This window comes from Salmo trutta, chromosome 33 (genome assembly GCF_901001165.1).
Source record: "Salmo trutta chromosome 33, fSalTru1.1, whole genome shotgun sequence".
NCBI classification, from domain to species: domain Eukaryota; kingdom Metazoa; phylum Chordata; class Actinopteri; order Salmoniformes; family Salmonidae; genus Salmo; species Salmo trutta.
The window spans coordinates 1,409,662-1,553,840 of NC_042989.1; the positions used below are offsets into that span (position 1 = coordinate 1,409,662).

General features: G+C 43.0%; 2 protein-coding genes across 2 annotated transcripts; both read right to left on the reverse strand.

Moving 5' to 3' along the window:
• Window positions 1-5,689: 5,689 nt before the first annotated feature.
• Window positions 5,690-60,112, reverse strand: LOC115172054 (isthmin-2-like). Its single transcript, XM_029729252.1, has 6 exons — window positions 58,906-60,112; window positions 35,079-35,324; window positions 28,459-28,810; window positions 9,790-9,927; window positions 9,108-9,176; window positions 5,690-7,492 (listed from the first exon to the last, which is right to left on the reverse strand). The coding sequence occupies exons 1-6, from the start codon at window positions 59,038-59,040 to the stop codon at window positions 6,975-6,977; spliced, it is 1,458 nt and encodes a 485-aa protein (XP_029585112.1). The 5' UTR covers window positions 59,041-60,112; the 3' UTR covers window positions 5,690-6,974.
• A 7,358-nt stretch (window positions 60,113-67,470) lies between these two features.
• On the reverse strand, window positions 67,471-119,639 carry sptlc2a (serine palmitoyltransferase, long chain base subunit 2a). Its single transcript, XM_029729367.1, has 12 exons — window positions 119,137-119,639; window positions 106,173-106,379; window positions 105,062-105,216; window positions 103,553-103,701; window positions 101,382-101,506; window positions 98,920-99,013; window positions 97,687-97,792; window positions 94,827-95,046; window positions 94,049-94,175; window positions 74,935-75,070; window positions 74,571-74,700; window positions 67,471-69,782 (listed from the first exon to the last, which is right to left on the reverse strand). Exons 1-12 carry the CDS (start codon window positions 119,281-119,283, stop codon window positions 69,702-69,704), a joined length of 1,677 nt encoding a protein of 558 aa, XP_029585227.1. The 5' UTR covers window positions 119,284-119,639; the 3' UTR covers window positions 67,471-69,701.
• Between the last annotated feature and the right edge of the window lie 24,540 nt (window positions 119,640-144,179).

The following is a 144,179-nucleotide window of genomic DNA, read 5'->3' on the forward strand; positions in this document are numbered from 1 at the left end:
TATTTTGTCACAGCACATTTATAAATCACAGAGAAGAATGCTGAGCAGTTGATTGATTGAGGGTTACGTGGTGTGGTGTTAGAGAGCAGTGTTTCTCAACCTTTTATATGATCTCTCAGATTACGGCTGGGATTCAATATGATTCAATTTGCGTTTTGTAGACAAAGCAGTTATTAAAGGCAATGTTACCGAGTAAGTGGAGATCGCATCAAGGTAAACGCTGCAGATGTCGTTTCAATAGAAATTACCTTTAAATGTAAAGTGAGCTAACAAGGATCTAGCGAATCTAGGCCCAACACTAGCAATTGAGAACTGATTAAATCGTTGTTAGCTAACCATCTGAGGGACTGGTTAGAAACAGTAACAGTCCACGTATTAGGGGTGTATCAATGTTCTATATCAATGGGAGAAACACTGGTATAGAGTGAACACATTCCCTTTTCATGTAACAGAGACCACATTGGGGATGCTCTCAATAGTCATCTTCATACGATTAATTTCAATAAATACTATACAAAAAAATTGATCTAAGACCGAGATAAAAAACATGGCACATGCTGAAAAAAGTACATACCCTTTACAATTAGCTATAAAAACTAAACGATTTACAAAGATGTTGGTACACTGCACTGTGTATTACATACAGTATATATTTCATTATGAGTTTGTATATACATGTATATTACTTACTTATGCTTTTAAATAAAGTGCCTTTCTTAAAAAAAACAAGTTTACAAAAATTATACCTTATCTTTTCAAAAGAAAATATTCCTGATAAAAAAGGTTTGCAACGTAAACTTTCAAATGTAAGCCCAATACGAGACATCTCCAAAAAGACTAAAGTATTTTTCCATGACAAAAACAACAAAGAATGTTTCGAATTGAGAAACAGCATTGAAGTTGGCCAATGATAAATAGCACAATGAAACACGTTGCCAACTGCAGTGTACTAGGAACATTTCTCCCATAAACCCATGAACTTTAAAACAGATGGTTTCGCATCATCATCACCCCATTGGTTTGTAAGAAAAGTAAACACAATCATTGTATAAAGTTGCACTTTATTCCCTTCTCACAAGCTCTATCACCTTCACATTTCCCTTTGCTAATAAAAGGTCCAACAATGAGACAGAATCTGTAAGGTACATGGAAAAGAGTCGAGCAATTCATACTGTGCTGAGTGGATTTAACAGTGGCCATTGAAAAATAGTCAGTTTGTTACTGTACAGAAACACTGTACAGAGAAAGAGAGAGGGCAAGAGGGAGAGGTGGCCGTGGCTTGCTTTGAAAACAATATAACTTTGAGAATCAGGCCAATGTCAATACTTTCTAAGAAACAGTTCTGATAGCCAGCCTTTCTTCCATCCCTCTTTTCCTCTTCTCTCTCCTTCTCTCCCTTTTCCTCTGTAGCCATACTTTACTCAGCACTCCCACAGAACACACATACACAGATATCTATCTACTGCAGTGGAGGCACCTCCTCAGAGGAGGGGAGGACCATCCTACTCAGTCATTTCATGAAAAATAGTGAAACGTTATAAAGGTTATCCTTTTAAGATGATACTATACTAAATATATTCACGTCACCAAATAACTGATTAAAACACACTGTTTTGCAATGAAGGTCTACAGTAGTCTCAACAGAACTCTCTGGGGTAGCACCATGGTCTAGCCGGAGGACAGCTAGTTTCCGTCCTCCTCTGGGTACATTGACTTCAATACAAAACCTAGAACAATGGATTAAAGTGATCTTTAAGAAATCATTCACTGCCTTTTTTTTGTTGAGTGCAAAAATTAAGGAGAAGCAGCAGAGAGAGCGAGAGCTAGCTCTATTTATTTTTTATTTTTCCTTTCATTCACTTAGCTAGCTAATTCAGTTAGCTAATTTAGCCTACTCAAACACCCAGCACAAACAGAAGCATGCTATCTATGTTAGCTATCTGGCTAAGGCTAGCCAACACTGGAACTCTTCCAAGTCAAGGTAAGCGGTTTAATTAATTTATTGCCATGAGGCCCGCCGGTGTAACTGCTAATCTGCTTGCTGTACACTGTACTGCGTGATTGTAGCGGGTTTACTAACGTGTTAGTTCTAGTAGCTATGTTGGCTATGACGTTAGCTAATATGGTGACAACGATGTAGGCTGTGTGTAGTGGTTAGCGATTACGGCATGAAGGTTTGGCTTGGAAAGTTTATTTTTGCATGGCCACAGACAGCTGTTGTGCACTGAAAGGGAAAAGGTGAGGGGAGGATAGCACGTAGACGCGAGAAGGAATTATACATTGAGCAAAGTGATGATTCTGTTTGTATGTGGCTGCTATGAAAGTGAACTGTGTGTGCGGGTGATCAGGGGTGTATTCATTCCGCCGATTCTGTTGAAAAACGTTTCTTAAGCGGAAATAAACGGAACAAAACGGGGATAAACCTACCTGAATTTGTCCAATAGAAACTCTCGTTTGCAACTGTTTGGACTAATGATTACACCCTAGATCAGCTATATTCAGGCAAGAGTGTGCAAGGCGGTATTGAATGCGTCACTGTCTGTCACCTTGATTACTCCAATTTGTCTCTCGATCTGTTATAAACTTTCATTCGTAGACTAGGTTGTAGCAACCTCATGATAGATATAGGGAAAATTCAAGAATCATGTAGCCTAAACGTATTGATGTTACATTGAATGGAATATGAATGACAGTCATCCAATATGCTGTAATAGAAATAAGGCCATGCGCATAAAAAAAAGGTCCTCCCTAATCTTAAACGGCACCAACCACCATTGATCTACTGAACCTAGAGGTCCTCTGAAAAACATACACGCTTGCACGTGCATACACACAACACAGAGTACATTCCTAGGATAGAGAGATATGCTGTGAGAGTCAGTGGAGGCTGCTGAAATGGAGTGAATGGAATGGTATCAAACACATGAAAACCATTATTACTATGAGTCGTCCTCCCCTCAGCAGCCTCCACTGGGTGTAGTGGTTGTAGTGTAGTGTAATGTGATGGTGAAACCTGAGGCAGCAGCAGGCAGGCTGGAGAGCCATGCAGCAGTGTGAGCCTGAGCTGTTAATGCCATGAGGATTCAGGGGGTTTTCACAGCTGGGCCCAATGGAAGATGAACCCAGTGTAGTGTGAAGGTATCCATTACTCCATGCCAAACAGTCAGAATGGACTCAATTAAAGAGGGACTTCATCCCAAATAGTACCCTATCCCCTTTATAATGCACTACTTTTGACCAGGGCCCTGCCCATAGGGCTCTAGTCCAAAATAGTGCACTATATAGGTGATAGGCTGCTATTTGGGACAAATTCCCTCTTTAATTGAGTCCATTCTGACTGTGTCTGGCATGAAGTAATGGATATCTTCCAGGGACTGTGGATGGTTAACTGGTCATATCCCAACGTACACTCCTCATATGAATCACTGCATTACTTTGTCTGTGTTCACTTGGCTGTGTGTTTGGTAGTGATATGAAGCAACAACGTGATGGTCAAGGCAGTTTGAGTCCATAGGAACACATCACATTCAATGACAAGGCTTTGGATACTATGTGATTAAAATGTTCAAAATCCATGTAAAACATCACAGCACAATTTGAAAAATATATGGCACATGAAAACCAAACGAGGGTGGTCTGCAGTGATAGGTGGGATGGGCTGAGAGTGGCTGAGGGGTGGGATTAAAGAGCTCATGTTCGGTAATGTATTATTGTTATGTGATTGCTTTATATAAAAGTACCATGTATGTAAAATCTATATGTACAATGTATGTATAAGTAGCAAAAAAGCTGTAAAAAAAACTAAAATGTATTTGTGTCCTCCGATGGGGGGGTTAAGGGGAAAAAAAGGGTGAAAAATGGCAAGGCTTTGATCAGAGAATGTGGACAAATGTTACCAGCACCGTGTCTCAACAGATGAAGGAGAACGCATGTCATGCTGCTGTTTCATCTGAGAGAATTTGAGGGGGGAAAAAAACGTTATTCATACCAGAGGCTGTAATGCTCTTCTCATATTATGTTCGTCAGTGTGTCTGAGTTCAACTACTACAGCCCTCTGTGTTCTTATTGTGATTGGCATCTTGATGAATTGGGATCTCTGTGAAGTTTCCAAACCCTATTCGCTTAACTGGCTTCGATATGGCAGAGTGCAGGACGTTGAGGGAATACTGGAGGGCTGCCTGACTGTGTGTGTGTCTGTGTTTGTCTTTAGTGACAGCCTGATGACAACCTACAGAGAATTCCCCTATGCCAACTTGAGCCAGTTATGAATGGGCATGGATGAGGGTGAGGGAGAGAGAGAGAGAGAGGGAGGGAAGGAGAAAAGGAGCAATCGAGCTACCAGCTCCCACAGTCTCACGTCAGAATTAGACTTTCATCCATGTTTCTTAAACGTCAAATTCAGAAGTTGTTCCAAATGTCAAATTTCAAAGTGTTTCAAGTTAGGTTTAGCCATTAACTCCAAATGTTTAAGGTTAGCGGTTAACCTCAGGCATTAACTCCAAATTCTTAGGTTAGGCAGTAACTCCAAATGGTTAAGGTAAGGTTGAAAGTTTGGGATACCCTTAAAAACAAAAATACTTTCCATTGCTGGTTTTGAACTTGCAACCTTTGAAATCAGAGGCAGATGATTACGCCCAATCCCCGTCCACAACACCATAGCAAAACCAAAACCTTCTTGAAGGTAACAGTGCTCACTATTGCTCCTAGTGGCCGGTTTACACATAATTTCCCGACGTCGTCAGATGTGGATGGACGTCGAACATTGACTTGTATCACGGGTGACCTGGATGTAATTAGAGTAAAAAAAAGGGAAGGAGAGGATAAGTCCCGTGTGGCTCAGTTGGTAGAGCATGGCTCTTGCAATGCCAGGGTTGTGGATTCATTTCCCACGGGGGACCAGAATGAAAAAGTATAAAGATTGTATGCACTCACTACTGTAAGTTCCTCTGGATAAGAGCATGTGCTAAATTACTAAAATGTAAAAATAAGAGAGAGAGTGACTGAGTGTGTAACACCAAATGTTGTGTATTGTTTCTGCTGTTGTCATTGCAGTGTGGAGAGGGAGAGCTGTCCATCAACACTATTCTTTCAGGATGTGTTCAGCCTCAACATCTCTCAATGGCACTCAGTCTGATAACCAGGGTTAGTATTAAGACCTAAAAACAACACCAGGCAACAAGACAGGGTAGAGGGGGAGAGGCAGCAGGTCTTGGACACCAGTGAAGGGGAGAGCTCTTCAAAGGGTTCCACTGTTTACAGAGATGTCTCTCCACTTCCCCTCTGCTCAACTCCCACTCCTCTCTGGAGAAAGGACCTCCATGCATCAACTGAGCCCAGACACCCCTCTCCTGCACCTTCACTTCTACCTCCAGCCTCACTCCATCCTCCCCCTCACCCCTAGAGAGTCCAAGTTTCTCTCTCCTTTCAAGCCCCCCTACCAAGTGTTTCCCCCTCTTCCCTCCTACCTCTCTCCCTCTCCACCAGCACCTCTACGACTGTCTCTCTGAGTGTCTCGGGTTGCGAGGAATGCAACACCGTGACTTGTTACAGGCGATAAAAGGAAAACATCTCAATACGGCTCAATTATGGATCAGATTAAACGATGGAGCAATCCTTAGGAGGAAAACAAGCGGTGCGTCTGTCGATGAGAGAGAGAAAGAGAGAGAGAGAGAGAGACAGAGAGACCTTCAAGGTTTCAACAATGTATTTTTATGTTTCCCCCAGGATTAGCTAACCATGACCCAGTGCAACTTTATCTGACGGAGCATTACGGCCAAATGGCTCAGGAGGATGAGTATCTGGTCTTCTGATACTGGATATGACTGGATGAATAACACAATAGAGTTCTAGGGGTCAACATCTCCAAAGAAATATGTGGCTTGACATGAAATAACAAAGTAAGAAAAGCACAATGCATCTTGGGGCTGTGCTTGATCAGTCTGTTTTTTTGTTCCGACTGGAGTTGGGCCAAGAGAGAGAGAGAGCGTTGGGGAGAGAAATAGAGAGAGATAGGGAGAGATTGAGAGAGAGAGAAGGGAGGGAGGGAGAGGTAGATAAAAAGAAGACAGAGATTGTGAGAGAGAGCTTCAAGTCTAAGACAAACAACAACTAACATTCTGTGTTGAATTCATCCCCATTTTAGCAGCTTGACAGGAATTCCTTTCATGAGACAGAGTATTTGAGTAAATACAATACAGGCCCAATATGAGTCCAATAAATACACTATCCATGTTCCTCCATGTTCCCTCAGGGGTTCTGGAACAGCCCATGGCAACCACTGAGCCATCCCATCCCCCTGTACCCATCCCCCCATCCCTTTTCTCAATAGCAGCAGCACATGTGAGTCTATGGGGTGGTGGGTTGAGGGGTGTCAGAGAGAACTAGGACAATCTAATTGCAGTCTCTCCCTCTTTAAAATTTCCCAACGTTTACAAACCAGTGTTTTTTTTTCTTGTTTTTTGAGTGTAGCCCAAAAAAACGCTCTCCAAAATCCAGACTTTCACAAGCAATAAATTACCAGTTAGAAAATAGTTGTTTTTTTCTCTTCCCGTAACACCACAGTAAGTTATCCATGGGAAAGCATATTCCAATTGGCAGGTGGATTCTGATGAGTCATCCAATGAGGAAATGCTTGATGGTGATGATGTCATAACAACGCGCCATTAAGACGCGACGCTCTTAGAGTTTTCCCACCCACTCCAGATAAGAGTACTCAACTTGACTCCATTTTGGATGGGTGGCTGCCGGGTTGCCTGATTAGAAAAATGTAAAATTTCGGTATTCACTAAACTCTGTACCATAATGTGACCAAACACTGAATAAGGGGGAGGGGGTCTCCAGGTCTTTCATCCAAAGCAACTGATAGTTAACACAATATATTCAGTACGTGGCCCAAGCCCAAATCCAATAGAGCCATTGGAACCAAGTGTCTCTCTCCCCACTCAGGATCTCAGTACTCCTCCCCCTCTCCTCCCTCAGTACTCACGGGCCTCCACTAGCTCAGCCTGGTACACATCCTCTGTGGGGTTGTGAGCACACTGCAGCCCGTTGTTGGGCGGCCTCACAGAGTGAAAGCGGCTCCAGTCCCCTTTACACAGGATCCAGGGCAGCACGTCCACTTTGTAATGCAGCTCCGGTGAGAACTCCGTACTGATGAGGTTTGGCGCGCCCGCCCCTTTCCCCCGTGTGATCAGCTTCATGTGGTCATCGTAGCAACAGTGCTGCGCGGCCAGTGTGGTGCTGTCGAAGGAGAGCATGGAGCGTGTGCAGAAGCGAGCGGAGGGCTTGTAGATGTCTAGCCGTTCTTTGGGGCCGGAGGCGTCACGCCAGCGGTAGGTCTTACGCAGCGTCTTGTCGAAGATGTTGACGGCGCTGTAGACGGCCTCGGACGGGTAAGAGCAGGGGCAGCTGGGTAGTTCGGTCAGCACCTGGTGGAGGTACTTCTGGAGAAAGTCGTTCTTACAGCTCAGCCACTTCTCACAGCTGTCCACGTCTGGGGAGGAGATTAATCATACAGGAGTCAACAGATGATGAATAAACTATCAATCGATACCACAAGTCAATCGACAAGGATCAATCAATGATCAGCAGAAATCAATTAACTATCAATAAGCACAGAAACATACACTAAGCACCTGCTACTATAAGTGATGCAAACATATAGAGTTGAATCGTAGCTTGAGGCACAAACAAACCATGGACTTTCGCACAAATCACCCATTGACATCTATGCATATTTGTGTGAAACATCACATTTTCAATGCGTATGTGACGGTCGTGATAATGGTCGGACCAAGGCGTTGTGTTGAGTTCCACATCTTTATTTGCAGTGAAAATTTAAACAAAAAACAATAAACATACAACGACCGTGAACGACGTGGTGCAGAATGCACTCACACAAAACAATATCCCACAAAAGCAGGTGGGAACAAGGACACCTTAAGTATGATCCCCAATTAGAGACAACGATAATCAGCTGCCTCTAATTGGGAACCATACTCAATCCCAAACATAGAAATGAATCGACTAGAACACCCCCTAGTCACGCCCTGACCTACAACACCATAGAGAGCCCTTCGTTCTCTATGGAGGATTAGCATTTTCAATGCAAATAAAGATGGGGAACTCAACACACACTGCGCCTGGGTCCATCCATTATCACAACCGTGATAACGCATTGAAAATGTGATGTTTCACACAAATCATGCATAGATGTCAATGGGTGATCTGTGCGAAAGTTCAGGGCGTGACAGCGTATATAAATAAAAAATGGATTCGGATCATATTTTGTACATTTTCCAGCTCATAGAATATATACAGTATATATACCTATGAAATACTACAATGCATACTAATCACGGTAATCAACCACTCGACAGCTCAGGTTTTGGCCGTAATAAAAAGATGACTTTCGGGGAGGATTATAAGCTAAGACAGCATTGGTAACCCTGAGGAAACTAGAGAGACGTTCCAAGCATAAAGGAGTGATTTCAGCGCATTAAAACCCATTACTTTGAACCGGGGGGCTGCAAAGCTCTCAAAGACCATGGAGAGCAAATGAGAGCGGGTTAAAAAACAAAGCCATAGTCGGTGCTAGAGAATAAAATGTTGGAGGCTGCGGTCAAATTGGAACCTATTCATTATAAACATTTATGTTCCGTAGTGGATTGGGGAAAGAGCAAAAAAAAACTTGACACTTTATCTTGTTATGTTTTTGTTGCGCATTCTTTGTTATTTTTGCCCAGAGTGAAAAGACCTATCCCTTTCACTGGCCTGTGCCAGACGTAGGGAGAGCAATAAAAGACAAACTAAAAAGCAATTCAAACATTTCTTGGAGGAACAGTTGGGTTTTTCATGGGCTTTGTAACAATCTCGGTGGAGCAATCCTTAACGCGGTGGAGGGAGGGAAAATTCTGACTACCCCAACTGGACTCCTGCAGTAGAACAGTTTAAACCCCCCTAAACGGAACAGACCATTAAGGCCCCCCAAATACTAGAACGAGCCGTTGGCTACAGAAAAAGGGACAACCAGGTAATACACAGCCACGCATGCACACACACACACACACACAAACCAACTTGTCATATACACATTTCAACAAACATACTTGTGTCGAGGGAGTCAGTGCCATTTGTTGTCTCCAGAGGTATCAGCTCAGTCACTGCTAACAGGTCATCTACAGAGAGAGGGGACGCAGACACTGGTTAGGAAACCTGCTGAATGGATAGCCTCATACCGTAGGCAAAGGAGAAAAAAAAATTCTGAGTAGCTGTTGATATGACTAGGGGGACTGTCTATGCCCAACGCACACACACACACACGCGCACCCACACACACACCTTCCTGGGTAGCAGTACGAGCCTTCATTGAGCATTTTAAAAGAGACATGGAGCTGTGTACACACCAGGACTCTGCAGGAGGGCAACAGAACAGGCAGCTCACTACTAAACACACTAACAGGGATCAACATCACGTTTGTCCAAGTCCCAACTACTGTACTGATATAAAGAGCCCTGTACTAGAAGCATCAGGCAGACCTATTAGGAAAAGCCTAATGGTACGATCACTGTAGAACTGATCACTAATATATGAAAGGCTGGATACGTTTTAGCCTGTTGCTTTAACACGTGTAAAGTCCTTTGAAATCAGTGATCATGAAGGAAAGGCGGCACATAGAGGATGCTATTTGGAACTACTGGGACCCAACCAGAGACAGGCAAGGTCTGATGACATCACACAGCCACGAAACATGGCCATTGTTGATGACATTACATAAGTGTCTCTCTCACCTGGGCATCTGTCCAGGTCACAGGTCCGGGACTCGGTCGCCGTGCACGCATAACCACATGAACGGATACGCTTCTGGTTGCCATGGCCACAGGTGACGCTGCATGGAGACCAGACGCTCCACTCCTCTTCCTCGTACTCTAAGATGGAGGGATGAGAAAGGGGGAGATGGAGAGATGAGAAAGGGGGGGGAAAGAGGGACGAAAAAAACCCAAAGGGTTATATTAGAGAAGTGCGGTATGTCTTTGAAGTGAGCCTAGTGAATTCCTCACCCAGCTGGTGAGAGCGTTATGCAATAAAGCAGCAACGACCAAACATGTTTGGAGCTACAGTAGAGTGTTCATCTGTCAGCTCTAACATGCATACATAAACCTTCTTCAATGTGCTGGTTGTGGCAGGAACAATTGAGTATCTTAGCATCTCAGGAACAACATAGAACAAAGTAGACACCAGGAACAACCATGTCATGGAGCAGACCAAAAAACCACACTTCAAAAAGCCAAGGAGGCTTCAGAAAGGAGTGAGAGTCTTTTCATGAGGCTGTAGCTGGTGGCTGTCATTAACTTCACTAGGGCTGTAGCTAGTGGCTGTCATTAACTTCACTAGGGCTGTAGCTAGTGGCTGTCATTAACTTCACTAGGGCTGTAGCTTGTGGCTGTCATTAACTTCACTAGGGCTGTAGCTTGTGGCTGTCATTAACTTCACTAGGGCTGTAGCTAGTGGCTGTCATTAACTTCACTAGGGCTGTAGCTAGTGGCTGTCATTAACTTCACTAGGGCTGTAGCTAGTGGCTGTCATTAACTTCACTAGGGCTGTAGCTAGTGGCTGTCATTAACTTCACTAGGGCTGTAGCTAGTGGCTGTCATTAACTTCACTAGGGCTGTAGCTTGTGGCTATCATTAACTTCACTAGGGCTGTAGCTAGTGGCTGTCATTAACTTCACTAGGGCTGTAGCTAGTGGCTGTCATTAACTTCACTAGGGCTGTAGCTAGCGGCTGTCATTAACTTCACTAGGGCTGTAGCTAGTGGCTGTCATTAACTTCACTAGGGCTGTAGCTAGTGGCTGTCATTAACTTCACTAGGGCTGTAGCTAGCAGCTGTCATTAACTTCACTAGGGCTGTAGCTAGTGGCTGTCATTAACTTCACTAGGGCTGTAGCTAGCGGCTGTCATTAACTTCACTAGGGCTGTAGCTAGTGGCTGTCATTAACTTCACTAGGGCTGTAGCTAGCGGCTGTCATTAACTTCACTAGGGCTGTAGCTAGTGGCTGTCATTAACTTCACTAGGGCTGTAGCTTGTGGCTGTCATTAACTTCACTAGGGCTGTAGCTTGTGGCTGTCATTAACTTCACTAGGGCTGTAGCTAGTGGCTGTCATTAACTTCACTAGGGCTGTAGCTAGTGGCTGTCATTAACTTCACTAGGGTTAGGGTTAGGGTTTTAGTTTTTTCCGTAGCATTAACACACCTGATTCTAATCAAAGGCTTGATAATGAGTTGCTTATTTGAATCAGGTGTAATAATGCTAGGGGGGGAAACTAGGGTCCCTAGGACCAGGATTGACAAACACTAATCCAGTACCTGCTTTAGCTAGTTCCACAGGATGATGTCTATAACAGAGAAAAACGTACCTGCTATAGACTTTTTTCAATCTTTACTAATGACCTGCCACTGGCTCTGAGTAAAGCCTGTGTGTCTATGTATGCTGAGGACTCAATCGCCAAAAATAAAACAGACACTGTACCTGCTATATTCTGATCTACTGTAGAACCTGTCAAGTACAAGTGAATATCTTTAACAGACACAGACATCAACCTGCTATATTCTGATCTAAGACCTGTCAGGTAAAGTGATTCTCCTTAAAAGAGACAGACACCAACCTGCTGTAAACTGATCTGGAATCTGCTTCTCTCTGTCTCAGTGAGACTCCATCCCACCACCAGAGACGCTTAACTGCTCCCTCAGTTTCCACACAGAAGTTAATGACGCGTGAATTAATATTGCATATTTTTCAGGAAAGTATAATCTCGCTAATGATCAGGATATGGGGCCAGTTGGCAGGCTAGGGTGTGTGTGTGTGTGTGTGTGTGTGTGTGTGTGTGTGTGTGTGTGTGTGTGTGTGTGTGTGTGTGTGTGTTTGTGTGTGTGTGTGTGTGTGTGTGTGTGTGTGTGTGTGCATGTGCATGTCTATGTACCAGTGCGTGTGTATATGTGTGTGTATACGCAAGTGTGTGTGCTTGCGTACTCATGCATGTGCCATTGTGTATGTGTGTGTGTGTGTTTCTCTTGGTTGTAATAAATATGTCAATGGCAAATTCAGCAGCATACAGCGGAGTGAACAAAGCCAAGACAAACAGTGCCCCAGGACAGCTAGCCCTGTACTAGGCTAGCTAATAGGTTTTCTGTTTCTCTAATGAACAATCAGTTCTTTCCCCATGTTAGGGATGGAGGAAGAGAGGAAGAAAGAAAAGATGGAGAGACGTAGGAAAGAGAGAGACACACAGTGAGGGAGAGTAATGGAAAAGATAAAGTAATAGAGAGGGAGAGGGTAAAAATTTAAGGGAAAGGGCAAGTGGAAGAAGATGGGCATAGGGACACATGCTAGGTAGGACAAAGGGAGGAGTGCAAAAGGAGAGCCAGCAAGGAACATACTCAACAAGGTGATCAAGGGATGGAGCGAGAGAGAAGAACATAGAAAAAAGAGAAGAGAAGAGACGAGAAGAGAGGAAAAGGAGATTAGTTCATCCAGCGTCCTGCTGCCTCTCCGGCAGTTAATATGTTTTTGGCTAGTTGCCGTTGGTTGCTAGTTTGGGGCTAATTGTGAGCTCTGGGCCTGGTGTTGAATGAGATGGAGCCTTCTCCTGTTGGCAGACTACAGTGTGTGTGTGTGTGTGTGTGTGTGTGTGTGTGTGTGTGTGTGTGTGTGTGTGTGTGTGTGTGTGTGTGTGTGTGTCTTGAAGGAGCCTTCTCATGTTGGCTGGCCAAGTCAAACAACACAGAGGTGTGGGTGACATGCTGCACTCCTCCACTCACTAACACTAATCCTGGAATGCTCTGTAGTCTCTGTAGCCACACACACACACACACACACACACTCACACACACACACACACACACACACACACACACACACACACACACACACACACACACACACACACACACACACACACACACACACACACACACACACACACACACACACACACACACACACACACACACACACACACACACACTGTCTCTCTTCCCGTCTTGTTCTTCCCTCTTTCATTCTGTTTCCTTCTCCCTCTTCCTCCTTGTCATCCCTCTCTCCATTTCTCTTTCTCTTAATAATCCCCACCTCCAACTCTCCCTTTCTTGCTCTCTTTCTTTTATGCATCCTCTGCTCAACACACAAGATGGATTTGTATACTAAGGGTGTGACAAAACTGAGCACATAACATACATTATGGGTTCCTTAAATGTACAGTGCCAAATATAAACAAATAAGGTCTCCTAATGATAATGAATATGAATTTGGATGACAGAACTGATTAAATATTAAAGCACTAAACCCATCACTAAAGGCTTCAGTCATACAAAAGTTATACTTACATCCGAACTGGTTCTCTAGCAAATTAGTAAGAATGTCTCACCCCATGTTCAAGAATGGCCTTTTTCACTTTATTCAGATTACAACCTCGCACTTTCAGTTATTTTAAAAGGAAATAATCTCCCAAATATTGCTATTTTTAAAAGAAGCCATAGGTTGGTTGCAATTTATATTTACTCCACCAGAATAAAAACAGAACAAATAATACAACTAATATTGTGGTTAAACTCAAATATACTAATAGATAAAAAAAATAAAAATTAAAAGAAGATAAAAAATGTAAAAAATGTATAATCTTTGTAAATTATATCATAAATAGGACTGGTGGAGTTATGTCACACATGCAGCTAACAAAAATATATGGAAACCCAAAATTACAACCAACTAATTCCAGCATTATCACACAAATGGAAGAGGAAAGTGGAAGGGGGAAAAAGTAGGGAACATGTCTGGCGGGCATGCCTTAAAGACAATAATTGGTTAAAGAAAATTGTGATAAATAAATAAGTATACCAGTTTAATTTAAGGACCAAAAAAATTGACTGCTGTGCCATATAGATTGCAAAATAGTTGGGAAGAGATATTTAAGTACCGATTCCATGGCACATGGAACTGTGTTACGACTTCCCCCGAGGTCGGTCCCTCTCCTTGTTCGGGCGGCGCTCGGCGGTTGACATCACCGGTCTTCTAGCCATCACCGATCCACTTTTCATTTTCCATTTGTTTTGTCTGTGGGTTTTTCACACCTGGTTTCAAATCCCCCATTACATGTTCATTATTTAACCCTCTGTTTCCAACATGTAATTGTGTGTGTTTGTTCTATGTTGATGGCTGTATCTGACGGCTGGTATTTTGTTACCGGGTTTTGTAATATGCACCCGTGTAATTTTTGTGGTACCGGTATATTTCACGCACCGTTGTATTGTTTCTATACTGGTGTTTTTCATGTATTAAATATCTTGTCCACGCATCTCAGCTCTCCTGCACCTGACTCCTTTTCACTAGTTACCCAAAGCCTTGACAGAAACACGCACCACCAATGGAGTCAGAAGGAGCAGGCGCCCCTGCAGTAGGGGTCGAGGAGCAAGTCCAGCAGCACGCTACTATGCTCCAGCATCTCGGCAGCGCCATGGATCGCGTTCTACAAACCATGGAGCGCTGGGAGAGAAGAGGAGTGCCTCCAGCGTCTCCATCAGCACCACCAGTTTCACCTATAATCACCCCTCCTTCACCTGGTCCCAGTGGGATTCGGCTCGCCCTCCCGAGGGAGTATGATGGAACGACGACGGGATGTCAGGGGTTCTTGCTCCAGCTAGAGCTCTACCTGGCAACCGCTCTACCTGACAGGGTCCTGATCGATCACAACCGGTGCAGTCTGCGCGAGGACGTCCGTCGAGATTTGGCCTGCAGGTACACCACTCTCACATTCAACCAGCTGGTGGACCTGTCCATCCGGCTGGATAACCTGCTGGCCACCCGCTGACGTCCAGATCGGGGTCGATTCCATCCCCCAGCACCACCGCTCCGACGCCCATGGAGCTGGGAGGTGCTGCACTTAGGGCGACCGGAGGAGGGGCCGTTCCATGCACCATCTGTGGCCGCAGAGGGCACACTGCCGGTCGGTGCTGAGGAGGTTCCTCTTGGAGTCGAGGCAGCAGGCAGGGCATTCTTGTGTCACCCCAGGTGAATCGGCATCAGGCTCACCCAGAGCCCCCTGTTGCTCACCTGTTTTTGTTTATTCATTTTCCTGAGTTTTCCCCGCATTCCCAGCATAAGGCGCTAGTAGATTCAGGCGCAGCTGGGAATTTTATTGACAGATCATTTTCTCATAGTTTAGGGATCCCCATTGTTCCTGTGGATATGCCCTTCCCTGTGCACGCCCTAGATTGTCGACCATTAGGGTCAGGGCTAATTGGGGAGGCCACCGCTCCACTGGGCATGGTTACGCAGGAGGGTCACAAGGAGAGAATCAGTCTCTTCCTTTTTGATTCTCCTGGGTTTCCCGTGGTGCTGGGTCTACCCTGGTTGGCCATGACCCCACTATTTCGTGGCAACAGAGGGCTCTCACGGGGTGGTCACGAGAGTGCTCGGGGAGGTGTTTAGGGGTTTCCATCGGTGCTACTACGGTGGAAAGTCCAGACCAGGTCTCCCCCGTGCGCATCCCCTCTGAATATGCCAATTTGTCTCTCGCCTTCTGTAAGAAGGCGGCGACACAATTACCACCCCATCGACGGGGGAACTGTGCGATAAATCTCCTGGTAGATGCAGCACTTCCCAGGAGTCACGTGTATCCCCTGTCGCAAGAGGAGACGGCGGCTATGGAAACATATGTTTCCGAATCTCTGGGGCAGGGGTACAGTCGGCCCTCCACTTCACCTGCCTCCTCGAGTTTCTTTTTTGTGAAGAAGAAGGATGGAGGTCTGCGCCCGTGTATTGACTATCGAGGCCTTAATCAGATAACTGTGAGGTACAGTTACCTGCTGCCTCTCATAGCCAGTGCGATCGAGTCAATGCACGGGGCATGCTTCTTCACAAAATTGGATCTCGGGAGTGCTTACAACCTGGTGCGTATCCGGGAGGGAGACGAGTGGAAGACGGCGTTTAGTACCACATCAGGCCAATATGAGGACCTCGTCAAGTTTTACGGGTTCATGAATGCTCCATTAGTCTTCCAATCCTTTGTAGATGAGATTGTCAGGGACCTGCATGGACAGAGTGTAGTGGTGTATATCGATGACAATCTGATATACTCTGCTAAATGCGCCGAGCATGTGTCCTTGGTGCGCAGGGTACATGGACAACTGTTGGAGCATGACCTGTACGTCAAGGCTGAGAAATGTCTGTTCTTCCAAGTCCAGTCCGTGTCCTTCCTAGGGCATCGAATTTCCACTTCAGGGGTGGAGATGGAGAGTGACCGCATTTCAGCTGTGCATAATTGGCCGACTCCCACCACGGTAAAGGAAGTGCAGCGGTTTCTAGGGTTTGCCAACTACTTCCGGAGTTTATCCGGGGCTTTGGTCAGGTAGCGGCTCCCATCACCTCACTGCTGAAGGGGGGACCGGTGCGGCTGCAGTGGTCGACTGAGGCGGACAGGGCTTTTGGTCACCTGAGGGCTCTGTTTACCTCGGCTCCCGTGCTGGCTCATCCGCATCCCTCTTTGGCGTTCATAGTGGAGGTGGGCGCGTCCGAGGCTGGGATAGGAGCCGTGCTCTCTCAGCGCTCGGGTATGCCACCAAAGCTCCGCCGCTGTGCCTTCTTTTCAAAGAAGCTCAGCCCGGCGGAGCGAAACTATGATGTGGGGGACCGGGAGCTATTGGCTGTCGTCAAGGCCTTGAAAGCGCGGAGACATTGGCTTGAGGGGGCTCAACACCCTTTTCTCATCTGGATTGACCACCGCAATCTGGAGTACATCTGGGCAGCGAGGAGACTGAACCCGAGGCGTCGGGCAAGGGGCCTTCAGTACCTCGTGGAGTTGGAGGGGTACGGTCCAGAGGAGAGATGCTGGGTGCCGTTGGAGGACGTATTGGACCCGTCAATGCTGCAGGAGTTCCACCGTCTCCATCCGGATCACCCTGCGCCTCGTCATCCGGGTCGTCCCCGAGGCCGTGTATTAAATACCTTGTCCACGCATCTCAGCTCTCCTGCACCTGACTCCTTTTCACCAGTTACCCAAAGCCTTGACAAACTGATACGCAAAACAACGCCGGATTCAAAACTTCGAATTATTCAGTCTAAATTATTACACAAAATTCTTTCAACCAATAGAATATTATATATATGGGGGATACAACCTTCCCAGCTCTGCAGATTTTGCTGCGACGAGACAGAAACATTAGATCATCTGTTTTGGTACTGTCCATATGTAGCTTGTTTTTGGTCGCAGGTTCAGGAATGGCTGAAGAATTGCAACATTTACCTGGAGCTAACTCTGCAGATAGCACTACTGGATGACTTGAAAAGTCATAAGCTGTGTTCGAATACTCGTACCAACTGCACTAACCGTAGCTTATTGGTCATGGTATGGATATAGTTAGTATGCCAAAAGTTCCCGACTGTTGTACTAAATTCGCCAAAATATGAAGTATTCGAACACAGCTTTAGTCAATCGATCAATAAAATAATAATACTTTTATCAAAAATCTGTAGAAATTATGAGAATAGAAAGGTTCAAAACTTTTATGAAATATCACACCCCAGTTGAAAAAGATATTGCAAATAGAAATCCAATATGGATGGTGTTAAGAGATAGATGGGAGGGGTTGAATGGAGCTGAAGGTTGGGAATAATAATAATAGGTTGGGAATAATAACAACTAATAACAAGATGACTAATGTAAAACAATGTGTTCATAAAATGTATATAGGTTCAGAACTTTTGTGAAAGAAATAGATGGGAGAGGACGAGGTTAGAGGAAGGACAGGAGAAAAAACAAACAAAATATAACTATTGTAAAATAGACTTTGCACAGAAAATGTATATAGTATGTACAAGCTGGAAGTAGAAGCCTTAGCGTTGTTGTTCAGTAGTTTTTCTCCAATTAGGGGACGGGTGGAAGGGTTAGAAAGTAACAAAGGAAAATATATTTCTTTAAATATGTGTATATACAGTACCAGTCAGAAGTTTGGACACACCTACTCATTCAAGGGTTTTTCTTTATTTTTACTATTTTCTACATTGTAGAATAATAGTGAAGACATCAAAACTATGAAATAACACATATGGAATCATGTAGTAACCCAAAAATTGTTTAAACAAATCAAAGTATATTTTAGATTTTAGATTCTTCAAAGTAGCCACCCTTTGCCTTGATGACAGCTTTGCATAATCTTGGCATTCTCTCAACCAGCTTCATGTGGTAGTCACCTGGAATGCATTGTAATGAACAGTTGTGTCATGTTGAAAGTTAATTTGTGTAATTTGTAAGTCGCTCTGGATAAGAGCGTCTGCTAAATGACTTAAATGTAAATGTAAATGTAATTTATTTCCTTCTTAATGCGTTTGAGCCAATCAGTTGTGTTGTGACAAGGTAGGGTTGGTGTACAGAAGATAGCCCTAAAAGACCAAGTCAATATTATGGCAAGAACAGCTCAAATAAGCAAAGAGAAATGACAGTCCATCATTACTTTAAGACTTCGTCAATCCGGAACATTTCAAGAACTTTGAAAGTTTCTTAAATTGCTGTCGGTCCAACCCAACCCAAACCATCTCAATTAGTTTGAGGTCGGGTGATTGTAGAGGCCATGTAATCTGATGCAGCACGCCATCACTCTCCTTCTTGGTCAAATAGCCCTTACACAGCCTGGAGGTGTGTTGGGTCATTGTCCTGTTGAAAAACAAATGATAGTCCCACTAATCCCAAACCAGATGGGATGGCGTATTGCTTCAGAACGCTTCGTTAGCCATGCTGGTTAAGTGTGCCTTGAATTCTGAATAAATCACTGACAGCGTCACCAGTAAAGCCCCCCCACTGTCAGAGACCCAGATGCAGACTGGTAAGACCCAGATACAGACTGTCGAAGTAACAAGGTTTAATGTTCCAACAGAGGCAAGCAGTAGACAGGTCAAGGCAGGCAGAGGTCGGTAATCCAGAGGGAGGCAGAGGTACAGGTCGGCGGGCAGGCTCATGGTCGGGGGCAGGCAGAGTGGTCAGGCAGGCAGGCTCAGAGACAGGACAGGTTAGGGTCAAGACCGGGAGGAATAGCAAAAAGAGAATAGAAGCAGGAGTACGGGAAAACACGCTGGTTGACTTGAAAAACATACCAGACAAACTGGCAACAAACAGACAGAGAACACAGGTATAAATACACGGGGGATAATGGGGAAGAGGTGGCGACACCTGGAAGGGGGTGGAGACAAGCACAAGGACAGGTGAAACAGATCAGGGCGTGACACCCACACCATTACACCTCCTCCACGCTTCACGTGGGAACCACACATGCAGAGATCATCCGTTCACCTACTCTACATCTCTCAAATTTGGACTCATCAGACCAAAGGACAGATTATCACTGGTCTAATGTCCATTGCTCGTGTTTCTTGGCCCAAGCAAGTCTCTTCTTGTAATTGGTGTCCTTTAGTAGTGGTTTCTTTGCAGCAATTCGACCATGAAGCCCTGATTCACGCAGTCTCCTCTGAACAGTTGATGTTGAGATGTGTCTGTTACTTGAACTCTGTGAAGCATTTATTTGGGCTGCAATCTCTGAGGCTGGTAACTCCAATGAACTGATCCTCTGCAGTAGAGGTAACTTTGGGTCTTCCTTTCCTGTCACGGTCCTCATGAGAGCCAGTTTCATCATAGCGCTTGATGGTTTTTGCGACAGCAATTTAAGAAACCTTCAAAGTTCTTGAAATGTTCCGGATTGACGGATTTTCAAGTCTTAAAGTAATGATGGACTGTCGTTTCTCTTTGCTTATTTGAGCTGTTCTTGCCATAATATTGATTTGGTCTTTTAGAGCTATCTTCTGTACACCAACCCTACCTTGTCACAACACAACTTATTGGCTCAAACACATTAAGAAGGAAATAAATGACACAAATTCACTTTCAACATGACACAACTGTTCATTACAATGCATTCCAGGTGACTACCTCATGAAGCTGGTTGAGAGAATGCCAAGAGTGTGCAAAGCTGTCATCAAGGTAAAGGGTGGCTACTTTGAAGAATCTAAAATCTAAAATATATTCTGATTTGTTTAACACTTTTTTGGTTACTACTTGATTCCATATGTGTTATATCATAGTTTTTGTGTCGTCAGTATATTCTACAATGTAAAAAATAGTCAAAAATAAAGAAAAACCATTGAGTAGGTGTCACGTCCTGACCAGTAGAGGGGGTAGTGGGGTCAGGACGTGACAGTTTTTGTGTATGTGAATGTTTGATTGTTGATTTGGGACTTCCAATTGAAGGCAGGTGTGTTGAGTTGCCTTTGATTGGAAGTCCTATATAGGTGTGTGTGTTTTTCTTTGGGGTTGTGGGTGGTTGTTTTTTGCACTGATTTTATAGCCTGCAGAACTGTCACTGGTGTCACCCTTTTGTGTTGTTCCTGTGGATGCTCTACTCCTTTTGTTTTGGTAATAAAAAGATGAGTATTCACATACCTGCTGCGCCTTGGTCTTCTCTCCATGACAACTGTTGTTACAGTAGGTGTGTCCAAACTTTGATTGGTACTGTGTGTATGTGTATGTATGTATGTACAGTCGTGGCCAAAAGTTGAGAATGACACAAATATAAATTTTCACAAAGTCTGCTGCCTCAGTTTGTATGATGGCGATTTGCATATACTCCAGAATGTTATGAAGAGTGATCAGATGAATTGCAATTAATTGCAAAGTCCCTCTTTGCCATGCAAATGAACTGAATCCCCCAAAAAACACATTTCCACTGCATTTCAGCCCTGCTACAAAAGGACCAGCTGACATCATGTCAGTGATTCTCTCGTGAACACAGGTGTGAGTGTTGATGAGGACAAGGCTGGAGATCACTCTGTCATGCTGATTGAGTTCAAATAACAGACTGGAAGCTTCAAACGGAGGGAGGTGCTTGGAATCATTGTTCTTCCTCTGTCAAACATGGTTACCTGCAAGGAAACACGTGCCGTCATCATTGCTTTGCACAAAAAGGGCTTCACAGGCAAGGATATTGCTGCCAGTAAGATTGCACCTAAATCAACCATTTATCGGATCATCAAGAACTTCAAGGAGAGGGGTTAAATTGTTGTGAAGAAGGCTTTAGGGCGCCCAAGAAAGTCCAGCAAGTGCCAGGACCGTCTCCTAAAGTTGATTCAGCTGCGGGATTGGGGCACCACCAGTACAGAGCTTGCTCAGGAATGGCAGCAGGAGGTGTGAGTGCATCTGCACGCACAGTGACAGACTGATATTATGCAAAAGGTACAGGGATTGGACTGCTGAGGACTGGGGTAAAGTGATTTTCTCTGATGAATCCCCTTTCCGATTGTTTGGGGCATCCGGAAAAAAGCTTGTCCGGAGAAGACAAGGTGAGCGCTACCATCAGTCCTGTGTCATGCCAACAGTAAAGCATCCTGAGACCATTCATGTGTGGGGTTGCTTCTCAGCCAAGGGAGTGGGCTCGCTCACAATTTTGCCTAAGAACACAGCAATGAATAAAGGATTGTACCAACTCATCCTCCGAGAGCAACTTCTCCCAACCATCCAGGAACAGTTTGGTGACGAACAATGCCTTTTCCAGCATGATGGAGCACCTTGCCATAAGGAAAAAGTGATAACTAAGTGGCTCGGGGAACAAAACATCGATAATTTGGGTCAATGGCCAGGAAACTTTCCAGACCTTAATCCCATTGAGAACTTGTGGTCAATCCTCAAGAGGCGGGTGGACAAACAAAAACCCACAAATTCTGACAAACTCTAAGAATTGATTATGCAAGAATGGGCTGCCATCAGTCAAGATGCGGCCCAGAAGTTAATTGACAGCATGCCAGGGCGGATTGCAGAGGTCTTGAAAAAGAAGGGTCAACACTGCAAATATTGACTCTTTGCATCAAATTCATGTAATTGTCAATAAAAGCCTTTGACACTTCTGAAATGCTTGTAATTATACTTCAGTATTCCATAGTAACATCTGACAAAAATATCTAAAGCCCCTTTAGCAGCAAACTTTGTGAAAATTAATATTTGTGTCATTCTCAAAACCTTTGGCCACGACTGTATATTTGCCAAAAAATATATGGGGGATTGGAACTGATGCAGACAATTACATTGATGGAAGTTACAATCTATCTGCAATATTAAAGCTTATCTACATCACAATATTTTTTAAATAAAATAATACGGCACTAAGCAGTGGTGTAAAGTACTTAAGTAAAAATACTTGAAAGTACTACTTAAGTAGTGTTTTGGGGTATCTGTACATTACTTTACTATTTATATTTTTGACGACTTTTACTTCACTACATTCCTAAAGAAAATGAAATACTTTTAACTCCATCAATTTTTCTTGACACCCAAAAGTACTTGTTATATTTTGAATGCTTAGCAGGACATGAAAATGAGCAAATTCACACACTTATCAAGAGAACATCCCTGGTCATCCCTACTGCCCCTGATCTGACTTACTCACTAAACACATGCTTCGTTTGTAAATGATGTCTGAGTGTTGGAGCGTGCCCCTGGCTGTCCGTAAATTAAAATAAACAAGAAAATTATGCCGTCTGGTTTGCTTCATATAAGGAATTTTAAATGATTTACACTTGTACTTTTACTTTTGATCCTTAAGTATATTTTAGCAATTACATTTACTTTTGATACTTAAGTATACTTCAAACCAAATACTTTTAGACTTTTACTCGAGTAGTATTTTACTGGGTAACTTTCACTTTTACTTGAGTCATTTTTTATTAAGGTATCTTTACTTTTACTCAAGTATGAGAATTGGGTACTTTTTCTACCACTGGCACTAAGTACTGTGTACGCATTTAGATGGCAATTTCATGAACTGCACAACATAAAGTAATTTAGGGGTCGGTTTGATGTGCAGCACTGAGTATACAAATGTAACTGCTTTATGTGGGCTCTGCATAAGCAGAGCCCACATAAAGATGGTGGAAGTGGGTTTGATCTAACAGATCTAGAAGTGTGTGTGTGTGTGTGTGTGTGTGTGTGTGTGTGTGTGTGTGTGTGTGTATATATTTGCATGCGTGCCGGCATGCATTTGTGTGTGTGTGTGTGTATATGTGTGTGTGTGTTGACATCATTGCAGTGGTAAGACTGTAATCACTTGCTAAGGGCTGGTTGGAAGACCTGACCACACAACAACACCACAAGCACTCTCAAAGCATGCTGGGTAAACAGAGCGAGAGAGGAATATAATGTTTTTCTTTAGGAGGAGGATACACATCAACTCAAATTGTATTTGTCACATGCGCCGAATACAACAGGTGTAGACCTTAAAGTGAAATACTTACTTACAAACCCATAACCAGCAATGGCAGTTATAAGAAAATACATGTTAAGTAAAAAATAGATAAGTAAAAAAATAAGAAATAAAAGTAACAAATAATTAAAGAAAAGCAGTAAAATAACAATAGCGAGGCTATATACAGGGGGTACCGGTGCAGAGTCAATGTGCGGGGGCACCGGTTAGTTGAGGTAATTGAGGTAATATGTTCATGTAGGTAGACTTAAAGTGACTATGCATAGATAATAAACAGAGAATAGCAGCAGCAGAAAAGAGGGGGGGGGGGCAACGCAAATAGTCTGAGTAGCCATTTGATTAGCTGTTCAGAAGTCTTTTGGACCTAGACTTGACGCTCTGGTACCGCTTGATGTACGCACTACCCTCTGTAGTGCCTTGCAGTGGGAGGCCGAGCAGTTGCCATACCAGGCAGTGATGCAACCAGTCAGGATGCTCTCAATGGTGCAGCTGTAGAACTTTTTGAGGATCTGAGGACCCATGCCAAATATTTTCAGTCTTCTGAGGGGGAATAGGTTTTGTCGTGCCCTCTTCATGATTGTCTTGGTGTGTTTGGACCATGATAGTTTGTTGGTGATGTGGACACCAAGGAACTCGATGCTCTCAACCTGCTCCACTACATCCCCTGGTAAAGATCCTGGTGATCCATCTGGCCCTGCGGCCTTGTGAATGTTGACCTGTTTAAAGGTCTTACTCACATTGGCTACGGAGAGCGTGATCACACAGTCATCCGGAACAGCTGATTCTCTCGTGCATGTTTCAGTGTTACTTGCCTCGAAGCGAGCATAGAAGTAATTTAGCTCATCTGGTATGCTACAAGGCCTACTGGGCAGCTCGTGGCTGTGCTTTCCTTAGTAGTCTGTAATAGTTTGCAAGCGCTGCCACATCCGATGAGCGTCGGAGCTGGTGTAGTACGATTCAGGTGTAGAACGATCTTAGTCCTGTATTGACCCTTTGCCTGTTTGATGGTTCGTCGGAGGGCATAGCGGGATTTCTTATAAGCTTCCGGGTTAGAGTCCCACTCCTTGAAAGCAGCAGCTCTACCCTTTAGCTCAGTGGGGATGTTGCCTGTAATCCTTCTGGTTGGGGTATGTGCGTACAGTCACTGTGGGGACGGCATCATCGATGCACTTATTGATGAAGCCAGTGACTGATGTGGTGTACTCAATGCCATCGGAGGAATCCCTACAAGGCCCTCTGTGCTAGCAAAACAGTCTTGTAGCTTAGCATCTGACCACTTTTTTATTGACCGAGTCACCGGTACTTCCTGCTTTAGTTTTTGCTTGTAAACAAGAATCAGGAGGATAGAATTATGGTCAAACATTTAACATGCTGATAAATTTGCCTGCATTAAAGTCCCAGGCCACTAGGAGTGCCGCCTCTGGATGAACATTTTCCATACTCTACCTCAGGCGAGCAAAACCTTGAGAATTCCTTAGATATCGTTCACCAGCTGTTGTTTACAAATTTACATAGACCGCCACCCCATGTCTTACCAGAGACTACTGTTCTATCCTGCCGATACAGTGTATAACCCGCCAGCTGTATGTTCTTAATGTCGTCATACTGCCACGACTCGGTGAAACATAAGATATTACCGTTTTTAATGTGCCGTTGGTAGGATATACGTGCTTGTAGTTCATCTATTTTATTATCCAATAATTGTACTTTGGCTAATTGGACCGATGGTAAAGGCAAATTACCCACTCACCACCAGATCCTTACAAGGCACCGTGACCTTCGTCCTCGAAAGACGGGGATGAGGGCCTTGTCGGGTGTCTGGAGTAAATCCCTCTCGCCCGGCTCGTTAAAGAAAAAAATTGTCTTTCAATACGAGGTGAGTAATCGCTGTCCTGATTTCTAGAAGCTCTTTTCGGGTCATAAGAGACGGTGGAGAAAAACATTACGTACAAAATAATTTACAAATAACAACAAAAAAAAACACACACAATAACACAATTGATTAGGAGACTGTAAAACGGCAGCCATTCTCTCCTGTGCCATTGTGTAATCTCAGTGATTTCTGGGAAGGGAAGAGTAAATTAAGCTTGGCATTAAAAAGAGGGCCCCACTTGCCCCTCAACAAAACAGACATGGAATCACTGGTCACTTTAATAATGGAACACTAGTCACTTTAATAATGTTTACATACTGCTTTACTCATTTCATATGTATGTACTGTATTCTAGTGTATTTTAGTCAATGATATTCTGACATTGTTCATCCTAATATTTATATATTTCTTAATTCCATTCTTTCATTTTTAGATTCACGTGTATTGTTGTGAATTGTTAGATACTACTGCACTGTTGGAGCTCGGGACACAAGCATTTCGCTACACCCACAGTAACATCTGCTAAATATGTGTATGTGACCAATACAATTTGATTTGATTTGACAACTCCAGCCCCTCCTCCTCCACCCCCTAAATGCCTGTGCTCCCCCCCTCTCTTCGGTCTAAATGATCACAACTAAATATTAGTTGTTTGGCCAGGGGGTGGTGAGGAGACATCATGCCACCATTACCCTGAGAGTCAGCGCCAGCAGAGGTTCAAATGACTGCTCTATCCCAAGAACCAGTGTCAACTTCAAAGGACACACACTTCAAAGGACACACACGATGGACTGACGGTCGAGCGCTCGCTCTCTCAGTTCCTCCCTGAGCTTGCCCTCGTGCTCTCCATCTCTTTCTTTCTCCCCCTTTCAATTTGTTCTCTCCAGCCCACTAGCTTTATCTTTCCCCTTGTTATTATCTGACCTGTATTCTACCATATCTTTAAATCTTGTCTTTTAATCATTTTTTTTGTGATATTTTTTTTGTTTTATCGTTTTTTTCTTAGGGTACATTACTATCCATTTCAAATTAGAAGTTTATAAAACCTGTACCTGTAGGCTACCACTCAAAATAACATTAAGAAATACATAGAGTTGAATAATAAATAATACATTCACTATGAACAGGAAAAGAAAACAAAAAAGATTTGGGCCTCCACCCCACCCCAACCTCCCATCCCATTCCCCCAACTAGCCAACATGTCTCCATCCAACCCCCCCACCCCCCAGACAATGGTGGCCTGTCTGCTGTGAATATGAGAATAGTAATAATCTATCAGAGCTCTTTTGGCAGAGTGCTACAGACAAAGCAGAGCCGAAGCACTGTGGGCTGACTGGTCTCACTTAGAGGTGACTGCCTACTGATCAGGTTAACAGCATTAGAGAGCTGTTAGCTAGTCTGGTGGCTAACTGCTACTGTCAGAGAGAGAGAGAGAACAATAAAACAACCAACCAAAAACCCGTAACACAGAGCCAGAGCCAAGAACTGAAGCTCTTTCCAGAGGGCTTAATGAATGAGCTTGAGGATTGACAAGGAGAGTTCAAGGTTCAGACAGATTACCGGAGCCGAAATAAGGTCTTCCAAAAATGTTCCTACCTTCTTCATTGAATGCAGCCCTGTGACTTGACTACGGTAATCATTCTATTTTGGCCATATTATTTCAGTTATAATATGATCCACATACTAAAATAGTTAGCTACAGTTATCCCTGGAAGGGAAGGGAGAGGATAAGGAAAGGCTATACAGAGTAGTAGACATCAAGTCTGTAAGAGCATGTCTTGGGCAGTTTTCACTATAAAGCTCAACCTTCTTAGATGTCTTATAATGGGACATAATGACCATCAAAAGCAGCATTTCTAAAAGAGGCTAACCTACAGGCCTACAGTATACAATATCAAGTTTATAGTAAGTTATCTCTAAATCTTTAAGTTCTTGGAACGTAAATCTGAATCTCTAGGATGTCAACAAACACCTCTAATTGTCTCCCCAGTAGACAGTAGGCCTAAACATTCAACAATCCAATCATCTTTCATGCCATGAACATGACTTTATCCAAGGTGAACACAGTACACCTCACAGGTCAAGTCCTGTTCCTCTCTCTCCCTGGCTGGCTGTTTACAACTGATAGGCATCAGAGAGGTGAGGGAGGGAGGGAGAGTTTGGAAGAGAGCCTCAGGGAGGGAGGGAGGGAGGGAGGGAGGGAGGGAGTTGACATGTTTATGTAGCGGACCTTGAGCGAACAGCCTCGAATCATAAATCATGTCGTAGGAACAGAGAGTAAGGCGGGGGGAGAAAAGGAGAGACAGTGGGGGACGGAGGCCCGTATTGCTGTCTCTGAGCCTCGCGGAGGAAACTGTCAGGACAAAAACCTCTCAGACAGCTCGCCACATACATGCCCTGACCACTGACCCCCGAACCATACACAAACACCAGCCCTCTCTCAGATCTGTGATCAGATCAGGGACACCAAACAAACAGGAGGAACCCTCTTCTACAATAGAATGGTACAGTAACAATACACAAGCCATACATTCTCCTAGAAACCTTATCTAATCATTGTTGAAGAAACTGAAGGGCCAAAACTTCTGCTTCCTGTGGGGTGTTTTAAAAAGGTGTCTTTTTAAGAGGATGTTATTTGCAGTGCATCGTCCAGGTAGGTGGTGGTGCTACACATTGGCACACATTGGATGTTTCACAAATTGGAACACGGAGGGGTAGGAGTCCAAATCAATGTGAAATGGAGCTCGGAGGGCACTTCTCGGATGCATACTCTGTTTGTATACATTTTGAAGCGTACATCGATGCAAGCCACAACAGAAAGTATGCACAGAATTATGATACAACCATGTAAAAAATGGTGTAACGTTTATTGAAATCAATGGTCATTGTTTGAGCTGAAGTGAGAGAAAATAAACTCTGACTTCAGAATGACATGTTGCCCATTCACATCTCATACGTTTCCTGACTACAATATTTGATCTTGATACATTAATAAATAGATTCTATGTTAATTTTGAATACCTACTGTAGTGTGTGCAGATGCAAGCCCATATGGGCCCGGGGAGTTCGAGTGCTTGTCAAATGTAATGTTTTATGCGTTTTCCACACCGTCATGCTCACAAGAACGTACTCTAGAGAATGTCCTCGTAGAATGCACTCGGTGCATGAGAGCGTGGAGCGCGGTAGTATGCATATTGAAAAACACCCATTGTAACTTGATTCTGATGAATTATTCCTTCTTTATCTATCATTTCGTGATAATTACAACAACAAAAACATTACATCGTAAAAAACATACCGTAGTTCTCCTTGGAGTCCCATCCCTTGTTGCTGCTCCAGCGGCTGGCCCAGCCGCCCCCCACGCCTGCCCCCACCCCAGTCCCCCCGGTCCCACTAAGTACAGGTTCCTGATCCTCAGGGTTGTAGTTATAGTCCTCTGTGGGCTGCTCCTGTTCCTCTAGGCTGGCCCTGCTGCCAGGCCCGCTCTCAGCCTGGTCTGGGTACTCCCAGAAGAGAGGCCAGAACAGCTTCTTGTGGCCCAGCCACTCCTCCGATGACAGGGACCAGTCGTTGCGGCCCCCCTCCCCCCCCTCCTTGGCCAGGTCCATCTCCATCTCTGTCTGTGGGTCCTCCACCACCTCGATGGTCACCTGGAGGAGAGGGGGGAGGCGAGGGGGGGAGGAGAGAGAGAGTGAGAGAGAGAGAGAGAGAGAGAGAGAGAGAGAGAGAGAGAAAATACACTATGAAAGAGATCTTTTAGGTTTCAAATGAAATACTTTTTTCATTGCCTTGAACAACATGCCAATGCCAAACACACATGGTTTCTGCACCCTTCTCAACATGTGTGTACTAATTAAATACTAATTCAAGTGATAATACGAGTAGCTAAATCTTTCCCAGGTCTCCAGTCCTCCTTTCATATATAGAATATTGCATTCTGTGTAATCACAACTGAATAATGTGAAACCTTTATAAAAGTTAACCTTTCTACAACTGGGAATTGAGGGTGTGATTTCACACTTCACAATTATCCTCAGCAAATTGCAACAAAATCATAGAGTAAATTGCCTCTGGACCGAAGCTGTTGCCAAGAGTAACATTCAACACAATTGCTTGTGTAATCTTATGGAGTCTTACAGGCTTGCATCCCAAATGGCACACTATTCCCTATATAGTGCACTACTTTTGACCAGGACTGATAGTAATGCACTATATAGGGAGTAGGGTGCCATTTGGGGCGAAGCCAGGGTGTCACAGACTCTGGTGCGGATGATGGCCAGCAATTATTGAACACACAGTACTTTCCCAGATGATGGTAAAACAGTGATGACTGTAGAGTAATACTGATAACACATACACTGGCCACAAAACTGCTTCTTTAACTGTAGTCACAGCAATCGAAGGCCGGCTAGTAACGGTAGGAAGGGAATGCAACAGAGGTTAAAGAAACTATGGGGATAGGGAAACAACCCTTCCAGTACTGTATGTGATATGTACTTCCTGGTGAGAATATGACTAGGACCAGGTGTTCTTCCTGACCACATGGCCTCACCAGGAAAAACTCAGAGTCCTAGTTATACCAGCGGTACTCCCCTGTAGCTCAGTTGGTAGAGCATGGCGCTTGCAACACCAGGCTTGTGGGTTTGATTCCTGCAGGGGACCAGTATGAAATGTATCCCCTCACTACTGCATGTCGCTCTGGATAAGAGCATCTGCTGAAATGTAAATGTTTCCATAGTCAGGCTACGTGTTCAGGGAAAACTCCTTGCTCTACCACTGTCCATTAACATTCTATATACTAACATTACTGCTTCTACTGTAAACAACCTAACATTTACAGCATCAGGCTCAGACATGCAACATTGGAAAGAAAAATAAACAACCCCCTCCCACCCCCGTCTAACAACATGGTCTGTTCTGTCCCAGCCCTGTTGTCTTGGTGCCAGTCTGATGCCCTATCTGAACCCACTGGATTCTTGGGATGAACCAACCAGGGTCCTGAGGGAAGCGGGTGTGTAGGTAGGTTTGTAGACAGTGTGTCCAGGCATGTGTGATGAAGGAAAGGAAGGTGGTTGGGGAAGTATGTGATGGAGGGAGGTGGAGAACAGAGTGGAAGAGTGAAAAGGGATGGCAGGAGCGGGAGGAGATACTTAGAGCGGGGTTGTAAAGGGAGGTGTATATGGAGAAAGCGGGATAGAGAAGCGAGTTGAGAGTAGGGGAGGGATAGAAGGAGTGAGGTGCGGGATAGGGGTGTGTGGCGGTGGAGAGGGAGGGAGGGATAGCTAGAGATGGAGGGAACAAGATAGAGGGATAGGGGATAGACTGATAGACTGCCACGAGCCTGCAGGTCCAGACAAAGGCATGGTTGTTTATGCTTCTGCTAGTAGTTACCATCTGATGGCTGCTACAACTGTTTATAAAGACAACCCACTGGCTAAAGACACAGATTAGGATGGTGAGTCAGGGCTACTAGTCTTATGCCTCTCAGACCCTTAGCACCATCTCTTTCTCTCTCTTTCCCTCTCTGTCGCTCTCTGTATCTCTCTGTCTCTACCTCTCTCACTCTGCTGACAATAACTGTCAATAGACCGACAAGTCAAGGAAGATTCATATATCAAAATATGACAATGCTTGATTTAAAAAGCAACACGCGAAGTAGTAGGACAGGACACACTGGGGCGTCATTACAAGCCTGCATGATTCCAAGGGGCAAAGAGAGGACATAGCCAGCCCACTGTATGGCTCTTTCTAGTTGTCAGCAGGGTGAAGTTGGACTGTAGCGTACTGTACTTTATAAGACCTCCGCATATTGAAGCTGAGCTCTATTTCCTCCCGCCTGTCTGAGCGGTAAGTGGAGGAAGTGTATTAGGCCTAACTATGACCCATTATAGGCTGTGACTCATACATAACTGTGGATCTGAAGGACAGGCACTTCCAGTATTAATGCCCCAGACAAACCATAGAGAACTAAGCCACTCCAGTAAAATAGTTCCTGTGTATTGTCAATCAGGAGATTGTACTATGCAGAATGTTGGTAATTTGTCAACGATGATGGGCAGAGGGACCAGTATTTGTGCACATGTGTATGGGAAGACAAAAATATTTGAAACATCATTATTTATATATCGGATGCATTTGGTTCTATTCAAATCTACTCTATTGTTGTATTCTATTCCCCATAGTGTGCCAGTACAGTCTGGTACGGTTCACTCAGTTCGTCACGCTATGACCCTCCACAGTCAAAACCAATGAATTCCAGCCGACGTGATAACAAGGTAAAAAGCCCACTAAAGCAACCAAGGATATTAGCGGCTGGCTCCCAAAGAAAGACTTATAAAACCAAATAGCTTTGTCTGGTTCCTATAGACTAAAGGATGGCCCAATCCCACTTGGATCAAGAACACATTTTCCTTGTTATAATAACGAGGCGCTTTCAATTTCTGGATACCTGGGCTTCTCTTGTGTCAGTTTTTCCCCAAAGTCTAACTTAATTTCCTTTCAAATCCACTTGCACACATAAACCCTCTGAAATAACACTAAAAATAAAATGAACGTTTTTTTTCTTCATACTTCTGTATAAAAAAGCACTTTTGAGATAATCAAGATCTGCTGCGCTTGGAGAGCATGTTAAAAAGTGCTTGTTAAAATAATAAAATAATGCGGTGACCTCTCACCCCTTAGATTTGGCTGTTTTCTCTGCTCTCTCCCTAAGCCCCATGCAGATGTTCGAGCATCATGGCAGACTTGAAGCACCCCACTGTAAAGGTCTCGCATGGAGAAATTTAAGAGGCCGCGCCGACTCAAAACAGCTGTGAAGAAAGATGGGAGGGTGAGTCAGTGTATGTGTGTGTGTGTGTGTGTACATGCGTGTACATGCGTGTGTGTGCCTGAGTGTGTGTGCATTCACGTATGTGTTGGGGTGATACAATAAGCTTTAGAGCAAACGCCCCACCTCCCTTCTTATTCTGGAGTCCCTGCAGCCTCTTACAATAATAGCAAGAAAAAAATTAGAGGGATAAATGATCAACTAAATGAAATGCAAGGAAAACAGAGAGCCTTGTAAACTCTACTGTTGGCCAGTGGTTCCCAGTGTGTTTGGTACAGTAGCAGCGATCAGATATGAAACACCACTAGAGGAATACAGTCTCTAACCCTATTAAATACTGCCTTTTACCCAGGCCTAACTAGGGAACTTGAATTTTCTGCAAATCCCCATAGACATCAATGCATGATGTACACAGAAGTCTGAGTTCTGTGCATGGGTGTCTAGTTATGATTCAGCCCACTTTAAAGAAAGTCACTTCCTTGCCCCGCTCAGTAACTGTTTCCTTCTTAACTTACTCGGTTAAGAAGATCACGAGTTATTAAGTGTTTTTCATGCTGGATCAAAACATGGTACAATCTTTGAAAAAAAGGCGCTACCTGGAACCAAAAAGGGTTCTCCTATGGGGACAGCCAAAGAACCCTTTGGGAACCCTTTTTTTCTAAGAGTGTACCGTCCCTTGGATACAATCATTTGATGAGCTACGTTCTGCTGGTTCGCTCCGGGGTAGGCACAATTTGATATTCTGAACACTTTTCCAACCATCCATTGTTACACATCAGCTAACATTTACTGAAAGCACTCAATCCAGCAATCTGGTGCCTCAGTCGTTTCCTGTTAACCATAAGTCATTATGCTTCTAAATGACTCTAACACGCAGCCCTGTGAGAATTAGCTGTCAACCAGGCTTTGGCATGGCTCACACATTATACAGAGAAGCTGGATTGCAAAACCAGGTGCAAAAGGTTGTCGCTGAATAAATTGGCTGTCAACAATAATGATGCAAATATGCAGCTCTGTGTGTGTGTGTGTGGGTGTGTGTGTGCAAGTGCGTGTGTGTGTGTGTTAGGCTTACGGTAATCCTGTACACAGTATCATTATAAACATCCTGAGATCTTTGCTGTGACAGTCGTCCTTCCCTACGCCAGAGTGATAGGGTTCTATAAAGCTTTGGGGTCATTGAGACAACAGTAAGATAGTAACATTATTACAATAAGCTTCCTTCCAATTTATCATGAATATAAAGATACAGACGTCATCCCAATGCTCTTCAATAGCTTCCTTTTCTTAAATTCTTCACTCTACACTAACAGTAGATCTGAAAACACTACTAGTAGATCTGAAAGGATCGTTGGATGGATGTAAGCAATTTTTCACCTTTATTTAACCAGGTAGGCAAGTTGAGAACAAGTTCTCATTTACAATTGCGACCTGGCCAAGATAAAGCAAAGCAGTTCGACAACATACAACAACACAGAGTTACACATGGAGTAAAACAAACATACAGTCAATAAATAATACAGTAGAAAAATAAGTCTACATACAATGTGAGCAAATGAGGATGAGATAAGGGAGGTAAAGGCAAAACAGGCCAATACTGGAAACTCTACCTAGCCCATACAACCATAACATGTGTGATATATTCTGATGTACTAAACAGAAGAGCTCCAGAGATACACTATATATACAAAAGTATGTGGACACCCCTTCAACGTAGTAGATTCGGCTATTCAGCCACACCCATTGTTGACACGATTGAGTGTATAAAATTGAGCACACAGTCAATGAATCTCCATAGACAAACATTGGCAGTAGAATGGCCTTACTGAAGAGCTCAGTGACTCAATGTGGCACCGTCATAGGATGCCACCTTTCCAACATGACAGTTCATAAAAATTCTGCCCTGCTAGAGCTGCCCCGGTCAACGGTAAGTGCTGCTATTGCGATGTGGAATCGTCTAGGAGAACCAACGGCTCAGCCGCGATGCGGTAGGCCACACAAGCTCACAGAACAGGACCGCCGAGGGCTGAAGCGCGTAGCGTGTAAAAATCATCTGTCCTCGGTTGCAACACTCACTACCGAGTTCCAAACTGCCTCTGGAAGCAACATCAGCACAAGAACTGTTCATTAGGAGCTTCATGAAATGGGTTTCCATGGCCGAGCAGCCGCACACAAGCCTAAGATCACCATGCGCAATGCCAAGCGTTGGCTGGAGTGTTATATAGCTCGCCGCCATTGGACTCCGGAGCAGTTTGGTGGAGGAGGAATAATTGTCTGGGGATGTTTTTCATGGTTTGGGCTAGGCCCCTTAGTTCCTGTGAAGGGAAATCTTAACGCCACAGCATGCAATGACATTCTAGACGATTCTATGCCTCCAACGTTTTGGCAACAGTTTGGGGAAGGCCCTTTCTGCTTTCAGCATGACAATGGCCCTGTGCACAAAGCAAGGTCCATACTGAAATGGTTTGTCGAGATCGGTGTGGAAGAACTTGACTGGCCTGCACAGAGCCCTGACCTCAAGCCCATCAAACACCTTTGGGATGAATTGGAAAACCGACTGTGAGTCAGGCCTAATCGCCCAACATCAGTGCCCAACCTCACTAATGCTCTTGTGGCTGAATGGAAGCAAGTCCCCGCAGCAATGTTCAAACATCTAGTGGAAGGCCATCCCAGAAGAGCGGAGGCTGTTATAGCAGCAAAGGGGGAACCAACTTCATATAAATGTCCATGATTTTAAAAAGAGATGTTTGACGAGCAGGTGTCCACATACATTCGGTCATGTAGTGTACTATATAATACATAGTGTAATATTTAATTATGTGTCCTCTCCTACCTGTACATTAGGGTTGTGTAAACCTTCACACTTACACCATTTAGCAGACACTCTTATCCAAAGAGACTTACAGGAGCAATTAGGGTTAAGTGGCTTGTTGAAGGGCACATCAGCAGATTTTTTACCTAGTCAGCTCAGGGAGTTGAACCAGCAACATTTTGATTACAGGCCCAACACTCTAACCGCTAGGCTACCTGCACAAACCTACCTGTACATTAGGGTTGTGTAAACCTACTTATTCATTAGGGTTGTGTAAACCTACCTGTATATTAGGGTTGTGAGATCCCAGGTCTGCGTTGGCCAGCTCAGGGAAGTTCCTGAGGTCCAGGATGAAGGGTTCTGGGTCCTCCTCTGGTTCTGGTTTGGGCAGAACCCCCTGGGACCAGCCACGGCGTCGGGGTCTCTGGGAGGATGGGTTGGATGATGCCAGGCTCTGGAGCTGGTTCTGCTGCTGGAGGTCCTCCAGAGTCTCACCCACATCGCCACCCGGGCTAGCCTGAGATATCGCCTAAAGAAAAAAGAGATAAATTATCAATTATTTCATTTTTTCATGCATCACCTCATACAGGTTGATAGTAGATGACAGATAATCCATTGAGATGATCACTGAGAGTAGGTATCTCTTTAACAAGAGTCCTGATGCAGGCCCATGCACAAGCTTTGTCCTATTGTTGCAACACTATATTTTGGATCAGAACATTTTCTCAAAACGTTTTTAAAATGTTGTGAAATGTTCAGAGACAATAATCTTATAAATGTTGATACAAGATTACATTTCTGTGGCATTACAGAACATGCCACATGTAGTTAGATAAGACTGAATGAACATGCTGAAGACTGACTGAATGACGATAACAACAAATGAGCTAATTCAATTTGACATCATCATGACCTAACCGGAGGGGTATACTATGAAGTAAGCTAGATCTACTCAGGCTTTTCTAAAGCTAGCCAGTTTCAGTTAGCTTCACATTCCAGCTCAGGCTTCATCCGTACTACAATGGTCATGGCTCACATCAACAGCATCCTCCCGGATAACCTAGACCCACTCCAATTCGCATACCGCCCCAACAGATCCACAGATGATGCAATCTCAATCGCACTCCACACTGCCCTTTCCCACCTAGACAAAAGGAACACCTATGTGAGAATGCTGTTCATTGACTACAGCTCAGCGTTCAACACCATAGTGCCCACGAAGCTCATCACTAAGCTAAGGACCCTGGGACTAAATACCTCCCTCTGCAACTGGATCCTGGACTTCCTGACGGGCCACCCCCAGGTGGTAAGGGTAGGCAACAACTCGTCTGCCACGCTGATCCTCAACACTGGGGCCCCTCAGGGATGTGTACTTATTCCCATCCTGTACTACCTGTTCACCCACGACTGCATGGCCAAACACGACTCCAACACCATCATTAAGTTTGCTGATGATACAACAGTGGTAGGCCTGATCACTGACAACGATGAGACAGCCTATAGGGTGGAGGTCAGAAAACTGGCAGTGTGGTGCCAGGATAACAACCTCTTCCTCAATGTGAGCAAGACAAAGGAGCTGATCGTGAACTACAGGAAAAGGTGGGCCGAACAGGCCCCATTAACATTGACGGGCTGTAGTGGAGCGGGTCGAGAGTTTCAATTTCCTTGGTGTCCACATCACCAACAAACTATCATGGTACAAACCCACCAAGACAGTCGTGAAGAGGGAACAACAAAACATTTTCCCCCTCAGGAGACTGAAAAGATTTGGCATGGGTCCCCAGATCCTCAAAAAGTTGTACAGCTGCACCATTGAGAATATCCTGACCGGTTGCATCACCGCCTGGTATGGCAACTGCTCGGCATCTGACCATAAGGCAGGTGTCACTACAGACCCTGGTTTGCTTCCAGGCTGTATCACAACCGGCCGTTATTAGGAGTCCTGTAGGATGGTGCACAATTGTCCCAGTGTTGGGGTAGACTGTCTTTGTAAATAAGAATGTGTTCTTAACTGACTTGCCTAGTTAAATAAATAAAATGGAAATAAGTATTACATTTTAGTCATTTAGCAGACGCTCTTATCCAGAGCGACTTACAGTAGTGAATGCATACATTTCATTTCATGCATTTTTTTTATTTTTTTTGTGCTGGCCCCCCGTGGGAATCGAACCCACAACTCTGGCGTTGCACACACCATGCTGGCATTGCAAACACCATGCTCTACCAACTGAGCCACAGGGAAGACCTATCTGACTTCATTGTGCTGTCACATGTTTAAAATGTATGTACTGTTTATACAGTATGTATTATATTTTATCAATTAGTCAATCAAAGTACATACAACACAACTCAAGTCAAAGCCGTTTTACTCCACAAGGTATGTAGGTATCTTCTTTACAGAGAAGAGAATAGTCAGTCAGTCTGTCAGTCTACATCACAGCTGGTTGGCATTAGCAGTAATACAGTCTACAGGGATAGAGGTTTGGAGTGAAGCCTGGGATGGTACAAGCAGGTAGAATATCACACACACAAACACACTCACACATGTACACATACACACATGCACGGACGTGTGCACACACACACACACACACCCAAATCTCCATCATCTGGTTCACTTTAGTATGTAGTCTGTGAGTCTGGGCCAAGAGAGAGAGAGGCCTCTTGAGTCAACAACATCAAACCCAGCTGAGTCACTTGACACTGACTGTGCTTTGTCCGTCTGTCTAACCCATCACTGTCTGCCTGTATGTCTGTCTGTCTGTCTGTCTAACCCATCACTGTCTTTCTGCATGGTAGGATATCACACTGTACTGTTCTTATGGATATACAGTGGGTATCAGAAGTATTCACCCCCCTTGGATTTCTTCACATTTTGTTGCATTACAAAGGGGTTTTGAAATAGATTTAATTGTGATTTTTTTGGTGTCATTGATCTACACAAAATAAAATCAACACATTTTTACAAATTAATAACAATTATAGTACATTTAAAAAATAAATAACTAAAATAGAGTTGTTGCATAAGTATTCACCCCCTTTGATTAGGCAATCTTTAATAAGTTCAGGAGTAAAATGTGTCTTAACAAATCAAATAATAATTTACATGCACTCTGTGTGAAATAATAGGGGTTGACATTTTTGAATGACTACCCCTTCCTCTGTCCCCAATACATATAGCATCTGTAAAGTCCCTCAGTCAAGCATTGAATTTCAAGCACAGATTCAATTACAAAGACCTGGGAGCTTTTCGAAAGCCTCATAAAAAGGGCAGAGATTGGTAGATGGGTAACAATAACAAATCAGACATTGAATATCTATTTTAGCATTGTCAAGTTAATAAATATGCTGTGGATGACGTATTAAACCACCCAGACACATCAAAGATATAGTTTGATGATACATTCCAGTCCTGAACTGAGCTGCAGGACTGGAATGAAACTGCTCAGAGATGTCACCCTGAGGACATAGGGGATTTTAAAACAGCTACGGAGTTCAATGGCTGTGATGGGAGAAAACTGAGGATGGATCGACAACATTGTAACGACCTAAATGAGAGAGTGAAAAGAAGAATACAAATATACCGAATATTCCAAAACATGCATCCTGTATGCAACAAGGCACGAAAGTAATACTGCAAAAAAGCACGGCAAAGGAATAAACTTTTTGGCCTCAATACAAAGCCTTATGTTCCAACACGTCACTGAGTAGTGGTGGCCGCATCTGTCACTGCTTGAAAATCTATGGCAAGGCTTGCAAAGTTCTTAGAGACTTACCCAAGAAGAGGCACAGCTGTCATCGCTGCCAAATGTGTTCCTAACATGTATTGACTCCGGGTTAATCAAATCAAATCTTATTTGCTTACTTACAAGCCCTTAACCAACAACGCCGTTTTAAGAAAAGTAAGTGTTAAGAAAAAATAAGAAATAAAAGTAACAAATAATGAAATGGCAGCAGTAAAATAACAGTAGTGAGGCTAGACACAGGGGGTCCCGGTACAGAGTCAATGTGCGGGGACACAGGTTAGTAATTGAGGTAATATGTACATGTAGGTAGAGTTGAAGTGACTATGCCTAGATAATAAACGAGAGTAGCAGCAGAATAAAAGGGGGACAAGGCAAATAGTCTTGGTAGCCATTTGATTAGCTGTTCAAGAGTCTTATGGCTTGGGGGTAGAAGCTGTTAAGAAGCCTTTTGGACCTAGACTTGGTGCTCCGGTGCAGTAGCAGAGAGAAAAGTCTATGACTAGGGTGGCTGGAGTCTTTGACACCACCTGGTATAGAGGTCCTGGATGGCAGGAAGCTTGGCCCCAGTGATGTACTGGGCCGTACTCACTACCCTCTGAAGTGCCTTGCGGTCGGAGGCCGAGCAGTTGCCATACCAGGCAGTGACGCAACCAGTCAGGAACCAGTCTCGATGGTGCAGCTGTAGAACCTTTTGAGGATCTGAGGACCCAAGCCAAATATTTGCAGTCTCCTGAGGGGGAATGGGCTTTGTCGTGCCCTCTTGACGACTGTCTTGGTGTGTTTGGACCATGGTAGTTTGTTGGTGATGTGGACACCAAGGAACTTAAAGCTCTCAACCTCCTCCACTACAGCCCCATCGATGAGAATGGGGGCGTACTCGGTCTTTCTTTTCCTGTAGTCCACAATCATCTCCATTGTTTTGATCAAGTTGAGGGAGAGGTTGTTATCCTGGCACCACACGGCCAGGTCTTTGACCAAATCCCTATAGGCTGTCTCATCGTTGTCGGTGTTCAGGCCTACCACTGTGTAATCGGCAAACATAATGATAGTGTTGGAGTAGTAACTGACCATGCAGTCATGAGTGAACAGGGAGTACAGAAGGGGGCTGAGCACACACCCCTGAGGGGCCCCAGTGTTGAGGATCAGCGTGGCGGATGTGTTGTTACCTACCCTTACCACCTGGAGGCGGCCCGTCAGGAAGTCCAGGATCCAGTTGCAGAGGGAGGTGTTTAGTCCCAGGGTCCTTAGCTTAGTGATGAGCGTTGAGGGCACTACAATGTTGAACGCTGAGCTGTAGTCAATGAATAGCATTCTCAAATAGGTGTTCCTTTTGTCTAGGTGGGAAAGGGCAGTGTGGAGTGCAATAGAGATTGCATCATCTGTGGATCTGTTGGGGCGGTACGCAAATTGGAGTGGGACTAGGATTTCTGGGATAATGGTGTTGATGTGAGCCACGACCAGCCTTTCAAAGCACTTCATGGCTACAGATGTGAGTGCTACGGTCTGTAGTCATTTAGGCAGGTTATCTTAGTGTTCTTGTGCACAGGGACTATTGTGGTCTACTTGAAACACGTTGGTATTACAGATTCAGACAGGGAGAGGTTGAACATGTCAGTGAAGACACTTGCCAGTTGGTCAGCGCATGCTCGGGAGTACACGTCCTGGTAATCCATCTGGCTCTGTGGCCTTGTGAATGTTGACCTGTTTAAAGGTCTTACTCACATTGGCTACGGAGAGGGTGATCACACAGTCGTCCGGAACAGCTGATTCTCTCATGCATGTTTCAGTGTTACTTGCCTCGAAGCGAGCATAGAAGTAATTTAGCTAATCAGGTAGGCTTGTTTCACTGGGCAGCTTGCGGTTGTGTAGTCTGTAATAGTCCTTAGTAGTCTGTAACAGTTTGCAAGCCCTGCCACATCCGACGAGCGGCGGAACGGGTGTAGAATGACCTTAGTCCTGTATTGACGCTTTGCCTGTTTGATGGTTCGTCTAAGGGCATAGCGGTTTTTTTTATAAGCTTCTGGGTTAGAGTCCCACTCCTTGAAAGCGGCAATCTACCCTTTAGCTCAGTGTGGATGTTGCCTGTAATCCCCAGCTTCTGGTTGGGGTATGTACGTACAGTCACTGTGGGGACGACGTCATCGATGCACTTATTGATGAAGCCAGTGACTGATGTGGTGTACTCCTCAATCCCATCGGAGGAATCCCGGAACATATTCCAGTCTGTGCTAGCAAAACAGTCCTATAGCTTAGCATCTGCTTCAGCTGACCACTTTTCTATTGACCGAGTCACTGGTGCTTCCTGCTTTAGTTTTTGCCTGTAAGCAGGAATCAGGCGGATAGAATTGTTATAAAATTTGCCAAATGGAGGTCGAGGGAGAGCTTTGTATGCGTCTCTGTGTGTGGAGTAAAGGTGGTCTAGAGCTTTCTTCCCTCTGGTTGCACATTTAACATGCTGGTAGAAATTAGGTAAAACGGATTTAAGTTTCCCTGCATTAAAGTCCCAGGCCACTAGGAGCGACGCCTCTGGATGAGCATTTTCCTGTTTGCTTATGGCCGTATACAGCTCATTGAGTGCGGTCTTAGTGCCAGCAACGGTTTGTGATGGTAAATAGATAGCTACGAAGAATATAGATGAAAACTCTCTTGGTAAATAGTGTGGTCTACAGCTTATCATGAGATACTCTACCTCAGGCGAGCAAAACCTCGAAACTTCCTTAGATATCGTGCACTAACTGTTGTTTACAAACATACATAGACCGCCACCCCTTGTCTTACCAGATGCTGCTGTTCTATCCTGCCGCTACTGTGTGTAACCTGCCAGCTGTATGTCATTCATGTCGTCGCTCAGCCACAACTCGGTGAAACATAAGATATTACAAGCTTATCTAATCAAGGTATATTCGTTGTTGTTTTTTTCTTATATTTTTTGTTGTTGCTCAGAGCTGTGCTCAGCTCTGTGTTATGCCTCTGATCAAAGCCTTCTATCCACTGATCATGTGTATCCTGTCTTGACTCTGGCTGTGTCTCTAACACAAGCAAAACAGATGTCCTCTCCCCAATCCCCTCCACAAACCACCCGTACATACATTCCACTTCCAACCCTCAACTAGATTTCAGCATGACCAAAAACCAGAGGTCTGCAGCAGAGAAGGCCATTCATTGAACAGGTTTAGGTTGGGGCTTTACTTTAGCTGAGGTTGGGTGTTAAAACAAATGTATCCCAGTAGTCAAAACAGAGGAGCCTGCCTTTGAATGAGTCAAGAACGGAGTTGAATACCAGGAACGCAACGTTCTGTGCCAGGAAGAATAACTATTAGTGGTGCATGAGTGGGTCTAGATTCACCAGGCACACGATACAATGAAAGGAAAGTTATTCCAGTCTTAACAACTTCCATCCAGATACATGACACACAGAGAGGGAGAGAATGAGGGGGGAGGGGGGGGGGTAGGGTGGAGAAGACAAGACAAAAAAAGAGAAGAGATTTTTTATAGATCCATACATAAAACCTCATTAACAAGTGGCTACGCTACACTGTAGTCTATCCCCTGTACTCCTTTCTCTCTTGATAACATAATGACAGGTCACATAAGCTACGTTTACACAGGCAGCCCTTATTGGCAAAAAATCTGATCTGATTGGTCAAAAGGCCAATTAGTGGCAACAAGATCAGAATTGGGTTGCATGTGTAAACGCAGCCATAATGTATGACTGACTGATGGTCCCCTTCATGACTTCCTCCACTCCCTCTGGACCTTTCACCTATCCCAGGTTGGAAGGAAATCGAAGAGCTAAATTAGTGGCAAAACGGTCCTGCTCAACTGCAGACGACAGAGCCATTGGGATGTGACTCTTCTAGCTCTCCTCCATATAAACAGTAACATCACCAAAGCAACCTGTTCCACGGATAATAAAAAATATATATATTTCTCTGAGTGATTGAGTGTAAATTGGGGAAAGAGTTGGGAGAACAGAGCACAGGGGATTGATAGGGCTCTCTGAATTCATTGCTTTAACACACAGAGAGAGAGAGAGAGAGAGAGAGAGAGAGAGAGAGAGCGAGAGAGAGAGAGAGAGAGAGCGCTCGACCAGAGAATTCTTGGAGATCCACAAGAGCCATGGAGAGTTGGCCAGGAGAAACATCCCCTGGAAACCAACGAAGACAATCACCAGAACAGAGGTAGGGAGGCCAGTGTGTGTGTGGGTGGGTGTGCGTATCTATGTCTGGACGCCTGCCCGGAAACTGGCAGAAACTCTGAGAAATCTCTCATTGTCGGATTTATTTCTTCTTCTTCTCTGGCACCACGTCGGCGTGTAACTATCTGATTTGGTTGGCATTCCCCGATAGTATCACTAGCATAGCCAAACGTGTTTTATCCTATCTCTTCAATAAAGCAGTCTTTGTGCATTCTCATTGCAGACACTCACTGTAGCTATGGGTAGCTCTGGAAAGATGGCTAACAAAGGCAGCCAGAGTCCAAAAATAACACCTTGAATTACCAAACAAACCCACAGCGGCCCAACAATAACGTGTAGTGAAGCACCACCGCTAGTGCTCTGCTGACCTGACAGTGTTCTAGAGAGATATGGTACCAAACCCCCGCTAGTGCTCTGCTGACCTGACAGTGTTTTAGAGAGATATGGTACCAAACCCCCGCTAGTGCTCTGCTGACCTGACAGTGTTCTAGAGAGATATGGTACCAAACCCCCGCTAGTGCTCTGCTGACCTGACAGTGTTCTAGAGAGATATGGTACCAAACCCCCGCTAGTGCTCTGCTGACCTGACAGTGTTTTAGAGAGATATGGTACCAAACCCCCGCTAGTGCTCTGCTGACCTGACAGTGTTCTAGAGAGATATGGTACCAAACCCCCGCTAGTGCTCTGCTGACCTGACAGTGTTCTAGAGAGATATGGTACCAAACCCCCGCTAGTGCTCTGCTGACCTGACAGTGTTCTAGAGAGATATGGTACCAAACCCCCGCTAGTGCTCTGCTGACCTGACAGTGTTCTAGAGAGATATGGTACCAAACCCCCGCTAGTGCTCTGCTGACCTGACAGTGTTCTAGAGAGATATGGTACCAAACCCCCGCTAGTGCTCTGCTGACCTGACAGTGTTTTAGAGAGATATGGTACCAAACCCCCGCTAGTGCTCTGCTGACCTGACAGTGTTCTAGAGAGATATGGTACCAAACCCCCGCTAGTGCTCTGCTGACCTAACAGTGTTCTAGAGAGATATGGTACCAAACAGGCACTAATTGGAGTTCCATGACTGGAGAATGTACAGTGCCCTAAGGAACTAGAGTTGACTGTTAGACTCTAAGTCATGCTGTTATGCTTCATATGAATCTTTCAGATCTATGTATGTGTATTCACGGAATGTGTGTGTGTGTGTGTGTGCGTGTGTGTGCGTCACACACTGTGTGTTCTTTAGCTCACCACACACTAATGCAGTTCCGTTGAAGCGTTAGTTTACGTTTCTTCTTCATTAAAACCTGAAGCTGAGATTGCAGTGTGTACCAATCAGCATATGCAACCAGGCTGTAGTTTCATACCTGGATTATGGTATACAGTTTCAGCTTAACCTCAATTAGGGCGTCTGACATTTGAGAACTTTCCACTCCACACAGTCACCCCCTGCCACCATATAGAACAGCAACTTGAACTTCTGTACGGGATAAAGAATTTGGCACTCTCTGTGAAATGTGGCATGGGCATCAGCTCCCCTCTAAGAGGTTGGTTTAACAATTACCAGAGCCTCTCAACCCAATTCTACCCCTCATCCCTGTTGCTCTGCCTCCACACACACATGCACATGAAAGCATACACACACACACACACACACAGACACGCATGCATGCCCACACAGACGTATATACTGAGTATACAAAACATTAAGTACACCTGCTCTTTCCATGACATAGACTGACCAGGTGAATCCAGGTGAATGAACAGGTTAAAGAAGGATTTTTAAGCCGTGAGACAATTGAGACATGGATGTATGTGTGCCATCCAGAAGGTGAATGGGCAAGACAAAATATTTAAGTGCCTTTGAACGGGGTATGGTAGTAGGTGCCAGGCGCACCGGTTTGTGTCAAGAACTGCTGGATTTTTCACGCTCAACAGTTTCCTGTGTCTATGACGAATGGTCCACCACCCAAAGGACATCCAGTGACAACTGTAGGAAGCATTGGTCCACATCGGCCAGCATTCCTTCGGGAACAATTTTGACACCTTGTAGAAATGTCCATGACCCGACGAATTGAAGCTGTTCTGAGGGCAAAAAGGGGTGATACTTAATATTAGGAACGTGTTCCTAATGTTTGGTATACTCAGTGTACATGTACACATGCATGCTCACACATACACACATGAGAGAGTCACATCCAATATTGCTGCATACATTCCAGGCCAGAGTTAGGATAAGTAAGTAGTTGTTTGTGTGTAAAACAGGTGGTTCATGTTGCGTCCCTCAAACATTTAGCCTCGCCGGCTCCCTCTGAGCAATGTCAACCCAACCGCTCTCTCACTTTAATAAAAATACATCACAGAGAGAGGGGGAGAGAAAGAGAGTGAGATAGAGAAGAGAGAATGTGAGAGAGAATGCAAGATCACGATAGGGAGAGATTGTGTGAGAGAGGAAGTGAGCGTGAGAAAGCGAGTGAGAAAGAGCATGTCTTCACACTCCGCACAATTCCACCCTGCCGTTGTTGCTTTCCAAACTGGCGCTGTGCTACTTTTCGCCAGATTGTCAAATTCTCTAGAACATTCTTTCACCTTCCAGGCAGCTAGCAAGGTATGTTTCTGGCACCCTGCCGGGCCAACAGTGAGAGAGACTTCCGCTGTATCTAGTGATCTATAGGCCTCTTCTGTGAGGCTCAGTACATGGATGCCTGCATGGGGGAGTTCCGCAGTTATACTGTTATAGAACTTAGCCATCTAATCAAAAGTCTTCATCTTCCACAAGAAAACAGTGGAGACATAAAATCAGTTTTATAAGAGGAGAAACAGGGCCTTTGTGCAAGGCGCTGCTTCCATAATCAGGAGGTGCCGGTTGTCATGAGATCATCTAGAGATGGTTTCCCAGACCCAGATCGCACCTATTCCTGCACTAAGATTCATGTTTAATGGAAAATGTTCATTGAAAGTGCTTTTTAGTCTAGGGCTCGGGACTGGGCCCAGGAAACTGCATGGCCCTAGTGACTGAGACATTAACCAAAACTCTCGAGTCAATAGACAGAGACAGATAGAATGAAGTCAGTGCTAGGGTGAAGGATATGGGGTTTCTGTGTTCTGGTAACACCCCATAAATCCAGAGGAAGAAATATAAGAGGACCAATGAAATCAGATTCCCTCGCTCTCGCAACGATTGCATCATCATGCCCTTCATTTGACGAAGACTACGGAGTAAATATTTCATTAAGCAAATACTTGTGTGTGTTCAAAATTAGAGCAATATCCACCATCGTATTATGGATGAAGCATGAGCTGGAATGGGAAGCTACAGTAACTGAAGCTGGCTAGCTTTAGAAAACCCTCAGTACATCTAGCGTCAATCGTAGTACATCCCTCTGGTCTTTACATCTCTCTAACTTAAGTCAAACAACATACACCGCAGCTCAGTTGGGCTTCATACAGCAGATCCTCTCAGAAAAAGAGAGGAGACAAAAGAAACTCAAAGCACCTGTGTGGATAGCGAAAGAGAGGGTAAAGAGGGTAATTCCGTAAGAAACACCAATTACTTACATGGTCATTTATCATTTATTCGCACGTAATTACTAAATCAATACCTTCAAGTCCTCCTCTTGTGTTGATATTCTCCCCGTTGTTTCTGTGTACTTTACCTTTAGTTAGCATATACGTTCGTAGTAACAGGGCTGTAAAATGAAGTGGTGTCTGTTTCAGCATATACAACGTAGTTACTTGTGAGGTACCACGGAATTGGACGACTCCATCCAATGTAGACAAGAGTAAATTTCTTTGTGATCGTACCCTGTTTTTACAAGATACCACCTTCACACTTACAGGGCAGGTAGGAGGTAAGAGGGATGTAAAATGAAGCCATTGCTAATACCATATACTGTCACGACATCGACGGAAGGTGGCGCCCCTCCTCGCCCGGGTGGCGCTCGGCGGTCGTCGTCGCCGGCCTACTACCTGCCACCGATCCTCTGTTTCACTTTCTGTTGGTTAGGTCTAGGTTAGGCACGCACCTGTTTTGTATTAGTTGTTTAGTGGGGGGGTATTTAGTCGTGCTATGTAGGCTTGTTGTTTGTACGTGATTGTTTTATGTCAGGATGCTTCTCGTCTGAGGAACAGGTGTTTTCCTCTGCCTGTGGTTTTCTCAGAGTTTATTGTGGGCTGCGTCCCTGCATTGTGTGTGGGCTGGTATTTTGGGCTTTTGTTTAATGCGCCCTGCCCTACCTAGTTTTGGACTAAGTGAATACCAATTAAACATGTGTTCACGGATTTGTGTCTCCTGCGCTTGATTTCACCCCTCCTGCTTCCTTGAGCAAACCTGACATATACACTGAGTAAACAAAACATGAAGAACACCTACTCTTTCCATGACATAGACTGACCAGGTGAATCCAGGTGAAAGCTATGATCCCTTATTGATGTCACTTGTTAAATCCACTTCAATCAGTGCAGATGAACGGGAGGAGACAGGTGAAATAATACTTTTTTGAGACATGGATTGTGTATAAGTGACATTCAGAGGGTGAATATTTTGATTTATTTGTATTTATTTAACCTTTATTTAACTAGGCAGGTCAGTTAAGAACAAATTCTTATTTACAATGACAGCCTACCCCGGCCAACCCCGGACAACACTGGACCAATTGTGCACTACCCTATGGGACTCTCAATCACGGCCGGATGTGATGCAGCCTGGATGGGCAAGACAAAAGATTTAACCTGTCTGGGCTAGGGGGCAGTATTTTCACGGCCGGATGAAAAACATACCCAATTTAAACAGGTTACTACTCTGGCCCAGAAACTAGAATATGCATATTATTAGTAGATTTGGATAGAAAACACTCTGAAGTTTCTAAAACTCATATGGCAGGCAAAAACCTGAGAAAAAGTCAACCAGGAAGTGGAGGATCTGAGAATTGTAGTTCTTCTTTCTAGTCCCTTTCGAAACTACAGTATCCATGGGGTTACGTTGCACTTCCTAAGGCTTCCATTGGCTGTCTAAAGCCTTCAGAAAGTGGTTTGAGCATTCTCCTGTCACTGGGCAGATAATAGGAGCTCAGTTTCTGAGTGGACTGCCTGGCAACAAAGGGATTGGATATGCGCGGTCACGCGAGCACGCTGTTCCTTTGTTTTCTCCTTGAATGAATACGCTATTGTCCGGTTTGAATATTGTCACAATTTTACGTTAAAAATACCATAAAGATTGATTTTATATTAGTTTTAATTTCTTTTCGTTTTTAGATTTGATTTGAAATTAAGTTTAGTTTCAGTTAGTTCTCACATTTGATTAACACATTTTTATTTAGTTCCAGTTTGATAAAAACATTTCTATTTAATTTTTCTATTATTTAGTTTTAGTTTAATTGTTAGGGACAGAAAGGATAGTACCCTATTCATGGGGGCTAGGAGCTAATTCGAGTTGAAGTCAGAAGTTTACATACACCTTGGCCAAATACATTTAAATCAGTATTTCACCATTTCTGACATTTAATCCTAGTAAAAATTTCCTGTCTTAGGTGAGTTAAGATCACCACTTTATTTTAAGAATGTGAAATGTGAGAAAAATAGTAGAGAGAATGATTTTTTCATCTTTTATTTCTTTCATCACATTCCCAGTGGGTCAGAAATGTACATACACTCAATTAGTATATGGTAGCATTGCCGTTCAATTGTTTAACTTGGGTCAAACATTTGGGTGAAATTTGGGTGAGTTGGGTGAATTTTGTCCCATTCCTCCTGACAGAGCTGGTGGAACTGAGTCAGGTTTGTAGGCCTCCTTGATCGCACACACTTTTTGAGTTCTGCCCACAAATTTTCTATAGGATTGAGGTCAGGGCTTTGTGATGACCACTCCAATACCTTGACTTTGTTGTCTTTAAGCCATTTTGCCACAACTTTGGAAGTATGCTTGGGATCATTGTCCATTTGGAAGACACATTCGCGACCAAGCTTTAACTTCCTGACTGATGTCGTGAGATGTTGCTTCAATATATCCACATAATTTTCCATCCTCATGAAGCCATCTATTTTGTGAAGTGCACCAGGCCCTCCTGCAGCAAAGCACCCCCACAACATGATGCTGCCACCCCCGTGCTTCACGGTTGGGATGGTGTTCTTCGGCTTGCAAGCATTCCCCTTTTTCCTCCAAACATAATGATGGTCATTATGGCCAAACAGTTCTATTTTTGTTTCATCAGACCAGAAGACATTTCGCCAAAAAGTACGATCTTTGTCCCCATGTGCAGTTGCAAACCGTAGTCTGGCTTTTTTTATGGCGTTTGTGGAGCAGTGGCTTCTTCCTTGCTGAGCGGCCTTTCAGGTCATGTCGATATAGGACTTGTGTTACTGTGGATATAGATACTTTTGTACCTGTTTCCTCAAGCATCTTCACAAGGTCCTTTGCTGGTGTTCTGGGATTGATTTGCACTTTTCGCACCAAAGTACATTCATCTCTAGGATGAATGCCTCCTTCCTGAGCGATATGTTTGTACAGATGAAGGTGGTACCTTCAGGCATTTGGAAATTGCTCCCAAGGATGAACCAGACTTGTGGAGGTCTACAATTTCTTGGCTGATTTCTTTTGATTTTCCCATGATGTCAAGCAAAGAGGTACTGAGTTTGAAGGTAGGCCTTGAAATACATCCACAGGCACACCTCCAATTGACTCAAATGATGTCAATTAGCCTATCAGAAGCTTCTTAAGCCATGACATAATTTTCTGGAATTTTACAAGCTGTTAAAGGCACAGTCAATTAAGTGTATGTAAACTTCTGACCCACTGGAATTGTGATACAGTGAATTATAAGTGAAATAATCTGTCTGTAAACAATTGTTGGAAAAAGTGGTAAACAATTGTTGGAAAAAGACTCCAACCTAAGTGTATGAAAACTTCCGACTTTAACTGTATGTGTTGTAAGTCTATAGTTTGTTTGTTGGGGGGGGATGTCACTTCATGCCACTAGGAGGCAATAATAAGGTGATGGTCATAGGTTTGGTTAGGTTTAAATTATAAATACATTTTAGGCCTCGTTCCAGAGCTTAGACATTGCTGATGCCTGACAGATCTTACAACGCCTGGGTAGGTATATTACGAATCAGCTAACCACACTATATGTTATTGAAATCTGTCAGTTGATGACGTGGCACACAGTTGATGACGTGGCACGCAACCATTGGTTGATGCATGCAATATCTGAGCAGGGGAACGCAACCACTGTCTGCTTATTGCCCCAGAGCGATACACATTTTTCTGCTCGAGGCAGGGCACTCTGGTCTGCTTATTGCCCTCGCCGCGACCAGAACAAAATAGCCAGTGAGATGTTTCGCTATAGGGCAGCCCCCTAAGCAGACCAGAGTGGCCCCTCTCCGATCATAAAAAAAACTAGGCGGTGTCTCGCTTTCTCTACTATCTCTGCCACAGATTTCTTTCCTGTCATTAGCTAGTGATAGCAAACATGATCTATTATACAGATATTGACAAGATGTTCATGTAACCGCTCTAACAATGAAAATACATGTCCTCAAAGATGGAAGGCAGGCGGGAGGAGACGAGATCAGGTGGGACCATTCTAGCCAATGAGAGGACAACTAAGCGTGTGAACAACAGGCACAACTAAGTAGTTTTTTTCAAAGTTGCAGAATGCCACGTGCTTCCACTTATATCAGTACATTTGTAACAACCTAAACATTACTCTATTTGATCAAATAACCCTCATGTAAATTCAAACTCTCTCATAGATCTCCATGCAAAAAGGTCTGCTTATCTCGTGGGGACAGATTTTTGGCGGAGGAACAGTAATCATCTCCTGAGTGGCACAGCAGTCTAAGGCACTGCTTCTCAGTGCTAGAGGTGTCACTACAGCCCCTGGTTCGATTCCAGACTGTATCACAACCGGACGTGATTGGGAGTCTCATAGGGCTGGAGATCGGGCCTAGCATACAACTCACTAATGATGTCAACATCATCAATCAAACCACCATCATTTCAATACCTTTGGAACATATTGATGTTGAATAACTAAGTGCTATATGATGTGTGTCTTATTAAGCCATAATTTGATGTTCTGTTCAATTGGTCTTGTTTTATACCAAATAAATGGCCCAGCGTCGTCCGGGTTAGGGTTTGGCCGGGGTAGGCTATCATTGTAAATAAGAATTTGTTCTTAACTGACTTGCCTAGTTAAATAAAGGTTTAATAAAAAATAAGTCTTCTTCGCTTTTCTTCTCTGGCTTTTCTTCTCTGGCGAAACACTGCCATCTATTGGCAGCATTTGCCTGCAAGAATTAGAAGTTCGAAAACCCCCCCAAATTTGATTTTTGCCCAAAAGTTTAAAACAAAATACAAAAACTGAACATCATTTATCCTTTTTTTTATTACTTTGAGTTAGTTTTGAAGTCAAAGATAATAGTTTCACTATATTTTTAGTTTAGTAAATTCTTTTTACAATTTTAGTTTTTAGTTTAGTTTTAGTTTACTATAATAACCTTGACACACACACACACACACACACACACACACACCCTTTAAACCACCATGCTCATTTGAGACACCTCTTTCAAAGTCAATGAGATCTCATCATCTTGCCATCGTAGCCAAAATAATGGGTAACTGGGAATTTTTATATATGACCCTAAGTATGATGGGATGTTAATTGCTTAATTCATTCCTAAACCACACCTGTGCGAAAGCACCTGCTTTCAATACACTTTGTATCCCTCATTTATTCAAGTATTTCCTTTATTTTGTCAGTAATCTGTATGTAGTAGTAACAGGGCTGTAAAATGAAGTGGTGTCTGTTTCCAGGTAAATACAATGTAGTACCAGCACATTGGATGACTCCAATCCATGAAGACAACAGCAAATCTGTCCGTGATTCTTCCCTGTTCATGGTACCACCTCTACACTTATGGGATAGATATGAGGTAAGAGGACTGTAAAATGAAGCTGTTGCTAATACCATGTAAATACCAGATACTGTCAAGTTTACTCCAGAACAATATAACAAAGTGATCCAGTTTGTCAGTGTTTTTTTTATACAATTGAGACACAAAAGTTTGTTTAATGAATATTAACCAAACAAACCTAGCTAGCTAGCTAAGTAGCAATACATTTGTATTCACAACCATATCAAAGACCTAGCATAACAACAAAAGTGAAATGCAATGTCTATGTGAATATGTGTAAATAATTTTTACATTAGCTACTGTATATACAAAAATGTTTTGTATCTACATGACATGAATATATATCATATACAAATATGATTAAACAGAATGACTGCATATATCCCAATCATGAGCTAACATAGAAGATGACTTGCAGAAATTGCTAGCTATCTGACCATTTCACTTACCAGAAAAAGTGCTACAAATTAACTGTAACTATGCGTAAATGCAACTTTCCACAAGCATGTTATCAATTAAAGGGCATGTAGCAGCTATTTTTCAATGCCAGAAACGTATATAATTGTAACTTAGAGCACCCCAAGAAAACATTCCCAAATTACAAACACTTAAATCAATTTTTATAATATTCTAATATTGTTCTAAATGTTGGGTTTCCATGCTCACTCTTCATACACTTGCGGGTAAAAAAACAACAACAAAAAAGTGTGGGTAAGTGGTATGGAGCTAGCTAGCAATTGTATTTTTATTCATCAAGATGGCCAAGCTTTGTGTGGTAGCAGGGGGTAGCAACACTTGCTATGGAAATGTGAGTATGCCTCTATTATCATGCAAATGCAACACTTTGTAAAGTGGGATACAGTTGTGAGAATGAGGTCGGCGAATTGGGCATTTACTCGCAAATTGTATCCTTGAGAACTTCCATGGCTATCAACAATAGAAGGAGGGCTTCAGCAAAATGTTGCTTTTCAAAATGGATGCTGTCCTTAGCAACAATGTGGCCTATAAAGTATCACAAACAGCCAGCAGCACCAGCAGAGACAAAGCATTATCAGGACTTTACCGGCTAAGTGAAAGAGCTAACTTATTACCTCTATGCTAAACTTAGCTAGCTATAGAGCTACCGTATTTAGCTCACATCTTCCATCTAAATAACACTGATTAATGCTAAAGTAAGCAAATTAACATGTCTGCCAACTGTTGCTAGCTAACTGCTGGTACTGTCATACTATAGATAGTACAAACCTATGGGATAAGAGTAGTTTGGTCACGATGGAGGTCAATGTTTCTGTATAGAGCCTGTGGCTGGGGCCCCAACTGTGTGTATGTCTATGTGTGTGGATAGCGAGCTAAACTGAAATGCAAAGCTTTGGCCAGGTATTAGAACGTGGATCTGGTGGAATTTTAGAGAAAGGAGACAGATTTTCTTTAGAGGGGTGGATTGTGGATTTTGTTTAATTGGAACATTTATTTCTAGAGCTTCCCGCATAAGTTGTGTTTTGGGAGCCGTTGACTGTCTCGTTGGATGGTGTCTAGCATTGGGGGAGTTTTCTATAGAGCCTGCCTGCAGGCTAAATTGAAATGCGACACTTTGGTCATGGATCTGATCGCAGATCTGGGGTCATTTAGAAGTCCTGGAGACAGGCTTTCTATGGAGGGGTGGATTGTGGATTTTGTTAAATGGGAAAGTAATCAATGTTGTCACAGTTGCTTCTTGTTAAAGAGGCATCAGCTAACGTTAGCTTGCTATAGCTAGCGATCCTTTTCCTCTGTTTCTGAATGAATTTGTGTCTGTTTCTTTCTGGCAGGCAAAATAAGTGAGCTAGATATGTCGATAACATATCCAAGTTTGTCACTGGTATGGGGTAGTAAATATCCTAAAGTTAGCCAGTTAGACAGTGATAGCCGCAAGCTAGGAGAGAATTCACTTTCTGTTTTATCTGCTGCTGGCTTGATAATGTTTACTCAAATACATTTTTCCACATGTAATTGATGAAAAAAGATTTTTATTCTCTAAATATTATAATTGTGTCAATATATTGTGACTATCGTTGAAAAATCCTCACAGCCGTTATCCATGCTAAAACATAAAGTACAACCTGGTGCGCAACAGCTTACCATGTACAGTAGGCTACAGTAGGCTCACCGTGTGAGTCATGAAAATTGAGATCTTGCGTTCATGCGTTTCTGCCAGTCTTCGTGGTTTTTATGTGCATGCATTTTACAATTGTAAATTAACAAATAATTGTTCAAGTTAGAACCCATGTATACTAGTTAATATACAGCACCAACTACATAAATATCTGATAGGGTCAATTATCTGCTACCTGGACTTTAAGAAACACGTCTTTCCAAGGTCCTCTCTCCATCCTACTTCTTCCCACCGGCTAATCCTCCGACTAATCCAAACATAGATAGCAATCATTTATCTCTGGTAGAAGTCATATTTCTGACTAAATAACAACACGTACGTGCTTAAATCATGACCAATAATACTTATACTCACAGATGATGGCAATTTAAAGGCTAGAAAGACAAGGATGGCTATGGATTGTTAGCCAGACGACTCACACAACTCTTTGTTCGCTACATACTTTGTTCGCTACATCATCAAAGATTATGGATATACTGACAAGATACATGTCTCTCTGCCCTAACAATGGGAGTCGTTGTCCACAAAGCGGAAAAGCGGGCTGTCTAGCTCCCTGCTATCCTTTCTTTGGATTGGTGGATACATTGTTGTAATCCTTTTTTGAATATTCGATGAGTGTTGTTGACGTCAACCGCCTGTATTCAATGGAGAGAGATGCTATGCTAATAGCCTCATACCATGGATATGCATAAACTCTTAGGAAAAAAATGTGCTGTCTAGAACTAACTAAAATGGTTCTTGGCCTGTCCCCATACGAGGACCCTTTGAAGAACCCTTTTTGCTTCCAGGTAGAACACTTTGGGCTTCCATGTAGAACCCTTTCTACAGAGAGTTATACATGGAACCCAAAAGGATTTACCTGGAACCAAAAAGGCTTCCCCTATGGGGACAGCTGAAGAACCCTTTTGGAAGCCTTAGCTATCCCGAGGCAACTCCGATATGAAGTGTTTTTTTCACAAAGTTGCTGGAATGTCACGTGTCCTTATACCAGTACACTCGTAACAACTTAAGCATTACGGGACTTCTATTAGATCAAATAAACCTTGCGTAGCAAATAAGGTATACATTTTTTGTTGTTGAGCAAATTCGAAACTCTCTCATTGGAGTCCATACAAAAACTCCATGCTTGGTGGGCGAAACAACAACAAAAAACGCTACCTGCTGGAGGGAGACAGATTTTCTGCCAAGTTGAGCCTCCCTCTTCCTCTCTGCAATCATTGAACTTGTTTATGGTGACGAGGAGCGTTGTACAAAACAAATTATTCAGCAATTGGATCGCCTCGAACCAATCAGAGTACCAAAGTCAATAACACATTTTCAAACCGCCGCTTTACCCACGTGTGTTCTGGCTCTGGCCCAACACATCGGATTCTGGGCCAATCAGACGGCTCCGAATCGGTTTACATTCGGTGAAGGGGTCGGGAGGTACTCATTGCAGAGAAGAAACTAACGTCTGTGGATGTGGTGTAGCATTTGGACGGAGCTACCCCTTGTTGAGTCCCCAACAACCAGACATTCCGGTTTTCAGGGGAAATTGAAAAATAGCCTGTGACACGACTTCCACTTCTGGACATTAAGAAGGAGACACTCCATCTTAACTCCTCCTCTACATTTACTGGCTTGGTTGAACGGTGTGGAAGAGAACCTCCCCCTACAGTTTTTTTTCTTCTCATCAAGACTAGTATGTAGGGGGATCTAGTTTCAGGCATTTCTTTTACGCCTGCTACGTTAGGTTACAACGGAGCAAGGAGTCTGGGTAGCCAGGCAAATAGACGGTGGCAAGTTTGAACATCGTGGGTGAGGTTGAAAAGTAGCTACTAGCAACAATAACGAGTCACTTCCAGGTTACAAATTTTGGAGCATTTCAAAATAAAAGTCCCTCATGTCATAGTAGAAAAGTGTCAAACATTTGGTTTAGTGTTTCCCAATGTAGTTATAATGTTGCATCCTATAACGTGCACTATGCAAAACTGCAAAAAATACTGAATTAATATCATACACAGCGTTTTGCCGCATGCTTTTATTTTGATGGAAAAAAACAGAAGTCTTAATGTGGCCAGCCGTCCGTGGCCACCGGTTGCTGAAGTGACACTTCACATGCAAGCTCCTCCGTTCCTTCAGATGATGTATATAAACCCTGGATTTCTGATACTATGTATTGGCCAATGAGAGGCTTTGAAGCCACCGGTCACCTATTGGCACTCCCCGGATGAAGCAGTCCTACAGTATTTCAATTAAATGTTTCAAGGACAATTATTTTTTCTGTTGTAACGAGGAAAGTAACAGAACTTCAAAAAATTATACTTTGGATATCTTAAGGTGATTTGTAAGTCGCTCTGGATAAGAGCGTCTGCTAAATGACTTAAATGTAAATGTAAATGTTAAGGAATATTTTTTAATATAATTTTCAATTTTTTATTTTCATGTTTAACTCACATAATATAATTTAAAAGTATGTAATAAGGTGTACGTAATAGAATAATCATGTCAAAAACAAATATAGCCATTCATAAATGCATTTCTATAGCTTCCAAAATATTATTTTGAACGGTGGGGGAGTGCCAAGATGGAGGCATGGTGGCTTCAAAACTGTTAGTCATCCAGTGTATATATAAATAATTGATTCCTTCTTACTTCGCTTTGGAAAGATATGTCTGTCGGTAATATTGTGAAAATGTAGTTAAAGACTTGCTTTCGCAAGCAGTGTTTTATGTTGGAATTACATTTTTTGTATGTTTATTCTACATTCTAAAGTCTACTTGTATGCTAGGCTAATTAAGCTAACGGATCACCATTGATATTACATTGTGTGTTAGCATGCTAGCTCCCGCTTTGGTAGTAATTTAGCTACATGTTGTACAGAATCTATGTAGCTCTTTTGAGTGTTAAGATATTGTTTTCTTAGTAGGCAATATGCATGTGAGAACATTGCATAGATGCTTAGTTTGTCCATACTCTGTTTACAGTTATTTTGTGACACTTCTAGCTATTTCTGCAAATCAATATGCTTGGGCTAGCAATCTTCTATGTTAGCTTGTGGTTAGAATGTATGCAGTCATTCTTTTTGGGGGGTGGGTAAGATTTATTTTATAAACAACACAAAACATACAAATGTTTTATTTTATTGAACCTTTATTTAACTTCTTATTTATAATGACGGCCTAACCCGGACGACGCTGGGCCAATTGTGCGCCACCCTATGGGACTCTCAATCACGGCCGGATGTGATTCAACCTGGATTCAAACCAGGGACTGTAGTGTCGCCTCTTCCACTGAGATGCAGTGCCTTAGACCGCTGCGCTACTCGGGTGCCTGAGTTGGGCTCCCGAGTGGTGCAAATGACAACATCATACAAACATCAACTACATCACACCTACCCAGAACCACTAGCACACACCCCCATATCCAGCACCCGCATCACTTTCCGCCACAAGGCCTGAAACTGCAACATGTAGTTTCTCTCCGTAGCCCACGCAATATTTCAATAATAAATCATTTTATTTTTCCATTGTATTATTGGATTGTTTTATTTCCACGTTTTTAGTATACATTTTTCCGAGATAGGGGATCTCGCTACACCCCAATATGCCATGTCTTGAAATACACAGACAAGCGGAATAAAGTACGTTTACATTGTAATACTTCTGACAGCCAACTTTCTAGTTCCGCCCACAACTTCTGGACTTTATAGCGTTCTCAGAAAGCATGAATTATAGAGTCATTATTAGTTTTGCACTCAAGACATGACTCTGCCGTTGTGCTTTATAATTTGTGAATTTTGTCTCTTGTACAATAAATTATGTATGCAGTGATTCTATTCAGTCATATTTGTATGCTTCAGGTAGATACAACTTGTATGTAGCTAATGTTAAAATTATTTTCACATATTCACATAGAAATGTATGCAATTGCTTTTGTTGTTAAGCTAGCTAGCTAGCTATTTGATATGATTGTGAATAGAAATGTGTTTTTACTTACGTTTGTTTGGTTGATTTTCATTAAAATAACTTCACTCTGAATTGCGTGCTTGTCTGTATTGTGAAAAATCACTTTGTTGTATTGTACTGGATGGAGTAAACATGAAAATATATTGTATTAACATGGAATTAGCAACAACGTCATTTTACAGCCCTCTTACCTCATATCTATCCTGTAAGTGTGAAGGTGGTACCATGTAACAACAGGGTAAGATCACGGGCAGATTTGTTGTCTTCGTGTGATGGAGTCGACAGACTGATAGATAGATAGATAGATAGATAGATAGATAGATAGATAGATAGATAGAGGGAGAGTTCTCCATTAATAATATTTTATCAGAAAGGTTATAAGCCTGAGGCTACACTTGCTTAAGACTTCTGATCTCTGACCCTTTACCTCTGACCTGCTCCCTGAACCCTGGAAAATGATGACTAGTAACTGGGTCATTACTGTATTATAGCCATGTGAAAGGGCAATGCCTTCATCTTTATTAAGATTTAAATGCAGCCCAAAGTCTATGCAGTATAGCATACATACACACTGACAGACATGAACTGCCAGATGCTCCAATGATACCCGAGGGGGGTATTTGAGGTGTTATCAGGTATGAGTGTCATCACAACTGGAAAATGTCCATTTCCTCACCAGCCAAAGAGGGCTCTCTGCTCCTCTCAGCCTAAGGACTGCCTAAGAACATTCTCTCTGTTGTACATTATTTTTTAAATCCTTAACATGTGTAGACAATCAAACGTTTCACTATTGCCCTCCCCAGCTCCCGACTACCTCTGCTTTCATTTCATCAAAATGATTGCGCAATGAAGTCACTTTGGACCATGGCCATTGTTGCTCACTGTCTCTGGTCCATTGAGCTTTCAGAATAAAGAGTGTAACCAAATAGATTAATTTCATGATGAATGATGCCAATTCCTAAACAATAATGTTGCAATTTCAGACAACATACAACGTGTTACGTTCAGCCAGGTGTTTAAGGTAACATTACGCATCAATTCATAAATGCGCTCTGTCAAGTTTCAGCAGAGTGAAACATATTTCCCAATCATATGACATTTAATTAAAATGTGCAAATGGCCTAACCCCCTAACTGTGAGTAGAAAAGTTAGTAGGCTTTTACCTCCGTGGTCGCAGTGCTCCTGTCCTTGGGGACTGCACTCTTTTGACTGTTGGTGGGGAAGCTCTTGATTGACACCTGGGTCATCGTCAAGAAGACTACCCACAGCAGGTTAACCTTCCTGTGTATTTTCTGCATGTCTTATCCAAGTTGGTACAACAGCTGTTGGTTTTGTCGGTGTTTGCTGGTGTTGCGATGCTGTGGTCGGTGTGGAAAGCAACAGCAGATATTTAGAAGCCGCTCGGCGTGCTGGACACGTTTTCAGAACCCTCGCCTCTGGTCCATAGCCTAAATATAATCAATATAAATCCGAAATCAATATGTAAGACTTTGCGATATACGATTCTTAATCCAATGTTGTTTGAAAGTGAACTCAGCTTTCAGAGCTGGAGCTGAATTTTGAACCAGTTTGATGCGTCTCGTCGGTGCTCTTTGCTCCCCAAATGCGCCATTAGGCTACTTCCAACAGTGACGCTCAAAGGATACTTAAAATATTTTGCACTGTGATCAATAATTCCCGTTGGCTCCTCTCCCGCCAATATCCAGTCTTAGTCTTGTACCAAAACCGTTCAGAACTAGATCAGGCTATCGGCTGGTAGCTATGTTGCCTACCTATCCTTCCTTGACTTTACACTGTCCAAAGACGCTTCGTCTCCTTACTTGCTCGCTTTCCATACACGCTTCTTCGGTCCTGCTATTGCAACCTTATAGTATACTCCTTTGAAATAAATTGACTTAAATTAATCCCGAGTTTTAATAAGTAACTTTCTCTAACCTTAAATGCTGCTAACTCAAATATGTTCGCATGCGCTCTGCTGTGCCTGTTGTAAGGGACCTCTTCTTTGACTGCTTGAGAATAACCGTTTGTCATCTACAGTCGTCGCTGCTTCTCTCTCTCTGTCACCATCTGTTCAGTCCCAGTCACCTTCGCAGAGACCACTCGTAGTATAGTGGCCTCATTGGCTGAGGGCTCGATCCGCATCTCCCCTTCACGGGTGACGCTCTGAGGGAGGGCCTTACGAAAGAGCGCACAATAAAAGAGCGAAATCAGGGAATGAATGAGAGACCGAAATGAATGAAGGTTTGTGAAGGGGGTGATTTTAAATATGAGCAAAATGAAAGGACAACATTATGAAAGAGAGGAAGGATAAGGCCGAAGACGGTGGCTAAACAGAGAATGCTCCCGTTTGAATAAGTCTGGTTAGACACTCCCCGTTGGACTAGAGGGGCGTGTGGTTTAATAATGCAAATTGATATGGAGTAATTCATTTTCTTTGTTCGGGGATGAGCTTAATTAAATGACTTTTCCCACAGAGTTCCCATTTATCTCGCTTATCATCTTGTCCATGTGCCAGAATTCCCCGTTTTGACTCCAAAGGTTGAAGAAGCCAGGGACACGAGTGTTGGGTTTTCTCCCAGACTGAAGATACATATGAAGTGAAGTTGATGACGGGTGTGACCTTGTAAACTAAAGAGGGAGAAATGATGAACTTCTCTCCACAGAGAGAATCAGAGATAGCGAAAGACGCAAGACAAAGACATGGCGTGATTTACAGCGACCTACATACTGTAGCTGAGCTGTGATAAACATGTTGAATTAAAACCACACCTGATTTTATGTTAGCCCTCAGATCGAACTCTCCCTTTGATAACCGATGAACCAGCTCTGAATTATGACACATGAGAAGGACAACACTATAAGGAAATCTCCCACTTCTTCAGGATTATACTGTGTGTCACAGAGAGCGAGCATGAGCATGCGAGTGAGTTAGTGAGAGAGATTCTGTGTTATCTCTGACTTCCGTTGGGCTGTCTTGCTAAGAAAGGAAAAAGTGATGTGCTTTGAGAGCAGGTGATGAAGGAGCTGTTGTTCAGCTCAAGGTATACGATGTGCTGGAAACAGAGACAGTATTCAAAGTGATCCTGTTAACAGCTCTCAACACCTTTACAGGTTTGATCTTAGCTTATTTTTTCTTCTGCACCACTCTGTTCCAATTCCATACAGTGCGTTCAGAAAGTATTCACAAACCTGACTTTTTTATTTTTTTATTTTTTTTATTTCACCTTTATTTAACCAGGTAGGCAAGTTGAGAACAAGTTCTCATTTACAATTGCGACCTGGCCAAGATAAAGCAAAGCAGTTCGACAACATACAAAAACACAGAGTTACACATGGAGTAAAACAACATACAATCAGTGATGCAGTAGAAAAAAATAAGACTATATACAATGTGAGCAAATGATGTGAGATAATGGAGGTAAAGGCAAAAAAATGCCATGGTGGCAAAGTAAATAAAGTATGGCAAGAAAAAACACTGGAATGGTAGATTTGTAGTTTGAAGAAAGTTAAAGTTAAAATATAAATAATATGGTGCAAAGGAGCAAAATAAATAAATACAGTAGGGGAAAAGGTAGTAGTTTGGGCTCAATTAAAGATGGGCTATGTACAGGTGCAGAGATCTGTGAGCTGCTCTGACAGCTGGTGCTTAAAGCTAGTGAGGGAGATAAGTGTTTCCAGTTTTAGAGATTTTTGTAGTTCGTTCCAATCATTGGCAGCTGAGAACTGGAAGGAGAGACGACCAAAGGAGGAGTTGGCTTTAGGGGTGACCAGAGAGATATACCTGCTGGAGCGCGTGCTACAGGTGGGTGCTGCTATGGTGACCAGTGAGCGGAGATAAGGGGGGACTTTACCTAGCAGGGTCTTGTAGATGACCTGGAGCCAATGTGTTTGGCGACGATGATGAAGTGAAGGCCAGCCAACGAGAGCATACAGGTCGCAGTGGTGGGTTGTATATGGGGCTTTGGTGACAAAACGGATGGCACTGTGATAGACTGCATCCAGCTTGTTGAGTAGGGTATTGGAGGCTATTTTGTAAATGACATCGCCGAAGTCGAGGATTGGTAGGATGGTCAGTTTTACGAGGGTATGTTTGGCAGCATGAGTGAAGGATGCTTTGTTGCGAAATAGGAAGCCAATTCTAGATTTCACTTTGGATTGGAGATGATTGATGTGAGTCTGGAAGGAGAGTTTACAGTCTAACCAGACACCTAGGTATTTGTAGTTGTCCACAAATTCTAAGTTAGAACCGTCCAGAGAAGTGATGCTGGATGGGCGGGCAGGTGGAGGCAGCGATCGGTTGAAGAGCATACATTTAGTTTTACTTGTGTTTAGGAGCAGTTGGAGACCACGGAAGGAGAGTTGAATGGCATTGAAGCTCGTCTGGAGGGTTGTTAACACAGTGTCCAAAGAAGGGCCAGAAGTATACAGAATGGTGTCGTCTGCGTAGAGGTGGATCAGAGATTCACCAGCAGCAAGAGCGACATCATTTATGTATACAGAGAAAAGAGTTGGCCCAAGAATTGAACCCTGTGGTACCCCCATAGAGACTGCCAGAGGTCCAGACAGTAGGCCCTCCGATTTGACACACTGAACTCTGTCAGAGAAGTAGTTGGTGAACCAGGCGACGCAATCGTTTGAGAAACCAAGGCTACTAAGTCTGCCGATGAGGATGTGGTGATTAACAGAGTCAAAAGCTTTGGCCAGGTCAATGAATACGGCAGCACAGTAATGTTTCTTATCGATGGCGGTTACGATGTCGTTTAGGACCTTGAGCGTGGCTGAGGTGCACCCATGACCAGCTCTGAAACCAGATTGCATAGCGGAGAGGGTGCGGTGGGATTCAAAATAGTCGGTAATCTGTTTGTTGACTTGGCTTTCGAAGACCTTAGAAAGGCAGGGTAGGATGGATATAGGTCTGTAGCAACTTGGGTCAAGAGTGTCACCTCCTTTGAAGAGGGGGATGACAGCAGCTGCTTTCCAATCTATGGGAATCTCAGACGACACGAAAGAGAGGTTGAACAGGCTAGTAATAGGGGTTGCAATAATTTCGGCAGATAATTTTAGAAAGAAAGGGTCCAGATTGTCAAGCCCAGCTGATTTGTAGGGGTCCAGATTTTGCAGCTCTTTCAGAACATCAGCTGAATGGATTTGGGAGAAGGAGAAATGGGGGAGGCTTGGGCGAGTAGCTGTGGGGGGTGCAGTGCTGTTGAATGCAGTAGGGGTAGTTAGGTGGAAAGCATGGCCAGCCGTAGAAAAATGCTTATTGAAATTCTCAATTATAGTGGGCTTATCGGTGGTGACAGAGTTTCCTATCCTCAGTGCAGTGGGCAGTTGGGAGGAGGTGTTCTTATTCTCCATGGACTTTACAATGTCCCAGAACTTTTTAGAGTTGGAGTTGCACGAAGCAAATTTCTGTTTGAAAAAGCTAGCCTTGGCGTTTCTAACTGCCTGTGTGTATTGGTTTCTAACTTCCCTAAAAAGTTGCATATCGCGGGGGCAGTTCGATGCTAATGCAGAACGCCACAGGATATTTTTGTGTTGGTTAAGGGCAGTCAGGTCTGGGGAGAACCAAGGGCTATATCTGTTCCTGGTTCTAAATTTCTTGAAAGGGGCATGCTTATTTAAGATGGAGAGGAAGGCATTTTTAAAAAATAACCAGGCATCCTCTACTGACGGGATGAGGTCAATATCCTTCCAGGATACCAGGGCCAGGTCGATTAGAAAGGCTTGCTCGTTGAAATGTTTCAGGGAGCGTTTGACAGTGATGAGTGGAGGTCGTTTGACCGCTGACCCATTACGGGTGCAGGCAATGAGGCAGTGATCGCTGAGATCTTGGTTGAAAACAGCAGAGGTGTAATTAGAGGGCATATTGGTTAGGATGATGTCTATGAGGGTGCCAGTGTTTGCGGCTTTGGGGTTGTACCTGGTGGGTTCATTAATAATTTGTGTGAGATTGAGGGCATCAAGCTTGGATTGCAGAATGGCTGGGGTGTTAAGCATGTCCCAGTTTAGGTCGCCTAGTAGCACAAGCTCTGAAGATAGATGGGGGGCAATCAGTTCACATATGGTGTCCAGAGCACAGCTAGGGGCCGAGGGGGGTCTATAGCAGGCGGCAACGGTGAGAGACTTGTTTTTGGAGAGGTGGATTTTTAAAAGTAGAAGTTCAAATTGTTTGGGTACAGACCTGGATAGCAGGACAGAACTCTGCAAGCTATCTCTGCAGTAGATTGCAACACCGCCCCCTTTGGTCGTTCTATCTTGTCTGAAAACGTTGTAGTTAGGGATGAAGATTTCACAGTTTTTGGTGGACTTCGTAAGCCAAGATTCAGACACAGCCAGGACATCCGGGTTGGCAGAGTGTGCTAAAGCAGTGAATAAAACAAACTTAGGGAGGAGGCTTCTAATGTTAACATGCATGAAACCAAGGCTATTACGGTTACAGAAGTCATCAAAAGAGAGCGCCTGGGGAGTAGGTGTGGAGCCAGGCACTGAAGGGCCTGGATTCACCTCTACATCCCCAGCGGAGCAGAGAAGGATAAGTATGAGGGTACGGCTAAAAGCTATAAGAATTGGTCGTCTGTGACGTCCAGAATAGAGAGAAAAAGGAGCAGGTATCTGGGGGCGATAAAATAGCTTCAAGGTATAATGTACAGACAAAGGTATGGTGGGATGTGAGTACAGAGGAGGTAAACCTAGGCATTTAGTGATTATGAGAGAGATATTGTCTCTAGAAATATCATTGAAACCAGAAGATGTCATAGCATGTGTGGGTGGAGGAACTGAGAGGTTGGATAAGGTATAATGAGCAGGGCTAGAGGCTCTACAGTGAAATAAGCCAATAAACACTAACCAGAACAGCAATGGACAAGGCATATTGACATTAAGGAGAGGCATGCTTAGCCGAGTGATCAGAGGGTCCAGTGAGATTCAGACAGCTAGCTGGGCCATAGGTAGCAAGCTGGTGGAAGATGGGAGGGAGGTCTGTTTTTAGCCGCCTCGTGCGTTTCCGTCTGTGGGTTAGTGGGGTTCCGTGTGGAAGGGGGGACCTGTCCAAGTTGGCAGAATAGTTAGTTATAGTGGCCCAAGAAAAGTGTCCGACAGACCTATTCAGATCGCAGCCGAAAAGACAGCTAACGATTAGCTGGCCGCAGATGGGCGATCAGGTTACGTCGCGACGGAGGGGCCAGTTGGAACAACTCCCTCGGGCAGATAACGTCGGTGATCCAGTCGTGAAGACCCAATGGGGCTCCGCATCGGCAGTAAAACGGGTCAGGATAGGTGAGTTGTAGCCCAGGAGACACTTCAGCTGGCTAGCTCAGGAGTAGCCCACGAGTGGCTGACGGAATTCTTCAGCTGGCTAGCTAGCTAGCTCCGTAATTGTGTGTGTTAATTCCGAGACCGACGTTGCCAATAGTCACTCAGGTAGCAGCTAGTTAGCTGCAAGATCCAGGTGTAAATGTCCAGAGCCTGCGGTAGAAATCGAGGAAAGGAGAGAGAATAGGTCCGATATGCTCTGGTCTGAGTCGCGCTGTACAAAAACTGGCGATAGCTTTTCGAGCTAATGGATAGCTGAGGACAGCTAACCGTAGCTAGCTGAACTTCAACGTTAGCCTGTGAAAATAGCTAACCTCTGGCTAGCTTCTGTCGTGGAATTCAGATGAGGTAAATAATACTTTCTTTTTTTTTTTTTAATTGATGAGGCGGGTTGCAGGAGAGTGCCTTGAGGTTGAGTATTCAGAATAAAAAAATGTAAAAAGATAAGTGAAGAAAAAAATATGTAAATATATATATATACACGGGACACGACAGGACGTCTGAACTGCTACGCCATCTTGGAACATACCATTTTTACACACAATACCCAATAATGTCAAAGTGGAATTATGTTTTAATATTTTTTTTACAAATTTAATTTAAAAAAAAAAAAGCTGAAATGTCTTAAGTATTCAAACTCTTTGTTATGGCAAGCTTAAATAAGTTCAGGAGTAAACATGTACTTAACTAGTCACATAAGTCGCATGGACTCACTCTGTGTGCCATAATAGTGTTTAACATGACTACCTCATCTCTGTACCCCACACATACAATTATCTGGAAGGTCCCTCAGTCGAGCAGGGATTTTCCAGGGACGCTTTCCAGTGCCTCACAAAGAAGGGCACCTATTGGTAAATTCATAAAAATAAAAAAGCAGACATTTAATATCCCTTTGAGCATGCAGTTATTAACTACACTTTCGATGCTGCATCAATAAACCCAGTTACTACAAAGAAACAAGCGTCCTTCCTACCTCAGTTGCCAGAGAGGAAGGAAACCGCTCAGGGATTTCTCCACGAGGCCAAAGGTGACTTTAAAACAGTTACAGGAGAAAACTGATGGATCAACAACATTGTAGTTACTCCACAATACTAACCTAATTGACAGAGCGAAAAGGAAGCCTGTACATAATAAAAATATTCCAAAACATGCATCCTGTTTGCAACAAGGCACTAAAGTAATACTGCTAAAAAAATAGCAAAGAAATTAACTTTATGTCCTGAAAACAAAGTGTTGTGTTTTGGGCAAATCCAATACAACACATTACTGAGCACCACTCTCCATATTTTCAAGCATAGTGGTGGCTGCATCATGTTATGGGTATGCTTGTAATTGTTAAGGACTGGGGAGTTTTTCAGGATAAAAAGAAACGTAATGGATCTAAGCACAGGCAAAATCCTAGAGGAAAACCTTGTTCAGTCTGCTTTCCCCCAGACACTGGGAGATGAATTCACCTTTCAACAGGACAAATTAGCTAAAACACAAGGCCAAATCTACACTGGAGTTGCTTACCAAGAAGACAATGAATGTTCCTGAGAGGCCGAGTCACAGTTTTAAAATCTACTTGAAAATCTATGTCAAGACCTGAAAATGGTTGTCTAGCAATGATCAACAACCAATTGAGAGTGCTTGAAGAATTTTGAAAATACTAATGGAAAAATGTTGCACAATCCAGGTGTGGAAATCTCTTTTAATTTATTTAACCTCAATTAAGAACAAATTCTTATTTACAATGACGGCCTACCTCGGCCAAACCGTAACCCGGACGACGCTGGGCCAATTGTGCGCCGCCCTATAGGACTCCCAATCAGGGCCAGTTGTGATACAGCCCGAAATCAAACCAGGGTCTGTAATGACACCTCTAGCACTGAGATGCAGTGCCTTAGACCGCTGCCCCACTCGGGAGCCTCAGCTCTTAGAGACTAACCCAGAAAGACTCACAGCTGTAATCACTGCCAAAGGTGCTTTTAAAAAATATTGGCTCAGGGGTGTGAATACTTATGTAAACTAGATATCTGCTTTTCATTTTCAATACATTTGTACAAATTTCAAAAACATGTTTTCACTTTGTCATTATGGTGTATTGGTTGTAGCTGGGTGAGAAAAGACATCTATTTAATCCATTTTGAATTCAGGCTGTAACACAAGAAAATGTGGTATAAGTCAAGGGTTATGAATACTTTCTGAAAGCACTGTAGCTAAAGCAAAATTAAATGGAATGTGTGAAGCAATTAGTCATCTGGACTCATTCACAAACCGACTCAAGAGTGCTGATCTAGGATCAGTTTTACATTTTAAATCATAATGAATAAGAGGTGGGGTCTGGTCCAAGATCAGCACTTCTACTCTGAGACGCTTTCGTAATACAGATGTGTAATAAGTCAATAACAATTCATTTGTAATAAAACACAAAACGTTGTTACATTATTTTAATGACATTTTGATGTCCATAACATGAGTGAAACAGTTACAAATAGGTGATCCACTGATATGTAGCAAACACTGCCTTTTTCTTTGATCCAAAAAAAGTACAGCTATTATTTTGCACTATTTGTAGCACATCCAAGTTATGTTAGAACACATACATGTATTTTTAAAGCAGTTGAATGGCCACTCACACCCTGTATCTCACCCAAGAGACAGGTCATCCACACATGAGGCATAAGGACAGTGTTTAAATCTTAAGACGTTTGACATTAAGACTTTGAAACCTCATCAGTATCATGTTGTATTTCTTTGTGCAAACAAGAAAAATAGAAATATACAAAGACATTTTTACACACATCCAGTGCAGATTTACTTCTAACTTTTTGCCTTTGAGGGAAAAAAAATAGCTAGCTGAATGAGTCAAATCATTCGTCATTGTGAGACAGTTCTGTGTACAGTGAGAAAAATGAATTAAAATCTATTTAGTTCTCTATATTCAATATGTAAATGATTTTAATGTCTCTCCTCCAGCTCTTTGCAGGTCACTTATATTAATAAACTCTCAAAGAAAGATTCCGTTTTTTTTTGTTTTTTTTACACAAACAGAACATGTCCTTGTCTTCAAAGAGATATCAATTTCATACATTAAAATCAGTAATTTTGGAATGAGTTCAGGTTGTATTTAAAAACAAAGCCACAGGAAGGAGTGTTGTATGTAGCTAGTGCGTACAGTTGAGCACCTTGTTTCTTGGTGTACTAGCAGCGTCAGTGACTACGTCATACAGTACATGCATCGCTAAGGTGTTCCAAACGATAAAATACTCATCAGTAGTGATTGCACTGAGGGCATGTGATCAGTCAGAGAGGTGTAAAAGTATGTACATGCAGGACATGGCTTCAGAGCTGCCATTGATAAAATGTAAAAAAAAATCTAAATTGAGAAAAAAACATGGAAATATGAATAAATAAATAAATCTGTACATTAAACAACTCTCTCTGTCACACACACATTTGGTTAAGACTAAGTCTGTCTTGACTAAGTCTGCCCCCCCCCCCCCGATAGATCCATTTCCCTGGATACCAGACTTTTTCTACTGGAGTGGGTGGAGTTTTCCCAAAACCATCGATACTGGGTCATATAGTTGTTCATCCCCCTAATTATGTTAGGATCGGGGTAGAATAATCTGATCCTAGATCTGTGGTTAGGAGCTACAGCTGAAACAGCCTGGAACCAAGGGCTAGTGGATATGAGCGAGGAGGAGTGAAGTGCACATAGCTCATCTGAAAGTAAAGGCCTTGGTACAACGTCTCTCACTCTGACCTGTTATGAGATATAGTAATCTGTAAATAAAAATCATAAATACTTTGGAAAGAGAACAGATAGTTAGAGATTCAAGTAAGACACGGTTCCTGGCTGCAAGTTAGAACAGCAAAGTTTAGCTCCAGGACTCGGTTACACCAAACATACATCTCAAAGCACTCCTAAACTGTACATCATAGCAATACAATCACGGAGTAGGATAACATTGCCCCTTCACACTGATCTAAGGTCAGTTATACATTTCACCCCCAATGGGTAAGGATGGGTTTTGTGGAGGGTAAGCTGGTCCTAGATCTGTACCTAAGGGAAACTTCTAACAAACTCACGGTGTGTTTTATGATCTTTAGAAATCACCATGAGTTTGTTTGTGTTGATTCTTCAACTCCCCATCTCTCCTCCAAAATGTTAAATACTTCGGTTCGGGATGAGTATCGTGAAAGCGTCGTAAGCTACAATTAGGTTGGTCTTTCCAAATCACACCGTTTCTCCCAAACACACACAGTCAGAGATGACATGACATAGGCCTGACATAAAGCAGCTACAAGCACACATAAGCAGTCCTCAGTCTACTAATTCTCCAGAAACAAAATGCCACAATAAATTAAGAAGCAGACCCAACATTTCATTATAAGACAAAACAGAGGTAAGAAATAATCGTTTGAAAAAATAAATGTTTTCTGTTTTTTTTTCTTCTTCGCCATGATGCAGTGAGTTTCCTGGTAAAATAAGGCAGGCATGTGAAAGTTAAAACCTTGTGTTAGATGAATAAAGTGGTTCTGTGACATCAAGGCGAGCACATTTTGGTTTTGGGTGTGGAAGACTGCCAGTCCAATCTGGTCTAGTACACTCTGGTCCAGTTCAGTCTTGTATCTGGTCGTAGATGCTATGGTCAACGACTCAGTCGAGAGAGGGCAGTCTCTTCTGTCTGGAGTACTTGACCTGCAGCAGGTCTCCTACCTCACTGATCACACTCAGGGCCTAACCATAGAGACACAAACACACACCATAAATGAAACATTATCACACAGATCTGAAGACACACATACACAATAATGATCACACACACGCGTCATGCCTGCAGAGACACACATTACTGATTACACTCAGAGCCTGACAAAACAAACACACACCGTCTTGCTTTACATGTATACCGATGGAAGACACACTTACACCAAAACTCACGTCTACGTCTAACTCAGGCTGACTACAGCTGTCTGAAGCTACCATTTGATGTTAGTCAGTTGAGAGTGATGCAAGCCCTCCCAGATCACTAACACATGGTACAGCAGGATCTATGATGGGAGAAGACTGGGACTTGAGAGAGCAGAGGTAGCATGGGGATCTCTCACACAACTCACTCATCTACAACATGACTATCACATCAAGATCCATAATGGCAGAATCTCACTATTGGCCAGGCACGAAAGAGGCACAGTGATATAAGAGAAGAAGAGAGGGAAGAGAGGTGATACACAAATCAATGTGACACCAAAGAATGGATAGCAGACAGCAGTTACAGTTGAAGTCGGAAGTTTACATACACTTAGGTTGGAGTCATTAAAGCCAGAAGAGGACTGGCCACCCCTCATAGCCTGGTTCCTCTCTAGGTTTCTTCCTAGGTTTTGACCTTTCTAGGGAGTTTTTCCTAGCCACCGTGCTTCTACACCTGCATTGCTTGCTGTTTGGGGTTTTAGGCTGGGTTTCTGTACAACACTTTGTGATATCAGCTGATGTAAGAAGGGCTATATAAATACATTTGATTTGATTTGATTAAAACACATTTTTCAACCACTCCACAAATTTCTTGTTAAACTATAGTTTTGGCAAGTCGGTTAGGACATCTACCTTCTGCATGACACAAGCAATTTTTCCAACAATTGTTTACAGACAGATTATTTCACTTATAATTCACTATCACAATTCCAGTGGGTCAGAAGTTGACATACACTTAGTTGACAGCCTTTAAACAGCTTGGAAAATTCCAGAAAATGATGTCATGGCTTTAGAAGCTTCTGACAGGCCAATTGATATCATTTGAGTCAAGGGGAGGCTTGCAAGCCAAAGAACACCATCCCAACCGTGAAGCACTGGGGTGGCAGCATCATGTTGTGGGGGTGCTTTGCTGCAGGAGGGATTGGTGCACTTCACAAAATAGATGGCATCATGAGAAAGGAAAATTATGTGGATATATTGAAGCAACTTCTTGAAACATCAGTCAGGAATTTAAAGCTTGGTCGCAAACGGGTCTTCCAAATGGACAATGACACCAAGCATACTTCCAAAGTTGTGGCAAAATGGCTTAAGGACAACAAAGTCAAGGTATTGGAGTGGCCATCACAAAGCCCTGACCTCAATCCTATAGAAAATGTGTGGGCAGAACTGAAAAAGCATGTGCGAGCAAGGAGGCCTCCAAACCTGACTCAGTTACACCAGCTCTGTCAGGAGGAATGGGCCAAAATTCACCCAACTTATTGTGGGAAGCTTGTGGAAGGCTACCCTAAATATTTGACCCAAGTTACACAATTTAAAGGCAATGCTACCAAGTACTAATTGAGTGTAAACTTCTGACCCACTGGGAATGTGATGAAAGAAATAAAATATGAAATAAATCACTCTCTCTACTACTATTTTGACATTTCACATTCTTAAAATAAAGTGGTGATCCTAACTGACCTAAGACCAGGTATTTTACTTGGATAAATGTCAGAAATTGTGAAAAACTGAGTTTAAATGTATTTGGTTAAGGTGTATGTAAACTTCTGACTTCAACTGTAGATATAAGAGAGAGAAAGGGCCAGAGCAAGAGGGGAAGAAGGGGAAGAGAGTGTGAGAGAAAGACAGACAAGGAAAGCACTGCTTTATGTGAAAAAAAGGGGTGATGGAAAATGTATGGGAGAGAAGGAGTGCGTGAGATAGAAGAAAGTAGAGAGAAAGACGGATGCATTGGAGCTGCTGTGGATGGCAAGAGCATATCAGAGAGCATTATGGGCAAGTGGAAGCCCTCACTCCATCACTCCCTCCACCAGGGTTGGAGTCTATACGAATTGAAATAAGTAAATTCAGGAAATAAACTGAAATTCCAATTCAACAAAACACTTTTTTTTCTGTGAATTCTCAATAAACTGAAAAGTAGAAGCACATTTTTTTTTTCATTTTTGAATTTTAAATTCAAATCACTTCCTGAGGTAAATCCCACTCTAGTCAACTTTTTAATTCCCAAAACCACTGACTTAGCTTTATAAAAGCATGAGTCTAGTTACAACTATGATGAAATACAAAACGTGAATAAGAACTTGAGGAAGAAAATGTAAAAATGTGTGACTCAATTAGGGCTGGGCGATATGGCTGGGCGATATTTTTTAAATTTGGATGGTATTTTTAGTTTTTGAATAATAAAAAGGTCTACATATTTTTTATTTTACCTTTATTTAACTAGGCAAGTCAGCAAAATTCTTATTTTCAATGACGGCCTTGGAACACTGGGTTAACTTGTTCAGGGGCAGAATGACAGATTTTTACCTTGTCAGCTCGGGGATTCGATCTTGCAACCTTTCGGTTACTAGCCCAACGCTCTAACCACTAGGCTACCTTCCACCCCTTTATGAGTAGTGAGTGATCCTAGGGTGGCAACACATACATTCTAAGTGATTTCAATGAGTCTTTCTCCATTATGATTGTTTTATAATGTTCAATTCAACCAAACTAATTTTTAGCACTTTTATAATTTCTGCATTTCCCGCAGTCAATTGCAGTGGTGGAAAAAGTACCCAATTGTCATACTTGAGTAAAAGTAAAGATACGTTAATAGAAAATTACTCAAGTAAAAGTTAAAGTCCCCCAGTAAAATTCTACTTGAGTAAAAGTCTAAAAGTATTTGGATTTAAATATACTTAAGTATCAAAAGTAAAAGGATAAATAATTTCAAATTCCTTATATTAAGCAAACCAGATGACACCATTTACTTGTTTTTTTTATTTACGGATAGCCAGGGGCACACTCGAACACTCAGACATAATTTACAAACAAAGCATTTGTGTTTAGTGAGTCCTCCAGATTAGAGGCAGTAGATGACCAGGGATGTTCTCTTGACAAGTGTGTGAATTGGACCATTTTCCTGTCCTGCTAAGCATTCAAAATGTAACGAGTACTTGTATGTGTCAGGAAAAATGTATGGAGTAAAAAGTACAGTATTTTCTTTAGGAATGTAGTGAAATTAAAAGTTGTCAATTTTTTTTTGTAAAGTACAGATACCAAAAAAAACCTACTTAAGTAGTACTTGAAAGTATTTTTACTTCAGTACTTTACACCACTGCTCAATTGAGAATGCTGCCACATAGGGCTGCATGATGTGGTCAATTGTCTAGGACTTATTTTTAACCAACTGTTGCAATTGCGATTTGACTTGCGAATTAGAGCAAAACTGTTGGAATCATGGAAATAGAATGACTATTCTAATTCCATAGTTAGAATATAATAGTGGGCACTTTGAATACAGTGCTGTTTGAGATGACAATGAATTAAAATGCCAGGGAGGAGTTATTGTGACAGGGTAGGAACTAGTGTTAATAAGTGTTTCCAAGGGGACCCTATAAGCGTTGGCTACATTGCATGTTTTCCCTTAGCTACTTCATTTAGCTAACATATTCTTGCTTTGCATATTCCTCTTTGATTTAGAAGATACTGTTGCACAAACATGCTGATTTAAGTCTACACCATCACTGTATCAGGCTGTATTAGCTAGCTACGTTTGTTCTTAAGCAGTACATTTATTAGCGAGCTAGCTAGCTATTAGCATTAGCAGCTAACAATTAGCATCTCACAAGATTTAGGGAAACTTGCTAATAAAAGACTAGCTGTTTGCTGATGTAAGAAACACAAACGAATAGTGTCATTATAGAACGCTAGTGGATTTATATTAAGAAGAAAAGTGAAAACAGCGTTGTTGTCATCAACATTTTTGCATGTGCTGCATTGACCATGCAGACTAAACGCAAGTGTCTCGTGGTTGAGGAACATGAAACGCTCTCCTTGAGTGACAGGGGGAGTGGCTAGTTCTGTGTGGAAAGTGGCACAGAGAGAAAGAGCGGAGAGAGATGACTCAAGTAGCGAAGTAAACTATAAAAACTGGCATTACACATGGCGTATCACATTTAACAAACCAAATATTCAAATACTGGTATAGAAGGTTAAGTAAAAACCTAAACCGGTCCCTGCATCAATACCGGTATATCATAAAATACGGTATACCGTCCAGCCCTAGACTCAATGTGAAAACAGATAACGTCACATCAAAGGGCGGTTTGGGTTCTAGGGGGAGGAGAGGGAGGAGAGAGGGGGTACAGGCCTTTGTGAACGAGAGAAGAAGTTAAAAGAGGATCAAAAAAATAAAAGAGGTGGAGGCAGAGTGAGTGTGCTTTTCAGCAGAGTTAAATGGGGACTCCTGGGAGAGAGAGAGATTAAGAGAGGCTGTTTGATCTAATGCCAGCAATGAGGGGAGGGGAGATCACACTTACATACACCCACCATAACGGGGGATGTGGGGGTAACCTACCAAGGTAAGTTTAATTTTCTCTATCCACCCCATTTTTCAATCTGGTGACCCCACATGGGGTCCTGTACCCAAGTTTGGGAAACGCTGCACTAGGAAGAGGAAGCTATAGAATGGAAGAAAAAAATGGAAGGACACAGGACCATGAGTGTGCGCTGTTTATGTCTTTGGTGTGAAAAAGGTAGCCATTTTGTGCCAAGCATGGGGGGGATAGTTACCGTGTCGAGCATGTCTTTGGTGTGAGCGGCAGAGATACAGAATCGTGCTCTGGACTCAATGATGGGTGTGGCTGGAAAGCCCACCACCACCACCCCGATGTTCCTCTTCAGCATCTCTCTACCAAACGCCCTGAGAGAAAGAAAGAAAGAAAGAGCGAGAGACAGAGAGAGAGAAGGATAAAGAGAGAGAGAGAAGCATAAAGAGAGAGTAGGTGCGCCACCAAATATGTATTTAAAGTTTTGAGCCTAAATTGAAAAACAAAACTGCATTCAAGCCACTTGGTTTACTATAAAGCTGATGAATGTTGGGTAAGGTAACCTCTCATATTCATAGATTAAACTATGAATGCCAGGGCTGACTCACCCTATCTTGGCCGGCATGTAGAGCATCATGGGAACAACGGGCGAGTCGTTGTTTCCGTAGATGATAAAGCCCATCTCTGTCAGTTTCCGACGGAAATACAAAGTGTTCTCTGCCAACTGCTGCACGCGATCACGACCTACACACACACACACACACACACACACACACACACACACACACACACACACACACACACACACACACACACACACACACACACACACACACACACACACACACACACACGTTGGGGTGAATTTTTAAGAATTTAAAAATGAGTAGCTAAAGCCTGAACCTACTCATTTTTGGTTAAAGTTCTTTCTAAGTTTACACAGTAACACCCTCCAGTGGTTTGTCCTCTGTCCAGACAGACAGACAGCTGATGTTAACCCCGTCTGTCTCTGTTACCATCTAGCTGTAGCCTTTATCAGACTCGTAGAGCTCAAGACAGACCCTCATGCCCCAGTCACATACTACAGATCTCTATCTATTCCAACAGAGCATTGGGGCTGCAGGTAGTCTGTCTGTCTGTGTACGCAAGCCTATGTGTGTGTATGTGAAAGGGTCTGTCTGTGTACGCAAGCCTGTGCGTGTGTGTGTATGTGAAAGGGTCTGTGTGTGTTTCAAGGGCTGAAAGCATTACGAGCCAATTGATCACAACTTGTACATACACATTGGTACACACATCTACATCAGCCTTTGAAAGGAGGTCAACACACTTTCTAACCAAGCTCCTTGCAGTAATATTGAGGGAGAGCAGAATCCCGCCTGTTCCTTTATTGGCTATGAGGCGGACGGAACAGTTTCGGAGGGTCAGCTTGCATTTCTGCACGCCTCGGTTCTCACTTGTCAAATATTCCGCGCATGCTAAGGACTCGGGCCCAGGAATTTCCCCTTCCCTGACGATTACCCCCTGCTAGTTGCCCCTCTGCCACCGTTGGCCAGATGCGCTAAGCGACGCCTTCAAGTCACTTTGCGGTGGCACATTCCTGCCTGGGGTGCCAGGCTGAACAAAACACATCATCCCCAATTGAGAGCTACAAATTAGTGACACACACACGTCAGGATTGGTTTATGGAATGCTGACGTTTTTGCTGAAACGGTGGGGAGCAGCAATCACTTGAGCGAGAGGAGAAGAGGAAAAGCGACAAGTGTGGGAACGTGACAGGGGATCATTGGACTCGACGTGTGTATAACATATGAAAGTTGACTTGATTGGCTGATTAAGGGGGATAGCTCTCTCTCTCCCTCCTTCTCCCCCCCCCAAACATATGTTAACATTGCCAAATCAAGTGATTCACTGGTTGATGGCACACTGTGGTATTTCACCCAATAGATATGGGAGTTTATTCAAATTGGGTTTGTTTTTTAATTCTTTGTAGATCTGTGTAACCTGAGGGAAATGTGTCTCTAATTTGGTCATACATTTGGCAGGAGGCTGGGAAGTGCAGCTCAGTTTCCACCTCATTTTGTGGGCAGTGTGCACATAGCCTGTCTTCTCTTGAGAGCCAGGTCTGCCTACGGTGGCCTTTATCAATAGCAAGGCTATGTTCACTGAGTCTGTACATAGTCAAAGCTTTCCTTAAGTTTGGGTCAGTCACAGTGGTCAGGTATTCTGCCACTGTGTACTCTCTGTTTAGGGCCAAATAGCATTCTAGTTTGCTGGTTTTTTGTTAATTCTTTCCAATGTGTCAAGTAATAATATTTTTGTTTTCTCATGATTTGTTTGGGTCCAATTGTGTTGCTGTCCTGGGTCTCTGTGGGGTCTTTGTGATCAGAGCCCCAGGACCAGCTTGCTCTTCTCCAGGTTCATCTCTCTGTAGGTGATGGCTTTGTTATGGAAGGTTTGGGAATTGCTTCCATTTAGGTGGTTGTGGATTTGAACGGCTCTTTCCTGGATTTTGATAATTAGCAGGTATCAGCCTAATTCTGCTCCGCATGCATTATTTGGTGTTTTACGCTGTACACTGAGGATATTTTTGCAGAATTCTGCATGCAGTCTCTTAATTTGGTGTTTGTCCCATTTTGTGAATTCTTGGTTGGTGAGTGGACCCCAGACCTCACAACCATAAAAGGGAAATGGGTTCTATAACTGATTCAAGTTTTTTTAGCCAGATCCTAATTGGTATGTCAAATGTTGTTCCTTTGAATGGCATAGAAGGCCCTTCTTGCCTTGTCTCTCAGCTCGTTCACAGCTTTGTGGAAGTTACCTGTGGCACTGATGTTTAGGCTGAGGTATGTATAGTTTGCGTGCGTGCTCTAAGGCAAAGGTGTTTTTGGAACACCATTATTTTTGTCTTACTGAGATTTACTATCAGGGCCCAGGTCTGACAGCATATGTGCAGAAGATCTAGGTGCTGCTGTAGGCCCTCCTTGGTTGGTGACAGAAACACCCGATCATCAGCAAACAGTAGACATTTGACTTCAGATTCTAGTAGGGTGAGGCCGGGTGCTGGAGGCTGTTTTAGTGCCCGCGCCAATTTGTTGATATATATGTTGAAGAGGGTGGGGCTAACGCTGCATCCCTGTCTCACCCCACGGCCCTGTGGAAAGAAATGTGTTTTTTGCCCATTTTAACCACACACTTGTTGTTTGTGTACATGTATTTTATAATGTGGTATTTTTTCCCCCCAACATCACTTTCCATAAATTTGTATAGCAGACCCTAATGCCAAATTGAGTCAAAAGCATGAGAAGACTTTGCCTTTGTTTTGGTTTGTTTGTTTGTCAATTAGGGTGTGCAGGGTGAATACGTTGTCTGTTGTACGGTAATTTGGTAAAAAGCCAATTTGACATTTGCTCAGTACATTGTTTTCAGTGAGGAAATGAACTAGTCTGCTGTTAATGATAATGCAGAGGATTTTTCCAAGGTTGCTGTTGACGCATATCCCACGGTAGTTATTGGGGTCAAATTTGTCTCCACTTTTGTGGATTGGGGTGATCAGTCCTTGGTTCCAAATATTTGGGAAGATGCCAGAGTGAAGGATGATGTTAAAGAGTTTAAGTATAGCCAATTGGGATTTGTGGTCTGTATATTTTATCATTTCATTAAGGATACCATCAACCTCACAGGCCTTTTTGGGTTGGAGGGTTTGTATATTGGCCTGTAGTTCATTCAATGTAATTGGAGGATCCAGTGGGTTCTGGTAGTCTTTAATAGTTGATTCTAAGATTTGCATTTGATCATGTAAATGTTTTGGCTGTTTGTTCTTTGTTTGGAGAAGTGGGTTAACCATACATCTCCGTTTTGGATAGATAACTCTGCACACAACCCCCCTGAAAACATATTCCCACCCTTTCGACTCCATCCCCCCCTCCGGCTGTTCACACACACTGTGGGAAAGTATATACCCGACAGTGCAGGACTGACAGCACAGTATTATCACTGTGTGTATATATCCATCCTGCAAGGTCAGTCAGCCCATGCATGCCAGAGATGACTTGCACACTGGGCAGAGAGAATCACTTAGGGCTGTCCCGAATCGATAATGACCTTGATGAAAACAAAATGGCAGCAGGCTGCTTGGTCTGGTTCTGAGTCACTATCCTCTCATCTTCCTAATGGAGCTGTGTGTTGTGTTTCAACTGATACTGGACACTTGGCACTGCCCACCAATACACAAGACTACTGCCACTGCTGAGGGAGAGAAAGTAGAGGGAGGAGAGAGAGAGAGGGAGGAGGGGAGAGAGAGAAAGAAAGCGAGAGAAAGGAGGGGAGGGAGAGCGAGGAGGAGAGGGAGAGAGAATGGGAGAAAAATAACAATTTCTCTAACTCACGTTCACCCTCACACAAGCACATACTCGTTGCCATGTTCTCCAGCCATTTCCCTAATGAACCCAGCCTTTCCCCTCCAGAGCTGTGATCAGCTACATAAACTGTGAGGAGAACAAATGTATTAAGACCCAGAGCAGGGCTGGCCATCTGAAAGCAATAAGGCCTTACAGTGGGAGCAGTGTGTGTGTGTGTGTGTGTGTGTGTGTGTGGAGTGGTCGCTGACTTCAAGCTCTTCAGTCAGAGTGTTCTCTCTCCAGGGGGATGGGGTGCAGGGCTCTCCAAAGCAAATCTTTCTGGGGTACCCTTTCAACAGCTAGTTTCACAACACACACACACACACACACACACACACACACACACACACACACACACACACACACACACACACACACACACACACACACACACGTACGCAGTGGCACGGGCACACACACGTACACATACACACTTAACTCCTTCCAGACATGGGGCAAAAGGATCTGGAGTGAAAGATGGGGGGGGTGGAGAGATGAAGGAAGGGGGAGGGGTGGAGGGGGAAAAGGAGAGGGATTGAGGGGGGTGGAGGGGCGAAAGAGCTTCCAGATGTAGGGGCTGTTTCCCTTTCAGATGAAAGTTCCTCCTCACTTCCTTCTCATCTGAGAATGGGGGGAGAGGAGGAGAGAAGAGGGGTAGGAGGAGAAGGAGGGATAAGTACAAAACACCCACAGCGATTTGGAGGTTTCTACACCAGCTTCAGTTCAAGGGCTTCTGACAAGCAGAGATGGTCAGAACACACACACACGTAAGCATTTCGATGAACGATATATATATACGGTATACCATGTGTATCCTGTACATACGACTAATAAAACTTAACACACATCTCTGAGTAGTAGTAGAATAAGAAGCTGGGGTGGAAGCTCTATATGCCAATGTCCATGCAAAAACGGGTTCACACACACACACACACACACACACACACACACACACACACACACAGCCATGGAAAGATGAACTGTGTTAGAAGACTCTGGATTCTGTATCTAAACCATGCAAAGTAAAGACAAATGCCAGGTAGAGACAGAATGAGGCAAGGAGAGTGAGTTAATCACATCTAAATTTAAGACCGTTCAGAGACCAACCTTCTCCAATCTAATGTACAGTTCAATGTCCTGAAGAGACGATGGGACGTCTGACATCACTAACTCTGGACCCCACCTTTTCTCAGGAGTCAAGGGAAGTCAACACCTCCACTCTGAGATGGACGGGCTGGAGTTGGTATGGCCTGTCTCAATGTCAACCAGATATCACGCAAAACCTGTTTCTAGCCCGGATCCATCCAGTCTTAATCCACTCAATCATCCAACTGGATTCAAATCCAGTGAAGACAGATTTTGAATCAAAACAAATGAGTTGAACAAAAGCTTCTGTAAGTAGGACACATGGTTGTTAGCCATGTTCAGTCCTTGGTAGAGCAGTGGCACAATGTTCATCAAGGCACGAAATTGTTGGCCATGTTCAGAAATACATGCCTCCCTGACATGTACCCTACTGAAGATGGGGGGGAGAGAGACTAGAGTACCATTTCCCATCTATCCGTCGCACTTCCTGCATCTCCGTCTCATTTCCTGTCTGCCTTGGCCGTCACTCCGGATGAGACCCACATGCTCCCAGGCGTGACTGAGACCTCCCAACTTCCCAAACTCACCGGGAAAACCGTAATACCAGCGTGCATTCCCGAATGGGAGTTTTCCCTGCGTGGAAACAGGGATCGTTCCAAAGACTTTCTCCTGGGCTCCAGAGATAATATTTATCCCTTCAACATGTTCTTAGGATTACAGTTTACTCATCATCCTGTGACAACGGCTTTGTAAACCACTCCGAAGGATAATAACACATCTAACTCAACGGCATCTTGCCTTTTCACTTCAAATCTTATTCACCTGTGAAGCTAACTTGGATCCATCACAGCAGCTTTGTACAAGTGATATACAATATACAAAACATCTTTATAGTATTGCCTGTAGAAGTTGAATACATTATTATAATTAGTCTATCTGGGTGTGAGGCTTGCTGGCTGGTGCTGGCTGGTGCTTTGCAGTAATGGCTCCACCTCTGCTTCTTGTACCGATGAGGGTCTGGTAACAGAGATGCATGTCTCTCTTTCAGTAACATCTTATCCACTTGTTTTGTAGGTCGCAGTAGCTTCACATGGCTACTTAACCTTTATTTAGGCAGCGAGTCCCATTGAGACAACTGTCTCTTTTGCAAGAGAGCCCTGCATTACCAGCAGAAATGACACATTCAAAAATGAGACAACTAATGCTTCAAATCAAGGCAGGAGCATGGACAATACAAAAACACTATTATAAAAAAGTGGTTTTGTTGGCGAAGAGGTCCTCCAACAATATGAACTACCCGAAAGGCACAAATGCATCCAACTGTAGGGTATTCTGAAGATTGAACAAATACATAGCTTATGGAACAATAAGAAACTATTGTGCTACACCATGTCCTAATGAACACTGCCCTGGTCTGTGGTCCTGATAAGGCCTGGGCTATCCGTGAAGAATGACTGGGCTTGGCTCATAGATCTGAGAGGGTGTTTTTACACCACATTTAAAGGCCACTTTACAGGCCTGTAACTCCAGGGGTTATAGCTCTACTGTACTAGAGCCTGGCTAGGCACGCTGTATAAATAGAACCAAATCACACCATAGACTGAGTAATATATATATATATATATATATATATATATATATATATATATATATATATATATATATATATATATATACACTGTGTGTGTGTATAAAAAAAGCCCCGTTCCCACATAGTGTAGGATTAATTATCTGTGGTACACAGAGGAGAGAGACGCGCTTTGAAGGTCTTTTGATGGTTTTCCCATCAACTTCATCTCAGTGTTTTATCTGTGGACACTGGAAGGTTGAGTGAGAACCAAGCATGGATGGTTTTAACATCACCTCTAAAAGGCCAAGACGCAGTCTGAAAAACAACACAGAGGACGAGAACAGAGGAGAATGTTGAGGCTGATACATGGGTAGTGAGACTACGTGGTCATCTGTGACATCCACTCGTATGCACTGTGAACAAACATTGCCACATCCTAACTTGAGATGCGTGTATGTGACTAATTCTCACGCAAATCCTACACTTATCAATGCATGATCATTTCTGTGAAAGGTCAAGTTACACGCACACCTCTCTATTTCAGATTCTGCTCTAAGAGTGCATCTGTGGTGACATCAAGGGGGAGGGGGCAAGCGTCCCCCTCTAGCCCATTGAAGGACCACCCTGATGGGGGTTTAGAGGGTGTCGGTCCCCCTGGGGAACCACAGGATATCCGGCCACCTATATACGACCTCCAACTGAAGAAAATGTACATTGTGCATCCCACACGCACACACACACACACACACAAACACACATAGAGACCATTATATAAATGCACACACTCATGCAGGCATGCACACACACACTGACCCCTCCCCCAATTTGATTGCTTTTCCAGTCATGACCCAGTTCACACACACACAGCGATCATTAAAAATGCCAATTAGCACGCCACTATGCTAAAACACATGACTGACTGTCACTGTGGCCACAACATCACAATTTTGCAATATACACTGATGTCATTGACAGATTCAAGGTATGGTCAGCTCAGTGGTCAATCAAAGGGAAAGGCGGGGAGGAGAGAGCCAGATATGGACAGCTCAGCTGTCAGTCAAAGGGAGAGGTGGGGAGGAGGGCCAGGTACGGCCAGCTTAGTTGTCACACAAAGTAAGTGAGAGGCGAGGAAAAGAGCCAGGTATGCCAATGTGTCCTTCAACAGGTGTTTGACATATTTGGAGCAGCTCTCTATATACAGTGAATGAAGGGTGGAAAAAAGGAGGAGAGAGGATCTAGGATCAGTAGTCAACCTCCTGAGGCTGCAATAAGGGTAGGATGTCTTTGTCTGGCAGGAGTATGTGTATCAGATGTGGTGAGATGTGGACAACCTTGAACAAGGCTATGTTACAGAAACAGTCACTGAACGTACGCTCGAATGTGCATGCGCGCGCACACACACACACACACCATGGTTTCCGTCAATAAAAAATAAAAAATCCCATTGCAAAATAACGTTTTTTATTAATTGATGGAAATACCAGTCGATGGAAATAAATTTGACCGTCATGTTTAACGGTCTATAGGAACATTTGCATAATTAAAAACAAAATTGGCCTGGTTGTATTTTTGTTAGTCGTCATGCATCTTATTTATCCAACACAACTACACGTGCACAGCATACAGACTATTTTGAGTGGGATTTCTCCTGCTGCTCCTCAGCTGGTTGCAGCTGGAGTAAAACATGTGCTTTAAGAAGACCATTCATTCACTGAGCAACGATTCTAAATGCAATCGCGTGTTACAAACTGTTTTGGTGAACGGCAGAAAATAGCTACTATTTTTATTTCTCAACTGGTAATTGATGCACGCCTCTCATTCAACATTCAAGTGCAAGCTACAGTCTATCAGCGCGTCACCCACCACTTTACAACGTGAGCTGGAGGCAGAACGCATTTTGAAAACATACTTAATTGTTTGAAACCTGTATGTTTTACCTCACATTATGAGGCATGTCTCACCTTGGTTCAAAGTAGCCTATAGGTAAAATCCGACCATGGAAAAGTGGAGGCAATTATTTTATAAAGACTTCATAGGTGGCGCATACAATTTATCATCTTAACATTTCTACTGTTCAGGGTGTCAGTTATGATTTTCATATGTGCAACAGTTTACTGTGAGGAACTATAGTTTTAATATATTATCATTCACAATGGATGTAAAAAACAAAACAAAAAAACAACAAAAAACACCTTTCAACATTTCTGAGCAGCAGGCCAGGTACTTCTATGCGTGCTCAGGCTCACTCCTTCAACATTATCAGGACAGAGAAACCAGACCCATGCTCAATGTTCACATGGAGCACTCCAAACAAAAGACAATGAAATCATTTACAAACTTCATAGATGGTTACTCTGCAAACGACGTTTACACTCTGAGAACGAGAAAGGTAAATGACTGTAATTAATACATGCATTCAAATAAATTAAACGTAACCAAATGACAGGGATTAACGGTACATTTACTACTGGTGACATACGTAATGGGGAATTGATTAAAAAAAAGAATAAGCAACGGTAAAACAATTCACACAAGGAAACAATGAATGCGCAAGAATTGGCAGGAGACAGCTGAGCCATTCTGGAGAGAGACTCGCCTACAGTGCATTCGGAAAGGATTCAGACCACTTGACATTTTCCACATTTTGTTAAATTTCAGTCTTATTCTAAAATGGCTTCAATATTTTTCTTTCTTCATCAATCTACACACTACCCCATAATGACAAAATGAAAACAGTGTTTAGAAATTTTTGCAAATGTATAAACAAAAAAACAGAAATACCTTATATACATAAGTATTCAGACACTTTGCAATGAGACTTGAAATTGAACACAGGTGCATCCTGTTTCCATTGATCATCCTTGAGATGTTTCTACAACTTGATTGGAGTCCACCTGTGGTAAATTCAATTGATTGGACATGATTTGGAAAGGCACACGCCTGTCTATATAAGGTCCCACAGTTGACAGTGCATGTCAGAGCAAAAACCAAGCCATGAGGTCAAAGGAATTGTCCGTAGAGTTCCGAGACAGGATTGTGTCGAGGCACAGATCTGGGGAAGGGTACCAAAACATTTCTGCAGCATTGAAGGTCCCCAACAACACAGTGGCCTCCATTCTTAAATGAAAAATGTTTGGAACCACCAAGACTCTTCCTAGAGCTGGCCACCCAGCCAAACTGAGTAATCAGGGGAGAAGGGCCTTGGTCAGGGTGGTGACCAAGAACCGATGGTCACTCTGACAGAGCTCCAGAGTTCCTCTGTGGAGATGGGAGAACCTTCCAGAAAGCCAACTTTCTCTGCAGCACTCCGCCAATCAGGCCTTTATGGTAAAGTGGCCAGACAAAGCCCCTCTTCAGTAAAAAGGCTCATGACAGCCCTCTTGGAGTTTGCCAAAAGGCACCTAAAGACTCAGACCATGAGAAATAAGATTATCTGGTCTGATGAAACCAAGATTGAACTCTTTGGCCTGAATGGCAAGCGTGAAGTCTGGAGGAAACCTGGCACCATCCCTACGGTGAAGCCTGGTGGTGGCAGCATCATGCTGTGGGGATATTATTCAGCAGCAGGGACTGTGAGACTAGTCAGGATCGAGGGGAACGGACCAAAGTACAGAGAGATACTTGATGAAAACCTGCTCCAGAGCAGTCAGGACCTCAAGACTGGGGCGAAGGTTCACCTTCCAACAAGACAACGACCCTAAGCACACAGCCAAGACAACGCAGGAGTGGCTTCGGGACAAGTCTCTGAATGTCCTTGAGTGGCCCAGCCAGAGCCTGGACTTGAACCCAATCGAACATCTCTGGAGAGACCTGAAAATAACTGTGCAACGACGCTCTCCATACAACCTGACAGAGCTTGAGAGGATCTGCAGAGAAAATTGGGAGAAACTCCCCAAATACAGATGTGCCAAGCTTGTAGCGTCATATCTAATAAATACCTAAGTCTGTAACGCCAAAGGTGCTTCAACAAAGTACTGAGTAAAGGGTCTGAACTTAAGTAAATGTAATATTTCAGATTTTATTTTTTATACATTTGCAAAAATGTCTAAAACCTATTATTGATTTGGCATTATGGGGTATTGTGTGTATATTTTTGAGTAAGGCTGTAACATAACAAAATGTGGAAAGAGTCAAGGGGTCTGAATACTTTCCGAATGCATTGCATACCTTTGCCAAACACCCCTCCCCTTCTTCATTTCTCAACATTTTAAATTATACTCAAGACACATTATCTTCAGACATATTTTAGACGGCTTTCACTGACGGCTTGTGATTTGAAACAATCCACAGAAATTTGATCCTTGACTCCTCTGTGGCTAAGACATGCTTTCTGGGGATTTATTTAGAATTATATTATTTATTTCTGTATGAACAGGAGTAATTATACAAATACACTGCTCAAAAAATAACACATCCTAGATCTGAATGAATGAAATAATCTTATTAAATACTTTTTTCTTTACATAGTTGAATGTGCTGACAACAAAATCACACAAAAATAAAATCAATGGAAATCCAATTTATCAACCCATGGAGGTCTGGATTTGGAGTCACACTCAAAATTAAAGTGGAAAACCACACTACAGGATGATCCAACTTTGATGTAATGTCCTTAAAACAAGTCAAAATGAGGCTCAGTAGTGTGTGTGGCCTCCACGTGCCTGTATGACCTCCCTACAACGCCTGGGCATGCTCCTGATGAGGTGGCGGATGGTCTCCTGAGGGATCTCCTCCCAGACCTGGACTAAAGCATCCGCCAACTCCTGGACAGTCTGTGGTGCAACGTGGCGTTGGTGGATGGAGCGAGACATGATGTCCCAGATGTGCTCAATTGGATTCAGGTCTGGGGAACGGGCGGGCCAGTCCATAGCATCAATGCCTTCCTCTTGCAGGAACTGCTGACAAACTCCAGCCACATGAGGTCTAGCATTGTCTTGCATTAGGAGGAACCCAGGGCCAACCGCACCAGCATATGGTCTCACAAGAGGTCTGAGGATCTCATCTCGGTACCTAATGGCAGTCAGGCTACCTCTGGCAAGCACGGAGGGCTGTGCGGCCCCCCAAAGAAATGCCACCACACACCATGACTGACCCACCGCCAAATCAGTCATGCTGGAGGATGTTGCAGGCAGCAGAACGCTCTCCACGGCATCTCCAGACTCTGTCACGTCTGTCACACGTGCTCAGTGTGAACCTGCTTTCATCTGTGAAGAGCGCAGGGCGCCAGTGGCGAATTTGCCAATCTTGGTGTTCTCTGGCAAATGCCAAACGTCCTGCACGGTGTTGGGCTGTAAGCACAACCCCCACCTGTGGACGTCGGGCCCTCATGGAGTCTGTTTCTGACCATTTGAGCAGACACATGCACATTTGTGGCCTGCTGGAGGTTATTTTGCAGGGCTCTGGCAGTGCTCCTCCTTGCACAAAGACGGAGGTAGCGGTCCTGCTGCTGGGTTGTTGCCCTCCTACGGCCTCCTCCACGTCTCCTGATGTACTGGCCTGTCTCCTGGTAGCGCCTCCATGCTCTGGACACTACGCTGACAGACACAGCAAACCCTTTTGCCACAGCTCGCATTGATGTGCCATCCTGGATGAGCTGCACTACCTGAGCCACTTGTGTGGGTTGTAGACTCCGTCTCTTGCTACCACTAGAGTGAAAGCACCACCAGCATTCAAAAGTGACCAAAACATCAGCCAGGAAGCATAGGAACTGAGAAGTGGTCTGTGGTCACCACCTGCAGAACCACTCCTTTATTGGGGGTGTCTTGCTAATTGCCTATAATTTCCACCTGTTGTCTATTCCATTTGCACAACAGCATGCGAAATTTATTGTCAATCAGTGTTGCTTCCTAAGTGGACAGTTTGATTTCACAGAAGTGTGATTGACTTGGGAGTTACATTGTGTTGTTTAAGTGTTCCCTTTATTTTTTTGAGCAGTGTATATCCAAATGTATTTCCAGCTGTCACATATGGAACCGTTATCAGGTGCTCTGTCTAGAATGGTGTTTTTCCCAGGTGCTCTGTCTAGAATGGTGTTTTTCCAGGTGCTCTGTTTAGAATGGTGTTTTTCCAGGTGCTCTGTTTAGAATGGTGTTTTCCCTGGTGCTCTGTTTAGAATGGTGTTTTCCCAGGTGCTCTGTTTAGAATGTATTTTTTCCCTGCAAATTGCCTCTTTGCAAATGTTTGAAAATTACGTTTTATTGGCTTCTTCATTACATGAGTTGCCTGTTCTGTTCAGGTGTATTATCATAATCTAAATGTGATATTTTTTATCATTCTGAGCACCGAAGGTGGACGCCCTAATGGGTTATGCACACAATACATATGGGTCCACTACATTTCTCAAATGGACAGTCAATTTAAAATCTTCCCGTCATGTTGTCCGGCTCCACATTTTCCTAGCGGAAACCCGGACACACACACACACACACACACACACACTTCACCTGGGGCGGACAGGGCAAGAGCAACTATTTGTTGTCGTTGTCCTGCCGTGATTAAGTGGCATGTGTGTGTATGAAAGTGTGCGTAAATGCCCTCGTTCTTGCACGTGTACAAAAGTGTGTGTGAGAGAGAGTTATTTGAGAGGGCCTCACCAAAGGGCCGATCAGTGTGGCCTGCTGGGTAATTGTTGCCATATTGGAGGGGTTGGTCGGGGCTCTGGGTTAGATATTGTACCTGGAAAGACTCTGTGCATCTGTGGAAGCCATCACTCTTATTTAATGAGTGGTGAAAAACACAAGAGGGCAGAAACTAAAAACCTCCCACATGACATTCTTTCCCTCCATCAAAAGCATGAAAGTGAAACAATAGTGATAATTCAAGGTTAGGGTTGACTGTACTGAATGTATTGTACAGAGAGAGGAAAAAGTATGTGAGGACTGTTTTTTTCCCCACAATATGTTTAAATTAAAATTATGCAACACTAAGCAGGGACAGAGACAGGAATAAAGTAAGCGAGTGAGTGTGTGGCTGTGTCTGCAGCCATGGCCAGTACTGTAGAGGGGTATACTACAAAGCCAGATGCCTTTGATAAGCAACCAGAAATCACTAGAGATTTTCTAGAATATTAAAAAAGCTAAACTTAGATTGTGGAATCAAATCGGACCATTTCAAGCTTCCCTTAAAAAACAAATTTGCACACGCACACACACACACACACAGTCAAAAGTTTGGACACCTACTCATTCAAGTGTTTTTCTTTATTTGTACTATTTCTACATTGTACAAAAATAGTGAAGACATCAAAACTATGAAATAACACATGGAATCACGTGTGTTAATCAAAATATATTTTAAATTTGAGATTCCTCAAAGTAGCCACACTTTGACTTGATGACAGCTTTGCATACTCTTGGCATTCTCTCAACCAGCTTCACCTGGAATGCTTTTCCAACATTCTCGAAGGAGTTCCCACATCTGCTGAGCACTTGTTGGCTGCTTTTCCTTCAATCTGCGGTCCAACTCATCCCAAACCTTCTCAATTGGGTTGAGGTCATGTGATTGTGGAGGCCAGGTCATCTGATGCAGCACTCCATCACTCTCCTTCTAGGTCAAATAGCCATTACACAGCCTGGAGGTGTGTTGGGTCATTGTCCTGTTGAAAAACAAATGATAGTCCCACTAAGCCCAAACCAGATGGGATGGCGTATCGCTGAATGCTGTGGTAGCCATGTGGGTTAAGTGTGACTTGAATTTTAAGTAAATCATAGACAGTGTCACCAGCAAAGCACCCCAACACCATCACACCTCCTCCCCCATGCTTCACGGTGGGAACCACACATGCGGAGATCATCCGTTCACCTACTTTGCGATTTCCACCGGTCTAATATCCATTGCTCGTGTTTCTTGGCCCAAGCAAGTCTCTCGTGTCCTTTAGTAGTGGTTTCTTTGCAGCAATTCAATCACGAAGGCCTGATTCACGCCTGTTACTTGAACTCTGTGAAGCAATTATTTGGGATGCAAAAAAAATAAAATTACAATTACATTTTTTTTTTTTAAATGGATGCAATCTGAGGTGCAGTTAATTGCCGATTTCTGAGGCTGGTAACTCTAATGAACTTATCCTCTGCAGCAGAGGTAACTCTGGGTCTTCCTTTCGTGTGGCGGTCCTAATGAGAGCCAGTTTCATCACAGAACTTGATGGTTTTTGCGACTGCACTTGAAGAATCTTTAAAAGTTCTTGACATTTTCTGGATTGACTGACCTTCATGTCTTAAAGTAATGATTGACTGTCGTTTCTCTTTGATTATGTGAGCTGTTCTTGCCATAATATGGACTTGGTCTTTTACCAAATAGGGCTATCGTCTGTATACTACCCATACCTTGTCACAACACAACTGATTGGCTCAAATGCATTAAGAAGGTAAGAAATTACACAAATTCACTTTTAACAAGGCACAGCTGTTAATTGAAATACATTCCAGGTGACTACCTCATGAAGCTGATTGAGAAAATGCCTAGTGTGTGCAAAGCTGTCATCAAGGCAAAGGGTGGCTACTTTGAAAAATCTCAAATATAAAAAATATTTTGATTTGTTTAACACTTTTTTGGTTACTAAATTATTCCATGTGTTAATTCAGTCTACAATGCAGAAAATAGTAAAACAAAAATAAAAAAAATATAGAATTAGTAGGGGTGTCCAAACTTTTGACTGGTACTGTATATCCAAATATTTATGATAGTTAGCTGGCTAACTTCTTAATCCTGCTTTGTAGTATACCCCTGAAGTAGCTGGACTAACATAAATCAACATCCCTTTACAACTTTGAAAAACATTTCACATGCTGTCAGAAGTCATCGTTTACTCCTTTGGACTCTAAAATGTATTACAAAATGTATCACACACACAAAATGACAAAACAAAAATAGGTTTTATTTTTTGTGTACAAATGTATTAAAAATAAAAACCTTAAATGTCACGTTTACATAAGTATTCAGACCCTTTACTCAGTACTTTGTTGAAGCACCTTTGGCAGCGATTAAAGCTTAGAGTCTTCTTGGGTATGATGCTACAAGCTTGGCACACCTGTATTTGGAGAGTTTCTCCCAATCTTTTCTGCAGATCTTCTCAAGCTCTGTCAGGTTGGATGGGGAGCGTTGCTGCACAGCTATTTTCAGGTCTCCAGAGATTTTCGATCGGGTTCAAGTCTGGGCCACTCAAGGACATTCAGACTTGTCCCGAAGCCACTCCTGCGTTGTCTTGGCTGTGTGCTTAGGGTCGTTGTCTTGTTGGAAGGTGAACCTTCGCCCCAGTCTGAGTGCTCGTACTTTGCTCTGTTCATCTTTCCCTCAATCCTGACTAGTCTCCCAGTCCCTGCCGCTGAAAACCATCCCCACAGGTTTCCTCCAGACGTGACGCTTGGCATTCCGTTCAATCTTGGTTTCATCAGACCAGAGAATCTTGTTTCTCATGGTCTGAGTCCTTTAGGTGCCTTTTGGCAAACTCCAAGTGGGCTGTCATGTGTCTTTTACTGAGGAGTGGCTTCTGGTTGTTTTTCTGAAAGGTTCTTGGTCACCTCCCTTACCAAGGCCCTTCTCCCCCGATTGCTCAGTTTTGCAGGGCAGCCAGCTCTAGGAAGAGTCTTGGTGGTTCCAAACTTCTTCCAATAAGAATGATGGAGGCCTGTGTTCTTGGGGACCTTCAATGCTGCATTAATGTTTTGGTACCCTTCCGTAGATCTGTGCCTCGACACAATCCTGTCTCGGAGCTCAACGGGCAATTCTTTTGACCTCATGGCTTGGTTTTTGCTCTGACATGCAGTGTCAACTGTGGGACCTTTATATAGACAGGTGTGTGCCTTTCCAAATCACGTCCAATCAATTGAATTTACCACAGGTGGACTCCAATCAAGTTGTAGAAACATCTCAAGGATGATCAATGGAAATAGGATGCCCCTGAACTACATTGAGTCTCATAGCAAAGTTTTTTTTAATACATTTACAAACATTTCTAAAAACCTATTCACCCCGCTAACATTTAGAAGGTGGAGACAGTACAGTTGCATCAAAGCTGGGACCGAGAGACTGAGAAAGAGTTTCCACTATCCAGCCTCCGCCCAGTACCCCGCCGTGAACCTTAGTCACTGTTCTAGCCAGGCTACCACCAGGAACACTACCCTGCACCAAAGAGACTGCTGCCCTATGTAGAGTCATTGAACACTGGTTACTTTAATAATGTTTACATACTGTTTCACCCACTTTATATGTATATACTGTAATCTCGACTAGTCATGGCTCATCCTATATAACTACTGCTGTAAACACCTTTTCTATTCAACACTGTCTATACACTCCATTATATTTATATACATTATTAGGGGTGTGACGTTTAAACAAAATTGGGATCGTTAACGTTTAGAAAAAAATCCCTAAGTGAAAAACAGTACAGTTATCACAAAACTACCACTAACAGGCCCCAATCATCATCATAAAGCGTAAAATAAACATTTAACAAATACCTAACGCAACAATGCTGAACGTTAGGAGGAGATCTACATCTTTCAAATGATTTGCCACGGATATAAAGCGCTCCGTAAATCATCCTCGTTAACAGTAAAAAAAAATACAAATATAATGGCAGCGAGTGAGACAGCAGTGAGGTCCTGTATGGCAATACTTAGAGAAGTTAAATGAGAAGGTTGTGAAATGCAAACTCTGCGACGTGGAATTGAGCTATAGTGGCAGTATAGGTGCAACGCTGAATGGGAGGCACCGTGAGATCCAACCCGTTCCTGCAGCACCGTGAGACCCAACCCGTTCCTGCAGCACCGTGAGACCCAACCTGTTCCTGCAGCACCGTGAGACCCAACCCGTTCCTGCAGCACCGTGAGACCCAACCCGTTCCTGCAGCACCGTGAGACCCAACCCGTTCCTGGCAGCACCGTGAGACCCAACCCGTTCCTGGCAGCACCGTGAGACCCAACCCGTTCCTGGCAGCACCGTGAGACCCAACCCGTTCCTGGCAGCACCGTGAGACCCAACCCGTTCCTGCAGCACCGTGAGACCCAACCCGTTCCTGCAGCACCGTGAGACCCAACCCGTTCCTGGCAGCACCGTGAGACCCAACCCGTTCCTGGCAGCACCGTGAGACCCAACCCGTTCCTGGCAGCACCGTGAGACCCAACCCGTTCCTGGCAGCACCGTGAGACCCAACCCGTTCCTGGCAGCACCGTGAGACCCAACCCGTTCCTGCAGCACCGTGAGACCCAACCCGTTCCTGCAGCACCGTGAGACCCAACCCGTTCCTGCAGCACCGTGAGACCCAACCCGTTCCTGGCAGCACCGTGAGACCCAACCCGTTCCTGGCAGCACCGTGAGACCCAACCCGTTCCTGGCAGCACCGTGAGACCCAACCCGTTCCTGGCAGCACCGTGAGACCCAACCCGTTCCTGGCAGCACCGTGAGACCCAACCCGTTCCTCACTACAAGGGACGGAGTGAGAAAAATCACAGCGCTGATTACAGAAATTATTGCAGTTGATATGCAGCCATTGTCAATGGTAGAAGATGTCGCCTTCAGTGTTGCCCTATTGGCATGTCTAGAACCAGACTACAAGACGCATGTCGAAAAACTGATGGATGAAATTGTGCAATGATTACTCTGCAAGTAGGCCTACAAAGCTCCAGCTCTTGAACAACAAGAACCTAATATTTATAAATTCCATTCTTTTACTTTTTAGATTTGTGTATTGTTGTGCATTGTTAGATATTACTGTACTGCACTGTTGGAGCTAGGAACACATGCATTTCACTACACCCGCAATAACTTCTGCTAAATATGTGTATGTGACCAATAAAATGTACAGATTGTTGGACGTCAATGAACACACTGTCATACATCACTGCAACGACCCATCACGTTAATGAGAAGTGGGACATGAAGTCCCAGGAACTACTGACAATTAAGAACGTGGAGGAGGCACAGAGCAGAGAAACTAAAACGGCATTAACTACCATCGTTGCTGATTGGGTGGGGGACAGTAGTAAGGTGAGCGTACACATACACATATGACTCAGTTACACCAGCTCTGTCAGGAGGAATGGGCCAAATTCACCCAACTTATTGTGGGAAGGTGGTGGAAGGCTACCCGAAACGTTTGACACATTTCATTCCGGTCCCTGACATTGCTCATTCTGATATTTATTAATTTCCTTATTATTATTATTATTGATCTTTTCTGGATTGTGTGTGTATTTTTTAAATTTATTATTGCTTGGTATTACTGCACTGTTGGAGCTAGAAACACAAGCATTTCACTGCACCCGCGATAACCTGCAAATCTGTGTACACGACCAATAGCCTACTGTATAGTCAGTGTTTACCCAAGCTTGGGTATAGCAAGTACAGTACGTTTCCACCAATATAGAACACTGATTACCTCACACACAGTCAGTAAATCAGAACCCCACTCTGTATCTGTCCAGAAACTAAGTTTGTCTGTTGAGAGCATTCTGCCATGCTCCAGTCTTAAACAAGCTTCTGCCGCCCCCTTGTGGTGAAGCATGGTATGGGCCAACAAACAACACCTCAGTACAAACCACAGAGCAAAAACATCCTCTAACACCTTTTACAGCTCAGTGCAATGTCTTCAAAATGGCATTTCATTGCATCAGTGTGTGTGGGGGAAATATCAGCTTTTCACTCTACTGCGTTTCTATGTGTCGGACTCACCTAGCGTTGTCCCGTCCTCCCCCATAATGCACTTCATAGAAGCGATGATCTGCTCTACGACAGGAGGTGACATGGACGCGGCGTACACCGCACTGTGAGAGTGGGAACGCAGGTACTCCATCAACTCCTAGAATAGAACAGAATGTTATTGTCAATTCTGAGGTTAGTATATTTGCAACACTAAAAGTATACATTTCTGATTTCACACTTGGCATTAAAAGTAGATATCTACATTGTGCGCTGTTGCTCTTCACCCTCCTCTCTCTAATGTTGCTGTATTGTTAATATGTCATGTTTTTATATTGATATGGTACATTTACAGAATCTGAAACGTTTTTTTTTGTAACGGGGTTGAAACGTTTTAGTAACAGTAAAGGACGTTGTGTGATTCTAAACTTGTGCGACTCAAGCTATACTTTTCCTTGTGCGCATGCGCAGGCTATAAATGAGTTGCACAAAATGGAACATAACATTGCGGATAAAGTTCAGAATGAGACAATTTCATGTGTACAACTTCATGTGTACAACATCAAAAGACCTGCATCACTATCCTAAGAGCGTTGCCGTTTTGAAAAGGACGTATTTGGGTGTTTTTGGAGCCTTTGTTCATGTTTTATCTGTGTCCCTGCAACTGCTGAATGAGCATGAGGAAGTCTATCGTTGTGGGGTACGCTTTTAAAATCCAGGTGAAATCGCAACAAGTGTCTGGACAGTTCTTTAACATGCCATTTCCATCCAAAATACAGATTTTGGATTAAATCAATGTTATCCTCCTCACCTTCCTGCCTCCGATGTAGCCCCCAGCGGCGCCGAAGCTCTTGGTGAACGTCCCCATCATGACGTCCACGTCCCGAGGGTCCAGACCAAAGTAGTCGACTACACCTCGGCCCCCTGGCCCCAAAGCCCCAATACTGTGGGCCTCGTCCAGGTACAGATAGGCCCTGTAGCGCTTCTTCAGAGCTATGACTTCAGGTAGACGTACTATACTGCCTTCCATACTGGGGACAGATGGAAAAGGGGTTGGATGGTGGGTGGGGGTGACAAGAGGGACAAAAGATGGAGGAGGAAGTATCCTATCTTCACTTCAGGGGACATTTTCAGCCATCACATCGTGTACATTTGACTAATGATAGAGAGAGCACCAGTGTTGGGAGTTCCTGTAGATTCCTTCTTTACAGTGTAAAGTTTAAACAGCCTGGGCTGGTCTAGCGGTCTAAGCTGCTGCCTCTGAAGTATATGTACAATGTTCTGCTGCCAGCAGACCTTCTTGAACATGTGAACTTTCATGTGCCTTAATAACAAACTCATATGTGATCTGTAAAGATGAATACAACATTTTAATTACGAGCCTAGTTCAGCCTAGGAGAAAGCACTGAGCTAGGGAGAAAGACAGGATCCTTCCTGGACTGCCATGATTGGCTGAGATAATGGTGGGGCTGTACATGCCGAGAGATGAGTCCTGATTGGTCTGTCATGTCACAGGCTTCCATCTATAACAGAATGGGGGCTTCACTGGTCAGTATATAGATCATCTTTGCTGCTGCAGATTTTTGGAAAGATATAGCTATGGGTAGCAGCAGAAGTGTTGCCACAGCTCTCAAAAACATTGCTGCCCTGAATTGATCTGTTGCTATCGGCAAAGCACAGGGGGGGAAAGTTTAAGTAGAGAGTACTTTTTGGAGGACAACGCCATGCTGACTCGCATGCATTTACAGTGCCTTGCAAAAGTATTCCTCCCCTTGGCGATTTTCCTATTTTGTTGCATTACAACCTGTAATTGGATTTGGATTTCATGTAATGGTCATACACAAAATAGTCCAAATTGGTGAAGTGAAAAGAAATAACTTGTTTAAAAAAAAAAAACCTTCAGAAATCACATAATTAGTTAAATAAAGTTCACCTGTGTGCAAGCTAACTGTCACATGATCTCAGTGTATATATATATATATATATATATATATATATATATATATATATATATATATATACACACACACACACACACACACACACACACCTGTTCTGAAAGGCCCCAGAGTTTGCAACACCACTAAGCAAGGGGCACCACCAAGCAAGCGGCACCATGAAGACCAAGGAGCTCTCCAAACAGGTCAGGGACAAAGTTGTGGAGAAGGTCAGATCAGGGTTGGGTTATAAAAAAATATCTGAAACTTTGAACATCCCACGGAGCACCATTAAATCTATTATTAAAAAATTGAAAGAATATGGCACAACAACAAACCTGCCAAGAGAGGGCCGCCCACCAAGGAGGGCATTAATCAGAGAGGCAACAAAGAGACCAAAGACAACCCTGAAGGAGCTGCAAAGCTCCACAGCGGAGATTGGAGTATCTGTCCATATGGCCACTTTAAGCCGTACACTCCACAGAGCTGGGCTTTACGGAAGAGTGGCCAGAAAAAAAGCCATTGCTTAAAGAAAAAAATAAGAAAACACGTTTGGTGTTCGCCAAAAGGCATGTGGGAAACTCCCCAAACATATGGAAGATGGTACTCTGGTCAGATGAGACTAAAATTGAGCTTTTTGTCCATCAACAAAAACGCTATGTCTGGCGCAAACCCAATACCTCCCATCACCCAGAGAATACCATCCCCACAGTGAAGCATGGTGGTGACAGCATCATGCTGTGGGGATGTTTTTCCATCGGCAGGGACTGGGAAACTGGTCAGAATTTCACGAATGATGGGTGGCGCTAAATAGAGGGAAAGTCTTGAGGGAAACCTGTTTCAGTCTTCCAGAGATTTGAGACTGGGACAGAGGTTCACCTTCCAGCAGGACAATGACCCTAAGCATACTGCTAAAGCAACACTCGAGTGGTTTAAGGGGAAACATTTAAATGTCTTGGAATGGCCTAGTCAAATCCCAGACCTCAATCCAATTGAGAATCTGTGGTATGACTTAAAGATTGCTGTACACCAGTGGAACCCATCCAACTTGAAGGAACTAGAGCAGTTTTGCCTTGAAAAATGGGCAAAAATCCCAGTGGCTAGATGTGCCAAGCTTATATAGAGACATACCCCAAGAGACTTGCAGCTGTAATTGCTGCAAAAGGTAGCTCTACAAAGTATTGATTTTGGGGGGTGAATAGTTACGCACGCTGAAGTTCAGTTTTTTGTAAACATTTTTTGTCTTATTTCTAGTTTGTTTCACACCCAAAAATATTTTGCATCTTCAAAGTGGTAGTATGTTGTGCAAATGTTGTGTAAATCATGTTGTGTAAATCAAATGATACAAACCCCCCCCCAAAAAAATATATTTTAATTCCAGGTTGTAAGGCAATAAAATAGGAAAAATGCCAAGGGGGGTGAATACTTTCGCAAGCCCCTGTAAATCAGAATTTTTAAAGGAGATGGGTGGGGCTAAAGCTTAAGAGGGTGTGAAAGATGCTGAATAGTCGTAAACAAATAACAGCTCTTTGGCAAGTGTGAAAATCTCAGCAAATCTTTCAAGTTGATCAACTTTCAAAGCAGTATAACTTTCCATGTTTATCCAACTACAGTGTATGATGAACCATTTTGAAGCTCTGAGTCTGTACTTTTATAAAACATAAACAGATTGACTTAAGCTCACATAGAGCTGTACTGTCAGAAATAAAGCTGAAATAGCATGTAAAAGACTACCTGTATATTCCCTCCACCAGTATGAGGATCTTCTTCCATGGCCTGTGTGTTCTGGGCTGGCCGTGGACTATGGCGTCTCTCAACATCTTCTCCAGACTTTGCATGTCTGACAAGACACACCAGGAGCACACAGTTACAGTTTCCACAGCAGAAAAAAAATCTCCATTAAGATCTGACAAGAGACCATGGCCAGCCCTAGCCTTTTGGGGGGCCTAAGCGAGATTTGAGTCTGGTTGCTGGCTGAACCAGTCTCAAATCAATCAATTTTCTGCAATTCTACCCATTTTGCCATGGGATGGAGAGAAATCTTTGCAGTTCTAAAGCTAATTTCCTGCAATTCTACACATTTTGCCAATATTTATTCCATGTTAATGATATCTGAGTGAGTGACAAAATCAATGGGGGCCTCCTGGATGTCAGGGACACTAGGCACCTGCCCTGCGTATCCGGTCGGTATTCGGCCACGATTACTACAAGTTTATATAGCAGGCTAGACTAATTTACCAATCTAAAAATGATTAGCTGACATACTATTGAGTGACTGTCAGTGACTGACATAACAAAAACTGCTAATGCACTATCAAATTTCTAAATTGCACATTGTTTATTTTACTATTCTAACTGTCAAAAGTAAGTTGAGACCAGACTGAAATTGCCCTTCAGGACACCAGTTGACAATCCCTGATCTAGAGTCTTCAGATCTCATTAAAATATCAGTTTTCCATTCAGATGGTCTCCCTGCCCTGGACCAACAAAGGGAGATTATCAGGAAGAGTCATTGCCATAGAGATAACCTTTCCAGCTCGTGGGAACACATATTCATAACCTGCTATGACCGGAGCTTAGGATTCTGAGCACACACACCTAAATGTCACTGCTGGGACTAAAGGGTTTAGACCAGCGCAGTTGTTCCCAAACTTTTCTAGAGCCTTTGGGTGATGATCTGTACACTGTAAAAACAGGGGGGGGCAGAGATAAAGGACAGACCCATTGTAGCATGTAGGACAAATATAAGGGATGTATAAGCCCCACCATTTTGGTTGAACATGAACAAAGTATGGAGGGGATAAAGATAAGGGACAAACCCGATATTGCTGTGGGGACAGCGATAGAGGACGGACACGGTTTTGCAGTGAGGACAGAGATAGGGGACGGACCCAGTGTTGCAGGGGGGAAGAGATAGGGGATGGGACCGTGTTGCAGGGGGGGGACAGAGATAAAGGACGGACTTACTGTTGTGTTTGAAGACACGGATGGTGGACCCAGACAGCCTGGCTCCCAGGACCAGAGAGGCATGGTTCAGCTCATCACTTAGGATTAGACAGCCCTACAAAGAGAGAGAAAGGAGAGCTTGTCTACTAACACTATTTCTATGCTTTATCAATAATTAGTAAAACCCTAACCTCAACATCTTGTGTTTCGCAATCCTCACAAGGAAGAAAGAGAAAAGAACGCGTATTCTTTTTCATGCCCACAGTCAAGTTTGGAAACCTCACACTGCATCCGCTCTCACAGCAACACAACAGAATTGACCTCTGGCTGCCCTGGCGATGACCTTTGTCCTGACAGAAAGTGGAGCTGTGATGTGCTCCTGGCGGGCAGGAAACACTTCCCGTTGATAATATGTGGTGTTGTCGAGACTCTCCCGTGGCGTGCGTACGCACCACCCAGGTCTGGAGGTCACCTGCTGGCGCCATGGTGACACACACAACCTCCCGGAATGTTGTTGTTATGGAGATATGGAACGGGCTGTGCTCTGAACATTATGACAACACCACACACCATGCTGGTATTAAATATCTTCCCCTATTGCAATACAAACACACGCTCTTCCTCTCATAAACTCTTAACAAACACACACACACCTTTGGCAGCTGTGATCCTGAAAATTATAATGTTCCAAGGTGTGGTGCAGGCAGTACTGAGAGGGCAACACAACAGAGACAGATACCGACAGAGCACACAGCGCCAGGGAGAGAGGGAAAGAAAAGTAGAGAGGCAATGAGTGAGCGCCAGGGAAAGTGAAATGAACAGAGAGAGGGTGAAACTAACTGAATGAGAGAAGGAAGAAAGATGTCTCTAGAGGAGAGAGCGAGAGAGAGAGAGACAGACAGAGAGAGGCATCGCTGTTAGTAGTAACGTAGGAAAAGTTTTCGGTAGAATAATGAATGCCAGAATTCAGGCCTTCCTAACTGAACACAACATTTTAAGTAAAAGTCTAATTGGATTCCTCCCTAAAAGCCAAACAGATCAGATAGATATAGATAGATATATATATATAAAGATCAGATAGATATAGATAGATATATATATATATAAATCCTCCACACCTTGGCCACCAAACTCTCAAAGGAAAAAGATTTGCCTTTTTTATAGACAGGTATGTTCTTAAAATGCCTTCAAAGTGGTATAGGAGGAAAGGTCTATGATATTATTAATGTTGTGTAAACACAATTCTTTAGTCAGGACAGAGGGGTAAGACAAGGTCGCAATATTAGTCCAACCTTATTCATTATTTATATAAATTAACTGGCTACCATATTAAAACAATCACCCTAGAAGACAAAGAAATAAAGTGTATTTTATATGCCGATGGCTTAGTAATCTTGTCACCAGCCGAACAGAGGCTACAACAAAGCCCGTCCTTGCTAGAACAGTATTGTAAGGACTGGGCACTATCCATTAATATAGTTTTTTTCTAAGTAATGATCTTTCAGAAAAAGTCCAGATCCCAGGAATGTCAATACCATTTCATCCTAGGAGAAATAACCCTTAAATACACCACCAACTAAACTTATCTTGGTCTGACTATAAGTTTATCAGGGCGGTTTGACATGGCCATAAAGTCTAACAGATAAAGCATTTCTGAATATATTTTGCAACTAGAAAGACCCTGTATATATTTAACCCACCAATTTACAATATACACCATGGGATAAAAGCCCCACTGAAATTTTACACTTGGAACTTAAAAATATATATTCTAGGTGTGCACAGAAGTGCCCCAAACCTAGCCAGTAGGGAAGAACTTGGGAGACAACACCATGTCAAAATCAAAGAACTCAAAGGAAGACATTAACAACGTACAGACTCAGTGACCATAGCCTGGCAATAGAGACAGGATGCCATAGAAAAACATGGAAGGTCAGTTGAAGAAAGACTATGTAAACACTGTGGGTCGCTTCCTACTCCACTGCTCTAAATATGACTCAAGAGATATTTATCTCCTGAAATTGTAAGAAAATTTTGCAGGATTTCTTGAACTGCCCGTTGAGGAGAAAATCAGAAATGTTGTTAGAAGAACACGTTGAGACAGTATAATAATATAAGAGAGACAATAGCTACTGCCATGTCATACACACGAGCTCTTGTAGATTTCATTTCTCGACTATTGCTGTTTATTTTCTTTTTTGTGTATTATTTTCCACGTATAATTCTTTTGGTTGATATTATTATTGTTGCTCAAAAATATTGTTAACGTATGTAATACTTCACATACATTACCTTTGGCAACAGTGGCAACCAGCCATTCATGCCAATAAAGCATTTATTGAATTAAGAGAGAGACAGAGAGAGAGCAAGAGCGAGCGAGCAAGAGAGAGACAGATGCAAAGACAGTGAATCAGAGAGAGCCAGAGGCTAGAACATAGCAAAAGACTGAGAACCCCTGGTGTTTGGGTAGCATGTCCTACTACCTTGCCAGTAAGGGCAGGGATGTTCATCGAATTGGTAGCGAAGCCCATCCCGAAAGCCATGGCCGACTCCACGCCCAGGAATTTAGCAACCAGCTCCTCCATCTCCTCATGTCTGTCTAAGTTACCTAAGGGAATTTAGGAGATACATCAAAACTCCCATAGACACATACCTACCTACTGATAAGATTCAGAAGAATAACTGTGTGTTATTCATTATCAAACAATTGTATGATACAGATGGCTTAGGGCTGAGTCTGAGCCTCTGCGTTCATCTACCAGCCAAAACGGAGTGAGGGTGTGGCGACTAAATTTGTTTTTATAAACAAATGGATATACGTTTATATTAACTTATTGCTATAAAGTAAACAAAAATCAAATCTGATAGAGTTAATCTCAGAGATTGAGGATTAATCCTACCACTCACTACTGGGTCGTTCCACTTCAAAAAGCACAAGAAAGACGATAACACCCACCATCTCAGATTATTCTGAAATTGTTTCTGTAGTTGGCAACAGATACGATTAGCATTCCTGAAACATTATTTTCTTTAAACATAATTTGATCTCTATGAAATTAAGCTAATTGATTACACCCAAATTTGCCCTTTTCATTTATAGGATTCAGATCATATTCAATAAATATAGTACTCAACATCCGATTTGGACCAAACTTCTTCCTACCAATGAGTAAGACATGAAGAATCCCCCAAAAAGTGTCTAGACTCCCCACACCCCATGCCAATCCCAACCCAACAACCAGTATAAGTGCTCTGTTTGACAAGTAGTATGAAGCTGTGGCTTGGAGAATTGCTTCTCCATACTATGTCATGTATTCCTAGTGAATTTGTAATGGAAGTCGCTTGCAATATTTACCATAAAGTAGTAAGAAAGTAACAGGTTTTAACCACTAGATGCCGCTGTTCCTGCTATATCGCCACACAGTTTTATCCATTTTGCTGGTGTCTTGTGTTTATTAAGTAGATCATAACATTTCGTTTGCAACTTTGGATTCTAAACCAATAGATTTGGCTCATTATGGAAGTAAATTGTGTGGTTATCCTCACAAATCAAGCCAGTCCTCCAAGAAATACAGTTTATCCTTGTCTTAGCAACCTAATGCGTCAACCCAACTATTTTTGAATTGTCCAACAAGTGGCCGCTCTCTGAGAGGGCTCTCCCTATGCAATTCTCAGATGAAGACTATTCCTACAAACCCAAAACTTTGATGGAGAAATGGGCTTAGGTAATCAAATGTGGCAACACTAACAAAATAATGAAATGTATGGCAGTCTTATGTTTTTCAATAAAATTATCAGGAAGTGGCTCTATATGTATTGTGATTAGTAACATTAAACATTAAGATAACTCAATACCAAAACACTAAACAGTGTGTGTTTGGGACTTTTACCATTGAAGACCATAACATTGAAACCATTAGAACTACTGTAGCCTAACAGTTTGCCTGTTCACCATTGGTCTAACAGTAACTAAACCAGACCTCTTTTGAAAGGAATAAACCTCACACAAAAGGGTTTCCTGGACATAGATTAAGCGTAAAAGAAGGAAACATTTATTTTCATCATGAGCCAAATCTATTGGTTTTCTACCCAAAGTTGCAAAATAAATGTTGTGATCTATTTACTAAACACAAGAGACCAGCGAAATTGATAAGAGTGTTGCGGTATAGCATCTTTCATTTTGGGGGGGATTCCTCATGTCTTACTCATTGGTAGGAAGAAATGTTCCAAATCGGATGTTAGGCACTATATTTACTGAATATTATCTGAATCCTATTAATTAAAATTGCCAATTTGGGTGCAATCAATTAGCTTAATTTCTCAGAGATAAAATTACATTTCAATTAAATAATGTTTCAGGAATGCCAATCCTTGTTTCAAACTACAGAAACAATTTCTGAACAATCTGATGGTGGGTGGCACGGCTTGCTGAAATGACATGGTACGACTCTACTGTGAAACACAAATAACTCGAGGGTGTGAAAGTGAGATAAAAATGCTTACATTGGACTCATTTGTAAACATTCAACTTTTACAGAAAAAGGAGGATTGTGAAAATCAGTGCTCTTTCACTGCTCTCTGTGTGATATGAATTAAACTGTGGAGAGTGTATTTACGCGGCATGTGTGTGCATGTATGTGTTACCAGGCCATACCCATCTCCTGCCTGGTGCTGGCCACGCCCACCCCGTACTTCATGGTGACCTCAGCGGACGCGTCAGCACAGTAACCCGTGTTCTCAGCAAAGCCCAGGTAGTTATAGGAGCCCATGTTTATTACACCTTCAACCACTTTGCCTGTGTAGCTGAGAGAGAGAGAGAGAGAGAGAGAGAGAGACAGAGAGAGACAGAGAGAGACAGAGAGAGACAGAGAGAGACAGAGAGAGACAGAGAGAGACAGAGAGAGACAGAGAGAGAGAGAGAGAGAGAGAGAGAGAGAGAGAGAGAGAGAGATAAAGGTAGTTATAAGACCCATTACTCTGTATAGCTGAGACTAAAAGGGGTGCCAAATTTATTTAACCTTTACTCTATTCAGCTAAGCAAGTCAACACACATACTTGACCTTCAACAGTCTCTTGACTGCATGTTTATCAGCCAGACACTATAATGACATGATGCTAATCCCACACACAGCACCAAATCAGAATACAATCGTTTAGTTGACAGTTCCAATCCAACAAATCATGGCCTCAGGTTTTGTGGTTAGTCTAGAAGAACATCTCTTTGTTCTCTCTTACTCCTCATCCAAGGCTTTTACCACATACTTCACTATAAGGAACTGCCGCTTTTCTGACCTTTGCTGTAGATTAGTGTTGCTATCTAAGTACAACACAGACAGGCTCTTTCAGAGGCAGAAAAATAAACTGCAGGGTGAGTTCCCCTCTGGTACCAGGGCTGGGTGTGACACTAAGGCGTGGAAGTGGGCAGTGTGTGTAAGGCAGGCTTTTGTTCCAAACAGCTCTACCACACCTGATTACACTCAAGTTAACACTATATGGGACACCCTGTTTATAACACATTCCTAACAATGTCACACATATGTCCTAATCGTAGTGCAAACTGAAAGCCATGATTAGTTGATTATTTAGGCCTAATCTGGTGTATTTTTACTGGACTGGAACAAAACCCTATACACACCATGGCCCACAAGGCATGGAGATGCCCTATCTAACCACTGATCTCAGACCAGATTACCCTAACCCGATTCCTAACGCTAAACATTAGAGGGCTAATGTTCTCATCTGGCCCTGGATCAGTGGTTAGGACCTTATTTTAGCAACTCTATGGCTACGTCTCAAATGGTCCCATAGGGCTCTGGTCAAAAGTAGTGCACTATGTAGGGAATAGGGTGCAATTTGGGACGCATCCTGTGACTGTAAGTAGCCTTGGCTTGTGTGAGCCGGAAAGGCCCATAGGAGCCTATGTCCCGTTTCTGTAGCGTGAGGCAGCTTGGTGTACAAGTACACCCCCTGGACAGGACGCTAGTCTATTGCAGGGCTTTACCCCCAATCTATTTCCTTAAATGTTGAGTGCCAAGTCCCATTTTTACAGTATGGTATGACTCGGCCAGGGATCGAACTCCCTACCTTCCAATCTCAGGGCCGGAAACTAATCACAAGGCCAGAGTTGGTTTGTCTTGTTTTTTCCTGTAATTATGACACTCACTCAAAGGTCCAGTTGTAATCAGGTGACACACGTTCCACCAGGTCCATCTTGGCCCCCGGGACACTGCAGATGGGTCGGTTCCAACTGTCACGGATCCGCATGTATAAGTTCCTGGTGTAAAAGTTCTCAAAGTCCTGGTAAAGTGGGACAAAGTCCTGGAGACAGAACATATGGGAGAGGGAGACAAGATGAGGAAAAATAAAATAAGTAGTATTCCCATTTCCTAGTATAGACCACACACATACTATGTTAAGTGACCTGTTACCTTAGCATTTATTTCAGACTCCCACGTCACGCCAGCCATATTCTGTGTACTATGGCACATTCATCCACATTACACTAAGCATATAGGCTGAGCTCACAGTCAAAGTATAGTCAAACATGCACTGTTCTAATTAGAGTCTAAATCTCTCTCTATACGCAGAGGTAAACTTAAGTTTACACATGACTGAAAAATCCCCGCAGACATTCAGCTTATTTCCTTGAAAGCGTTTTCACTTTCTTCAAACCCAACAGTGTCTGAGGCAACAAGAGTAGGATATCCTTCAGGCGATAAAGTTTCCTCCTTTCCTCCTCCAGAGGTAACCGAGTGCCAAAACAATGTCCTGAAACTGTTCTTTTACGTGCTGTGAGTGAGTGAAGGTCTGTGTCGTACATTAGGACATAACAACCGCCTTCTCACATTCCTACTTCCTGTTTACTAGTGTATGTCACAATGAATGACTGTTGTGTTACACCTAAGGATTTAATTGGCAAAAGCTTTCCTTCCTTTTTCACAAACATTCCATCTATAGAGTTTTTTGATATCCTCCTCAAAATCGGACTTCAGTGCCAAAATAAATGGGTCCATGTGTTACAGTGAATGCTTCCAAGTGTAAAATTCCAATGTCGAAGGTAACCTCCTTTTCTTACCTCAAAAGTAAATAAGTTGAACATATAAACAAAATGTAACGTTTGAAATATGAAAACATCTGACGACCTAGATCATTTTTTGGAATCCCCTTAACAAATAATGACGTTGATGAAGAAGATGAGAATAATGGAAATGACAATTAATAACATTTATCAAACAAACTGAGGACAGAGCCAGGTGAGCTGGTCATAATCGTACCCTCTGCTCCTCCCTTTCGCGGGCAATGTGACACCTCTCGATCTTCCAGTCCCGGAGGAAGTCTCGGAGGTATCCGAAGATGGTGAGGATGCCGTAGCCCATGTAGGTGAGGACCGCCACCAGCATGGGCGTTTCCTCAAAAGACTCGATGAAGGGACGGCTGTACAGGCCCAGGCCGCTGCTGCCATTACACGCTGTGTGCTGTACCTGGGGGGGGGGGGTGATTTACACTGACATTTTAGTAATTTAGCACGGTTTTATCCAGAGACACTTACAGTTAGGGCATTCACATTAAGACAGCTAGGTAAGACCGCCACATATCACAGTCAGTAGCTAGGTTTCCGTCCAATTGTCGACAGATTTTCAGGCAAATATTCAAAAATCTGAACAAAAACAATATGCGCATTTTACCACCAGATGTGTTTCCATCCAATTGACTTGTTGCGGGTAAAAGGCTGTGCGCGATGACGTAATGCGCATAAAAATAACCGTTGTGGTTATTCTCAAGTACCGAATTAAAATGTTAAGTTAAATGGGTTTACGTCGCATTTTCAACTCTACTAATGGTTTTGTCACGACAAATGTTGCGTTATATAGCGAATGTGCCCACTCTGGGCTCGGCACGTGTGCTCTAACCAACAGCTCGCAGATACAGTGCAGGACAGGTAGCCTACTACATGATGAGATTATTATGGACATAAGAGCAAGATCCGTTTTATTTGTGAAACAGCTGCCAAGCATCCATCATCAGAATAAGACCCTCGGTATGTACTGGAAAGGAGCATCAAGCTCATCTTGCACTTTCACCACCCTGTGACGTTCATCATAATGTATTTAATCTGAAGCCTATCAAACTGCATGCTCTCCTGACAAGTCGTAGTGGGAGGACCACACAGCATGTCATCGCGTGACTCCAAGTTTACTTCCATGTGATGGTTATTATATATCAATATTTGCATAATAGTGTTTCCACTGCCATTTCTCACATCCTTAATTTTACAGACACAAAAAGATCCCACCTTGACGAAACAAAATAAGCTAGACGACATTTGGAAAGTTTACCAACAAATTGGCAGTTTCCATCAGGCCTGTCGTGACATTTTTTAGCATACATGTACTTTACTCGCATTAAAAGGTTAGATGGAAAGCTGGTTATAGTAACCTGGTTCTCAATAAAGTAGTCTAGTTATCAACACAGTCAGTGCTAATAGTAAAAAGGTAAGTGTGAGTGTTATTCTGGGTTTTTGGGAAATGGTGAGATGGGGTGGTTGGGATGGAGGAAATGTCAATTCAGTTAAATTCCCTTTACTCATCCCTTAGGGGCAATGTCAACAAAACAACATACTGTAAAGGGTCTTTCCTTTTGATTCCAATCTCTCATACCCCTGTTGATTTTAACAAAACTTCCATACATATTTGCAAAGAGTTTGGTTTGCTTTTTGTTTCCATTTTTGCAATGTAAAATTATTGTAATAATGATATCATCCAGGCCCATTGACACTGTAAATGACATGAGTTTCATGATCTGCAAATGTGAAAGTCTCACATGTACGGGAAATACACATTTTTCAAAGCACTTGGATCATAGTAATAACAAGCTGTTGCATGTTTTGTATAAAAACATAGGAGAGATATGTAAGCCATGCCTTCTAAGGTCTCACATACACGTTTCAAAGCACTTGCATGCCACCATCTAATGTCTTTAACGCACGCAAAATGTAAATGAATACTTGTCTGGCAACTGGCTCCGAGGTGCCTGCATAACCTAATTCCTGGTCATTCAAATTCAAATGACAATTTCTGTCTGTTCCCATCATCACCGAACAGAATCGTAGTTCAGTAAGTGGTGACTAGCCTATGTGGTCAGTGAATATTATTACAGTGTTAGCACTGTGGGAAAAGGAAGTGAAATATTCAAAATAGCCTACAGAGCTATGGGCTAGCTATGTTTTTACACTGACCATATGTAAAGCACTGTTGCTCTGGCTGTCAGATTTGTGAGTCAAATAAAGGGAGGGGATGCTCCATGACTGAGTGTGTGTTTCCGAGCACTCTCCAAGCAGATACGACACTCCTAACCAACTCACATGAATCAAACATCTTGCCAATGAAATAAATCAAAACAACGAAATGCTGCCACAGATCTCCGCATGGATTATTAAAACAAGTAGGCCTGCATTCAGCATTCCCAGGGCCACCCATAGGTCAAATGTATGCATGCATGACTGATGCTTTAAATCGCTTTTGATAAGAGCATCTGCTAAATGGCATTTTATTATTATTATTATTATTAGGCCTGTATTCTGCTACGTTCCTATTTTTAATAAACAAACTACAGTGGAAGTCGGAAGTTTACATACACTTAGATTGGAGTCATTAAAACTTGTTTTTCAACCACCACACAAATTTCTTGTTAATTAACAAACTATAGTTTTGGCAAGTCGGTTAGGACATCTACTGTGTGCATGACACAAGTCATTTTTCCAACAACTGTTTACAGACAGATTATTTCACTGTATCACAATTCCAGTGGGTCAGAAGTTTACATACACTAAGTTGACTGTGCCTTTAAACAGCTTGGTAAATTCCAGAAAATTATGTCATGCCTTTAGATGCTTCTGATAGAATAATTGACATCATTTGAGTCAAGTTGGAGGTGTACCTGTGGATGTATTTCAAGGCCTACCTTCAAACTCAGTGCCTCTTTGCTTGACATCATGGGAAAATGAAAAGAAATCAGCCAAGACCTCAGAAAACAATTGTAGCCCTCCACAAGTCTGGTTCATCCTTGGGAGCAATTTCCAAACGCCTGAAGGTACCACCTTCATCTGTACAAACAATAGTACGCAAGTATAAACACCATGGAACCACGCAGCCGTCATACCGCTCAGGAAGGAGACGTGTTCTGTCTCCAAGAGATAAACATACGTTGGTGCGAAAAGTGCAAATCAATCCCAGAACAACAGGAAAGGACCTTGTGAAGATGCTGGAGGAAACAGGCACAAAAGTATCTATATCCAGAGTAAAACGAGTCCTATACTGACATAACCTGAAAGGCAGAAGGCAGAAGCCACTGCTTCAAAACCGCCATAAAAAGACAGACTACGGTTTGCAACTGTACATGGGGACAAAGATCATACTTTTTGGAGAAATGTCCTCTGGTCTGATGAAACAAAAATAGAACTGTTTGGCCACAATGACCATCTTTATGTTTGGAGGAAAAAAGGGGAGGCTTGCAAGACGAAGAACACCATCCCAACCTTGAAGCACGGGGGGTGGCAGCATCATGTTGTGGGGATGCTTTGCTGCAGGAGGGATTGGTGCACTTCACAAAATAGATGGCATCATGAGGCAGGAAAATTATGTGGATATATTGAAGCAACATCTCAAGACGTCAGTCAGGAAGTTAAAGCTTGGTCGCAAACGGGTCTTCCAAATGGACAACGACCCCAAGCATACTTCCAAAGTTGTGGCAAAATGGCTTAAGGAAAACAAAGTCAAGGTATTGGAGTGGCCATCACAAAGCCCTGACCTCAGTCCTATAGAAAATTTGTAGGCAGAACTGAAAAAGCATGTGCGAGCAAAGAGGCCTAGAAACCTGACTCGGTTACACCAGCTCTGTCAGGAGGAATGGGCCAAAATTCACCCAACTTATGGTGGGAAGCTTGTGGAAGGCTGCCTGAAACATTTGACCCAAGTTAAACAATTTAAAGACAATACTACCAAATAATAATTGAATGTATGTAAACTTCTGACCCACTGGGAATGTGATGAAAGAAATAAAAGCTGAAATCATTCATTCTCTACTATTATTCTGACATTTCACATTCTTAAAATAAAGTGGTGATCCTAACTGATTTAAGCCAGGGAATTTTTACTAGGATTAAATGTCAGGAATTGTGAAAAACTGAGTTGAAATATATTTGGCTAAGGTGAACTTCCGACTTCAACTGTATGTGATTGATATACAACAGTCAACTTCTACATCCAAAGATAGGGCCAGTTTCCCGGACACAAATTGCTAATTTAAGCCAAGTCCTGAACTAAAAGCTATTTCAAATGAGATTCTCCATTAAGCATGCTTTTTAATTCAAGACTAGGCTTAAACTGTGTCAGGGAAACCGGGCCTTAAAGACAGCACTAGCCTACCTTTAGGCTATTACCTCTTGTCTGGACAGACCAGGGTTCCCCCTGTGGGCCAAATTCGGTCCGCTGGTGATTTTATTTGGCCTCCCAGGTTCTGAGCAAAATAAATGTATGTTTTATAATTTACTGTTATTGGACATAAAATATTAAAATCACCAGGAAATTAGCTTTTAAACTAAGGAAATTTGTTCCCAAGTATTTCCACAAATAAATAGTCAGTCTTGTGATCGTATCCTAACGTAATCAAGGTTTGAAATAATTCTGTTTTTGTCAAATACTATACTGAACAAAACATTTAAATAAATTCATTAGGCCCTAATGTATGGATTCTACATGACTGGGCAGGGGCGCTGCCATGGGTGGGCCTTGGAGGGCATAATCCCACCCACTTGGCAGCTAGGCCCACCCACTGGTGAGCCAGACCCAGCCAATCAGAACAAGTTTTTCCCCACAAAAGGGCTTTATTACAGAAATAAATGCTCCTCAGCACCCCCTTTTTTTGCATATGGAAAGTTTCAGGGATTTTTTATTTCAGCTCATGAAACATGTTGTATTTATATTTTTGTTCAGTGTATATCTGTTTGAAATTGCTGCGGTCAATTTGTAGTGTACAACTTATTTATAACTATGTTATGGACCCCGACTATTAATGTAATTGGGGACACCTGGCCTAGCCTATTCAGTAAATCAAATAAAGGTTTATTGGTACGATAGGTTAATATGTGAGAGACATTTTTACACACACTGCAATACTGAGGTTTGAAACGCATACAGGAGTGGCCTTTGAGTCTTTCCCTTGAAAAATAAAGCCCCATACTGCTTTGCAACCACATGTGACTAGTCATGCTTCTCTCTCCCATACCTCAGAGGCTAGCAACAGTGACATCCACGTGCACTACAATCAGCTTGGGGTCAATTTCCAGACCATGCATTCCCCTCCCTCCCGCTCTCTGCCTTATGAAACGCCTGGGAAAAGGAGCTAGTCTAGCTACAGCAAGTAGGCCTAGGCTAGGTTAAATCCTTGATTCATTTCCTTGTATCTAAGATCTTTTTGTGATGTCTTGGCAATGCCTTATTGAATTGTCAGTGTTTCTGACTTCCAATGCAATGATGTAACTGGAATGATGAGATAGATGTTCTTCTATGTTTTTGTTTTATTATTTCACTGCCATACTGTGTTCGATCTTGTCTAGCCATCTTGTCTCAAGAGGACCACAATGGAAATAAGTCCCAGACTTTATTGTGTGTTATCCTCCATGATTTTATTAATGTGCATGTATGGCTTTTAACTTTTGTGTGCTTGTTTTTTTTAAATGGTCGAATTAATAAACCAAACTAAACTAAAAATGCTCTACCTAGAAGATCACACAGTTGGTTGAGCATGGCGCTTGCAATGCCAAAGGTCGTGAGTTTGATTCCCGCTGGAGCAAATGTATGCACGCATGACTAAATCGCTTTGGATAAAAGTGTCTATATAGGGCAAGACATTGATATAGCCAACTTGATAGAATTGTCTCAGAATTTTAATTTAGATCCATCTTAAGATATGTTGTTGACTCGTGAAAGAGATGTTATCGAATTGCAATACACTAGGCTAATTAAAATTAAGTCTGGATCAAGGGGTGGAAAATTAATGAACAGAGCTCTGTTCCTCTGTGTTCCCTCTATAGAAGGAAAGTTAGGGAGTCGGGGAGTACAGGCTAGGGAGTTGGGGAGTACAGGTATAGGGTTGTGGGGGCTGGGTAGGCGCCCCCCCTTGGGTTGTGCCGTGGCGGAGATCTTTGTGGGCTATACTCGGCCTTGTCTCAGGATGGCAAGTTGGTGGTTGAAGATATCCCTCTAGTGGTGTGGGGGCTGTGCTTTGGCAAAGTGGGTGGGGTTATATCCTTCCTGTTTGGCCCTGTCCGGGGGTATCGTCGGATGGGGCCACAGTGTCTCCTGACCCCTCCTGTCTCAGCCTCCAGTATTTATGCTGCAGTAGTTTGTGTGTCGGGGGGCTAGGGTCAGTCTGTTATATCTGGAGTATTTCTCCTGTCTTATCCGGTGTCCTGTGTGAATTTAAGTATGCTCTCTCTAATTCTCTCTTTCGGAGGACCTGAGCCCTAGGACCATGCCTCAAGACTACCTGATATGATGACTCCTTGCTGTCCCCAGTCCACCTGGCCGTGCTCCTGCTCCAGTTTCAACTGTTCTGCCTGCGGCTATGGAACCCTGACCTGTTCACCGGATGTGCTACCTGTCCCAGACCTGCTGTTTTCAACTCTCTAGAGACAGCAGGAGTGGTAGAGATACTCTGAATGATCGGCTATGAAAAACTGACATTTACTCTTGAGGTGCTGACTTGTTGCACCCTCGACAACTGTGATTATTATTATTTGACCATGCTGGTCATTTATGAACATTTGAACATCTTGGCCATGTTCTGTTATAATCTCCACCCGGCACAGCCAGAAGAGGACTGGCCACCCCTCATAGCCTGGTTCCTCTCTAGGTTTCTTCCTAGGTTTTTGCCTTTCTAGGGAGTTTTTCCTAGCCACCATGCTTCTACACCTGCATTGCTTGCTGTTTGGGGTTTTAGGCTGGGTTTCTGTACAGCACTTTCTGACATCAGCTAATGTAAGAAGGGCTATATAAATACATTTGATTTGATTTGTGACCAGGGCCTAAAACTAACTTTTTGTATACTAGCCACTGTGGCAGGTAGAAGATATATATTTTTTTAAAACATCTACCAGCCACTCAGATCTTTTCCCAGCCAAATGTTTTCCCCACAATAATTACACACACAAAAATACAGATGAGCATGTTCAGTAATGTAAAAAATTAAAAATAAAAAAATGAATGAATGTAAGACTTAATTTAATATTCCGTGACCTGAGTCTTCAGAGACAAAACATTTTTAGCTGCCCCTTTAAGGTTACCTTGGTAACAGGGCCACTCAGGTCTTCACATATGCCTGTGAGAATTTCACTAGAAGGAATCCAGCTTTTGTCGAATGAATGTCAGATTTGACACTTCATATCAGGTTAGAAGAATTTACGCAGTAGGTCAGGAGAATTATCATAACAGGTTAAGAGAAATAGTTTAAGGTTAGGAAAAGGGTTAAGGTTAATTTAACAATAATTTTGTTAAAATATTTTTGACAATTACATTAAATTTTTTTTTTTAAAAACACATGACCGTGCTTTGTAATGTTTCTAAAACAAGAAATGTATTAGTAAGAATGTGGTATATTGCTCAATTTCATTTCAGTTTTTGTGACCTGAGTCTTAAATCTACACTGAAAAAAAATTAAGTGCAACATGTCAAGTTTTGGTCCCATGTTTCATGAGCTGAAATAAAAGATCCCAGAAATGTTCCATATGCACAAAGAGCTTATTTCTCAAAGATTTTTGCCACAAATGTTTACATCCCTGTTAGTGTGCATTTCTCCTTTGCCAAGATAATCCATCCACCTAACAGGTGTGGCATATCAAGAAGCTGATTAAACAGCATGATCATTACACAGGTGCACCTTGTGCTGGGGACAATAAAAAGGCCACTAAAATGTGCAGTTTTGTCACACAACACGATGCCACAGATGTCTCAAGTTGAGGGAGCGAGCAATTGGCATGCTGACTGCAGGAATGTCCACCAAAGCTGTAACCAGAAAACGTAATGTTCATTTCTCTACCATAAGCCACCTCCAATGTCATGTTGGAGAATTTGGCAGTACGTTCAACCATCCTCACAACCGCAGACCACGTGTATGGCATCGTGTGGACGATGTTAACGTTGTAAACAGTGCCCCATGGTGACGGTAGGGTTATGGTACGGGCAGTCATAAACTACGGACAAAGAACACATTACACATGGCAATTTGAATGCACAGAGATACCGTGTAAACGAGATCATGAGGCCCATTGTCGGGACATTCATCCGCCACCATCACCTCATGTTTCAGCTTGATAACGCACGGCCCCATGTTGCAAGGATCTGTAAACAATTCCTGGACGCTGAAAATGTCCCAGTTCTTACATGGCCTGCAATCGCACCAGACGTGTCACTCAATGAGCATGTTTGGGATGCTCTGGATCGAAAGCATGTTCCAGTTCCTGTCAATATCCAGCAACTTTACACAGCCATTGAAGAGGAGTGGGACAACATTTCACAGGCCACAATGAACAGCCTGATAAACTCTATGTGAAGGAGATATGTTGCGCTGCATTGAGACAAATGATGGTCCCAACGAATACTGACTGGTTCTCTGATCCACGCCCCTACCCTTGTTTTTATTAAGGTATCTGTGACCAACATATGCATATCTGTATTCCCAGTCATGTGAAATCCATAGATTAGGGCCTAATGAATATATTTCAATTGACTGATTTCCTAATATGAACTGTATCTCAGTCAAATCTTTGAAATTGCATTTATATTTTTGTTCAGTATACAGTGGATTTGGTATACAGACCCCTTGACTTTTTCCACATTTTGTTACGTCACAGCCTTATTCTAAAATGGAATAAATGCGCGTTTTCCCTCATCAATCTATGCACAAAACCCCATAATGACAAAGGGAAAACAGGTTTAGACATTTTTGCAAACTTATTAAAAATAAAAAACATAATTACATAAGTATTCAGACCCTTTGCTATGAGACTGGAAATTGAGCCCAGGTGCATCCTGTTTCCATTGATCATCCTTGAGATGTTTCTACAACTTGATTGGAGTCCATCTGTGGTATATTCAATTGATTGGACATGATTTGGAAAGGCACACACATGTCTATAAAAGCCCACACAGTTGACAGGTCCTGATGAACACAGTGGCCTCCATCATTCTTAGAAGAAGTTTGGAACCACCAAGACTCTTCCTAGACCTGGCCGCCATGATTGAATTCTTTGGCCTGAATACCAAGCGTCACGTCTAGAGGAAACCTGGCACCATTTGCAAACATTTCTAAAAACCTGGTTTTGCTTTATCATTATGGGGTATAGTGTGTAGATTGGTGAGGTACATTTTTAGAATGGTGTAAGGTAACAAAATGTGAAAAATGTCAAGGGGTCTGAATACTTTCCGAAGGCACTGTACACTCCTGTCCCCTAGTAACCGTCTGGTATATAAAACAGCCGCCATTTAGGCTGTAGATGCATCGGTTTCCTCCTTAACTAGCTTTAATGGCGTGCCGCCCCAAAAAACAAACTGGGAAAATATGCGTACCATCTTAATAAAACAATTTTCAACAAACCATGCTAGAGTGGATAATGCTACTTCCTGTCTTTGTGCATCGCATTCAGCCAGGGGTAAGCAACAGACTGCTGCAACCTGATTGGCTGAATGTGGTGTGCAACATCTGGAAGTTGTCAGAAAATCCAAAACTAGTGGTGGAAAACATTATTTTATTAAGATAGTACGCATATTTTCCCAGTTTTTTTGGAGCCTGAATGGAGGATGTACAAGCCGGTTGCCGGGAGACAGAGTGTATTACCGTCTGTGCAGCTTAATGCAGGAAACCAATGGCAAATGACAAAATGACGTGAGGAATAATAGCGCCATCAGGCGGCAGCAGGGCTACACCCAGTTAAGATTATTTAAGATTACACTCCACATTTTCTATTTTCTAGAGAGAACACTGATGACATCATACCCCAAAGGCCAGCAGATGGCAATATTGAGTCGTTTCATCTTACCGTCCAAAAGGAATGTATGCAGCTTGCTATACAGTCGTATCCCCCGTGGACCAGTTTGTACATAAAACATTCTCCATTAAGGCTGCAAAGGCGTCGATTTCCTACTTAATTCTATTTTATGATGAGAAGGCGTGAAAAAAACAGGGAAAATATGCGTACTCTCTTTATGAAACATAATTTTCCACCACCATGCTAGAGTAGTTAATGCTAGTACTGAAAGTAGCATATCACATTCAGCCAATCAGGTTTCAGCATTCTTTTTTTTTTTTTTTTTAGAAACGTTCAGTTCAGGGCTGTGGACAAATGCGAAGTAGACAGCCCTCACCCCGTAAATTAAGTTTTACATAGTCACATCCAAGTTTACCTTCAAATTCCTATGGCCAAGCGAGGGAGAATGATGATCTGATAGGCAACGTCCTTGGTGGAAAGCAAGCAACCTAAAGCTATTTATCTACCTAGCAAGCTAACATAGCACTCTTGTCAGGTAGCTAGCTACAGACATTTACATTTTAGTCATTTAGCAGATACTCTATTCCAGAGCGACTTAGAGGAACACTTAGGGTTAAGTGCCATGCTCAAAGCCATAGATTTTTCACCTAGCCGGCTCTGGGATTCAAACCAGCTACCTTTTGGTTACTGTTAAGGCCTAATGCCCTTAACCGCTAGGATACCTGCCGCACCATAGCTGGCTAGCTAGCTTTATAGTTTGGTTATTTATTCCAATACATTTTAGAATTCCCAAAAATATGTTTATGTAGCTAGCTAGTTCCATTTTATCGATTCATCACAATGAGTCTGAGCCACTTTGAGCATCATATTCCCATTCGCCAATGCTAAAATGTATGTACCCAATTGTCATTCTTGAGTAAAAGTAAAGATACTATATGCCTTAATAGAATTGACTCAAGTAAGTCACCCAGTAAAATACTACTTGAGTAAAAGTCTAAAAGTATTTGGTTTTAAATATACTTAAGTATTAAAAGTAAATGGAATTTCTCAAATATACTTAAGTATCAAAAGTAAAAATTATTTCAAATTCCTTATATTAAGCAAACCAGAGGGTACAATGTGTTTTTATTTATTTACGGCTAGCCAGGGGCACGCTCCAACACTCAGACATCATTTACAATTGAAGCATTTGTGTTTAGTGAGTCCGCCAGATCAGAGGCAGTAGGGATGACAAGGGATGTTTTCTTGCTAAGTGCATGATTTGGACCATTTTCCTCTCCTGCTAAGCATTCAAAATGTAATGAGTACTTGTGTGTGTCAGGGAAAGTACGGAGTAAAGTAAATTATTTTCTATAGGAATGTAGTGAAGTAAAAGTTTTCAAAAATATAAATAGTAAAGTAATGTACAGATACCCCCCAAAAATGGCTTAAATAGTATTAGAAAGTATTTTCACTTAGATATTTCACACCACTGACTGTGACTTTGTCCTTGTGTTTCTTGGCCCGCTATATAATTTTGTTCACACACACTAGGTTGTTTTTCAATGTTACTTTCAGTTTGCTGCAACAGTCTGCTGCTAGGAAGACATTTGCAGTAAGATCATTTTTTTTCTAGCACAGACAAGCAAGTGCCCAAGTTGCTATGGTAACGACCCGTCCCTTAAAGGGGCAGCTGAACATTTGTCTCACCTAATGATTGTGCTTGATTGAGCATGGATCCATCCTAAAATATTTTATTAATGACATTTTAGTAATTTCTTATAATTTAAACACTCAAATACTTATTCTCCTAGATTTATTTGTGTGCTACATTTCTTCTTAGGAGCAAATCATGAACTGCTTGTAAAACATTTCAAAATAAAGCCTTTAACTATAATAATAAATAAGCCATACTCAGCCTTTGTTGATTCTTGATGAACAGGTATAGAACTGTTCATCTGTTTGTACTATTGTATCTAAATTATTTATTTTAACATGCATTGGTTAAGGCAGGTCATAAAAATGAAATGAAATTATGCAATATACCCCATTACTTCTTACAAGTAATACATTTTTTGTTTTAGAAAAACAGAAAGCATTCTCATTCTGTGTGTGTGTGTGTGTGTGTGTGTGTGTGTGTGTGTGTGTAATTATGGCCCAAAAAAATATTTGGGCTGGTAAAAGATCTGAGTGGCTGGTAGATTTTTAAAAATCTTTTAAAATCGTTGCTGGTGGACCAAAAAAGTGAATTAGTTACGCAACATCCGGGACTAGTATTAATTACTCTAGCATGGTGGTGGAAAATGGCGTTTCATAAAGAAAGTATGCATATTTTTTGGCTTTCTCACCATTAAATGGAGTTAAGAAGGAAATCAATGATTTTGCAGTCTGAATGGAAAGTGTTTAATGTACGAACCGGTTCACAACGGATACGTGTATAGCTGGCTGCATAGATTCCCTTTGGACGGTAAATGAAACAACTGAATTGCGCCATCTGCTGGCCTTTGGGCTAATGGCATCAGTGATTAATGAAATGATTGTTGACATTGTAGCTAGCTAACTAGTTTGTTGCAAATTGTTTGTAAAAGAGAAAAGGCTAGGTAGAAAAGCAGCCAGCTGGCTACACTGCAGATATAATTAGCTAACACTGTGGGATAACATTACCAATGAAGGCTGATGGGAGGAGCAATAGGAGGACGGGCTCATTGCAATGGCTGGATTGGAATGAATGGAACGATATCAAACACATCACACATATGGAAACCCCATGTTTGATTCCATTAATTCCATTCCAGCATTAGAATGAGCCCGTCCTCCTATAGCGCCTCCCACCAGCCTCCACTGAACGTTACATAATGCTAACGTTCCATTATTACAAATATACTTTGATGAACAGTTAACGTTAGTTAATAAACCAACTAAAATAGTTGGCACAACTGTCATATGTCCAACTTGCTGAGCTAGTAGACTCAGTAACGTTGGCTTCTGCTTGCGGGCAGTTGTTTAGCAAATTCAAATAGGTGTCAGTAACGTTAAAGCTAACAATAAAATAGGTTAGCTACATTTCAAAACATAGCAAACTAAATGCCCATAACGTTAGCTAGCTACATTGCTAACAATACTGATTTTCAGCTTGGTGTTTTCGGTTATTCGGATAAGCCTCACCACTTCCACACCATCCATCCATTCTCCATCCATACAGTGCGCTTGGGCCTCACCTTGTCCTCGGGATAGCAGTACATCGGCTGCTGATGATGGTAGTGGTGATGGTTTTTTATGAAGCCGTTTCTGCCCGGTTTAACGCCGTTCTTCACTCGGTGACAAACTTGTCCATTCGCCGGCTTGTTCGCGGAGCTTTCGGTCATCCTTGCCTATGATTGTGGACGCTACAGAAACTTGCATGTATCTGGCTAGCACAGAATGGGGAAGTCGTTTTTGGTGCCTGTCCGGGTTGTGCGCTCGCAAACCCACCCAAAAAAAACCACAACGAGGACACAGGGGTGCGTTCAGCAAGACAGCACGGTGCTCAACCTTTAATTCAACATAATGGTTCTAAATGTAACTTACTGAACGAGTTTCGCGATTTCAAATGGTATCCCCCGTATTGATCATGCCACACCCACCAAAGAGGAGCAGACGTACCTCAAATGATGTTGAAGAACGGTGCGCACCGTTTTGGGGAAACGTGTTGTTCAGAATAAACCATCACACAATGTAGCAAATCGTTGAGATTAACTGAATGCAACCCCTGAAATTCCAGCCGCTGCAATTCCGGAAATAAACGCCCCTAGCAACCAGCGTCAGCCTATGGTATTGCGGCATTCAGGAATGGGTGCGGTTTACCAGCCTTCAGATAAGAAAAGGGAGTGGTCCTCTATAGTGGAAATGAACTGTAGTAGCCTCTACTGTTTGGGCTTTCTGACATGTGACATAGGGCTCACCTGTTCCCACGGTGTGCTAAATTAATGTTACCCGCAATTTGAATTTGACCAAGAGCTTGAAATCAGATATTCTTGTCAAATTCTGAGTGGTTGCCTTGTTAATAGTTATGTTTCCATCCAATTGGCGACAGATTATCATGCAAATATTCTACAATCTGCATAAAAACAATATTTCCCACCAGAGATATGTTTCCATCAAATTGACTTGGATAAAATATTCCCTGTGGCTCAGTTGGTAGAGCATGGTGTTTGCAACGCCAGGGTTGTGGGTTCGACTCCCACGGGGGGGGCCAGTATGAGAAAAAAAAAATGTATGAAATGTATGCATTCACTACTGTAAATTGCTCTGGATAAGACTGTCTGCTAAAATGTAAATGTAATGACTTAGTGCACATAACTGCCTTTTGCTGTTAAATTCTGATGTACCTAATAAAAATACAAGTTAAATGGGTTTCCATTGCATTTTCAACTCTACTGATGGTTTTGTCATGACAAATGTTGCGTCATATAGCGAATGTGCCCTCTCTTGGCAGCAGCTAATGGAGATCCCTAACAAATACAAATACTCTAGTCTTGGCAAATGTGCTCTAGCCAACAGCTTGCAGATACAGTGCGGGTAGACTACCAACATTATCATTATGGATAAGAGCAAGATTATTTGTATTTGTTAAATGGCTGCCAAGCATCCATCATCATGTCATCAGAATAAGACCCTCGGTATGTACTGGAAAGGAGCATCAAGCTCATCTTGCACTTTCACCACCCTGTGACGTTCATCATAATGTATTTAATCTGAAGCCTATCAAACTGCATGCTCTCCTGACAAGTCGTAGTGGGAGGACCACACAACATGTCATCGCGTGACTCCAAGTTTACTTCCATGTGATGGTTATTTTATCAATATTTGAGCATAAAGGAGTTCCCACCACAATTTCTCACGTAATTAATTTTACAGACACAAAAAGATCCCACCTTGTCTAACATATATTTTATCGATATTTGCAAAGTTTACCGACAAATGTGATGTTTCCATCAGGCCTGTCATGACATTTTTTATCCAACATGTACTTTAATCGCATAAAAAGGTTGGACCAGGTTTTTCTTTGTATTTTCTTTTTATGCAGGATACAAAAATTTCATTCAAGCTTAACAATGGATATATAGTGTTTTGCAACAAATCCAATTGTGAAAAATATGAATTGAAAATCTGAGGACAGTAATATTTTACACACACATAAAGGTACCCATAAGCATTATTTTCTGAAGAAAAAACACAAATGTGAAACAAATAAACTCTTCAATTGTATAAACACTTATTTAATGATCATAACAAAATGTTAAGCTACTGTACAGTAACATTAATACTAACATCACAAACCTTCGGAGCTTGAACCCTTCACTGTGGCTTTACCTCTGTTCTGATTCCAGATTTTTGGCCTCACTCACTCACTCACTCACTCACTCACTCACTCACTCACTCACTCACTCACTCACTCACTCACTCACTCACTCACTCACTCACTGTGTGTGATGTGTTCCAGCTCCAGTAGAACCGTGTGTGTTGTCCCTGGAGGAGGGCAGCTGTGGGAAGTTTATTCTGCGCTGGTATTTTAACAGCCACGTCCACGCCTGCAGACCCTTCATCTACAGCAGCTGTGAGGGCAACGCCAACAGCATCCTCCACCAGGAGACCTGTGAGGAGTGCTAACCTTGGGGAGGACACACACACACGCACACACACACACACACACGCGCACACGCACACACCCACACAAGAAAGCACACACCCACACACACACACACAAGAAAGCACACATAGTAACCTATTGTGCACACACACACGCACACACACACACATATGTCTATACAGGTAACTGCCAAAATAAGATCAAGTTTTCATCCAGCCTTTTAATGCACTGTATCTGTGAGCTGTTGACTAGAGCGCATGTGCCAATACCAGAGTAGACACAATCGCTGTACAACACAAAAATGTTTGTGACAAATCTATCAGTAGAGTTGAAAATGCTATGCAAACACATTCAATTTGCATTTTTTATTCAGTACATGGGCATTTAACCGTAAAAGTAATTTTTGATGTGCACTACGTCATCACACACAGCCTTTTATCCAAAACAAGTCAATTGGATGGAAACACATATCTCGTGGGAAAATGTAGGCTTAGTTTCAGATGCGTACTTTGAATAACATTCATTCTGGCAGAGTGTCATGCATTCCTCAGAGCGTTTGATAACTACAGAGCCCCACAGTGGAGGTGTCATAATACCCATAAAACTTAGCGGTCAAACAAGGAAATGGTTCAAATAGTTTTTCCACCATTCATTTTTCCCATAGGAATGTTTTTAAACACTTAAAATAAGGGCTGTTTCGTATAGGCTTACCCTGGCGTGACGTTTTTATAACAATATAAATCTCTCTGGGACAAGGTGATTTTTATCAATATATTCCTCTTTATTTTTTCTTAGATTTGAAAATGCTAATTAGCATCAAAGTAGACATCATGCAAGACTACAAATCCCTGCAAGCTCTTGCACGTCATCTCTAGCTGACACCTTTGCTAACAGGTATTGTGGTAAATATAAAAGTCACCTTGTCCTAGGCAGATTTCCAAAGTTATCAAAACGTCATGCGTTTTACACAAAACACAGCCCTTATTTAAATTTTTCTGAAACCTCTTACGGGAAAAATTAATGGTGGAAAAACAATTTGAACCATTTCCTTGTTTGACCACTAGGTTTTATTGGTACTATGACTCACACTGTGGTACTCTATAAAGAAACAGCATTCTTGAACCTACCTTTTCCCCCGTAGATCCAGTTTACTCTTCATTTCCTGTACTTTGGTTGAACTGTCTGCAAGGTATAGGGACAGTATACGTTATCATAACCTAGGCTAAATTAAAGCAATATTCTATTTATTTAGTGTTTTCAAACATACCCAGCCATTAGGTGAAGTGAGCACTGTATGCCTGATGGTGTCTCTCTAACATCATCTATATGGAGAGGCTTCCTCCCGTCTCTCTCCCTCTCTCTCTCTCTCTCTCTCTCTCTCTCTCTCTCTCTCTCTCTCTCTCTCATACTGTTTCAGAGAGATTGACAATGCCCCATGTTAGAGGATGATAGAATATCACACACACTGACCTCTAATTCCTATTTCACATCATATAGGGTGACCCGCAGTCAAACCACTACGCATAGATTTGCCTTTGAAATGTGGTTCCTCACCTTTTCCCTTCCCCACACACACACACACACACACACACACACACACACACACACACACACACACACACACACACACACACACACACACACACACACACACACACACACACACACACACACACACACTTCCCCCCTCAGGCCTGTATTTTTAATGAAATTGTTCTCATTGTCATGGTGAGCTTGCTGGACTGAGGCACATGAGGAGAAAACAACACACTCCTGTTCAGGAAAGATAAGGACCCGTGTTTTACTTTCCATGTTTTAAATGATTGCTGCCATTATTTCTTTCCTATTTGGGCTCTTAATGGTTTCTATTCCAGGCCACTGCCCCCTAGAATAGCATATCTATCGCTGCGTTAATGTACTATGCACCATACCCCCGGCAGGGCAACCACAGCATATTGTGGTTTATATCTAAAATCAAGGCTTTTCTGTAGGTTAGCTAAAGCTATCATGGGTAACAATGTTCTATAGATCTATAAGTGTGGTGTTTACTTCCTACTTGTGAGCACTACATTAGAGTGGAGATAGCGCCCCCCCCCCCCTTCTTCCCCTCCCTTCTCCGTCAAAGACAGGGTAGAACCTTCATCTACACACACACACACATGCGCGCACACACACACGCGCACACACACGCGCGCACACACACACGCGCACACACACATACGCGCACACACACACATGCGCACACACAAACATACACACACACATGCACCCATGTATACACAGACTTACTCTAGGGGATGCTCTGAAATGGTGGGCAGAAACAAGGTTAACATTTTGATGATGGGGATTATATGTTAATATTTGCTTATGCTCAGGGGTCAATTCAAACCTAGATCAAAGATAAGGAAAATCCGCCTTTGGAGCATACCCAGATCTATGCTATTATTTGACTGCATCACATGATTCCGATCCCTCTTCAGCATCCAGACAGGCTAACGATCTTAAGCCACGCCATTTCAAAAACAATCCCCTTTATCTCCCTTCTTCTTTTCTTAGCAAAGCAACTCCGATTTTAATTAAATAAGTGATAAAAAAACACACAAAAAGAGAAAGAAAAGGAAAGGAAAAGAGGAAAAAAACAGTTGCCCTTATCATTCGCAACGGCAGCTCTAAATCTTCTCCCTTTTTTCCATCCCTCTTCTCCTTCTCGCTCTCCTTTGCTGCATTGACTTTCCTCCACTGATCCCGGGCTCTGCTGGTTTATATAACGGTTTGGGCGGAATGTCATTCAAGGAGATTGGTGTCAGCTCCGATAAGGCGGCAAAGTGATCGGAGTCTGAGATCTCGCCACCTCATTATGGAGGCTCTCGCCCGCCATGCGCCTGGAAGAGGCCGATAAGAGGCGAGGAGATGATGGGAATAAAACAGGTTTGGTGAGAGGGAGGGAGGGGAGGGAGAGAGAGGAGGGAGGGAACCAAATTTGTTTCTCTCTCCTCCCCTGCCTGGATTCCTGTTAGCCGCTGGCAGAGAGAGATGGAGGGAAGGAGAGAGAGAGAGAGAAAAAGAGAGCAATAAAGATATATATATATATATATATATATATATAGAGAGAGAGAGAGCGAGAGAGAAAGAAAGAAAGAAAGATAGAGGAAGTAACAGAGCAATATTCGGCTAAGTGAGAGACAGAGCGAGACGGTAGCCATGTTTTGTCTTACGTTTTTCTGCAGTGTCGATGGCTGCTGTGGTACACACACTGATACATTACACTGAACAGGCGTGTTAATCCTCCCTTGCCCCATGTCTCTTGTCACGTGTGACCAGACACCAGCTACCTGTGGTCAGTCTGAGAGGTTCATCACCCCAGTTAGCGGTCTGACGGCGCTGTAATAGCTCAATAACTCATCCAATGACGCCTCTGCCTCTGCCTCTCCCCACCACCACCACACCTCACAACCCAACACCTACACTGCTGGTTACTGCTTAAAGTACATCCCAACACTTATGCTGTGAGGGGAGTAGGCGGTAATGGTTACGGTTTCTTATACCTATGGATTTATTGGCATCTAAAACCATCAACCAAGAACTCAGTTGTCCCCCAGTAGCCTTCATTATCAGATGTCATTTTTTTAAGTTTCCATTACTGCTCACGCGATTGACAGATGTGTGTGAAGAGAGAGAGAGAGAGAGAAAGAAACAGAAAGAGTGAGAGAGTGAGAGAGAGAAAAGCCCTGTAGTAGTAGATAAACAGTTGGATGTGGCGAGAGAGTGGGCAGACATGTGAGGGAGAGAAAGAGAGAGAGAGAAGGGGGAGAGAGAAAGAAAGTGTATGAAAGAGAGAGACAGAGGGAGGATGAGCATTCCGCACACGCAGCTCTCTCCTTATCTCTCCCCCTGCACCTCCCCTCTCCCCCTCCTGCTCTTCTCTGAGGCATTGCACATGGCACCACAAAAGGACTCCTACATTTCAAGGCAGCCAGGCTCAGGAAAACCCATTACACTGCAAGGGGTAACTCTCACCACCCGGAACAGACAGGAGAGAAGAAGAGGGGGCGTGCCCCCAGAAAGCAGCCTATCACAGCCTGTAGACGGGGGGTTCGACTCCACAATCCCCGGCTTTTATGTCACAGTGGGAATCATGCAGTTTTCTATGCAATGTTCTTAGCCAAGGGAAAACAATGGCACCGCTTCCAAAAAAAAAGGGAAAGGGAAAGTTGCACAACTGAATGCATTCATGCATGTGATTGACTTTTGACTTATTAACTTACAGCTCTAAAACAATTTGCTCTTTTGGTATAATAAATGTGAACGTACATATTAAGATTAAAATCACTTTATTCGTCAATTGTACACAAGGTCCAATGGACTTCCGCTTTATCCCAACCCCTCCAAAAGACTGTCACGTCCTGACCAGTAAAAGGGGTTGTTTGTTATTGTAGTTTGGTCAGGGCGTGGCAGGGGGTGTTTGTTTAGTGTGTTTCGCGGTTTTTGGTTGATGTTCTATGTTTTCTATTTCTATGTGGTTTTTCTAGTTTTTCTATTTCTATGTTGGGGTTTTGGAACGACCTCCAATTGGAGGCAGCTGGTTGTTGTTGCCTCTAATTGGAGGCCATATTTAAGTGGGTTAGTTTTCTCTTGTGCTTGTGCGTGGTTGTTTCCGTGTATAGTCTGAGCACCTTACAGGACTGTTTTCGTCGTTTGTTTTGTATGAGTATTTTTTCCCTTCTTTAATAAATAAGAAGATGAGCAATTTAACCGCTGCATATTGGTCCGATGATTTCTCCTCCTCAGACAACGAACTTTGTGACAGAACCACCCACCATAAGAGGACCAAGCAGCGGAGGAGGGAGAAACAGAGGAGCTATTTAGAGTCGTGGACATGGGAAGAAATAATGGATGGGGCAGGACCATGGCACCAATTTGGGGAGTACCGGCACCCAAAGGAGGAGCTGGAGGCAGCAAAGGCTGAGCGTCGGAGGTACGAGGCATTATATCCACCATTTCAGGAGGTGAGGAGGCAGCCCCAAAAATATTTTTGTTGGGGGGCACACGGGGAGTTGGAGTAAGTCAGGCAATAGGCCTGAACCAACTCCTCGTGCTTATTATGGGGAGCATTTGGCGGTGAGAGCACCGTACTATGCGGAAGTGCGCATGGTCTCGCCCATCTGCACGCACAGTCCGGTACGGGTGATACCAGCCCCCCGTAAGTGCCGTGCTAGAGTGGGCATCCAGCCAGAGAGAAGTGCGTCTCCTAGGCCCAGGCTACCCTGCGCCTGCTCTACGCCCGGCAACCATCATGCCTCAGCACAGCCCAGTTCGCCCTGTGCCAGCACTCCGCCCGTGCAGGGCTACAGTTACAATCCGGACAGGACGGGTTGTGCAGGCTGTGTGCTCCAGACCTCCAGTGCGTATTCATGGCCCAGTGTATCCAGTTCCTGCTCCTCGCACTAGCCCTGTGGTGCGTGTTACGGTTCTGGCGCCTTCAAAGCCAGCCCCACGCACCAGGCCTTTAGTGCGCCTGCCCAGTCTAGTACACCCTGTTCCTGCTCCTCGCACTAGCCCTGTGGTGCGTGTCACTAGTCTGGCGCCTCCAAAGCCAGCCCCACGCATCAGGCCTTCGGTGCGCAGTCCCCGTCCAGAGCTTCCAGCGACAGTTCCTCGTCCAGAGCTTCCGGCGACAGTTCCCCGTCCAGAGCTTCCGGCGACAGTTCCCCGTCCAGAGCTTCCGGCGACAGTTCCCCGTCCAGAGCTTCCGGCGACAGTGCCCCGTCAAGAGCTTCCGGCGACAGTGCCCCGTCAAGAGCTTCCGGCGACAGTGCTCCGTCCAGTGCTTCCAGCGATGTCCTACAGTCCGGAGCCTGCAGAGACGGCCCACAGTCCGGAGCCTGCAGAGACGGCCCACAGTCCGGAGCCTGCAGAGACGGCCCACAGTCCGGAGCCTGCAGAGACGGCCCACAGTCCGGAGCCTGCAGAGACGGCCCACAGTCCGGAGCCTGCAGAGACGCTCCTCAGCCCGAGGTCTCCAGCGACGCTCCTCAGCCCGAGGTCTCCAGCGACGCTCCTCAGCCCGAGGTCTCCAGCGACGCTCCTCAGCCCGAGGCCTCCAGCGACGCTCCTCAGCCCGAGGCCTCCAGCGACGCTCCTCAGCCCGAGGCCTCCAGCGACGCTCCTCAGCCCGAGGTCTCCAGCGATGCGCCTTAGCCCAGAGCCTTCAGCAGTGGTCTACAGCCATGAGCCTTCAAGGGGGGGGGGGGCAGGTTAGGATGGGGACTAAAGCCGGAGCCTGAGCCACCTCCGTAGTTGGAGGATTGGGGAGGGAGCCGTCGGTGACGGTAGCCACCCTCCCTATACGTTTGGGGTTATTTTTGTGGGGTTTTTGTGTTTCGGTTCATCCGGGGTCTGCACCTTTGGGGGGGGTACTGTCACGTCCTGACCAGGCAGGGGGTGTTTGTTTAGTGTGTTTCGGGGTTTTTGGTTGATGTTCTATGTTTTCTATTTCTATGTGGTTTTTCTAGTTTTTCTATGTTGGGGTTTTGGAATGACCTCCAATTAGAAGCAGCTGGTTGTCGTTGCCTCTAATTGGAGGCCATATTTAAGTGGGTTAATTTTCTCTTGTGCTTGTGGGTGGTTGTTTCCGTGTATAGTCTGAGCACCTTACAGGACTGTTTTCGTCGTTTGTTTTGTATGAGTATTTTTTTCCTTTCTTTAATAAATAAGAAGATGAGCAATTTAACCGCTGCATATTGGTCCGATGATTTCTCCTCCTCAGACGATGAACTTTGTGACAAAGACACCCATACAGGTTGGGCAGGTTGGAGCAGGGGGCTGCCACACTGGGCGCCCGTGGAGCACTTGTGCAGGATAAAGTGCTTTGCTCAAGGGCACAATGACAGGAAATGGCATATAGGATTTGATACCAGCAACTTTGTGGTTTCATCCACATTAAAAAACATCATAGTATACTATGGTATAAATTCTATAGTGTTCACTGTGGTGTTTTTGCAGACATTACTGTGGTATTTACTATACTGTTTTTGTTTTATTATTTTTGACATGTGGGCCAGCTCACTTCCCGACAGATTTTTCCAGTCAGACCCGGGATTCAAACTGGCAACCAGTCGCCTCTCTAACCGGTAGGCAACCTGCCGCCCACATATCTGTGTAATGTAGCCTAAGTATGTATGAATGTCCGAAGGCCTTATAATGGTTATGCAGATTCTCAAAAAAACTGTGACTTGTCAAGAGGTGATGGACAAACGCATTAGGGAAAATAAATGGATGACTCTATTTGACGAATAAGTAAAAAATAAATCAACGATAAACACTTGATACGTGTCCTCATAGAGTATTTGTTTTCGTAGCGGTCATCCCCAGGTGGGCCATATATGCTATTACTCATTGCTTTTCTCTGGCATCACTCTGTCACAAGAATCCACTCACAGATTCCATTCCTCAGAGTATGACAGCCAGAGGCAGCCTAGCCTGTACACAGAGTATTCCTTTGTGTGTGTACTGGTATCACCTTCGTAGACATGACTGGGCCTGCTCTATAATCCTCCTCAGGGCACAACGACACTACGCTCCCATGTCGTTTAGCCAGATGCACTCGTCTGTCGCTTAATACTATCACCATGAAAAGATGAATGACAAGCAGTTTTCAAATGTAAATACATATTACATTTAGATTTTAATCATTTAGCAGACACTCTTATCCAGAGCAACTTACAGTAGTGAATACATACATTTCATGCATTTTTTTTTTTTACTGGCCCCCCGTGGGAATCAAACCCACAACCCTGGCGTTGCACACACCATGCTCTACCAACTGAGCCACTTTTAACCATGTTTAATCTTACCCATACCAACTGAGCCACGTTTAACCATGTTTAATCTTACCCATACCGTTAAAGAACATGTGATCAACACCTCTAAAGATATAGCCATTCTATTCTCTCTAACCTAAAGTATACACGACTGCAAGATGCACCTGCTGCTATAGCGCACCACTGCACTGCCGCCTCTGGCCTACAGGTGTCCCTATTGCACTGCAACACGTTCCAGGTACCTGGGAGTTGATTACTGTTGATTTAGCATGGACCACAGGCTTCCTTCAGAGCTGGGATTACACCATTAATAACACAACAGCAAGCTGGTCAAGTCACTCGCAGTATACAATACACAGATAAAGGCCTCCCGGAATTACCAGGGCTTTAGCTGGGCATAACTATTAGCAAACAATTATCTAACAGAGGACGAACAACAACTGAAATATCTATCGCCAAGCTATTTTCATTCGTTTTCCAATGCAGGTGGGATCATCGGATTTGTAGCTATAGATAAAATACCTAACTTTGATCAATTGAAGCCATGTTGCTCAGTGATATGCCTAGTTTGTAACATAGCAGAAGCCTAGTAATAAATGCGTCATTACATATTTTTCCCACCAGTATATGCAGCTAGGCCTAGCTGCGTCACACAGCCAATAACACCTGCTCATGTACACAAAGGTCTCTGTATTGTGATAATGCATAGGAACACAGACGGAGCACAGGGTATTTTTCTCTCCATCTAACCTGCTACCAATTACAGCTGGGCCCTGGAACCATTTCACAGACCCTCTCTGGCCTCTCAGCAGATAGTTACCATGGAAGCCGACGTGATTGAAAGAGAAAAAATTACAGGCTGCCAAAAGAAGAGAGAGAGACAGAGCGGGAGGGAGGAATGGACAGAGAGAGAAATGGAGAGAGGGAGAGATGAAGAGAGAGAAAGAAATGGACAGAGAGTGCCAGCATTCTCCAGCTCTCGCTCACACAAGGAGATTATGTTAAATGTAAACAAAAGTCCTTTCACTTCTCTGTCCCCCTCAGGCAAACTCTCTGGGAAGGAAACTCAACTGTCACGGTGAGGAGACGAGGTACCAACCTGCCCCTGGTTCTGTTCTACCTAGGAAACAAGATGGACGACAGTTTCTTTCAGCTTCTACCCTCTGAATAACCAAGCAAGTAAAAAGGGAGAAACCAATACAGAGTGGTAGCTTTATAGTTTAAACCCAGACGTTTTTTTTGACCATGTGACCTGACCAGGAAAAACATTATGTCATAGTAGTTATGGTCTAAAACAAGGCCACAGGCTATAACTATCAAAACTCCTGACCGGTCTTAAGCTAATACAAGGTGAAGGAAACATTGTTTTCACTCGGAGTTAGAGACCATTTGTAAACTAAGAAACTGTTATCCAGTTTATGACTGACACGAGATGACCAAAAAACACACACCGAGACTACCTGTCTGTCAGTCAAGAGCACGGCTGTTAGCCAACGCAGGCAGTCTGAAAAGAGCAGCTAGCAGTGCTCCATCAGTGACCATGGTAACGGGGACAGGACGATTAAAAACAAAGCGGGAGTGAAATGACATAATGGGGTGTAATCAACTCACCGAGAGGCCTTGCCGTTACAACACACTTCGCCACTAGCCAATCCCGCCATCACCATAACAACCAACAGCAGCTGCCCAGCTAACAATTCTATGGAGAGAGAACGTTTTTGTAATGTCAAATGTAATGTTCCCCTAATGTTTGTGACCAGTTTTCCGTTAGTTAGGGGAGCATTCTATCTATGTTAGCAAAAACCTCCTGAAAACCTTTTTAGCATGTTTTGGCATTAGAGTTACCTTAATGTCAAACAGAGCATACCCAGAACATGCTTACCATGTTCTCATAATATACAATGTTAATTTTCTAGACACATTTCATGGGACGTTGCAAGAACATTCATGTGTCCATTTTTCTGAGGGTTAGGAGACTATTCCATCAACGTCCCACCAAACATACACAGGGCATGGTTGCCATGTTCTCAGAACATAAGATATGAATGTCCTAGACACGTTTCAGAGAAAATAATTATTGGAATTATTTAAGGTGCAAGTGTGTGCTGCGTCAGCCCTGTGTAGAGCCTATTTCCATCTTCTGACAAGAGACAGAGACTGATAGGTTAAGAGAGCCACCCACTGTAATGTCAACCCACAGTCACATTTCTAGCCGCTGGTCGGTGTGAACAAACTTATTTTCCCCTCTCCTTTTAATACAGTTGACTTGTTTCAGAGCTATACTGCAGCCGGTTTGTCTGCGGCCGCCTGCGGTCTAATTCTCCATGCCAGCTCGCTGGCAGAGTTTCTCCATTCACAGGGAAATTAAATGTCAAGGTCTTACAGGTGAAAAGAAATGGAGAGTTGCGGATGGCCAGGCTAACACGGACTGGTTGCCGCTATCACAGTGCACTTTTGTTTTTAAACAGCAGCACTGCGTCTCCAATTTGCAGGACATGGAAATGTATCTGTATCATTTGTATCCTTGTGAAGCGGTGCTGAGTTGACTTTTGCTCACATCCTGTAATAGAAATCAAGTTCATGAGTATGTGTGTGTGTGTGTGTGCCTGTCTGTCTGTTTGTGTGTGCGTGTGTGTGTCTGAATTAGAACTAACCTGCAAGACCACTAACAGTATTTTCAGCCTTGTCCTGTCTGCCTCGCTGTGGAGAGTCTACCCTGATGTTATTGTTCCGACTGGGGAAGAATAACTGAGGCATTCACCAAGACACCAAACACCAGATTGTCTCCCCTTCTGAGCCCAATCTCAGAGTTCAGTGGTTCTGGGTGGCACTAAGAGCAACTCACACACAAGACAAATATACACACCTTCTGAGAGCTTAACATGGGTAGAAAAAAATGTAACTGCACTCATAGCATGGCATTTCAAACCTCTGCGGTGGGTAGAAAGTAATGGTCAAAAACCACTTCTGAGTTAATAGTTGCATCAAAGCATCATCTATCAGCGTTAGGAAGTCCTCTTATCTTCAATATTATCTCCAACATTAAATATTTCTCAATTTCGCATTTACTTACAGTAAAATTAGAAAAGGAAACATGATTGCGGCTTACATTTCCCTAAAATATAAACATTTTCTTTGGCTCTCTGGCTTTAACATCTTAAACAAAGATAAAATGCAATGTGAATTTAGGTGTTACAGCACAGCCAACCTAAACCAGAATCTCAGACACGCAGACAGACAGAGAGAGACAGACAGATGAACAGACAGACCGAAAAACAGACAGACACCAAGACACCGGAACCCCAATGCCGTTTGGCACACATCACATAAGACACATGACCACGATGGCATCAAATCAAAATGGCTGTCACTTTTCTTTGGTGCAGGCAGCGGCAGGGGCCAAATATATCTCTAATGTCATCTCTGTGAGACAGTAGCTGATGGAAACTTCAGTGGTAGGGGGGTTTGTTTGTAGCTTCATCTAGATGTCAATGCCCTGTCAGACCACAGCAGGCCTAAGACCAGTAGGTAGGTAAGTGTTGTAGGCCACAGTTAGTCAGCACGTAGTCTTGCGTAGCCATACCTTGAAAACACGTTGTTGTCACACCTTCTTTGGAGGTCTGGAGAATTTTGTATTAGCCGAATCGACTGGAATGATCCGCTGGCTTCCAGCAGCTAAATTTGTATTGGTTGTTACATTTCAAGAACCCTCCCCCACATGCCCATGGAAGGGGTGCTGCATGTTATGTACAACACTGTTTTCCGACCGGGTAGAACAAATTTTGCCGCCCCTTGCACTAAACCTTTAACATATTAGGCTGTAGGTAGACATGCCATAACTTTTTTTTTTTTTTTTTTTTGGGCCACCCACATTTTATTTTTTTAAAGACAGTAAAATCACAAGGAATTTAGCAAAACATCCCTGCATCAGCTCTCTTCTCAAAACCACTCATCCTCTCCCCTCCCCCCTCTCCTCTCCTCTCCTCTCCTCTCCTCCTCTCCTCTCTTTTCCTCTCCTCTCCTCTTCTCTCCTCTCCACTCCTCTTCTCTGCCAGCCTTATCTCTGAGGACAGGCTCCACACGGACAGCCTCTGAGACTACAATCCCCCAAACACTGAGACACACTGCAGACTGGGGAGGGAGGGGGCAAAGGAGGGAGGGTGGGGAAAGGGGGACATGGGGTAGCGAGGGGATGAGAGGAGAGGGGAGATAGGAAGGAGATGGGGTGGAAGAGTGAGGGATTTAGAGAAGAAGAGGAGTGTCGAGAAGAGAGTATACCGGGAAAGGTGAGAAAGGATGTTAGAAGAGAGGAGAGAACAATAGATGAGGATGGGGGGACGAGAGGAGAAAGGAGATAGGAATTGGGAGGATGGGGGAACGGGATAGGGGAGATGAGAGGAACAGGAACATAAAAGGAGAAAGGAGAGGACTGAAAGGGAGCAGCCTCATGGTGTAGACAGCACAGATAAACACAGTCAGTCGCACCGAGATTACACACGTACATACACACACACAACCACCCACACAAAATCATTGACCTATTTGTGATTAAAAAGAGACAATATGGGAGAGGTGAATAATGAGAGACAGAATTTTGGAGGGGAAAGAAACAGAGTTGAAGAAGCCCTCATACAAAGATCCAGGATCAGCTTACTCTCCCCTATTCCTAATCTTAACCAGTTGGTGTGAAACACAAAACTGTCCTCAGATCAGCGTCTGTGATAACCTTATCCCACCCCATGGGGTTGAATGACGTTATAGTTTTTAGCCACTGGAGGGAGTATTTACTCCAGCTAGGCATTTAGAAGAGGCCCATCTCTCTCTCTCTCTCTCTCTCTCTCTCTCTCTCTCTCTCTCTCTCTCTCTCTCTCTCTCTCTCTCTCTCTCTCTCTCTCTCTCTCTCTCTTTCTCTCTCTCTCAAAAGTGTGAAAGAGAAAAGAGAAAGATGATAGAGAGAGAAAGCAGGGTGAAAGAGAGAAAGTGGCACTAGAGAGGGAAGCAACAGGGCAGAAACTCAAACAGAGCCGGTAGGAAGAGCAGATAAAGTGGCAGCAATAAAAATTATATGACTACATATATCATCATGACAGCGTTTAATTTATCTGAAGAAGCAGGGCCCTCTCTGTGTGCAGGGATGGATATGTAACTGTGGGGTCGAGGTGTGTGTGTGTGTGTGTGTGTGTGTGTGCATGCGTGCGCATGTGTGTTTGTGGCGAGGGCGTTGAAAGGGTGCGACTGCGTGAGGGGGGGTGTAAGAACGGTGGAGAGGGGGAGTGAGAGGAATGTAAAGGGAGCAGGGGGCACCTTGTTGTTACTATATTTGGCTGAAGCAGATCTGCTTCTGAGCACAGGTTTGTGAGTGTGTGTTACATATGTACATGTGTGCAGGTGAGTGCATGTGAGTGTGTGTCTGTTGTGGAGGTGCATAAGAGTGTGCGTCGTTCAAGGTGCAAGCATCATAAATCTCTCAGTCTGGCGTTGCCATACTCCTAAATCTTGATGGAGCAAAACGAGTGGTTTCTGGATACATATATGAACTGACCTGGAAACAGACATCAGTTGACCTTTCCTGACAGGCTCCTGGGATGTCCTATATTTTCTGACTGACATCTGGTCAGACTCACAGCTTGTGAACAAGAATAATACACATTCTGTACTTCTCTACAGCATTAAAGAATTAACTGAATAATAAGTCAATAATAGCAGAAGGAAAGCATACAGTACTGCAATCATATAATTAAAATCCATAGAACGGTCCTCCCCATTCAAGTAAATTATGGCATAATGGGTGGACTGGCAGCCATTGCGAATGTACCCATCAATTTGCCAAGCAAATTGCCAGGGTTAGAGGTTCCAAGTCCTTTTCTATTGATTATATTTCCATGGATTCTATTCTATTCGTGTACTACCTGTTCACCCATGACTGCGTATTCATGCACGTCTCCAACTCAATCATCAAGTTTACGACGAGACAGCCTACAGGGAGGAGGCGAAAGCCCTGGCGGAGTGGAGCCAGGAAAATAACCTCTCCCTCAATGTCAACAAAACAAAGCAGCTGATCACGGTCTACAGGAGACAGCAGGGAGCGCACACCCCCATCTACATCGATAGGGCAGCAGTGGAGAGGGTCAAAAGCTTCAAGTTCCTAGGTGTTGTCATGACGTTGGCCTGTGGGTAAGGTTTATGACCCCCCCCCCATAAATACCTTTCTCCCTTCCCCTCTCTGACCCTACTGAAGGACTTGAATAGCCTGTGTTAAATATAGAGAGTCTGGGAACATCAAACAAATGGGGAAAAGGAACCATATTTTGGTAATAAAACCAGTTGGAAATATACTTGGGAACGTAATGAGTATGTATGTCAGTTCGGTTGTCATCTGAGACATTATGACTGATGACAGGACGACATAAACTGTACCTGGGAAAGTATACACCCTCTAGTTATCAGAGTCACATGGAATTGTTATGCAATTGAAATGTTTGATATTGAAATTGTTTGTTAGGAGATTAAATGTAATTTTAGCTTCCAAATGAGAGAATTGGGTTTTCATAAGGAAAGTGCCCTGCTTGATCAGTGGCCCACCCCTGTGAAGAGACAGGGGTTATAAACGATGAAACACATCCTTCCCCCTCTCCACTATATAAGCCTTTGACGAAAAGATAACCACGTTGTTCCAGTACGTGAGGTCTGCAGCCTCTACGTTAGAAGGACACATATGTCAAGTACAGAACTAAGCCAACCTCGGCGTGAGCTTTGGTGGCGAATGGTATGAACTTTGAGCTTATTCACTACAGAAGTGATACTTCCTAGCCGTTGAGTTAGCAGCGGCCGCTGTAGACGTGGGCTAGGAAAGGATAGACGACGGATCCAGTCTAACAGACGGACGAAGATACCACCACGTATCCAATTTACCACCAGAGACATTCTTCCGAGGACAGGAAGATCTGTTGGCCAACCCGGCCAGCATCTACGACCAATATACTGAAGCGCAGCTCAGAGTAAATATTTATTGCATTTTCCTTTTCCAAATGGGCGGTAATTTGGTAATGCATAAGATAATGTATTTACGATAGCATAGCTGCTGTTTGTTTGTTCCTAAGTCTTCCCGCTCTTTCATTCAAGCCCAACCCCCTTTCCTTTGTGTAACCAGCCGTCATATCTGTTCCGTCCACCGGGACGTTTTCTGTATGACATCATTTGTATTCTGTGTATTTGTAATTCTGTGTGATTGGTTTAGGTATTTAGTAAATAAATAGTTAAACCCAATTTTGTATTGCTGATTCAACTTGTTAGCCAGGGTTCGTGAAGATAGCCAAGAATTTACAACTTTCATTATGAGACTGAAAATAAGATAAGGGTTAATATTGACTGCTATCGATGTAAAATATTACTAAGTATTTTAAGAGTTTATTCGGAAGATAACGGCTCTATAAACGTTCTTCCGTGGTGCCCCGACTTTCTAGTTAATTACATTTACATGATTAGCTTAATCAGGTAATATTAATTACAGAGAAAGAATTTTATAGGGTAGCATGTCATATCACTTAATCCGGCATAGCCAAAGACACGACAGTGTACACATCACTGACAATCTGAAATGGTCCAGCTACACAGACAGTGTGGTGAAGAAGGCACAACAGCGCCTCTAAAACCTCAGGAGGCTGAAGAAATTTGGCTTGGCTCCTAAGACCCTCACAAACTTCTTTACAGATGTACCATCGAGAGCATTCTTTCAGGCTGGTACATCAACTGCACCGACCTCAACTGTAGGGTTCTCCAGAGGGTGTTGCGGTCAGCCCAACACAACATCTGGGGAACACTGCCGGCCCTCTAGGACATTTAAAGCACCCGGTGTCACAGGAAAGCCAAAAAGATAATCAAGGACCTCAGCCCCCCGAGCCACAGCCTGTTCACCTCGCTACCGTCTAGACGGCGGAAACAGTACAGGTGCTTCAAAGCCATCAGACTGTTAAACAGTCATCATTAGCCTGCCTCCTTACCGTGCCATGCCATGAACCTTAGACACAGTCACTAGCCGGATACCACCCGGTACTCTACCCTGCACCTTATTGACTGCTGCCATATACAGTTGAAGTCAGAAGTTTACATACACTTAGGTTGGAGTCATTAAAACTTGTTTTTCAACCACCACACAAATTTCTTGTTAGCAAACTATAGTTTTGGCAAGTCGGTTAGGACATCTACTTTGTGCATGACACAGGTCATTTTTCAAACAATTATTTACAGACAGATTATTTCACTTATAATTCACTGTATCACAATTCCAGTTGGTCAGAAGGTTACATACACTAAGTAGACTGTGCTTTTAAAGAGCTTGGAAAAATCCAGAAAATCATGTCATGGCTTTAGAAGCTTCTGATAGGCCAATTGACATAATTTGAGTCAATTGGAGGTGTACCTGTGGATGGATTTCAAGGCCTACCTTCAAACTCAGTGCCTCTTTGCTTGACATCATGGGAAAATCAAAAGAAATCAGCCAAGACCTCAGAAAAAAAATTGTAGACCTCCACAAGTCGGGTTCATCTTTGGGAGCAATTTCCAAATGCCTGAAGGTACCCCGTTCATCTGTACAAACAATAGTACGCAAGTATATACACCATGAGACCACGCAATCGTCATACCGCTCAAGAAGGAGACACGTTCTATCTCCTAGAGATGAACGTACTTTGGTGCGAAAATTTCAAATCAATCCCAGAACAACAGCAAACGACCTTGTGAAGATGCTGGAGGAAACAAGTACAAAACTATCTATATCCACAGTAAAACGAGTCCTATATCGACATAACCTGAAAGGCCGCTCAGCAAGGAAGAAGCCACTGCTCCAAAACCGCCATAAAAAAGCCAGACTACGGTTTGCAACTGCACATGGGTACACAGATCGTACTTTTTGGAGAAATGTCCTCTGGTCTGATGAAACAAAAATAGAACTCTTTGGCCATAATGACCATCTTTATGTTTGGAGGAAAAAGGGGGAGACTTGCAAGCCGAAGAACACCATCCCAACCGTGAAGCACGGGGGTGGCAGCATCATGTTGTGGGGGTGTTTGCTGCAGGAGGGACTGGTGCACTTCACAAAATAGATGGCTTCATGAGGATCGAAATTATGTGTATATATTGAAGCAACATCTCAAGACATCAGTCAGGAAGTTAAAGCTTGGTCGCAAATGGGTCTTCCAAATGGACAATGACCCCAAGCATACTTCCAAAGTTGTGGCAATATGGCTTAAGGACAACAAAGTCAAGGTATTGGAGTGGCCATCACAAAGCCCTGACCTCAATTCTATAGAAAATTTGTGGGCAGAACTGAAAAAGCGTGTGCGAGCAAGGAGGCCTACAAACCTGACTCAGTTACACCAGCTCTGTCAGGAGGAATGGGTCAAAATTCACCCAACTTATTGTGGGAAGCTTGTGGAAGGCTACTCAAAAAGTTTGACCCAAGTTAAACATTTTATAGGCAATGCTACCAAATACTGATTGAGTGTATGTAAACTTCTGACCCACTGGGAATTTGATGAAAGAAATAAAAGCTGAAATAAATCATTCTCTCTACTATTATTCTGACATTTCACATTCTTAAAATAAAGTGGTGATCCTAACTTACCTAAGACGGGATTAAATGTCAGGAATTGTGAAAAACTGAGTTTAAATGTATTTGGCTAAGGTGTATGTAAACTTCCGACGTCAACTGTATACAGTACATAGAGTCATCACACTGGACACTTTAATAATGTTTATATACTGTTTTTCCCACTTTATATGTATACAGTGCATTCAAAAAGTATTCAAAACCTTTGACTTTTTCCACATTTTGTTACGTTACAGCCTTATGCTGATATTGATTAAATCCATTTTTTTCCTCATTAAAACCTGTTGGGGCTAGGGGGCAGTATTTTCACGGCCGGATGAAAAACGTACCCAATTTAAACAGGTTACTACTCTGGCCCAGAAAATAGAATATGCATATTATTAGTAGATTTGGATAGAAAACACCCTGAAGTTTCTAAAACAGTTTGAATGGTGTCTGTGAGTATAACAGAACTCATATGGCAACCTGAGAAAATTGAATCAGGAAGTGGGAGAAATTAGTAATGTAGTTTTTCTTTTGAATCCCTTGAAAAACTACAGTGACATAGGATTAACGTTGCACCTCCTAACTCTTCCATTGGCTGTCAACAATCTTTAGGAATTGGTTTCATCCGTCACCTGTTACCGGGCAGAAAATTATGGCTCAGTCAATCACTGGCCAGTCTGAGGACAGGTGTCTTATGACGCGCGTGCACGTGACTTCGTTGTTTTTTATTTTTCTTCTGGGGTGAATACCTATTGCCTGGTTGTAAAATTATCGCAATTTGATGTGTTTCTACAAACGGTAATGGAACTTTGAACATTTCGTCTATGGATTTGCGTCCACGCCACATGGCATTGTAAAGTGTTCTGGATGGGTCAACAAAACGGACGTATTTGGACATAAATGATGGACTTTGCAGAACAAATGAACATTTCTTGTGGAAGTGGGTGCCCATCCGAGTGCATTCCGCCGAAGATCAGCAAAGGTAAGTAAATATTTCGAACATATTTTTAGAGATTTGTCGACGCTGTGGTTGTAGACTAACTGTATATCTTAGCATTGAAGGCTAAGTTCTGTACTCAGAATATTGAACAATGTGCTTTTTCCGTAAAGTTATTTTGAAATCTGACAAAGTGGTTGCATGAAGGAGTAGATTATCTCTAATTCTTTAAATAATTGTTATAAATTTTATCAACGTTTATGAGTTCTTCTGTAAATTAAATGTGCCTATTCACCGGCAGTTATGGGGAGAAAACATTTTCTGAACGTCACGCGCCAATGTAAAAATTGGGTTTTTGGATATAAATATAAACTTCATCGAACAAAAAATGCATGTATTGTCTAACATGATGTCCTAGGAGTGTCGTCTGATGAAGATTGTCAAAGGTTAGTGCTTAATTTTAGCTGTATATCTGGTTTTGTGATGGCTATCCGTGCTTGGAAAATTGTTTTTTTTTTTGTTGCTAAGGTGCTATGCTAAAATAATCGAATGTTTTGCTTTCACTGTAAAGCCTTTTTGAAATCGGACAATATGATTGGATTAACGAGTAGAGTATCTTTAAAATGCCGTATAATACTTGAATTTTAATTTTGAGATTATTTTGTTTTGAATTTTGCGCCGCACTATCTCACTGGTTGTTGTCCAACCAATCCCTTTAGCGGGATTGTATCCTCTAGAGGTGTACACACAATACCCCAAAATGACAACGCAAAAACAGAAATACCTTATTTAAATAAGTATTCAGACCCTTTACTATGAGACTCGAAATTGAGCTCAGGTGCATTCTGTTTCCGTTAATCATCCTTGAGATGTTTCTACAAGATGATTGGAGTTCACCTGTGATAAATTCAATTGATTGGACATGTTTGGAAAGGCAAACACCTGTCTATAAAAGGTCCCAAAGTTGACAGTGCATGTCAGAGCAATAACCAAGCCATGAGGTCGAAGGAATTGTCCGTAGAGCTCCGAGACAAGATTGTGTCGAGACACAGATCTGCGGAAGGAGGTCCCCAAGAACACAGTGGCCTCCATCATTCTTAAATGGAAGAAGTTTGGAACAAAACTGTCTGCCCAGCCAAACTGAGTAATCGGGGGAGAAGGGCCTTGGCCAGGGAGGTGACCAATAACCCAATGGTCACTCTGACAGAGTTTCTCTTTAGAGATGGTAGAACCTTCCAGAAGAACAACCATCTCTGCAGCACTCTAGCAATCAGGCCTTTATGGTAGAGTGGCCAGATGGAAGCCACTCCTCAGAAAAGGCACATGACAGCCCTCTTGGAGTTTGCCAAAAGGCACCTAAAGACTCTCAGACTGTGAGAAACAACATTCTCTGATCTGATTAAACCAAGATTGAACTTTTTGGCCTGAATGCCAAGCGTCACGTCTGGAGGAAACCTGGCACCATCCCTATGGTGAAGCATGGTGGTGGTAACATCATGCTGTGTGGATGTTCTTCAGCAGCAGGGAATGGGAGACTAGTCAGGATAGAGAGAAAGATGAACAGAGCAAAGTACAGAGAGATCCTTGATGAAAACCTGCTCCAGAGCGCTCAGGACCTCAGACAGGGCCGAATGTTCACCTTCCAACAGGACAACAACCCTAAGCACACAGCCAAGACAATGCCGGAGCGGATTTGGGACAAGTCTCTGAATGTCCTTGAATGGCTCCCCAAATACAGGTGTGCCAAGCTTGTAGCGTCATACCCAAGAAGACTCAAGGCTGTAATCGCTGACAAAGGTGCTTCAACAAAGTACTGAGTAAAGGGTCTTTATACTTATGTAAATATGATATGTGCTTTGTCATTATGGGGTGTTGTGTGTAGATTGATGAGGGAAAAAAAACGATTTAATACATTTTAGCATAAGCCTGTAACATAACAAAATGTGGAAAAAGTTAAGGGGTCTGAATACTTTCCGAATGCCCTGTATACTCTATTCTAGTCATGGCTGATCCTATATAACTACTGCTATACACACCTTTTCTATTCACATACTGTCCATACTGTCTATACACACCATTCACAAACATATATATATATATATATATATATATATATATATATATATATATATATATATATTCCGGACTCTGGTCTGGAAGCTAATTTCCTGCAATTCTTTCCATTTTACCATGTGGTTTTGTAATGAGTATTTAAAATTGTATTCTCGACATTACTCATTCTAGCACCGTAAATTCCGGACTATAAGCCGCAACTTTTTTCCCAGCTTTGAACCTCGCGGCTTAAACAATGACGCGGCTAATATATGGATTTTTCCCGCTTTCAATTTTTTTTTCTCCAAAAAAACACATTCTGTGACGTGCTCAGTTTTTTGGCGGCATGAAGCTTTCATTAGACCAATGAAATTGCCGAACGGGTTAAGGTCAAACAACTTTTCTGTTTACTGTTTAGATTACATCGAGCTCTTTCAAACTTCCCATCATTTTGATTACGGTAGTCATTTTGTCACCCTCATCATGGCAAAGACACGGAGAAATGCATATGATGCAGCTTTCAAGTTGAAGGCGATTGATCTGGCTTTTGGAAAAGGAAATAGAGCTGCTGCACGGGAGCTTGGTCTTAATGAGTCGATGATAAGACGTTGGAAACAGCAGCGTGAAGAATTGACTCAGTGCAAAAAGACAACTAAAGCTTACTGCTAATTTTTTATTTTTTGTTACAAGCCGTGTTTCGTTAAAGCCTATTTATTTTTGTTACAAGCCGTGTTTCGTTAAAGCCTGTGTAAAGTTCATTTGTTTCAATGTACCGGTAGGCACCTGCGGCTTATAGACATGTGCGGCTTATTTATGTTCAAAATAATATTGATTTTTTAAATTCAGTGGGTGCGGCTTATATTCAGGTGTGCTTAATAGTCCGGAAATTACGGTATATCTACTACTGTCATTGCATTTTAGTTACACTGTTCATACACACTGCATATTTATTTATATACTGGATTATTGACATAGCTCACTCTAATATATCTACTGCTGTACCTATCATTGTTAGTATATATTTTACTGCATTGTTAGGAGCTAGCAACAAAAGCATTTCGCTGCACCTGCTATAACATCTGCTCAACTATGTACGTGACCAATAAACTTTAATTTGACGACAATACAGTGTTCAATGACAGAGAAGGTGCTTCAGCTCCGTGTTATCAACACAATGTGAGTCTATTAGATTGATGGTCAGACTAGGTGCCTCAGCTCTTTTACTCACACAGTCACACAATCTAGTCACACTATCTATGCAGCAACGCCATTATCCATGACAGCCATATACATACTTTGATGGAGTGTCACTTCCATTGAATCTACAGACCATATGCCAGAGAGATGCCTGATATCGAACCACGAGGCGGAGAGAGGGAACTGAAGGGCTGGAAGAGAGAGAGAGAGAGAGAGAGAGAGAGAGAGAGAGAGAGAGAGAGAGAGAGGGAGAGAGAGAATCTGTCATTCTACAGACATGCAAATCTGAGAGCACATTAAATCCGATCAATTTCAGATGTGTATTGTTTATTCAGTTATGGCCGAGAGTGGTGTGTGTACAGTAAGTGAACGGAGTCAATGTTATTTTCAGGGTATCTGCTGATCCCAAGGGTTTGCTGTTTGTTTTTCTAATCCAATGAAGTACTGTGACCGTGAGATGCTAACCCGTTATCAGATACAGTACGTACAGTACACATGAAGAGCAGGCCACGCAAAGTGGTGCTATTCTTGTGTTGGTGTACTGTCCGTTGAGGTATACTGCAGCAACTAATTTGTTCTTTCTTCACAGAATAAGACTTCTGTTATATTTCTCTCTCTCTCCCTCTTTTCAGACTACTACACAAACACATCAATGGTTTGTGTCGTTGTTATTTCTCCAACCAGTATTCACATCCCTTTATTCGATGCTCATCAGTAGCTAATCATAACATATGGAGTCCATCTCGATGCCCAGGTGTTAGCTACTAATCAGAGACTAATTGACAGTGTATAGACATCTAAGTACAGACCGATAGCTAGGCCCCATGGGACTGGGTTAGAGCCTTAAACACTTTGCAGCGATGGATGACTTTGACTCCTGTGTGTGAAAAGCCCATAAATAAATGTGATTCGCCTGCGAAAAATCTATTCGGCTATTAGCGGGAGAAAGAAAGACAGCCAATGTTGTATGAAAAAAGAGAGCCAGAGCGGAAGAAAGAGAGAGAGAGAGTAAAATGATGAGGAAGAGGCTTTTC

What these genes read in the sequence shown, in the direction of transcription:
- LOC115172054 (XM_029729252.1), bottom strand. Translation starts at nt 59,040, where the DNA reads ATGCAGAAAATACACAGGAAGGTTAACCTGCTGTGGGTAGTCTTCTTG. An exon ending in GGACTCCAAGGAGAACTACG is followed by an intron (nt 9,928 to 28,458) that starts GTATGTTTTTTA and finishes CCTCCATCTTAG; the next exon opens with AGTACGAGGAAGAGGAGTGG. An exon ending in TGACCTGGACAGATGCCCAG is followed by an intron (nt 9,177 to 9,789) that starts GTGAGAGAGACA and finishes CTCTCTCTGTAG; the next exon opens with ATGACCTGTTAGCAGTGACT.
- sptlc2a (XM_029729367.1), bottom strand. Translation starts at nt 119,283, where the DNA reads ATGACCGAAAGCTCCGCGAACAAGCCGGCGAATGGACAAGTTTGTCAC. An exon ending in GCTACATCGGAGGCAGGAAG is followed by an intron (nt 94,176 to 94,826) that starts GTGAGGAGGATA and finishes GTTCTATTCTAG; the next exon opens with GAGTTGATGGAGTACCTGCG. An exon ending in GGAGGACGGGACAACGCTAG is followed by an intron (nt 75,071 to 94,048) that starts GTGAGTCCGACA and finishes GTGTGTGTGTAG; the next exon opens with GTCGTGATCGCGTGCAGCAG.